The 144,179-nt window shown below is 44.8% G+C and overlaps 2 protein-coding genes across 4 annotated transcripts in view; both read left to right on the top strand.

Annotated features, from left to right (window-relative positions):
* Nucleotides 1-36,059, top strand: part of man2a1 (mannosidase, alpha, class 2A, member 1) — a 197,357-nt gene extending 161,298 nt beyond the window's left edge. For all 3 annotated transcript variants that reach the window (XM_056290632.1, XM_056290633.1, XM_056290631.1), the window contains 5 exons: nucleotides 14,680-14,821; nucleotides 17,011-17,147; nucleotides 18,017-18,208; nucleotides 21,586-21,696; nucleotides 34,117-36,059. In XM_056290632.1, coding sequence (XP_056146607.1) covers nucleotides 14,680-14,821; nucleotides 17,011-17,147; nucleotides 18,017-18,208; nucleotides 21,586-21,696; nucleotides 34,117-34,293 — 759 coding nt within the window. In that variant the 3' untranslated portion in view covers nucleotides 34,294-36,059. The remainder of the gene's footprint in view (nucleotides 1-14,679; nucleotides 14,822-17,010; nucleotides 17,148-18,016; nucleotides 18,209-21,585; nucleotides 21,697-34,116) is intronic.
* Nucleotides 36,060-49,859: 13,800 nt separating this feature from the next.
* Nucleotides 49,860-115,661, top strand: slc25a46 (solute carrier family 25 member 46). The gene is made up of 8 exons (XM_056290878.1): nucleotides 49,860-50,395; nucleotides 61,036-61,078; nucleotides 62,953-63,010; nucleotides 76,113-76,190; nucleotides 90,530-90,630; nucleotides 93,050-93,106; nucleotides 100,756-100,813; nucleotides 114,544-115,661. The coding sequence occupies exons 1-8, from the start codon at nucleotides 50,092-50,094 to the stop codon at nucleotides 115,096-115,098; spliced, it is 1,254 nt and encodes a 417-aa protein (XP_056146853.1). The 5' UTR covers nucleotides 49,860-50,091; the 3' UTR covers nucleotides 115,099-115,661.
* The last annotated feature ends 28,518 nt before the right edge of the window (nucleotides 115,662-144,179 follow it).

Genomic DNA, 144,179 nt, shown 5'->3' with positions numbered 1-144,179 from the left:
CCAGGCATACGCATGTACCAACAAGTCATCAAAACCCCCTGCTGAAAAGATCTTTGGAGACTTTGTACTCCAATTTGGATTTCTTGCCAAGTTGCACCATGATCGGAGCATGGAATTCGAGAATAAGCTGTTTTCCAAGCTAGAAGAATACTGTGGCGTCCATGGCTCACGCAGAACACCTTTGGTTGGTCGTCTGACACGAGCAGGGGTTGTGCGAGTGTTCATGGCTTCAGTGTTGTCCTGTTCAGGGACGGAGAAGTTCAGGAACGGAGGCAAAGCAAGTGCATGACTTTTAGCTAGATTGGATGCATGCCATTTCTTGCCATCAGCCGATAGTTAAGTGCATGTGCCAATTTTCTTTCTAATCTGCAATGGCTGAGTGTATTGCGGGTGCGCCCTAGGAACATGTGTAGGCTTTCTTATGCGCACTCTGTCCCCTTCTTTGAAAACAGGCAATCGTGCTCCACGTCTGGAGTCAGTGTAGGCTTTAATTTTTCCCTGACGAAAGGAGACTCTGACGAAGCACATCAGAGTCGGTGTTCGTCAGTGGTGGGGTGAGAATGTTGAGGCATGTGCGCATTTCCCTGCCATGTAGTAGCTCGAATGGAAATACTCCGGTGGTGGCATGTGGATTAGCATGTTAAACTTGTAGGAAGTCTGTGACTGTAGTCTTCCACGGCTTCTCTTGCAGGATAGCGGACTGGATGCATGACTTGAGTACACTGTGAAAGTGTTCAATTGCTCCATTTGCAGCTGGATGGTACACTGAAATGCAGACATAGAGTATGTCGCGGTTTTTTATGAATGCAGTGGATTCCGTGGACAAGAACTGAGATCCATTATCAGACATGATGATATGTGGATTACCTAATCTACTAAAGACTGATGTAAGAAAAGCAATGATGTTTGCAGTAGTAGCAGAGGCCGTGAATGCTACTTCAGGCCACTTACTGTGATAGTCAGTCAGTGTGAATGCAAAGTGGCAGTCCCAAACAGCAGTCTCGAAAGGACCAACCATGTCAACGCTTAGTTTTTCCCACGGCTCTGATGGAAACTGTATGGGTTGTAACGGCGCAGCAGAGGGAGCAGCTGTCTTGTCTGAAGACTGGCACAAGAGACAACTCTTAATCTGTGTGTTCATCAGGTCATCCATTCCAGTCCATCAGTGGACTTCGCAGAGGCGTTGTTTAGTTCTCACAATGCCTTGATGGCCTTCGTGAGCCAGCCCGACCTAGGTGTGATGCAGTGAGACAGGAACAATGAGTCTTACGCCTTGGAAAACATAATCGTCTTGCAGAGTCAGTTCATCACGCAGACGAAAGTATGGATGTAGGACTGTACTTACAGTAGCAGAGGAAGGAGGCCAACTATCCATGATCTGTGAGAGTAAAGCTCTCAGTTCAGGGCAGGAAGCAGAGGCAGCAGCAAACTCATCCGGAGAGGCGGCAGACAAGCCAGCAGCAGAAAGCAAAGCTACAAACTCCGGTTCAGCTTCCACAAACGTGTCAGTGGCAGCAGGCAGGAGAGACAGCCAGATACTCTATGTTCATGCAAGTAGAGAATTTGAACTTCAGGCAAGTAAATGTCATGCACAGAGTGTTTTCGAGATTACCAATACACTCGTGCAAAATGTCCAGTCTTGTTGCAATGCTTACATTGAGCAGAAGCAGCGAGGCAGGATGGATCGTTTGCAAGATGTCGATCAGATCCACAACAGTAGCAGGTCCGGTTGGATGTAGGACGAGAAGAAACAGTAGCAGCAGGGCGAGGCAGAGCAGGACGAGAAGGAGCAAGATGAGAAGGAGCAGCCAGCGATGCAGACGGAGGCTTCGGCGGTTTGCGATGGTGGCATGCAGCGCTATGTGCAGACAAAGCTTGCACGGGTGTTGGGCGCTCACCAGCAATGAGCTTAGCTTGCTTAGCAATGGCTTCCATCTGTGTTGCAATTGTAATGCAACATTAAGTCTGGTTCTAGGAGCAGTCTCTCTCATACGCGATGGTTTAAAATGTTTTCCACCAACTGATCTCGTAGCATTTCATCCAAGTTTATGAACTCACATGTAGATGCTAAGTCTCTTAATGCTGCAACGTACTGTAGCACAGATTCATTGGGAGCTTGAACGTGCTTTCTGAAGGCATGACGTTCAGCCACTATGTTCCGACGTGGAGTAAAATGTGCTTCTAAAGCTTTTACAGCACCTTCCATGGTCCGACCTTGGGACTGAGGGCCCAGGCAGTGTAGAAGTAATGCTCGTTTCCGAGTATCCAGCCAGTCGTCTGTGTTCGTTGCAACCACTTGAAGATAGTTGTGGAACATTTTCAACCACGTGTTGAATGGCAGCGGAGGCTCACCAGGACATGGCAAAAAAAAAAAAAAGTTTAGATAAAGGTGTAACTGCAGCCATCTTCAGTATAGTGGTTACAGATCTCGTCGCAATTTGTTATATTTGGAAGTGTGTTGTGTAAGCAGTGTATGTATAAGTAAGTGAGTAAAGCACGGAGCACAGTAGCACTGATCAGTCGTTTCTTAATCTCTTCTTCCCCTCTGGCTTACGTTACACGCAACAGGGCATTCATAACATTGGTGCCACCTACTGGCGTATGCATAGAACACAACACTCAGGAAAGACTAGAGTCTTGTCTTGCACAGGAACCCATTATTGCCCTTTTGATTTCCTACCTGTGGAAGAAGATAGCCTGGAGAGAAAGGAAATGGAAAAGAGAAAGCCAAACACAAACCACAAGAGTAAAAGGCAGGCGAAACAGGACAGAGACCCTGACAGTAGTTCAGAGGATGGAAGTAACTGGAGAGGCATCACCACATGACCAGGAGAGTCCCTCGACCAGGTCGGAAGTCAGCTAAGAGTGGAAGTGGAGGAATTTCAGCCACGAGCAACTGACAGAGAACTGGAGAAAGGCGGCGAGGAAGATGAGTTTCCAGATGAGGGTGATGAATCAGAGGTGGAGAATGGAGAAACGGCAGCGGCTGAGCGAGAGGCGTCAACGGATGAAGCAGATGAGATAAACTGTTGTTGTCATCTGATGAAGCAGGTGAGGGGGACCCAGGGCCGCAGTCATCTCCCACAAGAAAATATCCTTTTCGACAAAGAAACCCACCCAAGGCACTCACATACAACACATTAGGTCAACCATTGTTCACGTACAGACATAAGTGATATCTACAGTTCAGAGTTGAAGGCACAAGTTCATAGTTACATGTTGAGTTTATTGTGCAGTTTAGCAAGAGTCCATAGTATTTTAGACTAGAGAAAAATGAATGGAAAATTGAAGCACTTCTCAACATTGATACATGTTAATTAATAAGTAGAGTACCAGAAACCCGAGTACTGACACATAGAAGGATACTGGGATGTGTGAGGCATATAGTAGTGCATGTGGGTCTGGGTTATGGGGTAGAAATATGTAGAGTCGAAACCTTTCAGTGTGAGATATATAGCCCACAGAAGGAGCAGAGTAGCGCTTCAGATATCACCTGGCCAGTGATGTGTGTTGCTGACGCGTGACATAAAGAGGGAGGTGTATGTCATGTCAAAGACTGTCACTGCACAGAGTATCCCAACAGACTGCCTCCCATAAACCCTCCCGCTATAACTCACCAGCTGAAGACGTCAGTGCTCTGGGAAATTCATTCATTTTGGAGGGGAGACTGTGGGACCCACAGTAATGTTGGACATATCAGGCAGTGGACACTGGACCGCCCTCATTCGCATGGAGCATTTTTAGTTTTGTTCATAACCTGATAAATATTCGTTTGCAACAATATCTGTAATGTTTTAGATGAGTCATGGTTACAATGAGTAAAGCTCACACAGGCACTTTGGGCAGCTTAGGGCTCCTTTGGGGAAGTTGCAGAAGGGCGTGACCTAGAGGGACACAGCCGGGAGTGCAGCTGCGTTAGCTGATGATGTGATTGTGTCTCTGTATTGTCAGAAAGAGAAATGAAAGATCATTTTCAACTTATGCACACCTGGACATTCCTTATGTGTGTCCAAGTGGGTAACGCATGCACACACACACACACACACACACACACACACACATATATATATATATATATAGCATTTTTTCCGAAACCGTCAATGGTGTTGTGAGTGCTCAACTAATGAGGAGCGGAACATCAACACGGATACAGGAAAAAAGATTTAAATTCATAGCAGTACAGGCCTGTTCCGTGCATCTCGCACTCATCAGATATATATATATATATATATATATATATATATATATATATATTCAATTCAATTCAAACTTTATTGCAGACTCAGGGTCCATAACAGACAAAGACAAATAGGTAAAAGACAATCCCTAGACAATACACAAAGTAAACACAATAAAATAACATAAATGGAACAAGTCAGTGTGTTAAAAGAAGGCAGCTATACCAGTGGTCCCACAGCCGGGACTGGTAGCGTGTGGCACTGAACTTTATATTAGTTAAACTCTTGATGATTACATTATCAGAGTCATTGAGCCAGCAAATAAATGTATACACAATATGTCTTAGAAGAGCCTGAAAGGCACTGACTCTTGCAGCCGCAAACATTTCACTTGCGCTACAACATCTAGGTCTTTTTACTAGTATTCTCATAGCATCATTATAAGCTACTTGAAGCCTCTGTAAGCTTGCTTTTTTATAGTTTGACCACAGGGAGGCAGTACAGAGTGTTGTACAATAGGCTCTGAACAGAGACATCTTCACACTAACTGAACCCATACCAAACTTGCATGACAGAGTGTTTGCTTTTGCATACATTATGCGGCACTGCCTATAAATATCGTCATCATCTGTCATTTGTTCAGTGATATAATGTCCAAGATATTTCACCTTATTACATACCACAAGATTATTATCAGACAATTTAAAATCAGGAAATTTTAGAGGATTGACCTCTTTGGTTCTGCAGATCATGACAACACTCTTACTAGCACTGTATCTGATATCATGCTCCACACCATACACAGAACATATATCAAGGAGCTGCTGGAGACCGGCGCTACAGGGACTAAGAATGACAAGATCATCTGCATACATAATATGGTTCACCAAGGTATTACCCATCATGCACCCAGTGTTATAGGCTTTCAGCTGCTCGGACAAACCATCAATATATAGATTATAGAGAACTGGAGAGAGAAGTCCCCCTTGCCTGACACCGTTGCTAACCCCAAATGGGGCTGAAACACTATTACCCCATTTCACTTGCATAGTCTGGTAGGCATACCAATAAACCAGAATTCTCGCAATGTATTTAGGCACCCCTCTTTGACTCAATTTAACATACAACTTTCTATGATTAACACGATCAAAAGCTTGAGAAGCATCAATAAAACACATAAGAACCGGTGAGTTTTGGCCTCTGTATTTGTTTACAGTTTCCTTTAAGGCATATATACATACGTCAGTGCCATGTTTAGCTTTAAAACCAAACTGGTTATCTGTGGAGTTGGTAAATTCATGCACTCTATCCAGCAGGATTCTTTCTAGGACTTTTGACAGTATGCTGGCTAGAGCTATAGGCCTGTAGTTCTCTAGGCTGCATACTTTACCAGCTTTGTCCTTAATGACTGGCACTAACAGTACAGACAACATTGAGTCTGGTAACAAGCCATGGGACATAAAGCCAGTAAAACAGATAGCAAGGACAGGAGCTAACCTCAGACTGGCATATTTAAGGTGTTCAGCAGTAATATGATCTAAGCCACTTGCCTTGTTAACAGACAGCTTGTTTATAGCTTGGTACACCTCGTGTGACATGATCACCATTGAATCATCGCCCTCAATATTGCCCCCCTTATACAGATCACTGTGGACACAGTTGAATAAGGTAATATAATGCTGTTGCCATAACTCAGCAGTATTGTGTGTATCAGAGATACCATCAACAGTGCATGGTAGAGATGTTTTATAGTTGTTAGAGCTCTCACTTCTTTCCAGAAATTAGCAGGATCATTTCTTAGCAGCTTCTTAGCCATGGAATCTGCCCTCATGGCTTGCTCATTTTTACAGATGAAACGAATGGTGTACTTGTATCTTGCATTAGTGAGCTTCTTGTGCTCAAGCTCAGGCCCTTGTCTGGGTCTGCCTGCCATAGCCCATGATTTAAAGGCTTCACGTGCTTCTTCATGATACCCAGCTACATACTTGTTCCAACCAGACCTGATGTTATGTGTCTTATTTTTATACTTGTAGTAGGGCTTACTACCTTCATACAGACCACTAACAATATCATCATACATGCAGCAGATATCTATCATATGCCTCATATCCTTACAATTAATGTCTCTGCACATAACTGCATCTCTAAGTAGATGTATATTACCCAAGGTTTCATCTGTACGGGCATGATAGGCTAAGATGTCCTCCTTTGTAAGAGTTGACCAGTCCAACCTTTCTGCATTATCACTATCCCCATTACTAGACAGCACAGGCAGATGTTCAACATTTATAGCCATAGCAAGAGGTATATATATAGATATATCTATATATATTGGAAAAAACATGTGATACATAGCAGTACAACCTTGTTTCGTGCATTGCGCACTCATCTGCTGCTAATGTGATTCAACAAAGAAATGTTTAATTATTTTGTTTGTTGAATCACATTAGTACTGCTATGTATTACATGGATTTTTTTTCCTACATCCATATTGATATTCCGTTCCTCGTTACTTGAGCATTTTTATCAAACCATTGTCAGTTTCCCAAAAAAAGCAAACAATTAAATAAATAAAAAACACTATATATATACACGTATATTGTAGTGAATTCAGAGGGCAACCACTGGACCTGCCGCGGCCGGGACGCGAACCCGTATCTCCCGCACCGCGGGCGACATCGCTAACCGCTTAACTAAAGAGCCCGACCTGTTAGCTAAGGGCTAACGTGTGTACTTATCCATGAACATTACGCTACCCCCCTCCTTCGGGAAGCGCTTCCGATGGCCTCGCGGTCCTTCACGATCTCGCCATCCCACTTCTGACACCAATGTAGCGAATTCAAAAATATAGGGTTTGATCCTTTAGCCAAGGGCTACCAAGCCTATTCATCCGTAATTATTACATTGCCCCCTTCCTTCGGGATTCACGTCCCCGCGAATCGCCATAGCCAGGATGCGAACATGTGGCTCCCGCACTGCAGGCGACAACATTAACCAGTCGACTAAAGGATCCGACCCGTTAGCGAAGGGCTAGCGAGCCTATCCCACTTCTGACACCAATGTAGCGAATTCGGGGGGAAAACCACAGGAAACCCGCAAACCCGTATCTCCCGCACCGCGGGCGACATCGCTAACTTCTTGACAAAAGGGTCTGACCCATTAGCCAAGGGCTAGCGAGACTATTCATCTGTGATCGTTACAATATATATATATATATATATATATATATATATATATATATATATATATATATATATATATATATATATATATATGTGTGTGTGTGTGTGTGTGTGTGTGTGTGTGTGTAGTGAGCAGGTTTTGATATGTAATGAGTGTTGAGACTCGAACATATGCCTAGTAAAAGGTCAATGTTATGCCTTGGTCTCCGGTCCATTCATTACTAATATAAGTACTATAAAGTACAAGACATGGTGTCAGAAGTCGTCGTCCTCGCCTCTGAGATAAATACAATCACCCGACGCAAGTGACCGGAATGTTCCGTGCAGTTTGACTACGTGAGAAAGGAACTTTTGAATCTGCCGAGTGAGCTAGCAGAGCTAACGCTAACGTGGAGCTGCGTTGATACAACGTTTGAGAGGAGCATCCGGAAGGTAAAACAGAATGGATTCTCTATTTTCAGTAAGTCCGCCTGAAGCATTTGACTTCGGAGACTTTGGTAGTGGCCTAATTGGATCCGACGTTTTGAAAGATTCCGCATAGCAGCAGCAGGACTAAATGCAAAGAGTCAAGAGTATCAAGTTAACTCGCTAGTTTACACTATGGGAGACATGGCGGATGACGTTCTGAACATGTTAGCACTGACGGATGAGGACAAGAAAAATTATGAAAAAGTAAAGCAAACGTTCGATAAACATTTCAGTATGGAATTCTCCAAGACGAGATGATCAGAGACCATGGACTTTCAGAGAAGTTACAGCTAGATTCTGAGTTGACTCTCGTTAAAGCTATCACAAAAGCTGAGGTAAGCTACAAAGAACAATATCCCAGAGTTTTCACAGGCTTAGGTAAGCTAGAGGGAGAATACAAAATTAAATTAAAAGAAAATGCCACTCCCTTTGCCCTCGCTGTGCCACGCTGTGTGCCATTGCCCTTAAGAGGAAAGGTTCAAGAAGAGTTAAAAAGGATGGAGGAAATGGGCGTTATTTCTCCCATAGAGGAAGCTACAGAGTGGTGCTCAGGAATGGTCGTAGTACCAAAACCTAATGGAAAAATTAGAATATGTGTCGACCTAACCCGCCTGAACGAAAATGAAATGTGTGCAGGGAGCGACATATTCTTCCAGCTGTTGATGAGACGCTAGCTAAGCTAGCTGGGGCTAGGATTTTTTCCAAACTGGATGCCACTGCCGGTTTTTGGCAGGTGCCTTTGCACAAAGATTCAGCCCCACTCACCACCTTCATCACACCATTTGGCCGTTATTGTTTTAATCAGCTCCCCTTTGGAATATCATCCGCGCCAGAACACTTTCAGAAGCGTTTAACGCAGATGCTTGACGGCCTAGAAGGAACATTGTGTCATGCGGATGACATCCTGGTGTTCGGTGCTACGCCCAAAGAGCATGATGACAGGGTGCATCAAGTGTTGCAAAGACTGCAGCAGCAGGGCCTAACTCTGAATGACAAATGTCAGTTCGCAGTGAAGCAGGTCAAATTTCTCGGACACGTCAGTTCAGAGGGCATACAAGCAGATCCTGAGAAGATTAGGGCAATTAGAGAGATGCCACCACCCAAAGATGTGGCTGACGTAAAACGCTTCATGCGGATGGTCAACTATATGGGGAAATTCTCTCCTTACATCGCAGAGCTCACTGGGCCAATCATAGAACTCCTGAAAGCAGAAAACATGTCGATGTGGGGAGCAGCACAGCAGTGTGCCTTCGAAAAGTTGAAAAATGAGCTCAGTTCATCTACTGTCCTTGCCCAGTACACTCCAGAGAAACCGACCAGGGTGTCAGCAGACGCATCATCTTACGGATTAGGAGGGGTCTTATCTCAGCTTCAAGAACCTGGAGACTGGAGGCCAATGGCTTTTGTATCTCGCAGCATGACTGAAACAGAGCACAGATATGCCCAAATTGAAAAAGGAGGCCCTTGCTGTCCCCTGGGCTTGTGAAAGATTTGAAACCTACCTCCTGGGCCTACACTTTGTGATGCAAACCAACCATAAACCGTTAATCAGTTTTCTCAGCTCAAGGCCGCTGGATGACATCCCGCCTCTTATAATGCGCTTCAGATTGAGACATCTGCGTTTTTCCTACTCAATCGTACATGTACCAGGGTAAAATCTTATTGCAGCTGACGCTCTATCAAGAGCTCCACTCCAGCGTACTGCAACAGAGGAAGACCTTGCGCTTCGGAACAACGTCACAGCTCAAATCAATGAGGTCATTCAGCAACTCCCGGCCTCACCTGAGAAGTTGCTACAAATAAGAAGAGCACAAGAAGATCCAGTGTCTAAGCAGCTGTCCTCCCTGATCTACACAGGATGGGAAAGAAGCAGTTCTGCGCCACAGTTAAAGCCTTTCTGGCAATACAGAAACGACCTGTTGATGATGGATGGCCTATTGATGAAAGGAAAGAGAATACTGATTCCAGCAAGCATGCAACAGGACATCTTGGACAAAATTCACCAGGGTCACCAGGGAATCAGGGCCCATGAAGCAGTGTGGTGGCCTGGGCTGACAAAACAGACCAGAGAGAAGGTACGTCAGTGTGAAATTTGTGCTAAAAAGAGTCAAAATGCCACAGAACCTCTGATGACCACACCCTTGCCATCACGCCCATGGGAACGGCTAGCAGCTGATTTATTTGAGTGGAAGAATGGTCAGTATTTAGTAGTCACTGATTACTATTCAAGATACATTGAGGTTGCCAATTTAACAAGCACCTCAGCAACAGCTGTGATTGTGACAACGGACCACAGTTTGCTGCTGCAGAGTTCGCAGATTTTGCTAAAGATTACAACTTTCAACATGTTACCAGTAGCCCCCGTTACCCGCAAAGCAATGGGGAAGCTGAACATGCAGTAAAGACTGTGAAATCCTTGTTGCAGAAGAGTGAGGACCCTCACAAAGCGCTTATGGCGTACAGAGCAACTCTTCTTGCCCATGGAGTATCACCGGCACAGCTCCTGATGGGGCGCAACATCCAAACACCCCTTCCGGTGTGTCCACGCACTCTCAAACCACCATGGCCAGACTTGAGAGCTTTTCAGTTGAAAGCAGGAGCTTAAAAGACAACAGGCTGAAGGATACAACAGACGACATAGAGCACGGGAGACACCACCACTCCAGCCAGGTCAGAGAGTTTGGATACGGACACAGGAGTCGTCTCTGGATCAGCAGGGACACCACGTTCATACGTGATCCAAACCTCAACAGGCAGTCTCCGAAGAAACCGTTCTCATTTGGGAGTAGTGCCTTCACCATCTGGAAGCCAGGCGGACTCTGGACTACACGCCAGAGTTGGCAGGGCAGTCAAGCCTGTTAAAAGACTGAATTTGTAGTTTAGTGTTGTGAGTAAACACGGAGCAGAATAACCTCCATACCACAACAGAGAGGATCAGGTAGTCTACCCTACCTCTCAGGTAGGTTATGTACTTGTCTTGATATGTTCATAGGTCGAAAAAAAGGAAAATGAGATGTGAAATGTGTGTCTAGATATGAGATGTGAAATGTGTGTCTAGATATGAGATGCGAAATGTGAAGTTCATTTAACCAGTTTACATATGCTCACGTTTACAGAGATGTTTAAGGTGCCAGCTGTTCCCCTGCCTTGTTGGAAAATCAGCATTAGGCTTTATTAACATATGATTTAATTTTTCTGTAAAGATCCTGAAAGTATCAGTTTAAAAGGGGGAGATGTAGCGAGCAGGTTTTGATATGTAATGAGCAAGCATGCGTGAGTGTTGAGACTTGAAGATATGCCTAGTAAAAGGTTAATGTTATGCCTTGGTCTCCGGTCCATTCATTACTAATATAAGTACTATAAAGTACAAGACAATATATATATATATATATATATAATCTCATCTCATGTCATCCTCAGCCGCTTTTCCGGTGTTGGGTCGCGGTGGCAGCAAGCTAAGTAGGGCACTCCAGACGTCCATCTCCCCAGCAACACCCTCCAGCTCCTCTTGGGGCCAGATTGGACATGTAGTTCCTCCAGCAAGTTCTGGGTCTACCCCGGGACCTCCTCCCAGTTGGCTGTGCCCGGTAAACCTCCAAAGGAAGGCGCCCAGGAAGCATCCTAATCCAATGCCTGAACCACCTCAACTGGCTCCTTTCGATGGGAAGGAGCAGCGGCTCTACTCCAAATTCCCTCCGAATGTCAAAGCTCCTCACCCTATCTCTAAGACTGAGCCCAGACACCCTATGGAGGACATTTATTTCAGCCGCTTGTATCCGTGATCTCACCCTTTTGATCATTACCCAAAGCTCATGACCATAGGTGAGGATTGGAACAAAGATGGTCTGATAAATTGAGAGCTTTGTCTTCTGGCTCAGCTCCTTCTTCGCCACAACAGTCTGGTACAATGTCTGCTGATGCTGCATCAATCCGTCAGTCAATCTCCCACTCCATCCTACCCTCACTCGTAAACAAGGCCGCGAGATACTTGAACTCCTTCAGTTGGGATAGCAACTCATCCCCAAGCCACCATTTTCCGGTAAAGAATCATGGCCTCAGACGTAGAGGTGCTGACTCTCATCCCGGCCATTTCACACTCAGCTGCAAACCGCCCCAATGCGCGCCAAAGGTGACGTTCTGATGAAGCCAACAAAACCACATCAGAGATGCAATTCTGAGTTTCCCAAAACGGACACACTCCTCACCTTGGCTGCACCTTGAGATCCTGTCCACGAATATCACAAAAGGAATTTGAGACAAGCAACAACCTTGGCGGAGTCCGACACCCACCGAAAATGTGTAGACTTTGTGCCAAGAATGCGGACACAGCTCTCACTTTGGTTATACAAGGACCGGATGGCTTGTAGCAACTGCCCCGGTACCCCATGCTCCCGCAGTACCCCCCACAGAGTGCCCCAGGGTACACGGTCGTAAGCCTTCTCCAAGTCCACAAAACACATGTAGACTGGCTGGTCAAACTCCCATGCCCCCCTCAGCACTTCCGCAAGGGCAAAGAATTGGTCCGTTGTTCCACAGCCAGGACGGAATCCACATTGTTCCTCGTGGATCCGAGGTTCGGCAATTATACATATATTCCAGAGTAATTTGTTCAGTTTACATGCATTTTTTTCTCTTATTCAACAACAATAAAGCTTTTTGTTCTGCAAACGTGTATTTTCAGTGTCATTATGCTCACTTGGCTGCAATGTTTAAGGCTTGTCATGCTGTTCTCATTCATCCAGGTCATGGTCATCCAAAGGAGTTGAATCAAGTGCATCTGGACGTGGTATATATCCGTGAAGACGTTTCGCCTCTCATCCAAGAGGCTTCCTCAGTTCGTGCCTTTCAGACTAGACCAAGCTAGTCCGATTGGCTGCTGATGAGACTCAGAATTTATCCTCTAGGAGTCGTTGTCAGAGCCATATAGATGAGTGGCTCTTTGTGTACCGATGTTTGGCCATCGCAGCTATTGATTTGCATTTGTTTAGCAGCGATGGTCATTGGGGGTGTTAGTTTCGACTTCATTGTTCAGTGGTCATGAGAGTGGTTGGAGCCGTTAGTGACCAACTGTTGTTCTTGGAGGCTAGGCTTCTTGAGTCTCCTGGGTAGAGATGAAAGGACGGCATTGTAAGTGGGAGATAGGTGGTGTAGCAGACTCCTCTGTTGAGGGATGGTTTTTCCATTTTCGCATAGATGGCTTCCTTCACCCCTCTTTCAAACCATCTATCTTCTCTGTCCAAAATGTGTACGTTGCTGTCCTGGAAGGAGTGTGTCTTCTCCTTTATGTGTAGATAGACTGCTGAGTCTTGTCCTGAGGAGTTTGGCCTTCTGTTTTGGGCCATCCGTTTGTGTAGTGGTTGTTTGGTTTCTCCTATGTATAGGTCAGTGCACTCGTCATTGCATTGTACAGCATACACCAGATTGCTTTTCCGGGTGTGTGGTACACGGTCTTTGGGATGAACCAGTCTTTGTAGGAGTGTGTTGCTGGGTTTGAAGTATACCAGGATGCGGTGTTTGTTGAAAATTCTCCTGAGTTTCTCGGAGACCCCAGAAACATACGGGATGACTGTGCTTTTTTTCCTATATTGATGTTTTCTTGCTTGACCAGCTCTTCTTGCAAAGAGGAAGAACAAGCATAGAAACAGCAAATTCTTTGAATTGGAACAATGCATGCATAATTGCACTAAGAAGTGCTGGCCCTTATTCCTTTCGTTGTCTTGACTATGTGTTGCTTTCTGTTCCATATGCCCCCACTGAATTGGGTAAAAAGGCTTTTGTTCATTCTGTACCTTTAACCTGGAATATGTTGCAGAATGACTGGAAATTTACAGAGTTAATCTCACTGAGCCGTTTTAAATCCAAATTGAGAGTATTTGAAACTGATTTCACAACATGTACTTGTTTTTTATAATCTGCTTGTAATTTACTTTTTTTCTAAATTTTTTGTCTTTTGTTTGTGTTTTCAAATGTGTAATTTTGCAACTGTGTGATTTTGAAACTGTGCTGCCTATCTTGGCCAGGTCTCCCTTGAAAAAGAGGTTTGTAATCTCAACGGGATCCTCCTGGTTAAATAAAGGTTAAATGAATAAACAAAAAAAATATATTGAAAATATAATTCGTATGTTTAGTCTTAATGTGCAGACCGAGATGCCATAGGGCTTGAGACCACCTACTGAACACACGTTACATGAGCCATGGCTTCTGCTAAGACACGCTTTTACTAAATTCAATCAAATACATAGCCTGCATACAAACTGGGTTATGCTGCAGTGTTGTTGTAATGGAATGTTTGTGTAGTATGTCACTATTGTCACCCTTGTATCAGTTACAATGACGAAATTACATGCACAAATATAGTACAAAAGTGAAAATATGGCCTAGTAGAACAAATCTGCACCAGGCCCGTCACAGTGAGCAATCTGCCGAGAAGCTGTTGTCATTAGAATATGCTGATGTCACATGTCAGTGAGTCATCCAGGCATCTCAGTGTTCATCCAGTCAGCAACCTAATCAGGGCCCTAAATCCAGTGCACTGCATAGTGATTCACTACCCACTGAGTTAGGGAGTTGTTTGAGACTCAACCACAACTTTAAAAGTTAGAAAACATCAAAAGCTAGTCTTAACAGTTAGATAATATATAAATAATTCCACCTATGACAATGACTAATGGGGTTAGGATCCAACTGTGAAATGCTAACATCCAACTGCGCAACACTAGCTTCAAGTTAGCCTTAAGGTTAATTTGAAGCTAGTCAAGTTAGCCTTAAGGCTAAGGCTATTCCAGTTACTAAATACTGACTTTGTGTGCATTTTGTGAATTGTGTATGTACTGTGTGTGTACTGTGTGTAGATTCAACCCCGTAGGACGCTAGCCAAGCTGCCGCTACAGGCTAACTTCTACCCGATGACCACCATGGCATATGTCCAGGATTCGAACTCGCGCCTCACACTGCTTACGGGACAGTCACTGGGAGTGGCGAGCCTCAAATCTGGTGGGTGGCAGTTGGAGTTTTAGTTGTACTAGTAGTATGTATGTAAGTAGGTAAGTAAGTAATTTAAGTAAGAGTTTATTTATATAGCACCTTTTAAAACGAAGTTACAAAGTACTGCAGAAGATACAGAAAATCCATCTGCATCTGATGGTGTCCAGGGTGTGTAATATATTTTATGATGTGTTAGCCCTCCTTACACAGCGGGTGCAGTGAAGATGTTCTCGTGAAGACAGCTCAATTCCAGCAATGTCCAGTGCTGTTTCAACAACACGCTGGAGGGCTGTTTTGTCAGCTTTGGTGCATCTGCTGTACCAGGCTGTCAGGATGCTCTCTGTGGTGCATCTATAAAAGTTGACAAGCAGCTTTTGGGGGAGGTTGGCTCTCCTTAGTCTCCTCAGAAAATAAAGGCGTTGTTGTTCCTTACCCATCACTGCTGAGGCGTTGTCAGCCCAGGAGAGATCCTATGTGATGGTGTCCCCCAGCAACCTGGAGCTGGGGACTCTCTCCACAGCCTCTGTGTTGATGTGGACGGGACTCTGTGTGATCTTCTTGGAGGTCCTAAAGTCCACGATAATCTCCTTAGTCTTGGTGTTTAAGACCAGGTTGTTGTTAGCACTCCACGTTATCAGGTTCTGAACCTCCTCCCTGTGTGCAGCTTCGTCATTGTCTGATATGATTCAGATTCAGACAACTTTATTTATCCCAGAAGGGCAATTCAGTTTTACAATCTACCTAGACCATACCCAAACTCACAGACAAATGGCAATCATCATTATGTCAGAGACAATAGACGGTTCAGTGTGCATCTCTTGATGCACACTGAACTGTCGCCCTCGCGTGGCCTTGCATGCAGACTCACAAGAGGACCAGGCGAAGGATAAAAATTCAAACAAGTTAAAAGAATATAATATATAAATAAATACATAAATGAAGCATCCTAAGATGCATTTCACTGTCGTATCATCCGCAAACTTAACCATAATGTTTGAGTTGTGGTTGAGTTGGCAGTCATGTGTGAACAGTGCATAAAGGAGAGGGCTCAGTACACAGACCTGTGGGACGCTGGTACACAGGATGAGGGTGAAGGATGTGTGCTTGCCCAGTCTTACAGTCGGGGGGTGGTTGATGAGGAAGTCCAATATCCAAGTGCATATGGAGGGAGTTAGTCCTAGTTTGTGGAGTTTGTCGACCAGCTTGTTTGGTATGATGGTGTTAAATGCCGAGCTGTAATCAACAAAGAGCATCCTGTCGTAGGTCTTGTTTTTTTTTGTTTTTTTTTTTGTTTTTTGGGGGGGGTTTTTTTGGGGGGGGGTCAGGTCAAGTCAAGTTAAGTTAAGTCAATTTTAACCCAATATCACAAATTACAAATTTGCCTCAAACTCTTTAACAGGGAGAAAAACAGGGTCTTTCCATGTGAGAGGAGGCTGAATTTAGAGCCACACAGATGGCATCCTCAGTCAGTCTGTTTGCCCAGTAGGCAAACTGGTGTTGGTCTAGATCAACTGGGACAGTGTATGTGATGTGATTACCAGTCATTCAAATCATTTTGAAAAAACCACAGGTTTTTTGGGAACGGGCACGATGGTGCTGGATTTGAGGCATGTGGGGACTTTGCATAAGGATAGAGAGAGATTGAACATGTGTGTGAATACCTCTACTAGCTGGTCAGCACAGGCCTGGAGTACATGCCCTTTTACACAATCAGGCCCAACTGCTTTCTGTGTGTTGATGCTGTGGAGTGTGTAGAGCAAGAGTCTGCGGGTCGCCCAACAGACTGAAACCTACTGGAGGTTGGTTATCGTCTTTGTCAAACGGAGCAAAGAAGTTTTTCAGCTTCACTGCTAGGTTGACAATATTGTTGGCTGGCGTTTGCTGTGTGTAATTTACCCTTTTGTAATCTGTGATGGCCTGGATGCCTTGCCACATCCTCCGTGGGTTGGAGTTACTGTTTAAGCCCTCCTCTATTCGTAGTTTGTATTTATGTTTTGCAGATTTGATACCTCTCTTAAGATTCGCTCTGGTAACACAGTAGGCTGAATTGTCTCCTGATTTAAAAGTCGTGTCTCTTGCCCTGAGCAGCTGTTTGACTTACCTGTTCATCCATTGTTTCTCATTTGGGTTGTCCTGTTTGGTGAAGCTCAGGGGTTGCAGGTAATATTAAGTCAACGTCTCTATTTCTCTGTGTAAAGGAAATTTGGAGGTTGTATTGGACCGTCGACTCCAGCAGGATGACAACCGGGGCCTTGGCCAGGGAGTCACCGATAACAAGCTAACAGCTAGCTGCTTCCGCCTCCTGCTGGAGAGGAGAAGAAGACAAGAGAAAGAGGTGAGAATGGCTGGAGAGAGTTCGTAAAAATGAGCTTTTGACTAGCTGCTAGTAGCTACCTCCTTGAACTCCTGGAGAAAGAACTGCTGGTGAAAGAGGAAGAGGAGGAGGATGTTAAGACAGCAAAAGGAGTTAGCGCCAAAGAGCTAACCACTAGTAGCGAGCTGCTTTGAACTACTCAGAGAAGGGAGGAGAGAAAGAAGTGAGAGAGGGGGAGTCAAAGATGAGGTTAAGACTGAAATGGTCAGTGACAGCAAGTTAAAGGCTAATAGTCTGTCCTTTGAACTGAGAGGGTTAGCAATAAGGAGCTAACTGCTAGCTAGCTTTGAAATCCACTTACAAAGAAGATAAGAAGAAGAAAGCAATAGGCCAACTATTGAAGTAGAGGCAGACGTGGCTACATTGTGCACTAGGATAATAGCGAATTGTCATCCACCAATATGAAGAAAATGCCAAAGGACTGTTAGCGACAATGAGCTAATGGCTAACTGCTGGTAGCTAGCTCTTTTCAACTCTTCATAGAAAGACGGAACGGAGAAGGGGACTAGGAGAGCAGAAATAAACTCACCTCCTCAAAGAGATGAAGAACAGAACAAAAGACAGACGGTGCATAGGAGTGGAGAGAGGAAGGAAGTGAAAGAGAAGAGCGAGAGATAAGAGAGTGAGATCATGTCCCTGGTGGAGAACCGTAGACATAAATGTAAAGCTCTCTTTCTGTTTTTGTCAGTTTTCTTCTGGTTTTTTTTCTCTATTTTGCTCTGTTTCTCTCTGTCTCTGGTTTTCTCTGTTTCTCAATGTATCTCACACTTTTGTTTTCTGTCTTGATCGGTGTCTGGTTTTTCTTTCTCTGTTTGTCTCTCTCTTTAAAGGTTGCCCTGGTGAGCTACCCATCACTGATTAGCCACGCCTCCTCTCTTCATCTCCTCCAACCCCTACTGTCTATGGCTGTCAACCCCGCCTCCTCCGCGGCCTCCCTGCCCCTCCTCCCTTCCTATCAGCCAATCAGGAAAGCCCTGCCATGTGACCTGCACCTACTCAACCTGCGCACCATCCAGAACAAGGTGGGTTGGGTGGTTCATTAACTGGTGAGCATCCGAAGTGCCTCACTAGCTAAGTTGGCTGGTTCATTAACCAAGAAATTAGCTCTGGTAGCTAACCAGTTGATTAGTTATCTAGTCTGTTAGCTAGCTTGTCAGGTGACTGATATGTTTTTAAAGGGGAACATTTCACCAGATTTTATGTGGATATCCAATGATGGCAAATGTAGTCAATTGAAGCAATAAATTCTATCGTGCATGCTATGCTAACTGAGAAATCTGAGTTCTCATGGTCACAAAGCCATCCCGGTAGTGCCTACATGTACCAGGATGCATTGCGTGCGAGCTTCTGAAAACCAAATCTAAAATTCTTCCAAAACTCGCCCAGTTCATGGAGATGGACGTTTCTTTCAGCTCTGTGTACAAAGAACGGCATCGTAAAATCTTCACTCTTCGATCAGAAAACCAAAACACAAAATAAATTGAATTGGATTAGTTTTATCGACAGCAAACATGACTTCTTGTTGTATTGTGCCTGGATGCAACAACTCCAGAAAGAAGTGAGAGCAGGAAGTGGGCAGAAGCTATCATGATTACTAACAGATGTTGAACGGAGCAAAGAATGGCTCCGAGCAGCAAAAAGCCCCAAATATCACAAGAATGCACTGACATCAGTATTGGGAAATCTTTGGATATGCTCTTTGCATTTTGCCGCAGATGACTACAACAGAGAATGATATTTCAGCTGTGCAAATACTCTGGTGCATATGTAGTGAATTCAGGGGCAGCTGGGGAACCGCCGCAGCCAGGACGCGAACCCAAGTCTCCCGCACCATGGACAACTATGTTAACCAGTTGACTAAAGAGTCCGACCCCATCAGCCAAGGGCAAGCGAGTCCATCCATCTGTACACGCTACCCTACACCCCTCCCTCGGGAAGCACGCCCCCGCGCCTCAGCACATCAGCCCCCCCACGCCTCTCAGTGCACGCGCCTCTGATGGCCCCACGGTCTCACCACCCCACCCCCGATGCCAATGCAGTGAACCCAGGGGGGCAGCTGGGAACCACCACAGCCGGGACGCGAACCCGAGCCAAAGTTGTCCCTTGTCTCCGATTCTGTTTGTAATATTCATGGACAGGATCTCAAGGCGCAGCCAAGGTGAGGAGTGTGTCCATTTTGGGAACCTCAGAACTGCATCTCTGCTCTTCGCAGATGATGTGGTTTTGTTGAGTTCATCAGAACACGACCTCCAGGACCCCCCATGGAGCGGGAGATTGACAGGTGGATTGGTGCAGCATCAGCAGTAATGGGGACGTTGTACCGGACCGTTGTGGTGAAGAGGGAGCTGAGCCGGAAGGCAAAGTTTTCAATTTACCAGTCAATCTTCATTCCAACCCTCACCTATGGTCATAAGCTTTGGGTAGTGACCGAAAGGGTGAGATCGCGGATACAAGCAGATGAAATTAGTTTTTCCTCCGTAGGGTGTCTGGCCTCAGCCTTAGGGATAGGGTGAGGAGCTCGGACATCCGGACGGAGCTCGGAGTAGAGCTGCTGCTCCTTCATGTCGAAAGGAACCAGTTGAGGTCATTCAGACATCTGTTTAGGATGCCTCCTGGGCGCCTTCCTTTGGAGGTTTTCCGGGCACGGCCAACTGGGAGGAGAGCCCGGGGTAGACCTAGAACTCGCTGGAGGGACTACATGTCCAATCTGCTCTTGGAACGTCTTGAGATCCCCCAAGAGGAGCTGGAGGGCATTACTGGGGAGAGGGATGTCTGGAGTGCCCTACTTAGCTTGCTGCCACCGCTACCCGACCCTGGAGAAGCGGCTGATGATGAGATGAGAGATGAGATGGTGCCATGATAACAACTTCTTTCTAAATGTCAGTAAGACAAAATAAACCTTGTTGACTTTAGAAACATTAGAGTAAATCACATTCCTGTTTCCATCAATGGGTCATCTGTTTAAATTGTGGAGTTTTAGATTTCTCTGTTTACACATCACAGACACACTCACATGGTCTGTCAACACCAACTGCATCCTGAAGAAGGTACAACAGAGATTGTATTGCCTAAGCCATCTCAAGAGTTTTGGTATGAGTGCCAAAACTCTTATGAACTTTTATCGCAGTACCATGGAGAGTGTCTTGACAGGCTGTCTCGCAGTGTGGTTTGGAAACCTGACAGCTCAGGTCTCAGATTGCTTCAAAAGACTGTAAGAACAGCCACAAAAGTCACTGGCACAGAACTACCACATATTCAGAATATGTATACCACTTACTGCAAAAGGAAAGCCCAGAACATCATTGCAGACACCAGCCACCCCGCTCATGTTCTGTTGTCACTCCTTCCACCCGAAACACGGTTCCGGAGCATCAAATCACACACCACCCATCTCAGTAAGTCAAGTCAAGTCGAGTCAAATCAATGTTATTTGTCTAGCCCAATGTCACAAATTTCAAATTTCCCTCAAGGTGCTTTACAGCAACACAACATCCTGTCCTTAGACCCTCACATCAGATAAGGAACAACTCCCTAAAAACCCTTTAACAGGGAGAAAAAATGGGAATAAACCTCAGGGAGAGCAAGAGAGGAGGATCTCTCTCCCAAGACGGACAATGCAATGATGTTGTGTTTACACAATTTACACAATACAACATTGAAAGAGGATAACACAATTATAATGGAATTATAAAATATATGAAGAATATGATGAGGAGATGCCAAGCAGTGTCCAGACACCACCGGAAACCAGGAATAGCTGCTTTCCACAGGCAATCAGGTTGCTGAACAGCTGATGCACCTATATGCACCTTACATCGTTGTGTTATTGTGTATTGGATGTTGTGTATATAATGTATGAATTCATTGTGTACATAGTCTGTTTTTTGTTTTTTTGGTGATGGTTTGTTCTTGTGTCCTTAGTCTGCATGTCCCGCATGGTAAAGTAGAGAGAGCCAGAGCACAGGGATTTCATGGTATTCTAAATACATCATTTAAACTTGAACTTGAAAGTGCTGTAAGTGTGCCAGAATTCGTCAGAAAGGCTCATGCCTGGGCAGAAAGATAAACGCGTACATTAAGATATATCACATTCAATGACAAAATAAATCACCGATATAACATTTACAGACAAACAGTACCTGCACTACTGAAGGAAAGGACACACAACGAATAAAAGACGCCGAGAAGACATGTACTAGCTATACACAACAGACAGCAAACGACTAGTCAGTTACTTGGCCTTTTGTGGGTTAAGTTTGCTAGTTGATAAGCTGACTGGGTACAAAGCAGTAAGTTAGCTTGTTAACCTGAACACGAACTTCGAAAGTGTGAGTCATCTATGTAGACTTTTAGTTTCTGCTTGACTCTTCATCTGTTGGTCTCTCTGTCTGCCAATCAGGAGGGCGCTGGACCTTCTGACCAATCAGCTCTCATCCTGCACAGGAAAGGATTCGACTGTGATGTTTTGAACACACCCGCACACCTTCACTGTGGTACAACGCACGGAGAGGTAATGCACACACATACACACACACACACACACACACACACACACACACACACACACACACACAAACACACACACACACACACACACACACACACACACACACACACACACACACACACTGGCTGACTTTGTGCCTCTTGGACGATGCTCTGTCGTGTCTTCTGCTGCTTAGCTCAGAGAGCAGAAGTAGTTATGGGGCTTTAGTGGGAGACCTGCACAAGCAGTTAGGACAGTATTTACAGCCTGAGCTCCTGCGTAATGAACTCAGTAATCAATGCAGAAAATCTGTGGAGCTGCTGCAGCTGTTTGCCGATGACATAGAGATCACATATGCCCCCAGAGCTACACAGTGAGCCGTCACGGGACCAGTTCATCAGAGCCCTCTTCCCCAATGTCCAGGTACAGCCGCAGCATCCACAGACTTAGCAGGCGGCCTTGGGGATGGCTGTAAAGAGGGAGTATGTGTGGGGTGGGGCTGCTGTGAACTGTCACAAGGAGAGCCTACCTGTGGTGAGGGCTGCAGTGGAGAGCTCTGCAGAGGAGAGAGGCCAGCATGGGTGGCTAAAGTGACTGAACTGATAAGGGCTGTATCGCTGCATACAGCATGCAGGCCGTGCCCGGGTCCTTGGGTCTGCTGGGGGTGTGGTCAACCAGTGCATTTTGTAAGGTAGTTCCCCAAGTAAGCCAGGGCTCAGGGAAGCAGCTAGGACCCATGTAGAGAGAGATATACCAACCCCGGTCCCAATCCCAACTCCAACCCTGTTTTTTCAAGCCTCCCTGTCGGCAGGAAGGGTCCAACAGCATAGCCGGGGGAGCCAGGCTCCACTCCCCCCAGAAGCAGATGATAACACATGTCTGGAGCCTGTCGTGATGGTGGGGCGTACCTATGTTGGGAACACTTGTTATGTCCCTGTCACATTGGAAGGGGGGCCTTGCTCTGCTCTAGTGGACAAATGGTCATCAGTGACTTTGATAAAGCTGGATGTGGTGCTTGGAGGGACACAGTTTGCGCCCACCACTGTGTGACTGTACACAGTCATAGGTGGGCTAGCACCTCTGAAAGGCAAAGGCATATTGACTGTGATGGTGGGGCGGGGGTCAGTCCATCACTCAGTGTAGATGGCTGTGGTGCAGGAGTTGTGCATACTGGGTTTGTATTTTTTTAGGGCTATGGGCTGCCAGCTGGAGGATTGGTGCGCTTCAAAGGGGGGCCTGCTGTCACTATGGCCCTCATTGACAACCCTACCATGCCGCCTGTCAGACTTTTAATGCCAGCTGTTAATTCATTAGAGACTATTTTCAGGCCCCCCCATGTCCTTTCCCCCTGTTCAATCCGACTAGTGTAACTCCCCGCTTCACCACCCAGCATGAGACAGTCAGCTCCAGCCCCATCCTTGATGCCCCAGACGGGGGAGAAGGGGCACTGTGTGCAGTAAGGGAGGTAAGGAGGGAGAACTGGTGCAGCCTGGACCCTCAGCAGCATTAGCAGCTGTGGGAGCTGCTGCTGGACTTCCATGTCAGTTTTGCCATGAGTGAGGAGGAGCTAAAGAGGACTCACCTAGTACAGCATGAGATTCATATGGGGAAGCACAGGCTATCAAGTGTCACCCTCGTTACCTCCCTTTGGCTTCTCAGAGGGCTTGTGATCAAGCCGTGTTGACAATGCTGCAGGCAGATATCATCGAGCCTTTTGGCAGCACCTGGGCAATAGCAGTCGTCATGGTCCCCAAGAAGAAAGGTGGCTGGCGGCTCTGCTCAGACTACAGGCTAGTTAATGGGGAAACCAAAAAAAATTGATACCCCCTGCCTCGCATCAACGAGTCTCTGGACCTGGTCTTTGGGTCCTGCTGGTTCTCCTCCTTGGACCTCCACAGTGGGTATTACCAGGTATCTCTCACTCCAGAGGCCAGACCCAGGAGGGCCTTCTGCAGTAGGTGGGGGTTGTTGCAGTTCAAGATCCTCAACTTTGGACTTTGTAATGCCTCTGCCACCTTCGCAAGATCGATGGACAAGGTACTGGCTGGTGTTCCCCAACAGCAGTGCCTGAATTAACTTGACGAGGAGGATCTGGTGCATGGCAGCTCATTCAAGGCTTCCTTGGGATCCCTGCAGCTGGTACTGGAAAGGGTCAGAATAATCAGAGCAGCTAGCGTAAACCTGCACTCTGAGAAGAGTCACTTTATGCAAAGAGAGGTATCCTTTTTGGGGCACAGGGTGGGGGGGGGGAATTGGAACCATGGAGGAGAACCTTCAGGCTGTCGCAGACTGGCCCACCCTCACCAACTAGAAAAAACTGAAGAACTTCTTAGGTCTGGCTTCGTACTACCGGAGGTTTCCTGCACTGCGTCACCCCTGTTTCAGCTGCTGCAGAAAAATGGAGACTTTGTGTGGACCGAGCAATGTCAGGGGGCATTGAGCAATCTTCAGTGTGCCCTGACCGAGGTCCTGGTGCTTGCTCCAGCTGACCACACCCTACCGTTCAGCCTAGACACAGACACTAGCGGCATGGATGTAGGAGGTGTGCCTTCTCAGTTGGGGCCCGAGGGGAGTGAGTTTTGGCATACTTCAGCCAGTCATTCGAGAAGACTGAACTGTGCTACTGCGTCACCCACAGGGAGCTCTCTTGGCAGTGCTGCTGTCAATCAGGCACTTCATATACTAACTGTGTGGCCTGCACTTCACTGTAAGGACTGACTTCTCTGCTCTTCGGTGGCTCATGACATTCAAGGAGGCAGAGGGACAGGTTGCTAGGTGGTTCGAGGAGCTCCAGGCTTTCAACTTCAATGTGAAGCATAGGGCCAGGACATGCTACACCAATGTAGATGCCCTCTCACACCACCCGTGTGCCACAAACAGGTGCCACTAGTGCAAGCAGAGAGAGGCCCATGAGAGCGATCTGTTTGAGGAGGAGGAAGGCTGTGCTGCAGTGCAACAGGTGGAGGAGTTTATCTGCTGGGCGCTGCAGACAGTGGACATGACAGAATGCAGACAGCAGCATGAGCGAGATGCTGACCTTCAGCCTGTATGTCAGTGGGTGGAGGCACAGACTCAGCCTCTGTGGGAAGAGGTGGAAATGTTCCCCATAGCAGCCAAGGGGCTGTGGTTACAGTTTGGGGCTCTGCGACTGTGTCAAGGTATACTACAGTGGGTGTGGAATGAGCCAGAAACAGGGGAGGAGAGGTGGTAGGTGGTGGTTCCCAAGGGCCTACCGGAGGCAGTGCATAAAGCCAGGCATGGTGCTGCAGGGTCTGGGCATTTTGGAGTTACCAAGACACTGCACCGCCTCCACCAGGGTTTCTACTGGGGTCAGTGCATGAGGTACATTGAGGATTTTTGCAACCTCTCTGACCACTGTACTTTATTTCAGGTAAGGATCCCCTTGGCGTTCCTATACTTCACTCCAACAGTTTCCAGTGGGGGCCCTGATGAAAAGAGTGACAGTGAATGTAGTGGGTCTGCTGCCTCACTCAGACAGGGGTAACCGCTATGTTCTTTCCACCATAGACTATGTCATAAAATGGCTAGAGGTGTAAGCCCTCCAAGACCAGGAGGCAGAGACAATCATAGATGCCCTGGTGGAGGGCAGGTTCAGCTTTTTTGGAGTGTTGAATGCCATACATAGTGACCAGGGGCGGAATTTTGAGTCCCAGGTGTTTGCCTCCATGTGTGAGCATCTGGGCATACACAAGATTGAAACCACCCCCTTGCAGCCCCAGAATGATGACTTGGTGGAAAGATTCCATCTCTGCTTGGGCCAGCAGCTGGCCATCCTCACTTCGCAGCACCAGCAGGACTGGAATGGTCATCTACCCTTGGTGCTCATGGCGTGTCACTCTGTGATTCTGGAGACCGCATCCTGCACGCCTGTCCTTCTCATGCTGGAGAGAGAGTTCTGCATCCTAACAGAGTTGGCGTTTGGTCAGCCACCAGATTCCCCAAACATTTCCCCAGGTCTTGAGTATATCAGCAGGCTTCAGAACCACCTCGAGTCAGCCCACGGTTTTTTCCCGGGGGCAGCAGCAGAGTGCCGATGTGAGGCAAAAACAGAACTATAATGTGAGGGCACAAAGGAGGCACTTTTTGACTAGAGAGCTGATCTGGGTCTACAGCCCTCAGTGGGGGAAAAAAAAGTGTGCCCTAAGCAGTGGACGGGTCCTTGCAGAGTACTGGGGAGGTTGGGGGAGGTTGTTTACAGGGCGCATGTGCCTTCGAAGGGGAGGAAAGTGGCACTCCATAGTGACAGACTGGCCCCTTACAGAGGGGGATCTTCCTGACATGCATCGGAGACACTGGTATCACCACCCCAGCCTCCCCTCTCACAGCCTGCTCACTCCCCTGCCATCCTCCCTTTGACAACGCAAGGGGCTCCAGTGATGGTGTCCCCAGCCTTCTCGTCTTTTCCCCCGGCACTCTTGTCCTGGTCCCTGGACTCACAGAGTGGTAGCTGCCTGCTAGTGACTGAGTCACCCACCTCCTCTTGCTCTGTCCCCCCTCCAGTGGCTGAGTCTTCCTTCCCTGTTCCAGCCCCCCAGGCTGTGCATCCACGAAGGCAAAGGATGCCTCCAAGTAACTTCAGAGACTTTATTTGACCCCTTTGAGGATAAGAAATAGTTGGTAGTGAGACCCGTGGTTCCTGGAGCGGGCAAGAATGGGCCCTGGTCTACCCGGATATTCCTAGCTTAGAAAAAAAAAGTTTGGGATAATGGGACTGGACTGTGGTGGACTTTGGTTATTTGTTATGTAAAAAAAAGGGAGTTCAAGCAGCAGGCAGTTGTATAGTTGCCCCAGTAGTTTGGTTTAATGCATTTTTCTCACTGCATCATGTGGATTTAAATGTGGTTGTATTTTAACTTCTGCCCTTTAATTTTCTCTTGAAGGAATTAAGATATTGTTGAATCTTGAGAGGTAACTCTGTTCCTCGAGGGCGAGGAATTTTGTGGTGATGTAGTTATGAAGCGACCCTGTACAGTTGGGGGTTCTGGATTAGCGGGGTCAGTCTATCATTTCCCCTGCTCTCTGCCAATAACGGGGATGCATGTTACTTTGGTTATTGTGCATGCCTATGGTTGGTGGAGCAGAAGGGGGCGGGCTGCCCGCTGGGTACTTGACTGAGACATTGCTGCATGTATGTGTGCTTCTGTTGGTGCTGTCTTGAGTGGGTTAATAAACCGATCGATTTGAGAAATCACTCTTTTCTCCGCTTTGTTAGTGAAACACTACAATATTGTAGCAACCAAAGGGGATGGGCTGCGGTATAGCACTTTGTTCTGCACAAAGGATTATGGGGTTGGGAATTGTTAAGATTCATGTTGTATTTTTATGTGTGCAAATTTTCTGCTCATTCTGGGATGTATTGTTTTGTTTTTTTGGGGGGTTTTTGGGGGGGGGGGGTTGGGTGACTCAGACTAAATAGAAGACTGTTTACTGCTGACTGGCTGTGTATTACATTACAGTCATTTAGCCGACGCTTTTATCCAAAGTGACTTAGAGTAAGTGCATTTAACGTAGGAAATCAGGAGAACTACTAGTCATCAGAGGTCATTACTGCATCTAAACAAGCATCTAAGAGCAAAACCAGTGCTTAAGTAAAAGCACAAGATTTCTTTTTTTTAATGAGTGAATACAATAAGTGCTATTCTAGATGAACCAGCAATTCAGAATCACTCCAGAAGTTAAAATGCACACTGGGTTGAAACTATAGGACCATGACTTAGAATAACGTCGCCTCTTGTGACCTTGGGGGGGGGAGGCATTGTAATGTTGATATTCTGCACATGGTAAGTGCTGTAAAAATAAAAGCCACTCTTGTTGGTCGCGCAGCGTATGGGACACAGGTTGGACATTAAAAAGAAAGCTCATCTGTGGTCAGTGCAGTTCGCCACATTGGTGTCAGAAGTGGGATGGAGCAAGTTAATCGACAGCATCATGAGATAAAAGAAACCATATGAGACATGTTCCAGCTGACAGTGTGGCCAGTCCAGCTTGATGCGACAGTGCACCCCGACAGTTTCCGGCACAAAATAGGCACCGACCTGAGAACAGTCGCCCCGCAGTGGTCAGAGGGGACACTGCAATGCCATCAGCTGCCGTTGATCATCCAACAACCATCCAAAGCAGCATCCAGATGGGCCTGTCCTTACCCACAGCCACGGAAATACTTCCACTGACCGGACCAACCACAGTTGATGTGACCCCTGCACCGGCGATACCACCAACGACCCCTCCACCCGATGCTCTGTCAACTATGGCCGTCCACTGAACCCCTGCTATGTTGCCGAGGTATGGTGGTGAGACGCCATGGGAGCCCTATCTCACCCAGGTGCAGCTTGCAGCACGGTACAACCGATGGGGAAACGAGGAGCCTGCCATTCACCTGGCTCTCGCACTGGAAGGGAAAGCATTGCAGATACTGCTTGACCTCATGATAGTGGAGCAGAGCAACTTCCTGGTCTTCACCACAGCACTAGAGAGACGTTTCGGGCAGCGTGTCTTCACGGATGAGGGCAAGGAGCAGCTAGTTAGCTAATATCGGCAGGAAGGAGAGAGACTGTGTACACTTCGAGCAGATGTGCAGCTCCACGTTCAATGCAGCTACCCACAGTTCAGCGCAGCGGACCAGGAGGACCTTGCCCTGCACACCTTCCAGTGAGTGCTCGCACCGCATTGCCTACACCAGCATGTGCGACTCGCTGCACCCTGGTCGCTGAGTGAGGTACTACAGGAGGCAGAGTGGGCCGAGGTAATCATCTACAACCGAGCCACCCCACTGAGGACGTCATCTTGCCCATCTGTCAGAACAGCAGACTGTGATGGCAGTGAGCTGGAGGACGACGACATGGAGTCTGTCCACCAAGCTCCGCCACCAAAACTTCGGCCCCGACGACGACCACTACGGCTACCAACTGCTGCTACCAATGTGATGAGCTTGGTCACACAACCCATGACTGCCCAGCACCAGCACCCAAGCCTACAGTGGTGCTTGAAAGTTTGTGAACCCTTTAGAATGTTCTATATTTCGGCATAAATATGATCTAAAACATCATCAGATTTTCACACAAGTCCTAAAAGTAGATAAAGACAACCCAATTAAACAAATGAGATAAAAAAAATTATACTTGGTCATTTATCTATTGAGGGAAATGATCCAATATTACATATCTGTGCGTGGCAAAAGTATGTGAACCTCTCGGATTAGCAGTTAATTTGAAGGTGAAATTAGAGTAATGTGTTTTCAATCAATGGGGTGACAATCAGGTGTGAGGGAGGTGCCCTGTTTAATTTAAAGAACAGCAATCTATCAAAGTCTGACCTTCACAACACATGTTTGTGGAAGTGTATCATGACAAGAACAAAGGAGATTTCTGAGGATCTCAGAAAAAGTGTTGTTGATGCTCATCAGGCTGGAAAAGGTTACAAACCCATCTCTAAAGAGTTTGGACTCCACCGAGCCACACTCAGACAGATTGTGTACAAATGGAGGAAATTCAAGACCATTGTTACCCTCCCCAGGAGTGGTCGACCATCACAGATCACTCCAAGAGCAAGGTGTGTAATAGTCGGCCAAGTCACAAAGGAACACAGGATAACTTCTAAGCAACTAAAGGCCTCTCTCACATTGGCTAATGTTAATGTTCATGAGTCCACCATCAGGAGAACACTGAACAACAATGGTGTGCATGGCAGTGTTGCAAGGAGAAAGCCACTGCTCTCTAAAAAGAGCATTGCTGCCCGTCTGCAGTTTGCTAAAGATCACGTGGAGAAGCTAGAAAGCTATTGGAAAAATATTTTGTGGACGGATGAGACCAAAATAGAACTTTTTGGTTTATAAGGGAAGCGTTATGTTTAGAGAAAGGGAAACACTGCATTCCGGCATAAGAACCTTATCCCATCTGTGAAACACGGTGGTGGTAGTATCGTGGTTTGGGCCTGTTTTGCTGCATCTGGGCCAGGACAGCTTGCCATCATTGATGGAACAATGAATTCTGAATTCTTAAGGAAAATGTCAGGACATCTGTCCGTGAACTGAATCTCAAAAGAACAGTGGTCATACAGCAAGACAACGACCCTAAGCACACAAGTCGTCCTCCCAAATAAAGATTTTAAAGAATAAAGTTAATGTTTAGGAATGGCCAAGTCAACGTCCTGACCATAATCCAATCAAAATGTTGTGGAAGGACCTGAAGCGAGCAGTTCATATGAGGAAACCTACCAACATCCCAGAGTTGAAGCTCTTCCATATGGAGGAATGGGCTAAAAAGCCTGTAGTAACTTGTGTAATAAACTAGATCCACTTACCTGTATGTCCACTAGGTGGCAGTAGCAGTCAAACACTCACAGTGGGCGTGACACCTGGTTCCAATTTTGAAACCGGATGGCTCAATTAGGCTCTGTGGAGGCTAAAAGCTAACTGTCAATCGTGTCTCTCCGCTAGAGCAGTATCCTATTCCAGCGTCTGTTTGCGGCCTTGTCGGGGGGGCAGTAATTTTCTAAATTAGACATGAGCCATGCATATGCTCAAATTCTCATGGATGACGAGTCTAAAAAGTACCTCATGGTGAATACTCACAAAGGCGTTTTTACTTACAACCGCCTACCCTTTGGGGTATCGTCGGCGCCGGCCGTGTTTCAGAGAACAACGGAGGGTCTTCTACAGGACATACCCATGGTCGCAGTATACTTACACGACATTCTCGTCAGCGTGGCTAGCAAGGAAGAACATTTGCGAAACCTGAATGAAGTGCTTAGTAGGCTGGAGGAGGCTGGGTTATGGCTAAAATGAAGCAAGTGCCAACTGCTGGAAAATGAGATGTACTATCTGGGACATAAAGTAGACGCACAGGGTTCACATCCCATGGAGTCGAAGGTTAAAGCCATTGTGGACGCTTCGTCCCCGTCCAGTGTCACAGAGCTCAAGGCATATCTTGGTTTACTTAACTACTATAACCGTTTCCTTCCAAACCTCTCCACGCTGCATGCGCCGATGCACCAGCTCCTCCGGAAAGATGAAAAATGGGAATGGACTACAAAGCAAGATGAAGCTTTCCAAAAGTCAAAAGAGCTTCTCCAATCAGCAAGCGTGCTAGTCCATTACTCTGCGGACATAGAATTGATCCTAGCATGCGACGCCTCATCGTATGGGGTGGGAGCAGTGCTTTTGCACAAAATGCCCGATGGCACAGAAAAACCACTAGGGTTTATGTCAAGGACACTCACTCCTTCTGAGAAAAGGTGCTCTCAGCTAGATAAAGAGGGCCTGGTCGTGATCTTTGGAATACAGAGATTTCATAAATATCTCTGTGGTCGTAGATTCACGATCGCCACTGACCATAAGCCCTTACTATCCTTATTCCATGAGATGAAACCTGTCCCCCAGATGGTTTCCCCAAGAATTCAGAGATGGGCAGTTCTACTTCGAGCATACGAGTATCAGATAATCTACAAGCCGGGCAAGTATCATAGTAATGCCGATGCTCTCAGTAGACTCCCGGTTCCAGAGCTGGTTGAGGATGACGGTCTACAGGATCAAGAGCTGATGATGGATCATATGGACAATGTACCGGTGAACATGTCACAAGTCAGGACGTGGACGGCGAGGGATACCACACTGTCCCTGGTGCACAGCGTTGTCTTGAATGGCTGGCAAGAGGTAAAGGATCCTCAACTCATGCCATATCACACCCGCCGTCTGGAGTTGAGTATGCGAGATGGGTGTGTCCTGTGGGGAGCCAGAACAGTGATTCCTCCGCAGGGGCAGTCTGTTATGTTGAAGATGCTCCATCAGTCACATCCGGGCATGTATCGTATGAAAGGTTTAGCAAGGTCTTACATGTGGTGGCCACGGATGGACGAGGATATCGAAAAGGAGGTCAGCATATGTGTGGAATGCCAGCAAAACAGAAAATTGCCACCTAGTGCACCATTGCACCCCTGGGAATGGCCCGAGCTGCCATGGTCCCGCATTCATGTGGACTATGCAGGGCCGTTCCAGGGCAATATGTTCCTGGTAATAATTGATGCACATTCGAATTGGCTAGAGGTTTATCCGCTGAATGCCTCTACAACACAGGCAACAATTGAAAAGCTATGGCAGTGCTTCGCAGTCCATGGATTGCCACAGATGTTAGTGTCTGACACGGCAGTTGCTTCATAAGTGCGGAATTTAGCCACTTTATGTCACAGAACGGGATTCAGCATGTCACCTCAGCGCCGTTCCACCCCTCCTCTGACGGTTTAGCGAAGTGGGTGGTGCAGACCTTTAAAGAGGGGATGAAAAAAATGAGAGGAGATAGCATCGAGGCCAGAGTTTCCAGGTTCTTGTTCAGCTACCGCATCACCCCTCAGGTGATGACAGCGTTGTTGCCTGCAGAAATGTTGATGTCCAGACTACTGAGATCTGCGTTTGACCTACTAAAACCTGACCTAAAGTTGAAAATTCAACAGAAACAGCTGAAACAGAAAGAACATCGTGACAAAACGGTCAAGCTGAGAAGATTTACACTTTGGGATGCTATATACACAAGGAATTACAGCTTAGGACCAAAATGGATTCCAGCTGCAGTTGAGTAGTTTTCTGGTCCTGTTACCTATACAGTGATTCTTGGCAGTGGACAGAGGATGAGGAGACATGTTGACCAGGTGCGAGCATGTCACCCGGAGTCCTGCCAATCTCCAGACCAACCTATGGAACCTCCAGAAGAGCTGGAATGCAGTCCAGAAGTAGCTCCTGTGAGACTATCAGAGAACCCGGAGGTTGAACAGAGGCCTGCGGTTGAACCTCGGGGGCCAGAGAGGGTGATCCCTGAAAGGGTGGTCTTACCTTTCGCACTACCGCCACAGGAGGTTCGTCACTCCACCTGGCAGAAGTGTTCCCCAACTTATCAAAACAAATCAAATCAAATCAATTTTATTTGTATAGCCCAATATCACAAATTACAAATTTACCTCAGTGGGCTTAACAGCAACACAACATCCTGTCCTTAGACCCTCTCATCGGATAAGGAACAACTCCCTAAATAAACCCTTTAACAGGAGGAAAAATAGGCAGAAACCTCAGGGAGAGCAACAGAGGAGGGATCTCTCTCCCAAGACGGACAGCGTGCAATGGGTGTTGTGTTCACACAATTTACATAATACAACATTGAAAGAGGATAACAGAATTATAATGGACATAAAATGTATGAAGAACATGATGCACAGGATGCCAAGCAGTGTCCACATGCCAACGGAACAGTCCAGGACCCAAGCCACGCAACCAGCATCATCATGTAGTAAAAGAAAAACTTATGTGAGGAGAGGAAGGGCAGGCAGCATCCAAATGGCGACCACCATCACCACGGAGACCTGGGAGGAGAACCGACTGCACATGCACACAAGAGAGACTCACATGACACCATTCAAACACAGAAAAAGAGAAAGGAGAAGACATAATTCAGAGAGAGAGAAAAGACATGTTAGAGAAGAGAACAGTTTGCAATAGTCATTAGTCATAATCAATTAAATCATCAATTAGTCATAATCTATACTCTGTAATCTAGACTCGAATCTCGTCGGCAGAACAGTGGTTGGTCAATTCATTGAGACAGCAAACCAACCCGCCATCCAGTACAGGTTGTGAAGCACTCAACTTAAAGGCAACTAGTTGTAATCTAAGGCAAAAAGATGAGTTTTAAGTTTGGATTTAAAGGACTAAACAGACTCTGATGGTCTGATGGCAGCAGGCAGGTTATTCCACAACAACGGAGCCCGATAGGAAAAGGCCCTGCTGCCACCAGCTGACTTCTTTTTAACTTGGTGTACACACAGGAGCCCTGTATTTTGAGAACGAAGTGCTCGAGATGGCATGTAAGGTTTAAGGAGACCAGACAGGTAGGATGGGGCAAGCCCATTTAGGATTTTATAAGTCAGCAGAAGCACCTTGTATTCTGATCTAACATGGATAGGAAGCCAATGAAGGGAGGCAAGAATTGGTGTAATATGGTCAAATGTCCTAGTTTTAGTTAGGATTCTAGCAGCAGCATTCTGAACCATCTGAAGACTTTTAGTACCAGCATGTGGCAGACCTGAGAACAGAACATTACAGTAATCTAGTCTGGATGAAACAAATGCATGTATTAGAATCTCTGCGTCAGCCATGGAGCGAAAAGACCGAATTTTAGCTATGTTACGTAAGTGAAAAAAGGCAGTCTTGGTGATTTCTTTAATGTGCTTATCAAAGGAAAGGCTGGGATCAAACGTAACACCAAGATTTTGCATGAAGACAAGTGTTGTGTTATGCTGCTGCTCTAACTGTCACCGTGATATGGTCCCCCTCCCTCTCTCTCTCTCTCTCTCTCTCACTCTCTCTCTCTCTCTCTCTCTCTCTCTCTCTCTCTCTCTCTCTCTCTCTCTCTCGCTCTCTCTCTCTTTCTCTCTCTCTCTCAGTTGGACCTGGACAACATGTTTACATCGCTATCTGTTCACAACCTCCAGCGGGTCACACTGACCCTGATGCACCCTGAAAATGAGAGCGGAAATGACGCTGGGGACAGTGACAGCAGAAGCCACCATGTCAAACTGGAGCCCATGGAGGTCCGGACCATCCAGGTCCAGATCGGGTGATGGAAAACCCCATCTTGGCCAGTTTGACTATAATCATTCCAACGCCTTTTTGATGAGGAATTAATTAAAAATAAATGTTGAGGCAAGTTTTGTTTGTGTTAGACGTTTTCCCTTGTTTCTACTGTCAACTCCATCTGTCGGTCTCTTGCACAGCTCTGCACAGTTGCACTGTCAACTCCATCGGTCTGTCTCTTGCACAGCGCTGCACAGTTGTACTGTCAACTCCATCCGTCTGTCTCTTGCGCAGCTCTGCACAGTTGTACTGTCAAATCCATCTGTCTGTCTCTTGCACAGCGCTGCACAGTTGTACTGTCAACCCCATCTGTCTGTCTCTTGCGCAGCTCTGCACAGCTGTACTGTCAACTCCATATGTTTGTCTCTTGCACAGCTCTGCACAGTTGTACTGTCAACTCCATCGGTCTGTCTCTTGCACAGCGCTGCACAGTTGTACTGTCAACTCCATCTGTCTGTCTCTTGCGCAGCTCTGCACAGTTGTACTGTCAAATCCATCTGTCAAATCCATCTGTCTGTCTCTTGCACAGCGCTGCACAGTTGTACTGTCAAATCCATCTGTCCGTCTCTTGCACAGCGCTGCACAGTTGTACTGTCAACTCCGTCTGTCTGTCCCTTGCACAGCGCTGCACAGTTGTACTGAAGCTGTTTAAAATTTGCACTTCGATTAGAAGGAAACGATTCACAATAAGACGCAAGAAAGAGACAGTTAAGTAAATAATTACACAACGAAACAAGTGGGCTATAAAACATGGTGCAAATAAGGCAGTAGGCAGCATGGCCATGGGAGGGGGTGCAGAGGTAACGGCAGCACCCAACTGATCAGGGTTAAGATGTAACTGTTATGTGGGGTTAAATAGTTTTCACAGTAAATAGCCTCACAATGAAAAAAAGTGGCCCGGTTGTTTTGAAACACAACCTAGTCTGATGACCAGGATCTGTGGTGCCATGTGCTGAACCACCGACTGGGGCGACAGGTCGTCTGGCAACTGGAGGGTTGCTGGTTCAATCCTTGACTCCTCCTAGCAAAAGCGTTGAGGGGTTCTTGAGCAAGATTACCCCTAAACACCCCTATGACCTGGTTGTTACCTTGTGTGGTTGACACCCCGTCTGTGTGTGAGCGCGTGCGGGCAAACGTGAGACCTTCGTCGCCTGTAAAGCGCTCCGAGCGGCTGTTGCAGCAGTAGTTCTGGTGGTTAATGGATTCAGCATTTTGTCATGCTGATGGGATCTCAAGATGTCAGGGTTTCATTTGTCGGATCCTTCACGTGCAAGTGCAATGAGCAGTGGAATGATGTTTGGCAAACTCCGGAAACTACAACAAAGAGAAGTGGAAACAATCAAGTAAGAATGAAATGAAATGCAATACAATTGTAAAAACTTGGGATAAAAGTTCAAATAAACTGTTTCACTTTTTTACATTTTATTGTATTTTAGGGAAAAAAACATTTTATTTTAAATCCTAAATCCTTAAATCATCCAGCGCTAAAAGAAAAACACAAACCAACAAAACCAAACATTTTCAAATAATCGTATTGTTATTCCATCTTATAGCATTTTTGATTTTATTTTCTTAGTCTCGAATGATTTTTCCATGTTTTCATTTCTTTTTTCAGGGGAAATTTTAATAATGTACTACTGAAATGACTTTTTTATATCGGTGATATTTGGAAAATTAAAAGGTTTTGTAATTTTTGGGAAATGTTGCTTCTTTATCTTTGAAAATATATAATAAATTGTGGGAGTGCAGGAATGAGGAGACGGAGAGATCGAGTCGAGTTAATTCCGTTTACTCGCCACACAAAACAACACCGATACAGCTCAATCTCTCCTGGCAACCAGCTAACCAACCGCTAGGCTGCTGCCAACATGGCTCCGCCCCGGAAACTCTAAACCGTGCCTGCGTCATAACGCTGAACGTCTTCCTTGAAGGAGCAGAAGCCCCTGGTGAAGCTATCCTCCATTGTGTATCGCCACAAAATAAAGAAAAAATAGATTTTTGAAAAGCATTGCAGGGTTTCCCCAGACATTTACCAAACGTCAGTTGAAGAAATAAAATAAAATCTAAAAGGAAAAACTGCAGAGAAGATGCTTATGTTGTCACAGCAGATGGGCTCTTGACTTGATGTTTTAGTTGGTTTATCTAAACAGGTACGTTTGGCTGGGGTCTGTCAGGCGCAGCTCAACAGCATCGGTTTATTTGTTAAGCCCGATGGGGTTGTGCCCATTTTCATCAAAACAGAAGCTGCAATGTCAGAGAAAAGGCAGAAAAAGATATGAAGCTTTTTGTCCAGTTGGGAAATGTTAGAGATGACAAGCGACTGGTGATGTGAGAGACACACGGGTTTATATGTTGTTTAACACGTGGCATCGTATGCGCTGTGCTATCACCAGATACAAGCTTCAGGCATTACCGCAGACCTGACCATGCCACCTCCCCAACACAAACCCTGCCTCCGAGGGTTAGCGTTAGGGTTAGGGTTAGCAGACCTGACCATGCCACCTCCCCAACACAAACCCTGCCTCCGAGGGTTAGCATTAGGGTTAGGGTTAGCAGACCTGACCATGCCACCTCCCCAACACAAACCCTGCCTCCGAGGGTTAGGGTTTGTGTTAGGGTTAGGGTTAGCAGACCTGACCATGCCACCTCCCCCAACACAAACCCTGCCTCCGAGGGTTAGCGTTAGGGTTAGGGTTAGCAGACCTGACCATGCCACCTCCCCAACACAATCCCTGCCTCCGAGGGTTAGCGTTAGGGTTAGGGTTAGCAGACCTGACCATGCCACCTACCCAACACAATCCCTGCCTCCGAGGCACCGCCCCCTCGCCTAACTACCGAGGGAGACCCTGCATTGTTAGAACAAAAGGAGAACATTTTGATTTTTTTTCCAAATATATGAATTTCCGGCAAAGCTATTTCGATTTCACTTTAGTTCAATATTACTAAATCATTTGCTTCAATGACATTTCCAAATAGTTCACGTTTGCAAATGCAGAAAGGGGCCAAGGGCCCTTTTGATGTCTTTCTGTGCCATGTGTTATTAGACACAATTTATTTTCAAGTTTACAATGTGCACAGTAAATTTGATTCTGGGACATTAAAATGTTTTGGAAATTATGAATGTACGATATTTTTGTAATTTTTTTCAAAAACTCTCAATTGTTGAACATTACTTTAAATGCTGAATTTGGGGAAAGGGGAAATCACAAAAATGTCAATCAATGCAAAATGGTAATATTGGTCTTTCTCAGACTTTTGAATAACAAAAGTTTGGAAAATGGTGTTTTTCCTCACTTGTGTTGGAAAGTTTTGCTCATGTGAGGAATTCACATAATACAAAAGAGACCAAATTCAAACGAAACTATCCAAATGAAAGAAAATGCTACCGTGGGCAAATTCCACAACCCTAAGCAAAAGTCACTATCGTTAGTAAAACTAGCTGGGTTGAGTTCAGGGATCAGGGACACATTATTGTCATTTCTTACATGTTCAATCGTTTTCTTATGTATTGTTATGTTTTTACGTCTGTATTAATTGTTGTTTGTTTGCCTGTCCAGGGACTGCAGATGCAAATTAGCTGCCAGCTAATTCTGGTGCAATTGTAAAATTGTGCGTTGTCCCTGTCAAATACACAATAAACTAAACTAAACTAAACATGTACTTGCGTAGACAAAGAAACAAAAACTCGTTTCTTCCAGCTCACAGTAGTGCAACACAAAGACAAAAACACCCATTCAAAAGTTCCCCGAAATGACACTATCAAAAACATACAAAAGCAGAGAGAACAAAGCAAAACAACACAAAGCGTTAAGAACACTGTCCGAAAGCCCCTCTGTCCAGAGAACTAACCCCAGCCAGGTCCAGGAGGACTGTGGGAACTGCTGCTCTGCATGGGCTAGCAGTTAGCTTAGCCGGCTCCGCTTCTACGTCCTGTCAGACCGCCCGCGGTCTTTCCGCCTTGGGCGCAGCTCCAGTAGGGCCGTGGTCCCTGGGCCCACCGGAAGCAGCGGACCAAGCTCTCCCAGCCAGACACCTCGACACACCTCCTCGCACTGCACACGACAACGCCAACGCCAACGCCGACGCAGACAAAACACTGCACGGTCGACACTAGGCGAGGCTGCCGCCAGACCCCCTCGGTGTTTCCTCCTGGGTACAGCTCCGGGCAGGGCTGTGGTCCCGGTCCACAGGATGCAGTAGACCAAGCTCTCCCAGCCATTAAACGGGGGGGAAAAAATCAATGATCAAAATAAAAACTTCACACGACGACACAAACTTAGACGCAGACCTAGACATGGACAAAGATACGGCATAGTCGGTATACGAGATCAGCGTGACGTCACAACAACAAACAAGCTTCTTCCGGGTGGCTAGCTTCGCGGAGCGCAGTGTTTACACCACACAGAAGGCAGAGTGGAAACGCGCCTGTAGCAAGGGGTCCGTCAGGTTTGTCCCATGTGTGTATGAAATAAAGAGCATAATAAAGTCATTTTGAGTGCAGATTAAATTAAACTATTGTTTTTGTGTTCATTTTATTTTCAACTTGCTGTGAATAACGTGTGTAAACATCAATACAAAAGTTTGTTGGATTATGCTCTCTAGCCTAGCTAACGTTATTTGTGTTGGAGCCTCGTCCAACAGTGGGACATTCAGCTCAAACCAGTCTCGAGGCACAATATGCCTACTATGTCCCGTCTCGAGACGTATCTCTCGAGACATTTGTCCACCACTGGACGTTTTGCTCCTAACGGACATTTGGGGCATTTTTGGATGGCCTAGCTGAATGAGAAGGTAAGGAAGTGTTCGCGACTAATTAATTAATAATTCTGTTGAAACAAAAATAAAGTAATAGGCCTAGCTATAGAAAGCTGGGTGTTTCATGAACAATATTATATGTTGTTTTCATTAGTAATGACGCGATGGGGGATTTACGTTACTTTGACTGATGTAAAATGTAGTTAACATCAGCTAGCCAGGCGGTGTTTGGGGGAACTCAACTGACGTCTGGGTAATGGGTCTAACAATGTATCTTGTACACCAGGGTTTATTTTGGGGATAATAGGCGCATGTGTTTGATTATTAGGCTATAGCCTACCTCTTTTGTGCCTAACCACGTATCTATTTTCTACACAGCCTATCCTACATGGCCTGAGTCTAGCCCACCATTAATCTCCCACTACACAACGGCAACAATGATAATTTTTACCTGTAATAAAATGTCTCCCACAAATCAGGTCATGAATGGATGGTTTCCATCCTCCTCCCAGTTCAGCACAAGCAAGTCCTCCTGACAATTTCACTAACTTTGTAACATTAGCAGTGCTCTTTGTCCGTTTTACCCTCTGTACCCACATAGCTCGCCTTCTTGCCAGTGTTCGCCGACATTTTGCTTTGAATGTTGATACGCAAGGCATTGTGGGATAGCACTTACTGCCGAGGGAGGTGCTGGAAAATCTTAAAGTTGAGGGCTGTACAGCCCTCAATCTTGTCCCTCAACTTAACACTCTGAGAATTGGGACAGCATTAGCACTTTGCGGGAGCGCGCATTTTTGAGACTGAGGGTTAAGATTGAGGGTTAAGATAGGAATTGGGATTCACCCTTAGATTTATCTGATGGAAAACGGAAAAAGCCTAAAAACTTGTTTGCCTGGGTACATTTGGCATTACAGCCCCACACACAGCACGATTTCGGCATTATGAAAATTAATTTGTCTGTTCAACTAGTGCTATCTAACCGTTATGTACGTTAGCTACTAGGCACTACCCAGCTACTAGAATCCACCCGGAAGTAGCTTGGCGCTCTTTGTTTACAAACATTCTGATCTCTCCTATTGGGTGAGTCATGGTCGGTACTGGGTGAGGCCGCCGCAAACGTGAGTTCACGCCGCCATCCTCCCACACCAGAAGTGGTGAGAGGGACTATAATAAAGTTTTGTTCCCAGGGATAATGTTTGTAGCATGCACAGAACTGTGAGAAATTGCATAAAGGTTCTCTTCCCATGTCACTGTGGGTGCAAATATGGAATTCAATACGGAATGATAGAGAACAAGTTCTAGGGGCAGATCAATTGAATTTTAATAAAGAATTCTTGTTCTTCATTGTTGCTGTTGGCAGATTGGGTGTGATGCTAACATGTTACTAATTTGTTCAGTATTTGCTTTTAGCTGTTAGCTTGTCCATTTAGCTGAAAAACGTTTAATGAGGGAGACAGAGCGAGAGATAGCCTTGTGCTAATCAACAGAACTGAGCAGACACATCAAAAAATATTGTTACAAAATACAAATATTCCCCCAGCAAATGTATCTGAATAGAATTTTTTATTTTTTATTTTTTGGAGTTTTCCCTCTTTTTCTCCCCAGTTGTACTTGGCCAAATACCCCACTCTTCTGAGCCGTCCCGGTCTCTACTCCACCCCCTCTGCTGATCCGGGAGGGCTGCAGACCACCACATGTCTCCTGCGATACATGTGGAGTCCTAAAGAGAACTTTAAATTATTGCTGGAGATGTCACTGAACTGATGCGCTGGGAAGTGCAAGGGATTCTGGGACTCTTAAACGTTTGTGTTCGTATGTTCAAATGTTTGGTTCATGTTGGGATGTATTGTGCGAATAATTAGTTATTTTTTAATCAATTGACAGCCCTCGTTTTTATTGTTTTGATGCACTGCCAAGTACTTTGAATTGTCTCTGACAATGAAAGGTGCTATACAAATAAAATGTATTATTATTATTATATGTATTATCATATTTATTATTATTATTGTTGTTGTTGTTGTTGTTATACAAATGTCCTTTAACTTCATGCCATAATACAACATTCCTTGGGTCTAGGGTTTGAATAAGGAAGAAGTCTACTTGATAGATAGTGCCTTTCCTAGGATATGAGATGTTCCAAGTAGTGCCATCTTCTGTACTTCTTGTATTCTGATGTTACCCGGGATCCATTGGGTGTATTTCTCCATCCCTTTTTTTTACAAGTCCCAGGGCTCCTATCACTACGGGTATTGTTGTTGTTTTTACAAGTCCCAGGGCTCCCATCACTACTGGTATTGTTGTGGTTTTACAAGTCCCAGGGCTCCGTTCACTACTGGTATTGTTGTTGTTTTTACAAGTCCCAGGGCGCCTATCACTACTGGTATTGTTGTGGTTTTACAAGTCCCAGGGCTCCCATCGCTACTGGTAGTGTTGTGGTTTTCATTATCCACATTTGTTCAGCTTGGATTTCGAGGTCTTTATATTTGGACAAGTTTTTCAGTTACTTTTACTGAGGTGCTCCTTTCAGTCGGGATGGACATGTCGATGAGTAGGCAGCTTTTGTCTTTTGTGTTCTTGATGATGATGTCTGGTCTGTTGGGCTTTATCTCACGGTCTGTCTGTACTGGCATGTCCCATATGATTGCGATGTGGTGTTTTTCTGTTGCTGTTTGGGGCTCGTGCTCGTACCGTTTGTCTTTTGTGTTGGTGTTGAATTCTTTGCAGATGTTCCAGTGCAGGTATGTGGCGGCCTTGTTGTGTCTTTGTAGGTATTCAGTTCTGGCCAGCTCAGGGCACCCTGCCACCATATGGTCAATGGTTTCCTGGAATTGACCACATATCCTGCACGCTGGGTCTGTGCCATCTTGGAGTATTTTGCTCTGGTAGTGACTAGTCTTGATGGTCTGGTCTTGGGCAGCGATGATAAAGCCCTCTGTTTGGGATTTCAGCCCAGCTGTTTTGAGCCATAGGCTGGTCATATGTTAGCCTACATCTTTTCTCACCTTCTCTTTTTGGGTATTGCCCGTGCATTTGTTTCCCTTCCCATTTTTATTTCATTTGTTGTTGAGCATGACGCTTTGCTTTTTGTTGGACTTTTTGGGCGTGAATGGTTGGAGCTTAATTTTCAGGTTGTGGTGTTTCAGGGAGGTGGTGCTCTCTTCTGAACATTACTGCTTGGTTAGCTACGGAGCACTTTTTGTTTTGTTTTTCATGCTCTCTAGCAATCATGAGAAGGTCATTTCTGGTGTTAAGGTAAGTATCTAGGCCTATTGCTGTTGCTTTGTAGGCAGTTTCTAGTGGGATTAGACTCCATTATTATTATTATTATTATTGTTGTTGTTGTTGTTGTTGTTGTTGTTGTTTATGTTGTTATTATTTTTATTATTTTTGTTGTTGTTATTATTATTATTATTGTTGTTGTTGTTTATGTTGTTATTATTGTTATTGTTATTATTTTTGTTGTTGTTGTTGTTATTGTTATTATTGTTATTATTATTATTATTATTATTATTAATAGTATCCATCCATCCGTTATCCTAACCGCTTATCCTTACTCAGGGTCGCGGGATGCTGGAGTCTATCCCAGCAGTCATTGGGCGACAGGTGGGGAGACACTCTGGACAGACCGCCAGTCATAAAGACTTGTTGTACCATCAACCTGATCAATAACGTAACAAATGCACAGGCAAAAAAAATCCCTTTTACGATAGTTCCATTGAAAACTCAATAGGTCTACATGAATAAAGAAACAACATCCTACCTTATAACACCAGGGCTAGCCTTCTTCTTTTCCTACTGCAGGCGTCCAGTACCTCCACTACTGTCACCGTGATGGCTTTATGCTCCGAGAGCAAAGTCAGGCCGTTAGGGCAATTTTCAGTCGTGGTACTGCGCCGTTTGTCCTTTATTCTCCCCAGTCTTGAAAAACTTCTCTCAGCGTGAGCAGTGGTCACAGGGAGTGTTGCGAAAATTCAGAGTTTGAATATAGTGGGATAGAAATGTTCACTGCAGGCATTTAATGTGTCAAGTGTATTTGTGGCACAATAGTTGCATTGGCCCATTTAGTCCTCCATGACTCGATTTCAGTTTGGACAACACTCAAATGATCTGTCACTTCGTCGGGATACAGCTGATAAACTTTCTCAGCCGAATCCTCGTTCAGCGTGTTCACATTGCATGGAGTGAGAAGCTGAGATTACAGATGACTTCCCTGTGTTTTGTGAATTGCTCCTTCATTTGGGATGTATAAAAGTCCAGTAGTGGAATAAAAAAGTTGCTGGCAATGGTGGATTTCACAGGCCTTCAAGGGGTCAGTGTCACTCGCACTGCCTCTCATCCGCAATGGTCGGAAATGTATCTTGTACTTGGCTGCTTTGGCACATGTCTCCTGGAAGATTTTCGCAAACACTGTCTCTGAATTGGATCGAATTTCTTCAACCTGTCTGCCGACCTCGTCTGCAGCAGAGATGCAGCTCACTAGGTCGCAGATTTCTTTTTGAAGAAACTGAGATAGGTGGAATGTTTTAGCAAGCATCTTCTCGCAGACATTCATTGTAAGCATGAATTCCACTTTATCAATTGCATTGAAAAGCTGGTAAGCTTTAACAGACGATCACCAGAGAATGTGTCACTAATCTTTATCAGGCTAGAGCTCACTGGCTCATCATTAAAAGTGAATAAGGCTTCGTGACGCTCTACCCTTCTTGTTTCACACAGGGAGCAGAATATGGGTTTCTTTTGATCAGGCATAAGCCGCTGTATTTCCTGTCTCAAGCAGGCGGATCAGAGAGCGGAATGAAAAAAGTGACAAATTTCAGATACAATGCCAAAGCAATTTCTCACTAACTGAGCTGTACAGCATTTATTCAACACCAGTTTAGACTGTGACTCACACTGTGCACATACACAGCATGCTTATGCCTTTCTTTCAGTTTTGCCTGTGCCCCGTTAATACGGCCACTCATGGCAGAGACCCCGTCATAGCCCTGACCATGCAAGAACCGTGCATCAATGCCTGCTTTCGTGATCTGTCCATCAGTAGAATTGGCAATTGCTTCTCCAGTCAATGCTTCTATGTCTACAAATGACAGAAAGTCCTCTCTGATTGCATATTTGCCATCATCGTGCTTATCCACATCGAATGCAGAGAGACAGCTGTTCTCTTCCAGACAATCTTTAATTTCATCCGCTAGTACACTAAAACATTTATCTGCATTTATTTTCTGGACTAGTTTATTTGTCATTATATCACCTATAGTGTTGATCATCTCATTCTGTGTTTCGGGACTGCAATAGCTTGCATTCGCATGAAAGTGACCGAGGTTCTGAAACAGAGCTTTGACGTCAGCTAGTGCCCTAAATCGAAGTAGCGCTCTGAAATTCCCATCGTTGTGTGTGGGCTGATCAAGCCCAACTGGCCCTGACTCTACATTCCCTCGTAGCGCAATTTCTTGACGACCACAGAAAATTAATGGATGTGTTCAAAGTGGTCAGCTCTAACGCTTGCATCAATGTGCTATTTCTTCTTTGCATGATCTCTAAATGCTTCTAATGCATGCTTCCTGATTGAGAATGGTACACTGACTATTTTCCCGAATGTAGCATTACCTCCTTTGCCCAAACCGTCCACCACAAACGAAAGGCAATGCTTGCAGAAGCAACGATCCGCCTTTGTGAAACATAGTCCACTATGTCAGACTTCGGTGAAATGTTAACAGCAGCCGCTACCGGTGCCGCCTCCTGCGCTGGTTGATCCCCCGCCGCGGCCTCCTCTGCTGGCACCATCGTTGTGTCCATGGATATTCTGCCAGACAAGCTCAAATTGAGAGGATTTGGACTTTTTCGGGGGAAGGAAGAACTCGCTGATTTTTTTTTGTTTTGTTCTTTTTTGTTCGACCTATTGCAGCTAGCTACCGATTAAGGTAGCTAGCTAGCTAATGTTAGTGATGATCACGGATAGCTAACAATTCCCTTTCGAATTAAACAATGCATTCGCACAATAGCTCAATTATGATTGGCTTGCTGTAGGATAAGATTCTATGGCCAAAAGCATACATGATTACACAAAATAGTGATTGATGTGACTTGTTCAATTTATGTCTCAAAGAAAGAGGGTGGTTAAAAATGCAGGTAGCTTACTGATTGGTTTATAATACTGCACATTTATGGGAATCATTCAGCACAGGGACAGGGACTGCACAAAGCCAATTTCATATAGCTGTGCTGCACTAAATTTACGTCCGTGAATAAGCAGTTTGGAACTGTTAAAAAAGATTTCGGGGGGGGGGTTAAACCCGAAATCCCCTCCCGGCTACGCCAGTGGCATCAGGCGTGTCCCAGCCTAGTGGTGCTAGATGGGCTGTTGCTGGGCTGGAGCGCTCCTCATTCCTTTGGTTCTGTTCACCTTCACCCCCTTGTAAAATGTCCATATGCGTGTCGGCAGTGTCCAGTAAATACAAACCGCTAACGTTAGCAGTAGCATTAATGGTCAGATGCTCCTCTTGTTTGGATGAGGAGGCACGAGAGAGAACATGTGAAATGGGAGCACAAGATGCCATTAAATGTTGTTTAGCTTCCCTTTCTGTGCGATTCTGTGCACCAGATTTGTGTTTTTTTGTCCGTTTTCACTTATAGTTCAGAGTCAGACGGTAAACTCAGTTAGCTAGCACAGGGTCATGTCAGTTCAACCGGATATAGCCTACGCAACGGTTGTGTAAAGCAATGTGGGTAGTGTATGGAGAGACACACGAGAGCAAATGTTTTTATTTGCAGTAATATGTATCATAGCGAATTCAGGGGACAACGCAACCACAGGAACTGCCGCGGCCGGGAAGCGAACCCGTATCGCCCGCACCGTAGGAGACATCGCTAACCGCTCGACTAAAGGGTCAGACCCGCCAGCCAGCGGCCAGCGTGTGTACTTATCCATGAACGTTACAGTATTTTATGTTTGACCTCTGACCCTCGATGTCTATTGGTTGTGTATGTTGTATAAATGGAAGAAGACAGAGCACGAGGGTCACTCATGTGTTTCCTGCCTGCTTAACGCAGTGGTTTTGTAACGTTGCTACGGTCTAGCAAAGAAAAGAGGTAAACCAAGATACACCTTGATCGTTGTATAATTCAGTTATCCTGGAGATAAAAGACAATGTGAATTCAAAACATAAGAATAATATGAAATATAGGCCTACATAATTTAATTCCGTTTTTGTAAATAAATTAAATGTGAATTTAAAATAAAAATAATTGAGAATATATTTTTTTAAAATAATATAATTTATTAATTAATGACAGCATCAGTGTGCCCCTAAACATTATAGGGCCTTGGGCTGCCCCCCCCCCCGCCAGACCCGCTACTGAACTGCAGCCATCTTCAGTATAGTGGGTACAGAACTCGTCGCCAATTTGTTGTATGTGGATGTGTGTTGTGTAAGCAGTGCATGTATAAGTAAGTAAGCAAAGCACGGAGAACAGTCGTAATGATCAATGTTTCTTCTCTTATTGTCTTCATCTCTTCTGACTTATGTCACACGCAACAGGGCATTCATGAAATTGGTGCCAACTACTGGCGTATGCATAGAACACAACAGAGATCTCTCCAGAGCTCACACAAGGGTTGATGATAAGAGATCTCCTCCCTAGATCTCACACAAGGGTTGATGATAAGAGATCTACTCTCTAGATCTCACACAAGGGTTGATGATAAGAGATCTCCTCTCTGGAGCTCACACAAGGGTTGATGATAAGAGATCTCCTCTCTAGATCTCACACAAGGTTTGATGATAAGAGAACTTCTCTACTGGAGCTCACACAAGGGTTGACGATAAGAGATCTCCTCTCTAGGTCTCACACAAGGGTTGATGATAAGAGATATCCTACCTAGATCTCACACAAGGGTTGATGATAAGAGATCTCCTCTCTAGATCTCACACAAGGCTTGATGATAAGAGATCTCCTCCCTAGATCTCACACAAGGGTTGATGATAAGAGATCTCCTCTCTAGATATCACACAAGGGTTGATGATAAGAGATCTCCTCTCTAGATCTCACACAAGGGTTGATGATAAGAGATCTCCTCTCTAGATCTCACACAAGGGTTGATGATAAGAGATCTCCTCTCTAGATCTCACACAAGGGTTGATGATAAGAGATCTCCTCTCTAGATCTCACACAGGGGTTGATGATAAGAGATCTCCTCTCTAGATCTCACACAAGGCTTGATGATAAGAGATCTCCTCCCTAGATCTCACACAAGGGTTGATGATAAGAGATCTCCTCGCTAGATCTCACACAGGGGTTGATGATAAGAGATCTCCTCTCTAGATCTCACACAAGGCTTGATGATAAGAGATCTCCTCCCTAGCTCTCACACAAGGGTTGATGATAAGAGATCTCCTCTCTAGATCTCACACAAGGCTTGATGATAAGAGAACTTCTCTACTAGAGCTCACACAAGGGTTGATGATAAGAGATCTCCTCTCTAGATCTCACACAAGGGTTGACGATAAGAGATCTCCTCTCTGGAGCTCACACAAGGGTTGATGATAAGAGATCTCCTCTCTAGATCTCACACAAGGGTTGATGATAAGAGAACTTCTCTACTAGAGTTCACACAAGGGTTGATGATAAGAGATCTCCTCTCTAGATCTCACACAAGGGTTGATGATAAGAGATCTCCTCTCTAGATCTCACACAAGGGTTGATGATAAGATATCTCCTCTCTAGATCTCACACAAGGGTTGATGATAAGAGATCTCCTCTCTAGATCTCACACAAGGGTTGATGATAAGAGATCTCATCTCTGGAGCTCACACAAGGGTTGATGATAAGAGATCTCCTCTCTAGATCTCACACAAGGTTTGATGATAAGAGAACTTCTCTACTAGAGCTCACACAAGGGTTGATGATAAGAGATCTCCTCTCTAGATCTCACACAAGGGTTGATGATAAGAGATCTCCTCTCTAGATCTCACACAAGGCTTGATGATAAGAGATCTCCTCCCTAGATCTCACACAAGGGTTGATGATAAGAGATCTCCTCTCTAGATCTCACACAAGGGTTGATGATAAGAGATCTCCTCTCTAGATCTCACACAAGGGTTGATGATAAGAGATCTCCTCCCTAGATCTCACACAAGGGTTGATGATAAGAGATCTCCTCTCTAGATCTCACACAAGGGTTGATGATAAGAGATCTCCTCTCTAGATCTCACACAAGGGTTGATGATAAGAGATCTCCTCCCTAGATCTCACACAAGGGTTGATGATAAGAGATCTCCTCTCTAGATCCCACACAAGGGTTGATGATAAGAGATCTCCTCTCTAGATCTCACACAAGGGTTGATGATAAGAGATCTCCTCTCTAGATCTCACACAAGGCTTGATGATAAGAGAACTTCTCTACTAGAGCTCACACAAGGGTTGATGATAAGAGATCTCCTCTCTAGATCTCACACAAGGGTTGACGATAAGAGATCTCCTCTCTGGAGCTCACACAAGGGTTGATGATAAGAGATCTCCTCTCTAGATCTCACACAAGGGTTGATGATAAGAGAACTTCTCTACTAGAGTTCACACAAGGGTTGATGATAAGAGATCTCCTCTCTAGATCTCACACAAGGGTTGATGATAAGAGATCTCCTCTCTAGATCTCACACAAGGGTTGATGATAAGATATCTCCTCTCTAGATCTCACACAAGGGTTGATGATAAGAGATCTCCTCTCTAGATCTCACACAAGGGTTGATGATAAGAGATCTCATCTCTGGAGCTCACACAAGGGTTGATGATAAGAGATCTCCTCTCTAGATCTCACACAAGGTTTGATGATAAGAGAACTTCTCTACTAGAGCTCACACAAGGGTTGATGATAAGAGATCTCCTCTCTAGATCTCACACAAGGGTTGATGATAAGAGATCTCCTCTCTAGATCTCACACAAGGCTTGATGATAAGAGATCTCCTCCTAGATCTCACACAAGGGTTGATGATAAGAGATCTCCTCTCTAGATCTCACACAAGGGTTGATGATAAGAGATCTCCTCTCTAGATCTCACACAAGGGTTGATGATAAGAGATCTCCTCCCTAGATCTCACACAAGGGTTGATGATAAGAGATCTCCTCTCTAGATCTCACACAAGGGTTGATGATAAGAGATCTCCTCTCTAGATCTCACACAAGGGTTGATGATAAGAGATCTCCTCCCTAGATCTCACACAAGGGTTGATGATAAGAGATCTCCTCTCTAGATCCCACACAAGGGTTGATGATAAGAGATCTCCTCTCTAGATCTCACACAAGGGTTGATGATAAGAGATCTCCTCTCTAGATCTCACACAAGGGTTGATGATAAGAGAACTTCTCTACTAGAGATCTCCCTCTAGATCTCCCACGTCGGCTCACCACAGCACATATTGTGACCGAACAATGGACAATTATAATTGTATGCATCGCAGAACATTCGTATTTAGCAATTTTATTTTATTTTATTTTACTCAAGAGAAGATAAACAGTATTTATCTCTCTTTCGTTGAGTACAAAAGCATTAGTGTTATGAACACAAAAACACATATATATTTTGTGGTAAATTTCTAGAGCATATTGGTGATATCTTGAGTACTGATAGAAAAGCTAACAACAACGGAAATGGCAAAAAAAGTGTAAAACGTAAAAACGTCGGGGGGGGGGGCGGGGGCGGGGGGGGTCGTGAAAACTACGTCTCCCATGAAGCCGAGCACGCCAACACGGAAACCGACGGTAGCATTAGAGGTGGGGCTTCCGGTGACCGTTGGCGGCGGGGGGTTGTGTTAAATGTTGGAGGTCCTGCAGGGAGGCTAACGGTAATAAGAATACGACGTTGGTGTTTATTCCGGTTAGTTTGTTTGTGCACGTTGCACACCGCGGCGATCAGCCATTAATCTGTGTTTTGTTTCTTGCGCGTGTTTGAGAAGCGCGTATCCGTGCGTGTGTATGCAATATTTGTGTGCGTTTGTGTGTCATTCGTTTGTTCCGTTGTGGTGAAGTCCACCGCTATGACTTCCCGACGGCCAGAGACGTTTGACGGACTCGAGGTGTTTAACCGGGGCCGGGACGAGCCAGCGTGCTCCGTGGCAGGCGGCTACACGGGCAGGCCATTTGGTGGCGGCGCCCCGGTGGAGCTCCAGCAGGGCTGGATCACCGAGCCGCCGGACATTCCCGGCAGCCGCAACCTCCACCATCTTCGTGGGCACGGCGGCTACGACGGGGACCGGACGCCGCAGTACGAGGCGTGGACCGGACCCGAGGAAGACACAAGCTCGTCGGCCGCCGCCACCGGTAGTGGTGGCCCTTCTGCTGGTAAGAGCCAGAATGAAAAGACCGTTAGCCTAACATGCTAGCTAGCTGTTACATATTGAGCCTGCATAAAGACACCTAGCATGCTAGCGAACTGTTACCTATTGAGCCTGCATAAAGACACCTAGCATGCTAGGCTCCAATAGGCTGGGTAATCTATGACGCAGGCAAAGCGCTAGTTAGCATTTCTGGCTAGTTTACGCTGGTTAATTTATGCTGCGTTCAAATGACAAGTCGAATATTTCCGGTTAGAGAGTTCCGATGTAACGCATACACGCAGTTTACATACGCACACAATGCTGGGGCTGAGAGGAGGAATAAAGACAAATAAATACCTCGGATGTCCGTGGGTAAAGTGTTATCTAAATACATGTATGCTAAATATTTCACTAATTATGCAATTACTTTATAAAATGTTCCCCCAATATGAAAATTAAAAGATAATTGTAAACTAGAAATGTACAGTTTCTGGGTGGGGTAACTGAAAGCCGAAATCATTTTCCAAGCATTGCTGGAAAAAAGCTGAACTCTGAGCTGAAATAGCTGAGAATGCTGAAATGCATTGCGTTGCTTTACTGGAAGTCATGCAAGCTGAAGTATAATAGTAGCAGGCAGAGTTGGAAGCTGGAGTCAGTACCCAAAGAAGTTGAAAATGCTGAAATCTTAACTGCATTCGCTGAAAAAAAATGAAATGAATTGCTTTGCTGAAAAATAATCTCCTACTGACAGAATTGAGAGCTGAAGTGCATTCCCAAAAGATAAACACTTTGGAATCTAAAAAGCTGAAAACGTTTTTGTCTGAGCATGGAGCTGAATGGCATTTCCTGAAGAAGCAGAAAGGCTGAATGACACAAACCAACATGTGTAACCTCTGTGACATGTCTCTTGCTCAAATGAATATCCCGGAGCTGGTCAGGCTTGTGGTAACAGCAGGGTTACTCAACATCTGCATTTATGACAAAAGATGGTCATCATTGGTCAGATAATGGTCATCTCTTGTGGACAAACAGTGTGCTTCATCTGGAAAGATGGCATCAGGTTAATGTTAACTAGCTTTACTGGAGAGATTTTTACTGGTGATAAAATATAAAAACAAATGATTAACTTAGTAAACACACTGCAGATTTAATCAAAGACAAACGATGTCCAAGTAAACAAAGCCAGCTCATTTTTTAAGTGCTTTTCAAGCTAGTTAGAATTATTTTGTCCATGGGAATTCACAGAAACATTACCCTTCATTGCTTTGAGGATTACCCGCAGTCCTTTGCTGTTACCACTCTGTCTACTACTACTACTACTTTCAGCTACTCCCATTAGGGGTCGCCACAGCGGATCATCCGTTTCCAACTCTTCTGTCCTCTGCACTCCCTCTGTCATGCCAGCCACCTGCATGACCTCCGTCACCACATCCATAAACCTCCTCTTTGGCCTTCCTCTTTTCCTCTCCCCTGTCAGCTCCATATTCAGCATCCTTCTCCCAATATACCCAGCATCTCTCCTCCACACATGTCCAAACCATCTCAATCTTACATCACTTGCTTTGTCTCCAAACTGTCCAGCCTGAGCTGTTCCTCTAATATACTTGTCCGTAATCATGTCCTTCTTCATCACTTCTCACTGAAAATCTTACTATCTTCAACTCTGCCACCTCCAGCCCCACCTCTTGTCTTTTCATCGGTGCCACTGTCTCCAAACCATATAACGTAGCTGGTCTCACAACTATCTTGTAAACCTTCCCTTTAACTCTTGCTGGTACCCTTCTGTCACAAATCATTCCTAACAATCTTCTCCACCCACTCCAACCTGCCTGCACTCTCTTCTTTGCCTCTCTTCTGCACTTCCCGTTACTTTGTACAGTTGACCCCCAAGTATTTAAACTTATCCAGCTTCATCACCTCTACTTCTTGCATCCTCACATTCCACTGGCCTCCCTCTCATTCGCGCATATGTATTCCGCGTTGCTCCTACTGACTTTCATTCCTCCTCTCCAGTGCATACCTCCACCCCTCCAGACTCTCCTCAACCTGCACCCTACTCTCACTACAGATCACAATGTCATCTGCGAACATCATAGTCCACGGAGACTCATGCCTGATCTTGTCTGTCAACCTGTTCATCACCATTGCAAACAGGAAAGGGCTAAGAGCCGATCCTTGATGTAATCCCACCTCCACCTTGAACGCATCTGTCATTCCTACTGCACACCTCATCACTGTCACACTTCCCTAGTACATATTCTGCACCATTTCTACATACTTTTCTGCCACTCCCGACTTCTTCATACAATACCACCCCTCCTCTCTCAGCACCCTGTCATATGCTTTCTCTAAATCTACAAAGGCACAATGTAACGCCTTCTGGCCTTCTCTATACTTCTCCATCAACATTTTCAAAACAAACATCACATCTGTGGTGTTCTTTCGTGGCATGAAACCATACAGCTGCTCACTGATCATCACCTCTCCTCTTAACCCAGCTTCTATTACTCTATCCCATGTCTTAATGCTGTGGCTGATCAACTTTATAACTCTGTAGTTACTACAGCTCTGCACATCACCCTTATTCTTGAAAGTCGGTACTAGTATGCTTCTTCTCCACTCCTCAGGCATCCTCTCACTTTCCAAGATTGTGTTAACAATCTAGTTAAAAACTCTACTGCCATCTCTCCTAAACATCTCCATGCCTCCACAGGTATGTGATCAGGACCAACCACCTTTCCACTCTTCATCCTCTTCATAGCTAACCCCCCTTCCTCCTTGCTAATTCACTGCAGTTCCTGATTCACTACCCCCACATCATCCAACCTTCTCTCTCTCTCATTTTCTTCATTCATCAGCCCCTCAAAGTACTCCTTCGACTTTCTCAACACACTTGCCTCACTTGTCAGCACATTTTCATCACTAGTCTTCATCAACTTAACCTGCTGCACATCCTTCCCAGCTCAGTCCCTCTGTCTAGCCAATCAGTACAAGTCCTTTTCTCCTTCCTTAAGGCGCTATAGGCGGCCGCCGATTTTTTGCAAAATTTTTAATTTCTTATTATAACTCGACAATAATTGATAGTACTCAAAAAAAATAAGATGTTTGACACCGAAATGAAAAAAATCCGTCGTTCCTGTAAGGGGCAGGAGCTAAAACAACGACATCCAATCAGACGAACGACCAAGTCAAATGATTGGGATGAGCGAGCTGTCTATCAAACCCTCAGTGACACGCGCGTTTGTTATGCGCATAACAGTTGCGCGTACACAAAGGCCGGTTGCTAACACAGCTGTCTGCTAGCTACCTAGCGTGCCAGTCATGAGTGCTAACAATAGACATGTTCGATGTTTATGTTCGTTATAATAATAAAGTTAGTTTTCTCTTATGTGTGTGACATCATTCGGTACAGCTAATTCGGCTCTGCTCAGAATAATGCTTGTCTCAGGTGAAATGATTTCGCTTCAATCAACTAGTGTGTCTGGCGCGTGCATGTGTTTTCGCGGCGTGGCTTTGGAGGCATCTTGATGCTTTCTGGTTGGGAAGGGCGGTGTCGAATTTGGGCATCGCGTTTGAGACATTTATCACAAACGCTGCCTTCGAAGGGGTCTCAGCATCAGCAGAGATCCCACTCACCCCAACAATGGACTGTTCTCCCCCCTGTGCTCTGGGAGGAGCTACAGGAGCCTCAGAGCCCGCGCTACCGGGCTCAAAAACAGCTTCTTTCCACAAGCTGTTGCCCACCTGAACCTGGGCACCCACTGAATGTCTGTAGATATTTTTAAATATTTTGTACTCCAGCTCTTTTTTAACTTATTTTTAGCTTTTGGTCTTCATGTGTGTATATCTTCTACTGTGTTTGCTGTGTTTGTCTGTGTCTTTCTTGCACTGTTTGGTGAAGCCACAGCCCTCATTTCATTTTTAACATTGTTTTTAATGACACTAAAGTGAATTGAATTGAAGAGAGATGAGCGCTGAGGAAAATGTGGGCGATGAAGAAGAACTCGTGGCTAAAAAGAACAGCACATCTTTTATTTGGCAATACTTTGGATACGAGAGACGAAGTGTTACAAACGCAGGTACTGTGCAAGTCATGCCGAACACTTGTGGCAACTACCAGAGGAAACACAACTAATCTCCATAGCCACCTACTACACAACCACAAAGAACTATACGAAGAGTTAAAAAAAATCTAACGTTAGCCAAATCAAAAAAATCTTAACGTCGAGTCAAGTAGCAGCAAAACAGTCCAACAAGACGTTAATTCATCAGAGTTTTGCAAGTGTAACTCCTTATGAAAAAACATCCAAGCGCCAATCGCACGTTTATGTTATTTGGCTAAGGACACGATGCCTATGAATACAGTGAGCAGAGAGGGCTTTGCTTTGTGAGTCTGATAAACAAATTGAACCGAAGATACCAGATTCCATCAAGGAATCATTTTTCCCAAGTCGCCATTCCAAAAATGTACGACACATGTTGGAAGACGGTGAAGTCTGAACTGAATCAAGTTAAGTACTACGCGTTGTGTTGACTTCAGTGCCCCCTTCTGGAAAAAAGGTGGTAGTGTCACTTGGCTGATTCCACCTCAGTAACAACAAAATATAATGTCCATCTATCCATCCATCCATCCATGCATCCATCCATCCATCTATTATCCAAGCCGCTTATCCTGTTCTCAGGGCCACGGGGATGCCTGAGCCTATCCCAGCAGTCATTGGGCGGCAGGCGGGGAGACACCCTGTACAGGCCGCCAGTCCGTCGAGACGTTACATAATAATTTATAATATAAACTCCTAGTAGCTGCTTTAAATAAACCTAGATGTTGCGTTAAGGTGGTGAACAAACTGTTGCCATGCAACGAAGTTGGTGATATTTGTTCATTGTCAATATAGCAGCTGTAGCCAGGTGCATTTCCCCCCCCCCCAATAAAACCATGTTGCTGGAATGGAAATAATGCATTTAGTTTTTTTGTTTTTTTTTTATCCAGTGTGCATGGGCTGTTCATGCAGCAGACCTAAAGCCGAAAGACATCAAAACTTTATACTTAAATATTTGTTTATTTATTGCGCGTCATGTTGTCATTACAATATTCAACAATGTTATTGCATATTGCATGTTTTCCTTATATCGTGCACTCCTAGTAGCTACGTAAATAACCAAGATGAGGCACAGCACTCAGGAATCAGATCAAACTTGTCTGCATTTGGGCCACAACTGTAGACCATCAGTCTACTGTTGTGGTGGACCGCCTTCTGAATTCCTGGGTTTTTTTCTTTATATTAAGAGCGCAGGTTTTTCTTGGGCTGTGTGCCGCCATCCACTGAGTCAAGTTCCTGATCGCCACCCCAGTCACGCTGTCTCCCCGCCACCTGCCAGGTAGACAGGAGCCTGGTATCTTCTTGATCCGGAGCAGCGGAGGACTTCTCCATAGTCACTGGGAATCCTTGTGAAGCCATGTCCCTCATTGCCTCCGTAGCATCCTTTTGTAGCCGGGTGCCGTTGTTGTAGAAGACCCGCATCCTTGCAAGGTACGGTGTCTGAAACTTTATTTGTTTTTCTTTCAACACTTTCTTGGTTTTGGCATATTCACTGCGTTTCTTAAGCACTTCAGGGAGGAAGCCATGGTCAACGTAGAAGCGGGCATTGTTGCAAAACACTTCTTTTTTTGCCAGGCTCTCCGGGGTACCTTCTGTTTCGTCCAGTAACTCCTGAACTTGACCATTATAGATTGGGGCTTTGCCTGCGGGCCGTTGGGCTTTGGTGCCAGTGTCATTTCTTTTTAGTTCTTGTTTAATGTCGGAGGGTTGTGCCTTGTTGTTTCTTCTGAACTCCCAGAGGTCATTGAGACTACATTGCAGGCTAACTTCAGGGCCATCTTGGCAACGTGGATATGAGCTCGGGGAGCTACTTCGGCTGCCTCGCCTCACTCTGGGGTGATTTTCTATCACGTTCATCATTGTCCTACTTCTAATGGTAACCCCTTTCCCCATTGTTCAACAAAAACTTCACTAGCGTTAACAAAACTAAAGTTTGTGGGGTTCTTTCTCAAAACCGTCAGGGAGCTCAAAAATTAGGCTGTCATTCTCTCGGCGGCGGAACCGGAAAACCCAATTGGTCAATATTCTACTGTGATTGAAGGTTTTTCTTTCTACAGTGAAATAGTTAAATGAAGATATGTTATCATATCAATTCATCTCATGTCATCATGACACGCAGGCCTGGCCTATAGGATGAAGCAGTTTATATGTTGACTGATGTGTTGCTCATACTATACAATGTGTTTAGTGGATATCCACTGAAGTTATAAAGTTAAAAACGTTATAAAAATATAAAAAACAAATTCATAAATTTATGAATAAATTAATTGAATAAATAAAGATAAATATATTTATAAATTTATTTATAAAATTACAAGTAAGGTGTTATATAATAGGTGGCTGGTGTGACAGAGGAAGATGCAGAGGACAGGAAGAGATGGAAACGGATGACCGCTGTGGCGCCCCCTAACGGGAGCAGCCGAAAGTAGTAGTAGTAGTAATAGTAGTAGTAGTAGTAGTAGTAGTAGTAGTAGATAACACAGAAGATAATGAACTTTTGGGGAAAAAAAGCGCTAAGTAAATCGCAATTGCAATATTGGTCTAAAAATCTAGAAAAGCGCTATATAAATGTAATGATTATTATTATCATTATTATGATTATTATTATTATTATTATTTTCCCAAATCGTTTAGCCCTAAATCTTGGGTTAATATGCAATGCTAACCTGGGTTTTGAATCGCATCACACATGTTGTTCAGTCATGCTTTCTCCAGCTCAAGCTAATCTCCAAAATTAGGTCATTTTTATCAATTGCCGATCTGCAAAAAGTTGTACATGCTTTTGTCTTATCTGCTTTACTATTGTAATACACTTTATTCTGGTATCAGCAAGGGCTCCCTCCACCGTCTGTAGTTGGTACCACACGCCGCTGCCGCTCATTACCGGAACCAGGAGGCATGACCACATCACTCCTGTGCTTGCCTCCCTACACTGGTTCCATTATATTTTGAATTGATTTTAAGATTTTATTGCTCACTTTTAAAGATTGAAATGGTTTTGCTCCTTCATACATGTTTGTTTTATTGACCTGATATGTGCCCTCTCCATCATTAAGATGTTCAGGTGGAGCCCTGATGATTATTGCCAGGTATTGTCCAAAGGAATTGAATCAAGTGCAACTGGACTTGGGTATATATCCGTGAAGACGCTTCGCCTCTCATCCAAGAGGCGTCATCAGTTCGTGCCTTTCTGACTAGACCAAGCTAGTCTGACTGGCTGGTGATGAAACTCAGATATTTAGCCTCTGTGGAGTTGTTGTCAGAGCTATTGATGTCAATGGCTCTTTTGTGTTCCGATGTTTAGCAACGACAGTCATTATCAGAGCTATTGATGTCAATGGTTCATTTGTGTTCCATTGTTTAGCAACGACAGTCGTTGGAGGTGTTAGTTTCGACTTCGTTAGTGCTCCATTCAGTGGTCATGAGTCATTGGAGCCGTTAGTGACCGACTGTTGTTCTTGGAGGCTAAGCTTTTGAGTCTCCTGGGTAGAGATGAAAGGACGGCATTGTAAGTGGGAGATAGGTGGTGTAGCAGACCTCCTCCTCTGTTGAGGGGTGGTTTTTCCAGTTTCGCATAGATGGCTTCCTTCACCCCTTTCAAACCAACTATCTTCCCTGTCCAAAATGTGTACGTTGTTGTCCTCGAAAGAGTGTGTCTTCTCCTTTAGGGTGTAGATAGACTGCTGAGTCTTGTCCTGAGGAGTTTGGCCTTCTGTGTTGGGCCATCTGTTTGTGTAGTGGTTGTTTGGTTTCTCCTATGTATAGGTCAGTGCACTCCTCATTGCATTGTACAGCATACACCAGATTGCTTTTCTGGGTGTGTGGTACATGGTCTTTGGGTTGAACCAGTCTTGTCGGAGTGTGTTGCAGGGTTTGAAGTATACCGGGATGCGGTGTTTGTTAAAAATTCTCCTGAGTTTCTCGGAGACCCCAGAAACATACAGGATGACTATGTTATTCCTTCTGTTCCTCTTTTCCTCATCGCTCACCCGGTTGGTGTTTCTGGAACGTGTTGCAGTTTTCACAAAGGTTCAACTGGGGTAGCCGCAGGTTTTTAGAGCTTCCCTCAAGTGTTTGTGTTCTTCTTGTTGGGCCTGAGTGCTGCTGGGCACATTGTCAGCTCTGTGTTGCACAGTTCTGATGATGCCCAGTTTGTGTTCCAGAGGGTGGTGTGAGTCGAAAAGTAGATATTGGTCTGTGTGTGTAGGCTCTTGTCTTCCCCAATGTGGACGTCACAGTCCAAGAAGGGCAAACTGTTGTTCTTTACATCTTCCCTTGTGAACTTAATGTTCTTGTCCACTGAGTTGATGTGTTTGGTAAACGCTTGCACCTCTTGTGTTTGGAGTTTGACCCATGTGTTGTCCACATATCTGAACCAGTGGCTCGGAGGTGTTCCTCTGAAGGAGTTCAGGGCCCTGTGTTCTACCTCTTCCATAAATAAGTTGGCCACAATGGGAGATACTGGTAAGCCCATTGCACAGCCGTGTTTCTGTCTGTAAAACTGGCCCCTGAATTGGAAATATGTAGTGTTCAGGCAAAGGTCCAGTAGTTGGCAAATCTGGTCTGGGCTGAGGTTGGTCCTATTGTGGAGGGTGTTGTCACGTAGCAAACGTTGCGTCACAGTTTCGAAAGCCTCCATGGTTGGGATACAGGTGAATAACGAGGTTACTTCGTAGGATACCATAGTTTCATTAGGTTCTAGTTTTACGCCTTGGACCTTGTTCACAAAGACAATGGAGTTTTGGATATGGTGAGGTGTTTCGCCCACTAAAGGGGTCAAGATGTTGGTTATATGTTTGGCAATGTTGTACTTGACCGAGTTTATGCTGCTGACAATGGGCCTGAGGGGGGCTCCATCTTTATGGATCTTAAGGAGTCCATATATGCTTGGAATGTTATCTTGTGGGTAGAGACGGTGGCATTGTATCCGATCAATGGTTCCTCCTTTCTGTAGTTTCTGTAGGTACTCTATTATTCTCCTCTTGTAACCACTAGTAGGATCGGGTCTCAGCAGTTCATAGGTGTCGGTGTCGCTGAGTAATGACGTGATCTTGGCGTGGTAGTCTGTTGTGTTGAGGATAACCGTGCATCTCCCCTTATCTGCTGGAAGGATAGTGATGTTTTCATCCTTGCTCAGGGCTGTCACGGCTTTCCTTTCCTCCATGGTTAGGTTGGAAGGAGGGGGTTTCGCATTGGACAGAGCTGCTGACACCTTTAACCTAAGCTGTTCCGCTTTAGTTTCCGGGTTAGATTGTTTTTCCTTATAGCTGATTCTGTGCATGTGATGAGGTCAACTATAGGTAGTTGTTTGGGTGTCATGGCGAAGTTCAGTCCTTTGGCTAAGACCTCCTTCTCTGATTGGGTAAGTACCTTGTCCGACAGATTTTTGATCCATCTGTTCTGCGTTTTGTTTTGTGTGGGATGTTGTCTTTTGTCTCCAGGTAAGTATATCTGCTTGGCTAGTGTTGCTGGTCCGTCGCTGTAAGTTTTGAAACTTCCTTGTCTGCCTTTCTTTGGTTTTGTGGTGTTGAGATAGTTGGGCTTTCTTAGTGAAATCAGTGACCCTCTCCAAGACTGCACCAGGCAAGTGGGATGTTAGTTGCTGGAGTAGTTGGTCAGATTTCTCCTTCAGCCCTTCAATAGTGAAATGTACCTGTCTCACTTTCATTCAGGAGTTGATTCTGTGCCTTCTCTATGATTCTGTCTGCTCTATGTCCTTTCATTGTGATACACAGGCGCAGGCTAGTGGGTATGAGTCTGTGTTGTCTGCATCTCAGATTACATCGCAAGTGGTTTCTGTAGTCTGCAATCTTCCCAGCCATCCTTTCATATTCCCTCACCATTTTAAGGGTGTCAGACCCAAATTGTTCCGCAACATGTCTGTGAATGTTCTCATTCATCCAGGTCATATCTGAGTTTCATCACCAGCCAGTCAGACTAGCTTGGTCTAGTCAGAAAGGCATGAACTGATGAAGTCTCTTGGATGAGAGGCGAAACGTCTTCACGGATATATAACCAAGTCCAGTTGCACTTGCTTCAATTCCTTTGGATAACTATGACCTGAATGAATGAGAACATTCACAGACATGCCAGGTATTGGTTTGTTACGAAGGGTGGTGGGCTTTTGCTGTTAGAGCCCCACACTATGGAGCTCTCTTCCTGTCTAAGACAGACCACATCTCTAGCTTCTTTTAAATCTCCTCTTAAACATTTTCTCTTTGGGAAAGTGTTTACTAATGTTTGATTTTTTTTTTATTTATGTATACTGTTTTTATTTTTAGTCCTACTTATTGGGTCTTCCTCTTTCAGTGTTGTTACCTCGTCTTTGCTCATGTCCTTTGGGCTTATTCTCAGTTTTGCCTTGTCTGGTTTTATTTTTAAATTTTTAGTAAAGTACTTTGTAACGTTGTTTTAGAAAAATGCTATATAAATACAATTTGTTGTTGTTATTATTATTATTATCTGATTTAAGATTAAAAATGCAGTTTTTTTTTCTTTTGCGGTTTTGACAAAGTTTCTTGAAAAACATTTTGAATGAATTTTTTTGGGTTTGTTTTTTCTACAGAGCAGCTTGACCGATTTGCTGGCTTCGGGATCGGACTCGTCAGGTAATAAGATGTAAAACATTTTCTTTACATGTTTTGCCATGAGAGCAACAGCTTAAAAATTTCAATGGATGATTGAGATCTTTTTCCTCTCTCTCTCCCCTCTAATATATATATATATATATATATATATATATATATATATATATATATATATATAATCCAGTGAGTCAAGTAAATTCTTCATGAGACAGTACAAGCCTGTTGTTTCATGCCATAAGCAATGAAACAGGCTTGTACTGTCTCACAAAGAACTTACTTGACTCACCGGATTATTTTGCTCCTTATTTGTTGAGCACTTTCAGTGTTTCTTTTAATGACAATTGAAAAAAAAAAAGTATATAGCGTGTTTTTTTTCTTTTTCGGAAAAAGTCAATTGTGTTGATAAAAGTGCTCAACTAATGAGGAGCGGAATATCAATATATATTTAGCACAAAAAGTAAGGACATTTGTGTTTGGTAGATTATTTCTTTGTTGTAACAATGCTTCTTGGCAATAAATCTTATACTGTTGGAAAGCCTGTTTATTTCCCTTTTAAATGGTGCCACATTTATAAGGAACATGCATTTGTGAGGTGAGCAGCAGAGCTGAGTATGTGGGTTGCGCCCATGAAAAATTTGCCAAATCTTCTCTGCCAATGCCAAACAGCTTATTTTGCTGTTGCTATTGACTCTTATTTTGAGCTTCTGGTACCCCAGGTGCTGATAATCAGGTGCCTGATATAAGATTTATTGCCAAGAAGCATTGTTACAACAAAGAAATAATCTACCAAACACAAATTTGTAGGAAAGATGTAGGAAAAAAAACTTTTGATATATAGCAGTACAGGCCTGTTTCGTGCGTCGCGCACTCACAGCTGCTAATGTGATTCAACAAAGAAAACACACAGTTTACATTGCCCCGCGTCACGCCCCTAATTTCAGTGGACAGCAACCAATGAGAGGACAAAACATTTGAACTGTTACAACCAATGGGGTAGGTAGGTATGATGCACAGCAACCAGTGGTGGGGTAGAAAACATTACAACCAATGGGGTAAGGGGCTGGGGCTTGTTTTGAAAAAGCATTTAAATGACCAGGGCACTGTTGAAATAGCCTATATTTAGAAAATAACAAGGCCATTTAGGTAAATCATATAGTGGGGTGGTGTTGGGGCACAGTTGGAAGGACAGACAGTTAAAATATAAAAAAATACGACATCTAATAAATGTCACATGTGTATCATCTAATTGGGGGGTGGAATAATAAAGACATTTTACTTGTAATAACAAAGGAGATATTTTTTGGGTGTCTACAGCTGGTGGCCAAAACATATACTGTCTGTTTTCTTTGTTGAATCACATTAGCAGCTGATGAGTGCGCGACGCACGAAACAAGCTTGTACTGCTATGTATTAAAAGTTTTTTTCCTACATCTAAGATATATATATATTAACGCTTCTATGCATTGCCTTTGTGCACTGCCTTTTGACACTTATGTCCTGACGGACGTTGTTGTCTCCTGACTAGATCCTTGTTGTCTCCTGACTAGATCCTTGTCTCCTCACTAGAGCCTTGTTGTCTCCTGACTAGATCCTTGTTGTCTCCTGACTAGATCCTTGTCTCCTGACTAGATTCTTGTTGTCTCCTCACTAGATCCTTGTTGTCTCCTGACTAGATTCGTGTTGTCTCCTCACTAGATCCTTGGTGTCTCCTCACTAGATTCTTGTTGTCTCCTCACTACATTCTTGTTGTCTCCTGACTAGATACTTGCTTGTGTTGTATTAACTCTCAGATGTATGTACGTTGCTTTGGATAAAAGTGTCTGCTAAATGAAACTGTAACATTGTAAGATAATGTACCAATGTCTTTCTCTTTGTCTCACATTCTCTTTCTGCAGCCTCTTCACAGAGAACGTTCTTGCTCACCCCTTCATTGTTTTCCGGCGACAGTGTCAGGTGATATCACCACCACTTGATAAAGGATTAACTGTTTCTTTAATATTCAAGCTAGCCCAGTATAAAATGTTTATCCATTATGATGATACATTTATTGTTGATCCATTATATTGATAATATATAATATCTATAATATGATATCTTCTCCTGGATCACCACCATGCTGTAGTGGAGAAGCTCGCATTTACTAATGAGCCCAAGAGCTACAGTCGGTTCTTGAAGTTGATGTGTTAGAAGCAGGAAAAATGGGCAAGTGTAATGATCTGAGCAACTTTGACAAGGGCCAAATATTGATGCTAGACAACTGAGTCGGAGCATCTTCAAAATGACAGGTGTTGTCGGGTGTTGCCAGTATGCAGCGGTCAGTACCTACCAAAATTTTTCCAAGGAAGGATGACCGCTGAACCGGCAGAAACACCCAAGGTTCATTGATGTGTGTGGGGAGTGAAGGCTAGCCCATCAGGTCTGATTCCACAGAAGATCTACTGTAGGTCAAATTGCTTGAAAAGTTCATGGTCGCTATGATAGACAGGTGTCAGAATATACAGTGCATTGCATCTTGCTGCGTATGGGGCTACATAACCAGAGTTCCCATGCTGACCCCTGTCCACCGTCACGAGCATCTACAGTCGGCACATGACCATAAGAACTGGACCATGGAGCAATGGAGGAAGGTGTCCTGGTCTGCTAATCCACATTTTTTTTTTACATAATGTGGACGGCCGGGTGCGTGTGCGTCATTTACCGTGGGAAGAGATGGCACCAGGATGCACTATGGGAAGCAGGAAAGCTGGTGGAGGCAGTATGATGATCTGGGCAATGTTCTGTTGGGAAACCTTGGGTCCGGACATTCATGTGGCTGTTACTTTGACATGTATCATGTACCTAAACATTGTTGCAGACCAAGTACACCCCTTGGGGGCAACGGTATTCCCTGATGGCAGTGGCCTCTTTCAAAAACATAATGCATCCTGCCAAACTGCAAAAAAAAAAGAATTCCGGAACGGTTTGAGGAACATGACGAACAGTTCAAGATGTTGGCTTAGCCTCCAGATCTCAATCCAATCAAGCATCTGTGGGATGTGCTGAATAAAGCAGTCCGATTCATGGGGGCCCCATCTTGAAACTTAAAGGACTTAAAGGATCTGCTGCTAATGTTTTGGTGCCAGATACCAGAGGATGCCTTCAGAGGTCTTGTGTTGGAGTCCATGTCTCAATGGGTCAGGGCTTTTTTGGCGACACGAGGGGGACCTACACAATAATAGGCAGGCGGTTTAAATACTTTGGCTGATTGGTGTGTGTGTGTGTATGTGTGTATATATATATATAGATATATATATTACACACACACACACACACACCATCATTATCGGCGGTCACTAGGGATCGAGTATGACTATCCTCCTTCTTGGTCCTTGTGGGTCTTCAGTTGGGCGAAGAGGCCGATCCTGGAGTCGCATATTTTGGTGCAGTGTGGGCAGGGGTGGGCGGTGGTAATTGTGGGATTCCAAAGGAGTTGAATCAAGTGCAACTGGACTTGGTATATATCCGTGAAGACGTTTCGCCTCTCATCCAAGAGGCTTCCTCAGTTCGTGCCTTTCTGACTAGACCAAGCTAGTCTGACTGGCTGGTGATGAGACTCAGAATTTATCCTCTAGGAGTCGTTGTCAGAGCTATTGATATGCGTGGCTCTTTGTGATCTGATGTTTACCAACGCCCGTCGCTAACAGAGCCGTAGATATGCGTGGCTCTTTTGTGTACCGATGTTATGGCCACGCCCGTCGTTATCGGAGCTATTGATATGCGTGGCTCTCCTCATCGGACATTGGAGCACAGGAGAGCTACGCATATCAATAGCTCCGATAACGACGGGCGCGGCCATAACATCGGTACACAAAAGAGCCACGCATATCTACGGCTCTGTTAGCGATGGGCGTTGGTAAACATCGCATCACAAAGAGCCACGCATATCAATAGCTCTGACAACGACTCCTGGAGGATAAATTCTGAGTCTCATCACCAGCCAGTCAGACTAGCTTGGTCCAGAGCCCTAGAAAGAAAGAGTTACGTCAATTCCGTAGACGTCAATGGGCCAATTATTTAACAGCAATGGCGGATCATGGGAGCCCCGGATAGTTCCAAACAGTGCGCATAGAATATGTGTCACGTTGGAATATATCTATATCTATATATAAATGTAAAAATCTGAAAATATTGGTTAGTAGTTACCAGAAATCGCGGCTAAGCAGTTCATTTAAATGACCCGCCAAGCTTCGTTTGGAGCTATTCGGCGGCTACATGAACCACATTACCCTCTCGCGTTCTGACCCCTCATTGACGCAACTCTCTCTTTCTAGGGCTCTGGCTTGGTCTAGTCAGAAAGTCACGAACTGAGGAAGCCTCTTGGATGAAGGCGAAATGTCTTCACGGATATATACCAAGTCCAGTTGCACTTGATTCAACTCCTTTGGATAACCATAACCTGGATGAATGAGAACATTCACAGACAATTGTGGGATTGGTTTGGGCCTTTTTGGTGGTACTATTGCACTGACGCGTCACACACGCCCTGTGTGTGACACACACACACACACACACACACACACACATATATATATATATATATATATATATATAAATTCAATTCAATTCAATTCAATTTATTGTCATTAAAAACAATGTGCAGGCACATGTTAAAAATGAAACGAGAGCTGTGGCTCCACCAAACAGTGCAAGAAAGACACAGACAAACACAGCAAACACAGTATAAGATATACACACATGCAGACCAAAAGCTAAAAATAAGTTAAAAAAGAGCAAGAGTGCAAAATATTTAAAAATATCTACAGAGATTCAGCGGGTGCCCAGGTTCAGGTGGGCAACAGCTTGTAGAAAGAAGCTGTTTTTGAGGCTTGTAGTGTGGGTTCTGAGGCTCCTGTAGCGCCTCCCAGAGTGCAGGGGGAGAACAGTCCATGGTTGGGGTGGGTGGGATCTCTGCTGATGCTGAGACCCCTTCGAAGGCAGCGTTTGTGATAAATGTATTTTATGGCTGGGAGCTGGGTACTGTTGATATGCTGGGCCGCCTTGACGAACCACTGCAGAGCTTTCTGGTCTACTGAGGTGCAGTTGCCATACCACACTGAGATGCAGCTGGTCAGGATTCTCTCTATGGTGCAGTGGTAGAAGTCGGTGAGAATTTTGGCGGATAGACGGGCGCTCCTCAGCCTCCTCAGGAAATGCAGGCGTTGCTGGGCCTTTTTCACATGAGCCTGGGTGTTTAATGTCCAGGAAAGTTCCTCACTGATGTGGACTCCAAGGAATTTAAAGCTTCCACCCCATTGATGTGTATGGGGGAGTGGCTGCAGCTTCTAGATCTCCTGAAGTCCACAGTCGGCTCCTTCGTCTTCTGCGCATTGTGGACAAGATTGTTTGTATTACACCATGATGTGAGGTTCTGAATCTCGTCCCTGTAGGCCATCTCGTCATTGTTGATGATACGGCCAATGACTGTTGTGTCATCTGCAAACTTAACTATAACATTTGAAGGGTGAGTTAGCAGGCAGTCGTGGGTAAAAAGGGAGAAAAGGAGGTGGCTCAGAACACAGCCTTGAGGGTTGCCTGTGCTGAGGGTCAGGGTGGAAGAGGTGTCGTCACCTAACCTAACAGACTGAGGTCTGTTGGTCAGGAGGTCCAGGGTCCAGTTACAAGGGGAGGGGTTGAGGCCAAGAGAGAGGAGTTTGGTGGTTAGTTTGGCGGGGATGATAGTGCTGAAGGCAGAGCTATAATCTATAAAGAGCATCCGGATGTATGTGTTGTTAAGTTCAAGGTGGGTCAGAGCAAAGTGCAGGGCAGTGGCAATGGCATCCCCAGTAGACCTTTTGGGATGGTAGGCGAACTGATGTGGGTCGAATGTGAGGGGGATAATGTTTTTGATGTGAGCCAGAACCAGTCTCTCAAAGCATTTCATGGCAATGGGGGTGAGTGCTATGGGTCGGTAGTCATTCAGACATGTGGATGTTGGTTTCTTGGGGACAGGAATGATAGAGGTGGTCTTAAAGCATGCCGGGACTATGGATTGGGACAGTGAGAGGTTAAATATAGTTGTGAAGTTCTCAGCCAGCTGGTCGGCACATTCCCGGAGGACCCGACCCGGTATGCCGTCTGGTCCGGCAGCCTTCCGTGTGTTCACTCTGCGCAGTGATTCTCTGACCTCTTCGATTGATAGAGTGAGCACCTGGTTTTCTGGGTGGCTGGGGATTTTTTTGGCTGGGTCAGTATTGTCCTTGTCGAAGCGGGCATAGAAATGATTTAGCTTGTCTGGCAGGGAGGCATCATGGACAGTGGAACCACTATTGGAGCTTTTGTAGTCTGTGATAGACAGAATGCCTTGCCACATTCGCCGGGGATCAGAGTTATTGTGAAAGTGGTCCTCTATTCGTAGGGAATATGTTTTTTTGGCTGTTCTGATGCCCTTTTTGAGGTTGGATCTGGCTGCGCTGTAGGCCTCACAGTTACCTGACTTGAACGCTGCATCCCGCACTTTCAGCAGCTGCCGGGCCTCACTGGTCATCCAGGGTTTCTGGTTTGGAAAGGCGCAGATTGATTTTTTTTGTTGTGACACTCTCAGTGCAAAAGTTAATGTAGGCTAGTATGGCAGATGTATGTTCATTAATGTCTGTATGGGAGCCATGGGTAGCTGAATGTGCAAAAATACTCCAGTCTGTGTTTTCAAAACAGTTCTGGAGTTCAGAGACTGCTCCTTCTGGCCAGACAGTGATTGTCTTTACTGCTGGCTTGAACCGTTTTATTAGGGGTTTGTAGGATGGGACCAGTTCTGCACATCGCCCTTATTCTTGAAAATTGGTACCAGTATGCTTCTTCTCCACTCCTCAGGCATCCTCTCACTTTCCAAGATTGTGTTAAACAATCTAGTTAAAAACCCCACTGCCATTGCTCCTAGCTGCAACAAGCCGCCTTTCCACTCTCATTCACTTCATAGCTGCCCTCAGTTCCTCCTTGCTAATCCACCCCACTTCCTAGTTCACTTTCCCAACATCATCCAACCTTCTCTCTCTCTCTCATTTTCTTCATTCATCAGCGCCTCAAATTACTCCTTCCACCCTCTCAATACACTCCTTGCTTGTCAGCACATTTCCATCTCTAGCCTTTATCAACCTAACCTGCTGCACATCTTTCCCAGCTCGGTCTCTCTGTCTAGCCAATCGGTACAAGCCCTTTTCTCCTTCCTTAGTGTCTAACCTCTCATACAACTCACCATATGCCTTTTCCTTTGCCTTTGCCAATTCTCTCTTTGTTGCACGTCACATCTCCTTGTACTCCTGTCTACTTTCTTCATCTCTCTGACTGTTCCACTTCTTTGCCAACCTCTTCCTCCGTATACTTTGCTGTACTTCCTCATTCCACCAACAAATCTCCTTGTCTTCCTTTCTCTGTCCAGATGACACCTCAAGTACCCTTGTAGCTGTCTTCCTCACTATCTCTGCAGTGGTTGCCCAGCCGTCCATCAACTCTTCACTACCACCCAGTGCCTGCACCCTGAACTGCTCCCTGAACTCCACACAACAGTCTTCCTTCTTCAACTTCCACCATTTGATCCTTGGCGCTGCCTTCATCCTCTTCCTCTTCTTGGTCTCCAGAGTCATCCTACAGACCACGATCAGATGCTGACTAGCTTTGTTGTCCCCTCTCACCACCTTGCAGCCTCCAGTCCCTTTCAGATGGCACCTCTTACATAAGATATAGTCCACCTGTGTGTACCTTCCTCCACTCTTATATGAGACCCTGTGTTTCTCCCTCTTCTTGAAATATGTATTCACCACAGCAATTTCCATAATTTTTGCAAAAATCACCACCATGTCCTTCCACGTTACTTTACTTGACACCATATCTGCCCATCACCTCTTTACCCTTCACCAACATGCCCATTGAAGTCTGCTCTCTCCTCCTCGGGTACACCCTCTACCACTTCATCCAACTCACTCCAGAATTATGCTTTCTGTTCCATATCACACCCAACTTGTGGGGCAAATATGCTGATAACATTCATCAACACACTTTTGATTTCCAGCTTTGTACTCATCACTCTGTCTGACACTCTCTTCACCTCCGTTACACGCTTTACATACTCTTCTTTCAGAATTTCCCCTACCCCATTTCTCCTCCCATCCGCACCATGGTAGAAGAATGTGAACCCACCTCCCGATATGCCTCGCCTTACTCCTATTCCACCTGGTCTCTTGCACAGGCAGTATATCTGCCTTCCTTCTCTCCATCATATCAGCCAGCTCTCTTCCTTTAGCAGTCATAATGCCAACATTCAAAGTTCTGACGGTCACCTACACGATCTTACCCTTCCTCCTCTTCCACTTCCTCTGGACATTCCTTCCCCCTCTCCTTCTCCTTTGCCCAACAGTAACAAAGTTTCCACCAACACCCTGTTGGCCAACAGTACCGGTGGTGGTCTTTGGTAACCCAGACCTCAACTGATCCTTTATGGAAATCTGATTTATGAGCCACATATTTGATTTGGCAAAGGTTTTATGCCGGATGCCCTCCCTGAAGCAACCTTCCCCATGTAACCAGGCGTTGGACCTGCACTAAGAATGAGTTGGCTTGTTCATACTCAGTGGCTTGGTTTTATTTATATACATAAAACTCCCTTCTCACCCTTTTCAGTGTTGTGTGTCTTCCTCAAAAAGACATGCATGTTAGGGTTAATATTCCTGGCTGTGCCCTTGACCGAGGCATGGCATGATGAACTGGAGTTGGTCCCTGGGCGCTGCACAGTGGCTGCCCAGTGCTTCTAGCTACACAACTACAATGGGTTGAATGTAGAGCATAATTTCCCTACGGGGATCATTAAAGTATATCAAAATCAAAATAAAGCTCGGGTCCTCTACCAGAGGTCTGGGAGTTGGAGGGTTGTGCACAGTATCTTAGCTGTTCCTTGGACTGCATTCTTCTGGACAGAGACCTCAGATGTTGTTTCTGGAATCTGCTGGAGCCACTCTCCCAGTTTGGGGGTCACAGCCCCTAGTGCTCCTATTACCACTTGGACTACTTTGTATTTCACCTTCCATATCCGATCTAGTTCTTCCCTCAGTCCTTGGTATTTTTCTAGCTTCTCATGCTCTTTCTTCCTGATGTTGCCATCGCTCCGGATTGCTACATTGATCATTACTGCTGTCTTCTGTTCTTTGTCGACCACCACAATTTCTGGTTGGTTAGCCAGCATCTGCTTGTCACTCTGGAAGTCCCACAGGATCTTAGAGCTGCCATTCTCAACCACCTTTGACGATGTCCTCCATTTGGACTGGGGGACTTCCAGTCTGTATTTAGTACACATATTTCGGTACACTATTCCCGCCACTTGGTTATGCCTTTCATTGTACACTTTACCAACTAGCATTTTACACCCAGCTAATAAGTTCTGGACTGTCTCGGGAATCTTTGCACAGCCTGAATCTTGGGTCTTGTCTGGTAAGGTAGACCCCTGCCTCAACTGATCTGATCCCGAGTGCCTCTTCTTGTGCTGCTATGATCAGAGCCTGTGTGCTGTCCTTCTGTCCAGCCTTTTCTAGCTACTGGTAGGATTTCTCGATATCAGCTACATCTTCTATCTGTCAATGGTACGTGCCATGAAGGGTCTTGATCTTCCATGATACCTCCTCTTTTTCTTTCACCCCACTCTCTGTGTTCTGCTGCCTGAAGTACTCATTCAGTAGTTCGTCCTGGAGGGGGGGGGGGGGGCCTCCTTTTTCTTTTTCTTTTTTTGTCCCCAGTTGTATCCGGCCAATTATCCCACTCTTCTGAACCATCCCATTCGCGGCTCCACCCCCTCTGCTGATCCGGGGAGGGCTGCAGACTACCACATGCCCCTTCCGATACATGTGGAGTCACCAGCTGCTTCTTTTCACTTGACAGTGAGGGGTTTTGCCAGGGGGACATAGCGCGTGAGAGCATCGCGTTTGGACATTTATCACAAACGCTGCTTTCGAAGAGGTCTCAGCATCAGCAGAGATCCCACCTACCCCAACCATGGACCGTTCTCCCCCCTGCGCTTTGGAAGGCGCTACAGGAGCCTCAGAGCCCACACTACCGGCCTCAAAAAAAGCTTCTTTCCCCAAGCTGTTGCCCACCTGAACTTGGCTACCCACTGAATGTCTGTGGATATTTTTAAATATTTTTGTACTCGTGCTCTTTTTTTCGCTTTTGGTCTTCATGTGTGTATATCTTATACTGTGTTTGCTGTGTTTGTGTATGTCTGTCTTGCACTGTTTGGTGAAGCCGCAGCCCTCATTTCATTTTTAACATGTGCCTGCACATTGTTTTTAATGACAATAAATTGAATTGAATTTAATTGAATTGAATCACGCTATTCCCCCCAGTTCCCCCTCCCCCCTGCACAGGTGCCCCGACCAAGCAGAAGAGGTGCTAGTGCAGTGAACCAGAACACATACCCACATCCGGCTTCCCACCTGCTGACACGACCAATTGTGTGTGTAGGGACATCCGACCAAGCCAGAGGCAACACGGAGATTCGAACCGGGATCCCCGTGTTAGTAGGCAGCGGAATAGACCGCTACGCTCCCCGGACGCAGGGGGGCCCTCTTTCTGATGTACTCATGGATATTCCTTGTTTCATCCTGGATAGTGGCTCTGACACACACTAACCCTCGTCTCCCATCTTTTTGCTTATTGTAGAGATTTGGGCTGCTGGACTTTGGGTGGAACCCTCTGTACATTGTGAGGAGTGTCTGTGCCCTGATATCTGTGACCTTTACCTCCTACTTTGGCCAGCTTATTATTCCTGCTGGGTATCTGATGACTGGTAGGACATATGTGTTGATGGCTTGTGTCTTATTTGCCACATTTGATGGTTACCTGTGTGATTGTTTTTGAGTTGACCTCTAGTGTTGTTTTCCTTTGCCGCATTGAGTTCTTGATGACGACTATTAGTGTCCTGTTGGCTTTGTATAGTGCCATGCACTCCAGTAACCATATATTGGGCATTGAATCGTAAGCTTTCTTATAGTCAATCCACGCTGTGCTCAGGTTGTTCTGCCTCGATTTACAGTCTTGGATGACTGCTTTATCAACCAGTAGCTGATACTTTGACCCTCTGGTGTTGTTCCCAATTCTTTTCTGAATTTTGCTCATGTATTGACTCGTGTGCGCTTTCAGCTTATCTGGTATGATGCATGACAGGATCTTCCATGTTGTGGAGAGGTAGGTTATCGGCTGGTAGTTTGAAGGTGTTGTACTCTTTTGGGGATCCTTAATATTCAGTATTGTTCTCCACTGTGTCACCCAGTCAGGATGAGACCCCGATGTTAGCAGCTGATTCATCTGTGTCGCCAGATGTTCACAGAGTGCTCTCATCTTCTTCTGCAAGTAGACTTGAATCATGTCAGGGCCTGGTGCTGTCCAGCTCCTCATGCTTTAGATTTGTTGTTGGATGTCAGCCAGTGTGATGATAACTGGTTCTTGTTCTGGGATATTGCTCTGATCTGCTCATTGGTCCACCAGCCACTGGGCATTGGTGTTATGTGGCGCCTCCTTTTCCCATATATCCTCTCGTCCCACTACCTGTCCGCTGGACCTGATAGCATCCAACCTCCTACAGACCATTTCCCCCGCATTTAACCCCACAGTCACACACTTCATCAGTTCCTCGCTTACAATGGGTGTGGTCCCCACTGCATTTAAGCAAGCTCGGGTCACCCCGCTGCTCAAAAACCTACACTCAACCCAACCCAGGGTGAAAACTACAGACCGGTTTCACTCCTACCCTTTCTATCAAAAATACTTGGCCGCACTGTCTTTAACCAAGTCTCTGAATTCCTTTCTGAGAACAATCTGGGTCGAGGCAGTCTGGCTTTAAGTGGGGTCACGCTACCGAAACTGCACTCCTGTCTGTAATAGAATCACTGCATTTGGCTAGAGCTGCTGGTCAGTCCTCAGCTTTATTGCTGCTATCAGCTGTCTTTGACATGGTTAACCACCAAATCCTCCTCTCCATACTCACTGAGCTTGGTATCTCAGGATCTGCCCTGTACTGGTTCATGTCCTACATCTCGGGGAGATCTTTTAGAGTATATTGGAGGGGAGAAGTATCCAAATTGCACTGCTTATCCACAGGAGTACCTCAAGGGTCAGTTTTCGGTCCCCTTCTCTTCTCAATATACAACACCTCACTTGGTGCAATCATCCACTGCCATGGGTTCTCATACCATTGTTATGCTGATGATACCCATCTCTTTCTGTCATTCCCGTCAGATGACCTCACTGTCTCTACACAAATATTGTCATGCCTTGCTGATATCGCTGCATGAATGAAGGCACACCACCTTCAGCTGAACCTATCTAAAACTGAGCTCCTTTTCATCCCAGCCAGTCCATTCTTACAACAACAGATTAATATCCAGCTCGGATCAACCCAACTCATGCCCACAAAGTCTGCCCGAAACCTGGGTCTGATGATTGATGACCAGCTAACCTTTAAGGTTCATGTGGCCTCAATTGCTCTGTTGTGCCGATTTGCCTTGTACAGTGTCAGCAAAAATTAGATCCTACCTGTCTGAGCATGCAGCACAACTCCTGGTACAGGGTCTTGTAATATCACGCATTGACTACTGCAACATCTTACTAGCAGGTCTCTCTGCATGCACTTTCAAACCTCTGCAAATGATCCAGAGTGCGGCGGCGCGTCTGGTCTTAAACCAACCCAAAACAGCATATGTTACTCCGCTGTTCATATTCCTCCACTGGCCCCCCACATCAAATTCAAAACCTTAATGTTCGCTTACAAAACAGCAACTACAATGGCTCCTGCCTACCTGAACTCCCTCATTAAGGTCTACACTCAGTCCCGTTCACTACGTTCGGCCAATGAAAGGAGCCTGGTACTTCCGCCACAATGGGGCCCTAAGTCACTAGCCAGACTCTTCTCTTCTGTCGTTCCCCGGTGGTGGAATGACTTACATAATTTCATTCGATCTGCTGAGTCCTTCTCCATCTTTAAGAAGAATCTAAAGACCCAGCTCTTTCATGAACAGCCCCACACCTGATGCTATTATAAAAAATTAAAAAAAGAAAAGAAAAATTCACTTCTATGCACCCTATGTATTGCCTTTGTGCACTGCCATTTGACAGCTATGTCCTGTCGGACTTAAACCTATTTTTTTTTGCACTTACTTGCATTGTCACATCCTGACTAGATCCTTGTTTGTGTTGTATTAACTCTCAGATGTACGTCACTTTGGATAAAAGCATCTGCTAAATGAAATCGTAGCATTTTAAATTGTAACAGACTTCCAGTATCGATTGGTCTCTGCTCTGGGTGGGTCTGATGTTGTTCCCTTGTTGCTCCGCAGCTGGGAGTACATGTTGGATGTTCTTTATTTATATAATAGGCAGCACGGTGGCCCAGTGGTTAGCACAGTTGTCTCACAGCAAGAAGGTCCTGGGTTCGAACCCCAGGCCGTCTCGAGTCCTTTCTGTGTGGAGTTTGCATGTTCTCTCTTTGTCTGCGTGGGTTTCCTCAGGGTGCTCCGGTTTCCTCCCACCATCAAAAAGATTAGATTAGATTGTTTTATTAGCCACACGACCAAGGCCGGTGGAATTTGTTTTTGGTGCACATTAAACTCTGTAGCACAATACATACATGGACAACAACAGACACTCCACATATTATCATGAACAATACAGTTACACAATAGCAAAAATAAAGATATCATGCGTAACAATTAGGTGAATTATTTATGCCAGTGGTGTGTGAGGAGGGGACTATAGGGAGGAATTCAGAGTCCTGGTGGCTAGGGGAAAAAACTGTTTGTGAAGCATTGAGTCTTAGTGGACAGTGACCTGTAGTGCCTCCCTGAGGAAAGGAGCTGGAAGAGGAGATGAGCAGGATGTGAGGGGTCGGAGGTCATCTTCTTTCCTGGCTTTACTGTCCAGTGAGTATGTAGAGATTCAGCTGAGGGGAATGGGTTGCCTATGATTTTGGATGCCTTGTTGACAATCCGCTGCAGGTTTTTCCATGTTTGACTGTCTGTGCTGCCCTACCACCCTGTAATACTGTAATATTGTAATAGAAGATATTATGATGGATTCGATAATGGCTGAGTAAAACAGAACAAGCAGTTGAAGTTTGATCCAGTATTTTTTTAAGCTGCTTAAGAAAGTAAAGTCGTTGCTGAGCTTTTGCAATGATGTGTTCAGTGTTAATTTTCCACTTCAGGTTATTGCTGATGTATGTTCCAAGGAATTTAAAAGAGTCGGTGGTGGTGATGGGGTCCCCGTTCATTTGTATGGGTGTTTTAGGATTCAGCGTGCATCAGACGTCAATAATGAGTTCTTGGGTTTTGGCTGTATTAAGCAGAAGATTGTTGTGACAGCTTGGTCTACTTCAGTGCGGTACTGGGTTTCATCTTTGTTGGAGATGAGGCCTACATTGGTTGTGTCGTCTGCATATTTTATTATTTTCACAGAGCTATCTGTGGATGTAAAGTGGATGGTGTTAAGTGAGAAGAGCCAGGGGGAGAGAACACAGCCCTGAGGAGCACCTGTACCGAGGGTAAGAGGGTGTGAGGTTAGGTTATTAACCTTCACCCTCTGTAGCCTGTTCCACAGGAAACTCAATATCCGGTGGCATATGGCTTGGTCAGTGTTCATATCCAAGAGTATTGTAAAGAGTTTGAGTGGGCTGATGGAGTTGAAGGTGGAACTAAAGTCTATGAACAGGATGTGTGTAGGCGTTTGGTGATTCCAGGTGTTGCGGGGCATGGTGCAGGGCTATGCTAACTGCATCCTCAACAGACCGGTTGGCTTGATAGGCAAATTGACATGCATATTAGGGTTAATACTCCTGTCTGTTGAACTGGAGTTGGTCCCCGGGCGCTGCAGCTGCCCACTGCTGCTATACAATAGGATGGGTTACATGCACAGAGCAAATTCATTGTAAGAATACAATGACAAAATAAAGTGGCTTTCTTTTATAACTTGTGAATTTCAGACAGAAATATTATTCTTGGGATTATTTTATTTGAAGTTTTATATATATGATACTTTCTCCCTGCAGGTGAACTACCACGCTAAATGCCACCACCTGTCGCCCTTCACTGTTGTCGTTGTCATGTACAACATCACCAAAACTCAGGTAATGAGCGCTAATCAAGTGCATTCGTTTGTTCATTCATTAATTCACCAAGAGCCAAGTAATTACAGCTAATTAGGCTAGTTAGTTCGCCAACTCTCAGGTCATTACTGATGAGTAGGGTTTAATGCGAAATTATCTCACTGACACCAGGCTTAGCTTGTTAAGTTAATGTTGCTTTCATTCAGTGTTACTTGTGAAATATTTCATGTTGCTTGTCCAGTTCTGAGCAATGTGAACTAGGAGACACATACCGCTATGAGCACTTCAGAGGGTTTCAGAGAAAATGAAGCCTCTGCGTTTAACCCTGTGTCTATATCCTGAATGTCAGTCTCGCCTGAGCTCCCGCTGCTAGTTGCCCTTAACCAATCACGGGGACTGATGTTTTTTTTTTGTCACCATCGATCTTGTAGATGTGAAAAGACTAAATAGCATTCATATTTATAAATACTTTGCATTTAAGTACTAACGTGCCACACCTAACCAAAGGATGTTGGACAAAGATAGTCTACTACTACTACTACTACTACTATGTTCGGCTGCTCCCGTTAGGGGTCGCGACAGGTTTAAATAAAACCTTGCTTCACAGCATCAATATTGGGGTAACTAATAGACCCTCCCCCCCTTTTTCTCTCCAATTGTATCTGGCCAATTCTCCACTCTTCCGAACCGTCCTGGTCGCTGCTCCACCCCCTCTGCCGAGCCGGGGAGGGCTGCAGACTACCACATGTCTCCGACACATGTGGAGTCGCCTGCCGCTTCTTTATACCTGACTGAAGAGTTTCACCAGGGGGGGACGTAGCGTGTGGGAGGATCACGCTATTCCCCCCAGTTCCCCCTCCCCCCTGAACAGGTGCCCCGACCGACCAGAGGAGGTGCTAGTGCAGTAACCAGGACACATACCCACATCCGGCTTCCCACCCACAGACACGGCCAATTTTGTCTGTAGGGACACCCAACCAAGCCGGAGGTAACACGGGGATTGGAACCGGCAATCCCCGTGTTGGTGGGCAACGGAATACACCGCTGTGCTATATGGCTGTAACTAATAGATTTTATAAGTACTAAACGTCTATAAAAACTTCACCTGTAATTACTAAATATCTATAAATACTTCACCTGTAAGTACTAAATAGCTTCACAACAAGCTCGGCAGGGAGACTTTTTTGCGGGATGTTATGTCAAATGTGCTCACTTCTCCAAATTTGCATACCTCTGCTTTAATTAGTTATTTCACGAATACACAGGTAATTACAGCTAATTAGGCCAATTAGTAATCTCACAATGTGACTGGGAATTTAAGCTACTAAGAATAATTCACCTAACCTCAGATAATTACAGTTTATTAGCTTGTCTAGTTATTTCACTGACATCAAGGTAATTACGGCTAATCAGGCCAAGTAGTAATCTCACAGAGTAACTGGTAATTCAGGCTTAATTAGACAATTTCATTGAAAGCCAGATAATTATAGCTAATTACATTCTCAACATTACGATTAATAAGTGGCTAATAAGGCTAATTCATTATTTCCCCAATACCCAGGAAATTACAGGTTATTAGACTAATTTGCTGTTTTCCCCAGACCAGCGTAATGATGGCTAATGAGTCACCAAGACACAGGTAATTACAGTTAATAAGGCTGACTAGTTATTTCATTGAAGCAGGGGTTATTTTTGGGCTAATTAGACTAATTTGTTATTTCAATAATACCCAGAAGTTTTCTTTTTTTCTTTTTTTGTTGTTGCTTAAGATGTATTTACCTGTGTTGATGAAATAACTGGTTAGTGACCCATAGTGTTGGTGTTGGTGAAATTATGCTAATCAGCTGTAATTACCTCTTGCTGAAATGTAATAACCTGTAATAACCTGTCCTGCCTTCAGTGTGTCATAGATGCATAAATTATGCTAATCAGCTGTAATTACTTCTTGCTGAAATGTCTACTACTACTACTTTTGGCTGCTCCCGTTAGGGGTCGCCACAGCGGATCATCCGCTTCCATTTCTTCCTGTCTTCTGCGTCTTCCTCTGTCACACCAGCCACCTGCATGTCCTCCCTCACCACATCCATAAACCTCCTCTTTGGCCTTCCTCTTTTCCTCTTTCCTGGCAGTTCCATATTCAGCAGCTCCATATTCAGGTTATTACATTTCTTGCTGAAATGTAAAATAACCTGTATTAACCTGTCCTGCCTTCAGTGTGTCTTAGATGCATAAAATGACGCGTGTCAAATGACCTACATACACTCAGTAGTCTGGGCTGCTGTACAGCAGGGATTTCTCTGGCTTAGAAAAGCCCTTTGGGGGTACCCAGCACCGTGTTCGAGGTTCAGCACTGAAATCCAGACCCCTTCAGTACTGCTCCCTAGAGGTTTTGGTTCTAAGTAGGGTTATGTTCAGTGTTTAGGGTAAAGCTTTACTTGGTTATATTTTAAAGTCACCTTAATTTAACACAATACATAGAATTTACAGGAGACAACACAGGTGATGAGTCAAGTCAAGTCAGTGTTATTTGCATAGCCCAATATCACAAATACACATGTGCCTCAGGGGCTTTACAGCAACACAACATCCTGTCCTTACACCCTCACATGGGTTAAGGAACAACTTCCTAAAAGCCTTTTAACTGGGAGAAAAAACAAAAAGAAACCTCAGGGAGCACAACAGAGGAGAATCTCTCTCCCAAGACGGACAATGTGCAGTGATGTTGTGTTTCAGGGGACACTCACATCACACCATTAACACACACAGGAGAAGAGAAAGGAGAAGACGTCATTCAGAGAGAAAGAAAAGACGTGAGAGAAGAGAACAGTTTACAATAGTCAATAATCTATAGTCTATACTGTATAATCTATACTCTATAATCTCGTCGGCAGAACAGTGGTTGGTAAATTCATTGAGACAGAAACCGACCCACCATGCAGTACAGGTTGTGAAGTACTTAACTTAAAGGCAATTAATTGTAAGTTAAGGCAAAAAGGTGAGTTTTAAGTTTGGATTTAAAGAACTCAACAGACTGATCGTCTGATGGTAGCAGGAAGGTTATTCCACAAGAACAGGGCGCGATGGGAAAAGGCCCTGCCACCAACTGACTTCTTTTTAACTTTGGGTACACATAGGAGCCCTGTATTTTGAGAGCAAAGAGCTCGAGATGGAATGTAAGGTTTAAGGAGATCAGACAGGTAGGATGGGGCGAGCCCATTTAGGCTTTTATAAGTCAGCAGAAGCACCTTGAAGTCAGATCTAACATGGATAGAATGCATCAGCCATGGACAGAAAAGACCGAATGTTAGCTATGTTACGCAAGTGAAAAAAGGCAGTCTTGGTGATTTCTTTAACATGCTTATGAACACCAAGATTTTTGATTGTTTTTTTATAACACCAAGATTTTGGTTGCCACACTTAGTGAAATCACATAGATGTCGATTGTTATTGTTACTTGATTAAATTGATATCTGTGTCTTGCAGGCCTAATGACAGAACTCAGTTTTACCCGTATTTAAAGCAGGAAATTTAGTGTCATCCAATTTTTCACAGCAGCCAAGAAGGCCTCTAAATTAGTGTATATTTGTCCCCCCTCTTTTTCTCCCCCTAATTGTACCTGGCCAATTACCCCACTCTTCCAAGCTGTCCTGGTCGATGCTCCACCCCCTCTACCGATCCAGAGAGGGCTGCAGACTACCACATGCCTCCAATACATGTGGAGTCACCAGCCGCTTCTTTTTACCTGACAGTGAGGAGTTTCACCAGAGGGACGTAGCGCATGGGAGGATCACGCTATTCCCCCCAGTTCCCCTCCCCCCTGAACAGGCACCCCGACCGACCAGGAGGCGCTAGTGCAGTGACCAGGACACACCCACATCTGGCTTCACACCCGCAGACACGGCCAATTGTGTCTGTAGGGATGTCCAACCAAGCCGGAGGTAACACGGGGATTCGAACCGCCGATCCCCGTGTTGGTAGTTAGCGGAATAGACCGCTACGCCACCCGGACGCCCTCTAAATTAGTCATTTGAGTATGATCATCAGCCCTTATCACTAGAACGACCGGGATTTCACTCCTAACTAAAACGACCACGGGCCGTCAAAATGACAGCCGGTTTTTAAACTCTATATTCTTTCAAGATAAATACGCAATTGAGATATTAATGCATTACATATGTTAGTATGTCTGTTAAACGACTGACACCAAAATTAACATTTTAACAACTTTATTACTATTTTTCCAACAATTTAAAATGGCCGCTGTCCAATGCCTGTAAATACTGCAACACCTCGGTGGTAGTCACGGTGCGTCTGAAATGGTGTCTGTAACCAGCATGTAGGCAATAATCAAAAATCAAGTTTAGACTATTACTCTGCACAGGAGAACACTGGTGTGTTTCAAGGACAGAGCAATGAACTTGGCGAAGGAAATGATGCAACCAACACACGTCTTAAATAGTGACATGATGCGCACGGTCACGCTGAAATTATGAGCCGTCTTTTTGACGGTTCATGGTCATTTTTGGTAGATCTTATCGTAACTTTTTCTGTGCAATTGATCTAAAACTCATTCTTGTCATAACATTAGAATGATCTGGATTTGGCCAAAAAAATAAAATAAAATAAATTGAATCGAGTGCAACTGGACTTGGTATATATCCGTGAAGACGTTTCGCCTCTCATCCAAGGGGCTTCATCAGTTCATGCCTTTCTGACTAGACCTAGCTAGACTGACTAGCTTGGTCTAGTCTGACTAGCTTGTGTTCTACCAGATAAGTAGGACTTAAGCCAAGAGAGAGCTAAGCCAGAGTCACCAAAATTACAATTTATTCTGTCTAATAGTATACAGTGATCAGTGGTGTCAAAGGCTGCACTGAGGTCCATTAGTAGAAGGAAGCACAGAAGTGGAATCAGAGTCCATAGCTAGTAGGAGATTGTTCACCACTCTGGTCAGAGCAGTTTCAGTGGAGTGACAGGTCCTTAAAGCCAATTGAAAAGGTTCATATAGATAGTTTTCATCTATGTGGGTCGAAAGTTGTTGATACACAACTCTCTCTAGTGCTTTAGAAAAGAGTGGAAGATTAGAGACTGGTCGATAGTTATTAAGAGACCCTGGATCGAGGTGCGTTTTTTTTAAGGAGAGGTTTGACCACAGCTGTCTTAAAACTGCTGGGAAGTGTGAAGTCAATTTTATTTGAATAGCCCAATGTCCGAATTACAAATTTGCCTCCGGGGGCTTTACAGAAACACAACATCCTGTCCTTGGACCCTCGTATTGGATAAGGAATAACTCCCTGAAAAAACCTTTAACAAGGAGAAAAAAATAGGAAGAAACCTCAGAGAGAGCAACAGAGGATGGGTTTCTCTCCCAAGATGGACAACGATGGATGTTGTGTTTACACAATTTAGGGAATACAACATTGAACGATTCGCAGATACGTCCTAGGATGCAGTGGGACACATCATCAGTAATGTTTCCTGAGGTCCTCAGGTGTTTAGGGTCTTTCAACATCATACACCCTCACTCAGATGACACAGCTAGCGTTGATCACATCCTGCCTTGTGTCCCAGCAGTATTGGCCCATAACTCACTCCTCCCGATCCAAAACCATCTGGAGGCCCTCTTTGCAGCCTCCATGTAAGACTTGATGGCTTTCCTTTTTGCAGCCCCAGTAATACCAAATAGAGTGGTGATCTTGCACAATTGGCGACTGGCAAAGCCGCTACACCCCACTTCAATGGTCTCACAATGCGCCTTCCAGCCTCTCCTCCAGCACTGATCCACAAGCTCCTGGAACTATGACCACTTCCGCTCATTTGCCTCTTCATCCAGTCCTTCCAGGGAACCGTCAGCTCTATAACGAGCACTTGTTTTTAAGAGGCTGATGATAGCATGATAGCACTACGTCTGGCCTCAACGAAGTTGTCATAACGTGGTCCGGGAACCTGGGCTGCCCCCCACCCCAAATCGACCCGCAGCTCCCAGTGACGAAGAGGAGACACAGAGGAGAGGAGACCGGCTGCTGATTGGGGCTGAGACTGAGGTTTCTTACCAGCCCTAACAAAAGGCAATATTCCTTTGTTAGGGCTTGCTTGTTGTTGGTCATCACTTTGGAGATGGCCTCTGCGACTATCATCAGCACTTGGTCATGTCACCAGTGGTATCGGCCCTCCCCCAGGGCTAATGGGCAGCTGCTAAGGATGTGCTCGAGTGAATCTTTTCCAGGGCACAGAGGACATGATTGAGAATCAATCTTGTCCCAGAGATGGAGATTCGCTGGGCTAGGTAGAACATCTTGCACAGCTTGTGCCATGAACTCGATCCACTGCGGGTCACCCTGCTAGATATCTGCCCGGGATATCTTGTCTCCAGCACACCCTCCCACCTTGTCTATGCTCCCTGCTGCCACAAGCCCATTGTTCTGCTGGTCCTTTCCTCCTTGACACCTGCCCGCACCTCCTCCAGGACTAGATGGTGTTTGTCCTTGCCATGGGCCTTATCGTAGCAGGTTTGTGGGATGTTTCCCAGTGTCTCATCTAAGACTCTCCTATCTCCAGGCCTTCCTGGCCTCTCCACTTCCTGCCTGTCCACCATAATACCTGCTGATGCCACTCTAGAATCCTTGGAGTCCTGATAGAGCAGTGCCTCTCTTATGCGAGAAACCATGAACTCCTCGTCAAGGCTGCTGATAGGGAGCTGGAGTTTGTTACTCTTCCCGTACAGTGCTGCATTGCTAAGGTTGCACGGCAGACCCAGCCACCTCCAGAAGTAGCTACTGAGCTTCCTCTCCAAGTTCTCCACTGTCGACAGGGTTACTTCGTAAACCAGCAGAGGCTAGAGGACTCGGGATAAGATGCCATTTTCATAAATCCAAGCGTTGAACCTGCCAGGGTTACTTCGTAAACCAGCAGAGGCTAGAGGACTCGGGATAAGATGCCATTTTCATAAATCCAAGCGTTGAACCTGCCAGGTAGGCCAGACTTGTCTACTATGGTGAGCCAAGTCTCAAGCTCCTTTATGGTTGATTGGATTGCCGCTGTATCCCTAAGGCTACAGTGAAAGACCTTGCCTAGACTCTTGACTGATTTCTCGATAATGGAAGGTATTGCAATGCAAAACCGGTCCACCACTTTTCCCCTCTTCAACACCATGGCTCTGGATTTGGCTAGTTTAAAACTGATCCTCGCCCAGGAGATGAGCTTCTTCAGGCCCTGGAGGATCCACCTACCACCAGGCACCGATGATGTGGTGACAGTGAGGTCATCCATAAAGGCCCTGATAGGGGGCTGCCAAACGCCAGACTTGGACAGAGGGCCTCAGCACTCAGTTTCAGCTGCCTTGACCACCATATTCATGGCAAGGGTCATCTTATCCCAACCTACAGGCAGAAACTAAAAATCTGCAAAGACTGTGGTTAAAACTATGAGGAAATGGACCAATAAGTCAAAACTGAAGCTCCAAGTCTGCCTTGACTGCACTGATTAGAGTGTTTTTGAGCTGCATCTACAGCCCTGGACAAACTTACTGACACTGTGGCATCTTACATCAGCTTTTGTGAGGACATGTGTGCCTACCAAAACCTTCAACAACAATAAGCCCTGGTTCACAGCAAAACTCAGGCAGCTTCGTCAGGGCAAAGAGGAAGCCTACAGAAGTGGAGCTAGGATCCGGGACAACCAAGCCAGAAATACACTCACAAAGGAGATCAGAGTGGCAAAAAGGTTTTACTCTGAAAAGTTGACGAACAGGTGTTTCGCCAACGACCCAGCATCAGTCTGGAAAGGTTTGAAAGACATTACCAACTACAGGAGACCATCCCCCCATACTGTACGTAACCATTAACTGGCTGATGATCTAAATGGGTTTTACTGCATGTTTGATAAGCACACTTTCGTACCCCTTACCCTCTCCGGCCACAGTACACAACCAACTGCACTCCCTGCCTGCCACTCCTCCCTCCCTCCTCTTCCAGAGACAGAAGACCAGGAAGGGCCCGGGCCCAGATGGTGTGTCACCCTCAGTCTTAAAGTCTGTGCTGACCAGCTGGCCCCCATTTTCATGCTGATCTTAAACAGATCACTGGAGCTGTGTGAAGTCCCCTCCTGCTTCAAGAGCTCCACTATCATCCCGGATCCCAAGAAACCCCGTATCACAGGATCAAATGACTACAGGCCCATTGCCCTAACGTCTGTGGTCATGAAATCCTTCAAGAGACTGGTGTTGGCCCACCTGAAGGAAATCACAGGACCCCTGCTCAACCCCCCGCATAAGCAAACAGGTCAGTGGAGGATGCAGTCAACATGGGATTGCACTAAATCTTCCAACACCTCAACTCCCCAGGGACACACACGGGGGTCCTGTTTGCGGACTTCAGCACAGCGTTCAACTCCATCATCCCAGCTATCCTCCACTCCAAACTCTGTACCAACCCCCATCTGCCAGTGGATTAAAAACTTCCTGACAGACGAGAGGCAGCAGGTGAGGCTAGGGAAAATCACATCCCCAGGGATGTGTTCTCCCCTCCACTCTTCTCCCTCTACACAAATTACTGCACCTCAGGAGACCCGTCTGATAAACTCCTGAAGTTTACAGACAGCCCAACCACCATTGGCCTTATCCGGGATGGGGACGAGTCCTCATATAGACGGGAGGTTGAACAGCTGGCCCTCTGGTGCAGCCATAACAACCTGGAGCTGAACACACTCAAAACAGTGGAAATGACAGTGGACTTCAGGAGGACTCACCTAACATTGCCCCCCCCCCACACACACACACACACCACCACAACCATACTCAACAACACGGTGGCTATGGAGAAATCCTACAGATTTCTGGGTTCCACAATCTCCCAGGACCTAAGGTGGGCCTCCAACATAGACACAATCATCAAAAAGGCCAAGCAGAGGATGTACTTTCTCTGCCAGCTCAAGAAATTCAACCTGCCTCAGGAACTGTTGAGTCAGTTCTACACTGCAATAATCCAGTCTGTCCTCTGCACATCCATCAGTCAGTACGTTTACATGACACTTAAAAAAATCGAATTATTGCGTTAGTCCGACTAAAACCGGACTTTTAAAATGCATGTAAACATGTTAGCTCGACTGAAATTGAAGTTGTAATAGTCGCACTAACACACCCAGATAATGCGATTGGAAGTCGATACACCTTAGTCGGACTGGAGCTGGTCGAGGCGATCTGCGCACGCGCTAACTTTCCGCGTGCCAAGTCTGACCCGGAAGTCGAACAGCGTAAACAGAAGAAGAGGGGGACAAAAAGTAGAGTGTTTAAGCAAAAAGTAGAGCGTACAACACGTACGCTATGTACAGATTCGCAAACTTGTCCATCTTTGTGCCAGTTTAGCTCTGGGTTGCTAACTGCTTCTTCTTCGTCTTCTTCAGAGGGATTGCTAACTTCCTAGTTCACTACAACGATTGTTGTGCTCTGCGTGTGTGATGTAATAGGTCAACCGATAATGGCCCAATACAAACAAGCTGAAAGAGTGCATATCGCCACCTATCGTAGCGGAGCCCACATGACTCCCTCGGTAAATCGATTTCCCTCCCGCACATGTATACCCGGACCAAAGTCAGTAGTCGAACTAATGAACTAATCGAGCTATAACCATAGCTCGAATAAACTGTGCATGTAAACGTACTGACTGTCTGGTTTGGATCAGCCACCAAACAGGACTGGGACAGACCACAACAGAAAGTTAGGGCTGCAGAGAAAATCATTGGTGCCAACCTGACCTCCATTCAGGACTTATACACCTCCAGACTCAGGGAACGGGCAGGCAACATCATTGCAGACCCACCACACCCTGGTCACAACCTGTTCCAACTCTTCCCTCTGGTAGATGCTGCAGAGCACTGTACCCCAAAACAACCAGATGTAAAAACAGTTTCTTTAGGTAGACTGTCATTCAAATGAACGCTTAACACTGTCAATAAATCCAACCATGTTGTATATACTGTACTGTACATGTTGTATATACTGTACTGTACATTGTACGTATACTGGTACACTCTATCATGTCATCTAGCTCAGGCATGTATGTAAGTAACCTGCTAACATATAGTTCAGCATCTCTGATATGTTCACTGCACCATTGCACTTTATCACCTCTTATTTCACCTGTATAAGTCAGTCCTTGTGTATATATGTGAAGGTTGTTGTGTTGTAGTGTTGTTATTCTATGTTAAGTACACTGAGAGAGCTACAAAACCAGTCAAATTCCATGTAGTGCAAACCTACATGGCTAATGAACATGATTATGATTCTTCAACACTTAGGTAATTACAGCTAATTGGCAGAGTGAATTATTTCACCAACACGGGTAATTACAGTTAACAAGTTTTTTTAGTATTTCGCCAAGACCCAAGTAAATATCTTGTTAGTTTCATTAGTTATTTCACTAAAACCCTGTCAATAATTAGGCTAAATACTGATTTTCCCAAACACCCAGGTAGTCACAGTTAATTTGGTTAATTTATATTTCACCAAGACCCAGGTAATTACAGTTAATCAGGTGTATCAGTTATTTCACCAAGACCCAAGTAATTAGTTAATCTGGTGTGTCCGTTATGTCACCAAGACCCAGGTAATTAGACTTGAATGGGGTGAAACAGGTCTTACTGGGACAATTGGTTGTCTCAGTAATACCCTTGTAATTTATATTATGGGCATTCATTAAGCCTGTCACCTGATGATTTATTTATGTGTCACTTCCGGTTGGGTGAACGCTGGTGAAACTAGCCGCTGCTGCCCGCTGGATCTCTGCTAATTTTTGCTATGTCATTAACTCTACTGTTCCTTTAACCAAATGAACTGTAGCCCATTCTGCTGACAATTTCAGAAACGTTTACTTGTTTTCATTTTGTTTTTTATCTGACAATCCCGTGTGTTTTTGGCTTCCAATTGTTTTATACCTGGCTACTGGTCTCCTCGCCTCCCGTTTGGTACAACACAAGCAATAATGGATTACTTTATCTTTGATACTGCATCTAGTAACACTGCTACTTCAATATACGTCAGCGGAACTTTTTCAACTATGACCCCACCTCTCTGAGCCACCACCAGCACTCCAACTTCACCGAGATATCGTTCATAATTTTCGTCAGAAATACAGTCACCGTGGATCCCGCCGGGGCTTCAGCTTTGATGACACAAAACCAATCCGTTCTTTCTGGTCTTCCTTTCCTCATTCCTCAAGAAAATCCTGACGGACTGTTGACCACAGTGTCCTAGCTAACCCAGCCAGGTCGGCTAGCATCAAAACTGGAAAAAATAACCTCTCCATCGGGTTATTTAACATTCGCTCGCTAACCAACAAGGGACTCCTACTTCATGATCTACTGAATGATCGTAAGTTTGATTTTCTATGCTTGACTGAGACATGGCAACAACCAAATGACTTCTCACAGTTTAACCAAACTATTCCTCCTGGGTTTGTGTACACCTGCAAGTCCCGTGACACTGGCAGGGGGGGTGGTGTCGCAATACTTCACAGTGAAAAGTGGAAAGTGCCTTCCATAACTGTGCCTACCATACTAGCCACTGTTTATCGACCACCGAAGCCAAATAACAATTTTTTAAACAAACTTTGTTTTTCTAACCTTTTTATGTCCTTTATCCTCCAATGTAATATTGCTGGGTGATTTTAATATTCACATGGACAATGTCCACAATACTCTCACAAGGGATTTTACATCATGCCTGGACAGTTTTGGATTACAGCAATATATTGATTTTCCTACGCACTCTAAAGGACACATACTTGATCTGATTTGCTGCTCTGGTGTAATTCCTCTTAACTGCAGTGCATCTGATTTGCCCATTTCCGACCACAAGCTAGTGTCTTGTGATGTTAATTTAACAGTATCCAAAACCAATTTGTCACGCTCCATCTCGTTCCGTAATATTAAGAATATTGATTTATCTGCTCTCACTAGTGAAATTGATAACCTCCCCAGCAAATACAATTTATCCACCCCAGACGAACTGGTCTCTCATTACAACGAAGGCCTATATAGTCTTTTAACAATCTCGCTCCTTTAAAAACCCGCTCTGTTTCCTTTACCCACCCTGCCCCTTGGTTTACACCTGGACTAGGTCAGTTTAAAGCTAAAGGCTGTGGCCTGGAACGCCTTTACACAAAAACTGGCCTTGTTGTTCATAAAGACATGTATAATGACCACATACTTCATTATAAGGAGGCTGTGTCCACAGCTAAATCGTCTTATTATGCAAACTTAATTAGCTCAGGCGAAGGGAACACTAGAGCCCTGTTTTCCATGGTAAACAATATTTTACGGCCACCAGACACTCGTGCACCTCACCTGTATTCAGTTGCTCAGTGTAATGCCTTCATGACCTTTTTTCATGCCAGAATTGAAAATATTCATCAGCAACTGACCTCGTCAAACAATACCGCATACGGTTCATCTTATTCACCCTTCTATGTTCCCCTTTATTCTTCACTATCTAGTTTTAAACTCCCAACTGTTGCAGAAATATCTGGTCTTATTCACAAATCCAAATCATCTACCTGTCAGTTAGACTCCCTTCCTACTCATTTAGTACAAGCCTGTCTACCTTCTCTATCCTCTTTAATAACTGATATCATACATTCCTCCCTTACCTCTAGTCTTGTTCCCTCATCTCCCAAAACAGCTGCAATAACTCCAATACTCAAGAAACCTGGTGCAGACCCCAACAATTTGAATAATTTTCACCCAATCTCAAATTTACCATTTCTTTCTAAAACACTTGAAAGAACAGTCGCATCTCAGGTACATGCTCACTTGACTAACAAAAAATCTGTTCGAACAATTTCAGTCTGGTTTTTGCTCCATGCACAGTACCGAGACAGCATTGGTGAAAATCACTTATGATCATTTTATGGCAGCTGACTCTGGGCTCTTAACCATACTCGTCCTCCTTGATCTGAGTGCAGCCTTTGATATCATCTCACACAACATCCACCTAGAAAGATTAGCTTCCACTGGAATAACTGGCACCCCCCTGGACTGGTTTAGATCATAACTCTCTGGCCGCACTGTTTGTCCAACTTAAAAATTTTAGATCTCAGTCCTTTCTTGTTACTACCGGTGTTCCCCAGGGCTCTGTATTAGGACCCCTCCTATTTATTATTTACCTACTACCTCTTGGCCACATTGTAAGGGGAATTTGGCATTCAATTTTACAGCTATGCGGATGACACCCAGCTTTATCTATCCACCAAACCTACCTCCACTCTTCCCCCCACTTCCGTTTCTGACTGCTTACTAGAAATTAAATCCTGGTTTTCATACCACTTCCTCAAACTTAATCGTGATAAAACTGAGGTCCTCTTAGTTGGCACTAAATCTGCTTTGGCCAAAACTGATAGTTTTTCTCTTACTTTTGACAATTCTATAGTTCCCCCATTACCTCAGGTTAAGAGTCTGGGTGTCATCCTGGGCGGCACATTATCTTTTGAAGCCCACATCAACAATGTTACTCGGTCCGCATACTTCCACCTACGCAATATTAATCATCTTCGGCCGTCACTTACACCTAAAAGCACAGCCATACTCACTCACACCCTGGTTACATCCCGTATTGACTACTGTAATTCTATCCTCTTTGGTCTTCCACTCAAGTGTCTTCATATGCTTCAATTGGTCCAGAATTCAGCTGCCCGTATCATTACCAGAACTCCTTCCATAGATCATATCACTCCTGTTCTTCAGCAACTCCATTGGCTTCCTATTATATACCGTGTTGACTTCAAGCTCCTGCTGCTCACCTTTAAGGCCCTTAATAACTTAGCTCCTTCATATCTTTCCGAACTCCTTCATATCCGCACGCCCTCCCGCACTCTCACATCCTCTTCTGCTCTCCAGCTCACTACACCATCGGCCCACTTGACCACCATGGGGACTAGAGCCTTCAGTCATTCTGCCCCCCGCCTATGGAACTCTCTCCCACAAGAAATCCGCAACATTGACTCTCTTTCAACCTTCAAATCCCATCTCAAAACGTACCTTTTCAAACTGGCATATTCAGTCTGATCGACGCATCATGGAGTTTTGTGCAGATATTGATTTTATACTTACCTGTTGTGTTAACTTTTTATTGTCTACCCTGCTTTGTTTTGATTTTACGCTGTCTGATACAGTGCTAGTTGTTTTTTTTAAAAAAAAATTTTAACTGTGTTCTATAAGGTGTCCTTGAGTGCTTTGAAAGGCGCCCCAAAATAAAATGCATTATTATTGTTATTAATGAACTAACCCCAAGGTAATAATTATACTAAGTAGTTGAGCTTTATTTTTTGTATTTTTTACACAGTTAAGCATGTACTTTGTGTGAATCATAGGGCCCAAAAGCACTGTGGAAAGGAATGGGGAGTACTTTCATAGTGCAGGGAATCACACTTGGAGCTGAGGGGATCATTAGTGAGTGCACCTCACTGCCACGGTGAGTACTACTGATACTACGATTATTACTACTGTTACTACAATTGTTGCTGCTGCTACTACTACCACTTTAACTCACAGGAGTGAGTTAAAAGCAGAACATTTTTTGAGCATCAGTGGCACCACAGATCTTGTTCTTATAGTAAGTGGTCTGAGCTGTTTTTAAGCTGGAGGAGAATGATGCTAGGAGACACCGACAGTCACTGAGGTCATTGGACTCTGGTTGTATGTCATTTTCTCTCTGCCACTCTGAGCCCCTCCCTTTGCTCTCTGTTGACCTCAGTAAGCCAGGGACGGGGGGGGGGGGGTTATGAGCAGGTTTGTTTTTGGGGTTTTTTCGCAAGCAGAGATTGTTAAGAGAGGAGGCTAGTGAGGATCAGTGTCTGAAGCCTCGTTGACAGGGAGTGAAGAGAATTCATTATGAGGAGGCATGGAATCCAAGACCTCATTAGAAAGCTGGGTCAGTCTAAGGGACTGGAAATTTCAGTGGAAGGAGACCCTTTGTGGAGGAACGTGAGGATGTTCCAGTAAGGAGGCTGTGAGTTGAATAAAGGAGTGGTCTGACAGATGTAGGGGCGTGACAGTCAGATTTGCTGTGGAGCAGTTCTGAGTCAAAATCAGATCAAGATTATTGCCCGCTTTGTGTGTGGAAGGGGTGAGGGACCTGTCTGAGGTCAAACGAGGACAGAAGAGACTGGAAGTCAGTCGCTTGGGTTTTGTCAGTAAGGATATTCATGTCTCCCATGACAATCAGTGATGTGTCATCATCAGGAATGGCTGAGAGTAACATGTCTAGTTGGACAACAAAGTTCTCTAGTTGACACCCCGGTGGACAGTATATGACAACCACAGACAGCTTAATAGGAGCAGTATCCATGCTCACATGGTATTCAAAGAAGGAGTTGTTGCTTAGCGGAGAAAGCTTAGTGAATTTCCAGCCTTTTGAAATGAGGCCACCCGTACCACCTCCACACCCAACAGAACGGGGGGGGTGTGAGGAAGAGTCAATAGAGTGTGGCCAGTGTGGAAGTGTTTTCTGGACGTATCCAGGTTTCGGTCCGGGCTAGTACCTGAATGTCTGACAGGTTAGCAAGTGCTTGGATAAAATCTGTTTTATTTACAGCTGATTGGTAATTCCATAAGCCAAAAGTGAAGGAGGAGTGGAGGAGGCTTTCCAGAGTGAATAGAGGATCTCAGGGTTGTATTGTCTGCTGCAGATGTGATCTTTTTCGATAATGGTGAATGACAGGGATGTATTTGGAGCATATGGTGGGTGAGGCAGGCAACGAGAGAAAATAGTAAAAAAGGGAATTACCAGTTAGTGTCCTTGCTCGGTGGACTTGCAGATCTTTACCCAAATCGGTCTTAACACAATGAGGGCCCACGCTACAGCACAGCTGTGTGTTTAAATACCAGGAAGTACCACAGCTGAACCCACCCCCGTCTGATTTTCATAACAAAGGGCGCAATAGAGGGCGCGACCCCCGTCTGCTGACCCAGCTATTGAAGTCCAGAGAGTGAAACTAGCAAGTGTTCAGCACCACAAAGCCTGATAACAACCTAAATCTGAATCACAACTCGAAACAAGTTTTAAATCACTTACCAAACGACTGACATCTCCTATGTTCAAGATCAGAGCTCGTTCTGAATGAAAGCCCATGCAGCTGCTGTCTCTTACAGTCATCAAACCATGCCTGAGTCTTCCGAGCAAGGATAGGCCTCTTTAGCCCCTTTAAGACCCACGCTGTCTGATCCCCGGATCATGTAGATGGTCATCTTCAGAGACAAAGAAGGAATGACTCAAGATGATGTGTGTGTGTGTGTGTGTGTGTGTGTGTGTGTGTGTGTGTGTGTGTGTGTGTGTATGTGTGTGTGTGTGTGTGTGTGTGTGTGTGTGTGTGTGTGTTTGTGTGTGTGTACGCACGCATGTGCGTGTGAGAGACCCGATTCAGCCTAACCTAATATTCACTCAAACCCAGTTGGCGGCTACATCAGCATGCATGCCCCCCACTTGGTGGATGCGGAGGAATGGGCCCATTCTAATTTTTTGCCCCTGCCCCCTAGTATTACTGTCAATACTACTGCTACTACTACTAACAGAAACTATGACTACAATTACTACAGCTGCTAATACTAACACTATTGTTCTTATTGTTAAAACTACTAATATTACTACTACTACAAATGTTGTTGTTACTATTACTACTACTGCTATTGCTATTGCTGCTACCACTGGTACTATTTCTTCCAGAGGCACTAATATTAGTGCTTCTTCTAAATCTTGATTCTTATTTCCCAGGAAGCATTTTGATCTGTATATTACTGTGTACTTGCTGTGTGCTTTATGTGTACTTAATCCACTCTTACTGTTTTCTACCTGTGTTTGTCATGTTTACCTCTTTGTGTATTTTTTATTCCAGTGAACTCCCTCACAAGTGGACAGTGAAGCAGGCGCTGGGTCACCTCCTCCTTAAAGGGTGAGATGTTGAAACAGATAAATGAATTACAAATGCAATGCACATTCTTTGTTTACTATGTTAATATTTAAGTGTGATAGTTTATCATATATTTAATGACCTACTTAATGTATGACAAAATAGATAATATTTCATTCTGTTGCATATTTAGTATGTGTCATGGAGGTAAGTTAAAATGACATGTAAGGCTGTATTAAATTACATATGAAAAATAAATCTCCCTCTCACCCTTCATTGGGTGGTGTGTATCTTCCTCAAGCTCGGGTCCTCTACCAAAGGTCTGGGAGTTTGAGGGTTCTGCGCAGTAGCTTAGCTGTCCCTTGGACTGTACTCTTCTGGACAGAGACCTCAGATGTTGTTCCTGGAATCTGCTGGAGCCACTCTCCCAGTCTGGGAGTCACAGCCCCTAGTGCACCTATGACCACTGGAACTACTGTGGATTTGACCTCCTACACCCGAGCTATTTCTTCCCTCAGCCCTTTGTATTTTTCTAGCTTCTCATGCTCTTTCTTCCTGATGTTGCCATTGCTTGGGATTGCTACATTGATCACTACTGCTGTCTTCTGTTCAGTGTCAACCACCACAATGTCTGATTGTTTAACCAGCACCTGCTTGTCAGTCTGGAACTTGAAGTCCCACAGGATCTTAGCTCTGCCATTCTCAACCACCATTGGCAGTATCTCCCATTTGGACTTTGGGACTTCCAGTCTGTATTCAGTACAGATGTCTTGTACACTATTCCAGCCACTTGGCTATGACTTTCTGTGTATACTTTAACAACTAGCATTTTACATCCGGCTTATAAGTGCTGGACTCGCTCAGGTGCATCTTTGCACAGCCTGCCTGTTGGGTCTTGTCTGGTGTGGTAGACCCCTGCCTCAACTGATCTGGTGCTGACTGCCTGTTCTTGTGCTGCTATGATCAGAGCATCTCTGCTGTCCTTCAGTCCAGCCTTTTCTAGCCACTGATAGGATTTTTCGATATCAGCTACATCCTCTATCTGTCGATGGTACATCCCATGTAGAGACTTAGTCTTCCATGATACCTCCTCTTTTCCTCCCCATTCTCTATATTCTGCTACCTGAGGTACTCACTTAGCAGTTTGTCTTGGAGGTCCCTCTTTATGATGTACTCATGGATATTCCTTGTTTCCTCCTGGGTAGTGGCTCTGACCCACACTAACCCTCGGCCCCCATCTTCTCACTTATTGTACCGTCTGAGGCTGCTGGACTTCGGGTGGAACCCTCTATTCATTGTGATAAGTGTCTGTATCCTGATATCTGTGGCCTTTATCTCTTCCTTTGGGCAGCTTATTATTCCAGCTGGGTATCTGATGACTGGTAGGGCATATGTGGTGATGGCTTGTATCTTATTTTTCCCATCGAACTGGCTACTCGGGATCTGCTTCACTCTCTGGAGGTATCTGGCTGTAGCTGACCTCTTTGCTGCCTCCTCGTGGTTTCCATTTGCCTGTGGAATACCCAGGTACTTGTAACTGTCCTGTATGTCTGTTATCCTGCCATCTGGCAATTCAACTACCTCAGTCCTCACCACCTTTCCTCTTTTTTCCACCATTCGACCACACTTGTCCAATCCAAATGACATCCCAATATCGTTGCTGTAGAGCCTGGTGAGATGGATCAGCGAGTCATTGTTTCACTCAATCCTTGCATACAGCTTGATGTCATCCATGTATAGAAGGTGGCTGGTAACTCCACTGCTGAACCTGTATCCATATACAGTGCATCCGGAAAGTTTTCACACCCCTTCACTTTCCCCACATTTTGTTATGTTACAGACTTATTCCATAATGGATTAAATTCCTTTTTTTTCTCATCAATCTACACACAATACCCCATAAGGACAAAGCGAAAAAGGTTTTGTGTAAAGTTTTGCAAATTTATTAAAAATAAAAAACTGAAATATTGCATGTACATAAGTATTCACACCCTTTACTCAGTACTTGGTTGAGGCACCCTTGGCAGCGATTACAGCCTCAAGTCTTCTTGGGTATGAAGCTACAAGCTTGGCACACCTATATTTGGGGTATTTCTCCCATTCTTCTCTGCAGATTCTCTCGAGCTCTGTAAGGTTAGATGGGGAGCGTCGCTGCACAGCTATTTTCAGGTCTTTCCAGAGATGTTCAATGGGGTTCAAGTCTGGGCTCTGGCTGGGCCACTCAAGGACATTCACAGACTTGTCTCGAAGCCACTCCTTCGTTGTCTTGGCTGTGTGCTTAGGGTCGTTTTCGTGTTGAAAGGTAAACCTTCGCCCCAGTCTGAGGTCCTGAGCACTCTGGAGCAGGTTTTAATCAAGGATCTCTCTGTACTTTGCTCCATTCATCTTTCCCTCGATCCTGACTAGTCTCCCAGTTCCTGCCACTGAAGAACATCCCAACAGCATGATGCTGCCACCACCATGCTTCACTGTAGGGATGGTATTAGCAAGGTGATGAGAGGTGCCTGGTTTCCTCCAGACGGGACGTTTGGCATTCAGGCCAAAGAGTTCAATCTTGGTTTCATCAGACCAGAGAATCTTGTTTCTCATGGTCTGAGAGTCCTTTAGGTGCTTTCTGGCAAACTCCAAGCGGGCTGTCATGTGCCTTTTACTGAGCAGAGGCTTCCGTCTGGTCACTCTACCATAAAAGCCTGATTGGTGGAGTGCTGCAGAGATGGTTGTCCTTCTGGAAGGTTCTCCCATCTCCACAGAGGAACGCTGGAGCTCTGTCAGAGTGACCATCGGGGTCTTGGTCACTTCCCTGACCAAGGCCCTTCTCCCCCGATTGCTCAGTTTGGCTGGGCGGCCAGCTCTAGGAAGAGTCCTGGTGGAGCCAAACTTCTTCCATTTACAAATGATGGAGACCACTGTGCTTTTTGGGACCTTCAAAGCAGTAGACATTTTTTTGTACCCTTCCCCAGATCTGTGCCTTGATACAATCCTGTCTCAGAGATCCACAGACAATTCCTTTGACTTCATGGCTTGGTTTCTGCTCTGACATGCACTGTCAACAGTGGGACCTTATATAGACAGGTGTGTGCCTTTCCAAATCATGTCCGATCAGTTGAATTTACTACAGGTGGACTCCAATCAAGATGTAGAAACATCTCAAGGATGATCAGTGGAAACAGGATGAACCTGAGCTCCATTTTGAGTGTCATAGCAAAGGGTGTGAATACTTATGTACATGCAGTATTTCAGTTTTTTATTTTTAATAAATTTGCAAAAATTTCTACAAAACCTTTATCACGTTGTCATTATGGGGTATTGTGTGTAGATTGATGAGGAAAAAAAGGAATTTAATCCATTTTGGAATAAGGCTGTAACAACAAAATGTGGGGAAAGGGAAGGGGTGTGAATACTTTCCGGATGCACTGTACATGCTTTGTGATAATGTGAATGAGGGGGTTCAGGCCTATGAAGAACAGCAGTGGGGATAGTGCATCCCCACCCTTATAAACAATACGGTGGTATAACCACCGAAACCAACGATCAGATTCATATGCAAATAAGCGTGACCATTAAGTAGAGTTTCAATGGCCATGTGTACTATTCATAGAGGATTTTGGAAATGTTTGCAATCACAGCATTGTAAAATGGCGACAGCTGTACTCTTAGCCCCCCATCCCCAGTTCAGGGATGGTCATTCCCTCTTCACATAGATGGCCTCTTTTGCTCCCCGTTCAAACTAACGTTCCTCCCTATCAAGGATGTGCACATCCTTATCCTTGAAAGAGTGGCTACTGGCCTGTAGATGGGTGTAGACTGCGGAGTCCTGGTCTGGTGTGTTAGCTGTCCTGTGTTGTGCCATCCTCTTGGCCAGCATCTGTGATTTCCCCCAATGTACAAGTCACGACAATCCTCCTGGCACTTAACAGCATATACTAAATTGCTCTGTTTGTGCCGGGGGACCTGATCCTCGGGGTGGACCAATTTCTGGTGCAGCATGTTTTGGGGTTTGAAAGCAACCCAAAACATGCTGCACCAGAAATTCTTCATCGTCTTAATAGCTGCCCTCACTTTCTCCTTGCTTAGCCACTGCACTACCTAATTGACTATCCCCACGTCATCCAAACTTCGCTCTCTCTCTCATTTTCTACATTCACCAGCCCCTTTAAGTACTCTTTTCACCTTCTCACCACACACTCCTCGCTTGTCAGCACATTTCCATCTCTATCCTTAATCACCTTAACCTTCTACACATCCTTCCCAGCTCAGTCCATCTGTTTAGCCAATCGGTACACGTTCTTTTCTGCTTTCTTACAGTTTTTTTTTATTGCCAAGACACATTTCTTGAAATTATGCTCCATTTCCCAAAACGCTAAACACAAATGCGTAACTGCACACTCATCATCACAAACTTCAAACTTCCATGTCAAAACCAAACTCTCCACTCAAAACCATGTAATCCTACCTCTAAACCAAACTTTGCCTTCAGACATCACACAAAAGCCATCAAATACACATGCACTACAAAATAGCCATTACACACTGGTGAGATCAATTCAAAACACTACCGTAAAAACCTGTTACTGCAATGAATAATTGCGCTTATGGTTTCCCCCCAGAACAACCTCTTTACATGTTGAACACAATATCAAGACACAACACATGTATAAATCTTCAAAATTTGTAATTCCTCAATGTACTGTAGTAAAATAAACTGAAATTGAGTGAAAAGTAAATGTACTGTAAAAATATGCAACTGATAAAGAACGTAGAATACAGTACAATAATTTCCATGTATTTACCAATATAACCCAATGGGGAAAAAAACAGTTTGTAAATAAAGGAGAAATGCTATGTATTCTGCCTCAGCATCCCATCTCTGGTCTGGGTCAGGCCAGAGATTCTCATCAGCATCACAGGCAATATTAGCCCTAGCCAGGCAGCGGGGGGGGGGGTCCCTTGTATGCTTTATCCACTCCTGGCAAGCCTCAACCGTAATATCTAAACAAGTCTCCTCCATGGCCTGGAGGAGGTGAATACGGATGTAGGGGTCTCGGTCATACAAGACCTTCCACCGCCATGCCGGAAAAAAACCCTCTATGGGGTTTAGGAAGGGAGAATATGCAGGTAGAAAGATGTTGCTGAATCTTGGGTTGTTCAAGAACCAGTCATGAACTAGAGCAGCCCGGTAGAAACTGACAGTGTCCCAAATGCCAACATAGCATGGCTGCTGTGGTTGTGCTGGCTCCCTCTGGTGTAATCGGTATACATGATCTCGCAGACCATCGAGGAAAGCCAGCAGATGCATGGTGTTGTATGGACCAAGGGTGGCTGATGGCGGCACACATGGTCACATTCCCTCCTCGCTGGCCAGGGACATTCACAGTGGCCCGGTGGCCAATTATGTTCCTCACCCTTCGCCTCCTTTTGGTAAGATTAAATCCTGCTTCATCAACAAAGATGAGTTCATGAGGAGTGTCTCTGGCATCAATATCAAAGATTCTCTACAAAAGAGATGAAACAAAGTACAGTAAATGACAACTCTGAAACACATTGCTATAGTACACAAAAGTAGGCCATCATATAGCCTGTACTACAGTATATACACTGCTGTAATACATAACTGTACCCAAATATTTGATACAGTATGAAAAACCATACTTGCACATATTCCAAGCGCTGGTCTTTGACTCTATTGGAGTTCCTTTCGAAAGGAACACGATAGGCCTGTTTCATCCTCAACCTGTTCCGTCGAAGAATGCGGTCAGTTGTTGAGATGCTGACTGCATCAATGCCTTGGAATATTCCCTGATCCTTAATAACTCTCTTTTGTTCCTCATGCAAGCGAATGATATTGTTGGCTATGACCATATTGATGATTTCTATCTCTTGCTCTTCTGAAAATAGCCATCTTCTGCCTCCATTAGGTGGTCGTCTCTCAGTTCTGCAAAAATAGAAGTACTGATGGGATTACAGTAAACCATCCATTTTACAAAATAGGAGCATACGGTAACTCCAGTTTAACTTTATGTGATATGGTACAGTAATACAATGCATTTCAGACAGCATACAGTACAATAGAGCAAACAGCTACATTACATGTATGTTCTGTAACAGCGCAGAGTACAGCGCTCCAAAGTTACACTAGAAAGCAGTATGTAAATGACCTACCTATTTTCCTCTCTGTAGGTCCACATTATAGAGACTACTGTGAAGCGGCTCAGATTCGGCTGCAATCTTTGCCCAGCTTCCCTCATTGACATTCCATGGACAAGGACATGGTCAACTAGAGTTGCACAGATATCATCAGAAACCATTTGTCTCCTTGCCCTTGCCCTTGCCCTTGCCCTTCCTCTTCCACCTCCTCTCCCGTATCCTCTTCCTCTACCTTCAGATCTTTGTGGATCCGTTGTTCCAAAACAAGTGAACTGACCCATGGCCCTTTTATCTATCTATCCTGAGGTTTTGATTGGTGTGTGAACAATTTTGACTCTTTGTGTTTCCACCTGGGGAATTGTGTGTTAATTGGGTTCCAGCTGTGATGACTTGAGTTCATGATATTGAGTGCCAGTGCTTTCTAAATGAGCACATGGTGCAGCCAGTGATATATGAAAGGATTTGTGTGTAGAGTTTTTCACAAAAAGTTCAACAAATCCGAATCTTGTGTGAAACAGGGGAATAGTGTTTACAATTTTGGGAAATGGGTCTGTCTTTTGGTCGATGGTGTCATGGTTTGGGATGTTTAGTTAATAGGCCCAGTTATAGTGTGTAAGCAATCGAGAAAAACTGTAATGTCCAACTTCTCATACAACTCACCATGCGCCTTTGCCTTTGCCACCTCTCGCTTCACTTTATGCCAAATCTCCTTGTACTCCTGTCCATTTCTCTGACTATCCCACATCATCTTTGCCAACCTCTTCCTCTGTATGTGTTCCTGTACTTCCTCATTTCACCACCAAGTCTCCTTGTCTTCATTCCTCTGTCCAGATGACATACCAAGTACCGTCCTTGCTGTCTCCCTGACTATATCTGCAGTAGTATCCCAGCCATCTGGCAACTCTTCAATACCACCCAGTGCCTGTCTTAACTCCTCCCTGAACTCCACACTACATTCTTCCTTCTTCAACTTCCACCATTTGATCATTGGTTCTTCCTTCACTCTCTTCCTCTTCTTGATCTCCAAAGTCATCCTACAGACCACCATCCGATGCTGCCTACATATGTTCTCCCCTGTCACCACCTTGCAGTCTCCAATCCCTTTTAGATCGCGCCTCCTGTATAAGATATAGTCCCCCTATCTGCACTCCCTCCACTCTTATACGTCACTCTGTGTTCCTCCCTCTTCTTGAAATATGTTTTCACCACAGCCATTCCCATCATTTATGCAAAATTCACAACCATCTGTCCTTCCGCATTCCACTCCTTGACACCCTACCTACCCATCATCTCTTTTTTACCTTTGATCCCTTCACCTCTGTTCCCTTGGGACTGGCACTAAGAATGCAATGGCTTGTGCATCATCGGTGGCTGGGTTAGAATTCAATTTAGGGAAAAATAAATATTACAAGTTATATTTGTATAATTCTATGGTGGAAGCTTATTAAAATTATCACAGGTATATTTAAAATAAAATATTCTGTAAGCATTTTAAACATTTTTTCTAATACAAAGTCTAAATGCCTCTTTTTCTCTCTCTTTCTTAGATTGACCCTCATGGTCGCGCTACCATTCTACACCGCAAGCCTCATTGAGACTGTACAGGTACACAATTTTCATATATATATATTAAGGTAGATGTCAGCAAGCAATTGGGGGATAGAAAACATTTGAAAAATAACTTCAGAAACATTACAACCAATGGGGGAGGGACTGGGGCTCGTTTTGAGAAAGCAAGGACTTAAAGGGCCAGGGCACTGTTGAAAAAGCATACATTTAAAAGATAACAAAATATCATTCAGTGGGGTACTTTACATATGTATATAGCGCTTTATCTAGATACCCAAAGAGCTTCAAATTGAAAGGGGGAAACTCACTTCAACCACCACAAATGTGTAGCACCTACCTGGGTGATGCATGGCAGCCATTTTGTGCCAGAACGCTCACCATCCATCGGCTTGAGGTGGAGAGGGAAGAATCATTGCGCTAATTACACAAGGGGATGATTAAGTTAATATGTACACAGCCCACTCATAACATGACTCAGTGTCCCAACTGGGTATCACGAGATTTTGTGTCATAGTCATGAAATTTAATCTACAAAATCGTGCTTGGGGACACGATTTCACTGAAATTTTCTTGTCTGGCACCAGAAAGTTGTATCCAATGCATTCCTATGGGCCAACTTTTTCTTGCGCGAGTCACGTTATCAAGATGCTGGCTCTGGCTGGTCTGGCCTCCTGGGAGAATGTCGGTCACTTACATATATTTGAAAACAGCGTGGCAACAAGCTAACAGCTAGGCTGTAGAAAACATGGTTCCACCTCCTGGGAAACTCTAAACCGTGCCTACAGTAGAACTCTGAACGTCTTCCTTAAAGTAACAGAAGCCCCTAGTGAATCTATCCTCAATTGTGTATCACCACACAGCGGTGTTGGCCAGCGCAGCCTTGGCATCATCAAAAGCTTCGTCCATCCCCGGGGACCAGTCTACCTCGCTCTTGGCTTCCTTGCCCAGCAGGGCCTCATATAAAGGCCACATGCGGTGAGCTGCGTGGGGAATGAACCTGTTATAAAGTTCACCATGCCCAGGAACTCCTGCAGGGACTTCACGGTGCGGGGGCGCGGGAAACTGGTGACGGCGTCCACTCTGGCGGGAAGTGGAATGGCTCCCTGCGGGGAGATGCGGTGGCTGAGGAAGTCAATGGACGACCGGCCGAACTGACACTTGGCTGGGTTGACTATGAGTCCATGCGCACTGAGCCGCTCAAACAACTTCCGGAGGTGCGTCAGGTGCTCCTCCGCGGACGCGCTGGCCACAAAAAATGTCGTCCAAGTAAACAAACAAGAACGGCATATCCTGTAGCACAGAGTCCATCAGCCGCTGGAACATCTGCGCTGCCCCCTTGAGGCTGAAGGGCATCCATAGGAACTCGAAGAGTCCAAACGGCATGACGACCATTGTCTTGGACACATCCCGAGGGATGGACCGGTACCTGGTGGTAGCCCCGCACCAAATCCACTTTGGAAAAGGTGGTGGCCCCCCACAAGGTGGGCAGAGAAATCCTGTATGTGCGGGACGGGGTACCGGTTGGGGGTTGTGGCATTGTTCAGGTGACAAAAATTCCTGCAGGGGCGCCAACCGCCATAAGCCTTAGAACCATGTGCAGGGGGGAGGCCCACGGGCGGTCCAAGCGGCACACGATGCCGAGGCGTTCCATGGTGGCAAACTCCTCCCTGGCGATTGCAAGCTTAGCAGAGTCGAGGCGCCAAGCACGTGCGCAGACTGGGGGCTCTTGGTGGCAATATGGTGCTCCATGCCGTGCTTGGCCACCGCTGATGAGAACATACACTACCGTTCAAAAGTTTGGGATCACCCAAACAATTTCGTGTTTTCCATGAAAAGTCACACTTATTCACCACCATATGTTGTGAAATGAATAGAAAATAGAGTCAAGACATTGACAAGGTTAGAAATAATGATTTTTATTTGAAATAAGATTTTTTTTACATCAAACTTTGCTTTCGTTAAAGAATCCTCCATTTGCAGCAATTACAGCATTGCAGACCTTTGGCATTCTAGCTGTTAATTTGTTGAGGTAATCTGGAGAAATTGCACCCCACGCTTCCAGAAGCAGCTCCCACAAGTTGGATTGGTTGGATGGGCACTTCTTTGAGCAGATTGAGTTTCTGGAGCATCACATTTGTGGGGTCAATTAAACGCTCAAAATGGCCAGAAAAAGAGAACTTTCATCTGAAACTCGACAGTCTATTCTTGTTCTTAGAAATGAAGGCTATTCCATGCGAGAAATTGCTAAGAAATTGAAGATTTCCTACACCGGTGTGTACTACTCCCTTCAGAGGACAGCACAAACAGGCTCTAACAGGTACTATTTAATGAAGATGCCAGTTGGGGACCTGTGAGGCGTCTGTTTCTCAAACTAGAGACTCTAATGTACTTATCTTCTTGCTCAGTTGTGCAACGCGGCCTCCCACTTCTTTTTCTACTCTGGTTAGAGCCTGTTTGTGCTGTCCTCTGAAGGGAGTAGTACACACCGGTGTAGGAAATCTTCAATTTCTTAGCAATTTCTCGCATGGAATAGCCTTCATTTCTAAGAACAAGAATAGACTGTCGAGTTTCAGATGAAAGTTCTCTTTTTCTGGCCATTTTGAGCGTTTAATTGACCCCACAAATGTGATGCTCCAGAAACTCAATCTGCTCAAAGAAGTGCCCATCCAACCAATCCAACTTGTGGGAGCTGCTTCTGGAAGCGTGGGGTGCAATTTCTCCAGATTACCTCAACAAATTAACAGCTAGAATGCCAAAGGTCTGCAATGCTGTAATTGCTGCAAATGGAGGATTCTTTGACGAAAGCAAAGTTTGATGTAAAAAAAATCTTATTTCAAATACAAATCATTATTTCTAACCTTGTCAATGTCTTGACTCTATTTTCTATTCATTTCACAACATATGGTGGTGAATAAGTGTGACTTTTCATGGAAAACACAAAATTGTTTGGGTGATCCCAAACTTTTGAACGGTAGTGTAGGTGTGGTGAGGTCAGAGAACTCTGCGAGCAGGCGTTGATATGTATCTCTGGTGGCGAGCATGTTTGACAGGCCGAGCATCCCTGCACCTCCCAGTGTGCACGGATATGTCGTGAAAGAGACAGCATCGATCAAGCGACAGTTTGTAACATCCACCAGCAGCCTGGAGGCACACAGGAAGTCCGCACCCAGGAGGAGAACTGACACCGCGGCCATAACGAAGTCCCAGCCAAAACGCCGCCCACCGAAACACACCTCCACATACCTGGTGCCGTAGGTACGTATGGGCGTGCCGTTCGCGGCATCCATCGGGGAGCCTTGTCCGCCGGCCATGGTGGCCGCGGCCGATGCAGGCAGGATACTACACTGAGCACCCGAATCGATCAGCAGCCGTCGGCCATATAAGGCGTCCTTGATAAACAATAGCCTGCTGTTCTCGCCGGTGGTCATAGCCGCTACTGAGCACCGGCCCTGGCGTTTCCCTGGACGCTGAAGCTGCATGGCAGGTGACACTGCTTGGCCCTGGCACCAAACCTGTTGTGGTAATAACACAACCCGCTGTCGCGCTGGCGGCGGGCATCCACCGCAGCCACGGTGTCCACTGCGTCCTCCAGAGGCAGGGGCGAGGTCTAGGTGGGGAGCATTGCATGAACGAATTGCTGCCAGTTGGCAAGGAAAATCCTGTCCGCTTCCGCACCCAGAGCATGGTAGTCTTTGGTGGAGGAGAGGGGGGAGTTGGCTAGTGCTGTGCGCACAGGCGCTGGGAGCTGCCGTAGAAAAATATGGGTGAAAATGAAGGAGGGATCTGCCGAGCCCAAAACGGCCAACATCTTCTCCAGCAGCTCGGAAGGTTTGCTATCGCCGAGTCCGATAAGTGACAACAGGCGATCTGCCTTCTCCATCTCCGACAGCGTGAAGAGCTGTAAAAGGAATGCTTTGAGTGCGCCGTATTTTCCCATAGCCGGGGGGGCTTCCAGTAGCCCCATAGCTCGGGCCGTCGTCTGGGCATCTAACGCTGCCACCACATGGAAATATTTCGTAATGTCCCATGTTATTCTTCTCAGCTCGAAGTGGGCTCAATGTGCTGAAACCATGGCTGGGGACTGTTTTGCCAAAAGTCGGGCAACGTCACCATTGCTGCAGAGATGCTAGCGCTAACATGAGCCATACCGTTAGCATCACTCGTAGCTGGAGCGATGTTGTCCTCGTTTTGGGTCGACATGCTTGTCAGCGTGCGGGGTCACCAATGTGGGAGTGCAGGAATGAGGAGACGGAGAGATTGAGTTGAGTTAATTCTGTTTACTCGCCACACAAAACAACACTGATACAGCACAATCTCTCGTGGCAACAAGCTAACAGCTAGGGTGTAGAAAACATGGCTCCACCTCCTGGGAAACTCTAAACTGTGCCTACGTCAGAACTCTGAGCCTCTTCCTTAAAGGAACAGCCGCCCCTGGTGAATCTATCCTCAATTGTGTATCACCACAACATGATGATTGTGTGTGCAGCATTAACAAACCTTTGTAAATGTATAGTCCCTAGAAAATAACTTGTCAATGTTTTGATAAAGGATCCATGAAATTATAATCTACATTTTCCAGTATGTGAGTGTTGCTTTTAGTTGTTCATTCTCGGCTTTGAGTTTGTTGATGTCCACACGCAGGTTGTCACATTCGGTAGAAAATTGGCTGTACTTCTGTGTAAGGTCATCATGGAGAGCCTTCGGGACCGTGGCTTCTGAAAAAGAGATTAGATATAAAGATAGATAGAAATTTCACAGTCCTATTTTTCATATCTGGGAAACGGCTACACTCAGTGGTTATTCAGACTGTACCAAACAGAATCATGGCCAAATACTTTTTCACAACAAATATATTAACAGGACAACCTGATTAATCCTGGTAGTGACTGTCCTACTGTACAACAGTTAAGATGTTAGAAGTTCTTACCAGTGCAGGGACCAGCACCAGGCTCCGTTCCTCAGTCATTTGGGTAGACGGAAGCGCGTATGGATTCCGATGCAGCCTCATCAACAACTTCTGTGGACTGATGTCCATTGTCTGGCCGTCTGTGGGGGGTTTCATCCCTCCTTCTTTTTCTCTCATATCTAATACACACAGAAGAGAGCAAGCAGTTAGTACAAAACAGTTAATTGACTCAGTTGACCACAGGTTTATCACATCCGCAATTCAAGTCAGTGGAAATCACATAGCACGCCTCAAAGGGCTTCATGAGATAATGTAGACATAACAGAAATTATCTGGCCTAACAGATAACCCTGACAAAAATACAGCTACATTAAATTACTCACCATTTCTTTTCTGCACTTTGACTCATGCTAAGTCGAGTCATGCTGGGTAATCACAGTTAATCACAAATCACAAGGAAGTAGGGTTGCCAACCCTTCCTTGAAATAAGGAATAGTTCCTTATTATAAGTAATACATGTATATATAGATATATACATATATATATATAGATATATACATATATAGATATATAGATATATACATATATATATATATATATAGATAGATATATATATATAGATATATAGATATATATAGATAGATAGATATATATAGATATATATATAGATATACACTACCGTTCAAAAGTTTGGGATCACCCAAACAATTTTGTGTTTTCCATGAAAAGTCACACTTATTCACCACCATATGTTGTGAAATGAATAGAAAATAGAGTCAAGACATTGACAAGGTTAGAAATAATGATTTGTATTTGAAATAAGATTTTTTTTACATCAAACTTTGCTTTCGTCAAAGAATCCTCCATTTGCAGCAATTACAGCATTGCAGACCTTTGGCATTCTAGCTGTTAATTTGTTGAGGTAATCTGGAGAAATTGCACCCCACGCTCCCAGAAGCAGCTCCCACAAGTTGGATTGGTTGGATGGGCACTTCTTTGAGCAGATTGAGTTTCTGGAGCATCACATTTGTGGGGTCAATTAAACGCTCAAAATGGCCAGAAAAAGAGAACTTTCATCTGAAACTCGACAGTCTATTCTTGTTCTTAGAAATGAAGGCTATTCCATGCGAGAAATTGCTAAGAAATTGAAGATTTCCTACACCGGTGTGTACTACTCCCTTCAGAGGACAGCACAAACAGGCTCTAACCAGAGTAGAAAAAGAAGTGGGAGGCCGCGTTGCACAACTGAGCAAGAAGATAAGTACATTAGAGTCTCTAGTTTGAGAAACAGACGCCTCACAGGTCCCCAACTGGCATCTTCATTAAATAGTACCTGTTAGAGCCTGTTTGTGCTGTCCTCTAAAGGGAGTAGTACACACCGGTGTAGGAAATCTTCAATTTCTTAGCAATTTCTCACATGGAATAGCCTTCATTTCTAAGAACAAGAATAGACTGTCGAGTTTCAGATGAAAGTTCTCTTTTTCTGGCCATTTTGAGCGTTTAATTGACCCCACAAATGTGATGCTCCAGAAACTCAATCTGCTCAAAGAAGTGCCCATCCAACCAATCCAACTTGTGGGAGCTGCTTCTGGAAGCGTGGGGTGCAATTTCTCCAGATTACCTCAACAAATTAACAGCTAGAATGCCAAAGGTCTGCAATGCTGTAATTGCTGCAAATGGAGGATTATTTGACGAAAGCAAAGTTTGATGTAAAAAAAATCTTATTTCAAATACAAATCATTATTTCTAACCTTGTCAATGTCTTGACTCTATTTTCTATTCATTTCACAACATATGGTGGTGAATAAGTGTGACTTTTCATGGAAAACACGAAATTGTTTGGGTGATCCCAAACTTTTGAACGGTAGTGTATATATATATATACAGATACACGGGGGAAAAAAGTTTAATACATCGCAGTACAGGCCTGTTTCGTGCGTTGCGCACCCATCAGCTGCTAATGTGGTTCAACAAAGAATTGCAACTCATCAGCTGCTAATGTGCGTCAACTTTACACATTAATGAAGAACCACATTAGCAACTCATCAGCTGCTAATGTGCTTCAACAAAGAATTGCACACTCATCAGCTGCTAATGTGTGTCAACTTTACACATTAATGAAGAACCACATTAGCAACTCATCAGCTGCTAATGTGCTTCAACTTTACACATTAATGAAGAACCACATTAGCAACTCGTCAGCTGCTAATGTGCGTCAACTTTACACATTAATGAAGAACCACATTAGCAACTCATCAGCTGCTAATGTGCTTCCACTTTACACATTAATGAAGAACCACATTAGCAACTCGTCAGCTGCTAATGTGCGTCAACGTTACACATTAATGAAGAACCACATTAGCAACTCCTCAGCTGCTAATGTGCGTCAACTTTACACATTAATGAAGAACCACATTAGCAACTCATCAGCTGCTAATGTGCTTCCACTTTACACATTAATGAAGAACCACATTAGCAACTCCTCAGCTGCTAATGTGCGTCAACTTTACACATTAATGAAGAACCACATTAGCAACTCATCAGCTGCTAATGTGTGTCAACTTTACACATTAATGAAGAACCACATTAGCAACTCATCAGCTGCTAATGTGCGTCAACTTTACACATTAATGAAGAACCACATTAGCAACTCATCAGCTGCTAATGTGGTTCAACAAAGAATTGCACACTCATCAGCAGCTAATGTGTGTCAACTTTACACATTAATGAAGAACCACATTAGCAACTCATCAGCTGCTAATGTGCTTCAACTTTACACATTAATGAAGAACCACATTAGCAACTCGTCAGCTGCTAATGTGCGTCAACTTTACACATTAATGAAGAACCACATTAGCAACTCATCAGCTGCTAATGTGCTTCAACTTTACACATTAATGAAGAACCACATTAGCAACTCGTCAGCTGCTAATGGGCGTCAACGTTACACATTAATGAAGAACCACATTAGCAACTCATCAGCTGCTAATGTGGTTCAACTTTACACATTAATGAAGAACCACATTAGCAAATCATCAGCTGCTAATGTGGTTCAACAAAGAATGGCACACGAAACAGGCCTGTACTGCAATGTATTAAACTTTTTTTTTCCTGTATCTGTATTGATATTCCGCTCCTCATTAGTTGAGCACTTATAACAACACCATTGATGGTTTCGGAAAAAAACGTTATATTTATATATATAGATCAACACGTGTGTGTGTGTGTGTGTGTGTGTGTGTGTGTGTGTGTGTGTGTGTGTAGTGTAAGACACATTATATTTGTTATGCCCGCGCCGCCCTGTCCAGCCAACCCCCATCCCTGTCCCCTGTTTCTTATTTCCATTTCAAGGAGTTGGCAACCCTACAAGGAAGTGACCATATTTACCTCTCATGTTTTGCATCGCCTTTGCTGGACTAGGTTGAGTAGGAGAAGACAGACGGGACAAAGTCAGGGCTGTCGAAGTCCTCAGATGCCTCTCCTGTACAAATAAAGTGTATTCCAGTGACTTACAGTAACATTAACACATCAAAACAGGTCATTGGCCTACCATCACCACGTGAACAGTTACTAGCAGCACAACTTTAGCAAAATTGAACCAAGGTACATTAGCTTCTAAGCTAGTTCAGCTCAAACTTGAACATAATTACTCTGCTGCTTGCAAACATTGTTAGTTATATATGCACAGGACTCAATAATTACATTATTTAATGTTTGTTGTTCTAAGTTAAAACGAGTGATGTAATGTTATAGCTGATTAGCCTGTTAGCTGAGGCCTACCGTTGATTTACCTGTTATGAAGTGATCACTGCAAATGTGGGCATTTTAGATTAGTTCCTCACTCCAAACGCTTCTTCTCATTGCTTGCAACCAAAGACGTCTCCGGTTAGCCTTGAAAGGGGTGCGAGTTGACGGAATTCTGTAAAACTTGAGCGTTTTGTTTTGTTTGTCAAAACGATTCTGGCAACCGACTACACAACACGACATGATGACGCCGGCCTAATCTTTGCTGCAGCCGACATACGCAGTAGAACCTGCGTGACATTAGAGTGACATAGACTGATAATTCCCCTATACAATAGGATGGGTTAAGTTCAGACAACAAATTCTTTGTAAGAATACGATGTTAAATAAAGTGGCTTTCTTTCTTCTTTCTTTCCGCTTTGGTTTCAAAGCACAATGGTAAAATTAGTTTATCGCCCCCGTTTGTTCAACAGCCTGCTCTGTGCCTCCAGGGGGATGTTGCTAGCTCGGTGGCCCTTCACTGAAGATTTAATTTGCAGGCTCTTAAGTGTAATCTCGCTCTGTCTGCACCTGAGGCTGAATCTCAGGTGATTCCTGTAGTCTGCCATCTTACGTGCAGTTTGCTCGCACTCACGTACAAATTTAAGGCAGTCCTCACTGAAATGAGTAAAAATATGTTATAACTGATCCCAAAAATAGAAATGGTTCTTGATCTTTATGCATGCCCAATAATCCAGGTAAGGAAATCAAATAAAGTTGAATCAGTTCATCTGGACACAACGTTAATTGGGAGAAACGTTTCATCATCATTTAAGTGACCTCATCAGTCTCAACTGACTGCATGTACCCCACCCTTATAAACAATACAGTGACTGTAGGTGTCCCACCTTTATAAACAATACAGTGACTGCAGGTACCCCCACCCTTATAAACAATAGGGTGACTGCAGGTATCCCACCCTTATAAACAATACAGTGACTGCAGGTGTCCCACCCTTATAAACAATACAGTGACTGCAGGTATCCCACCCTTATAAACAATACAGTGACTGCAGGTGTCCCCACCCTTATAAACAATAGGGTGACTGCAGGAGTCCCCACCCTTATAAACAATAGGGTGACTGCAGGTGTCCCCACCCTTATAAACAATACAGTGACTGCAGGTATCCCACCCTTATAAACAATGCAGTGACTGAGGATGTCCCCACCCTTATAAACAATAGGGTGACTGCGGATGTCCCCACCCTTATAAACAATAGGGTGACTGCATGTGTCCCCACCCTTATAAACAATACAGTGACTGTAGGTGTCCCACCCTTGTAAACAATACAGTGACTTAGGTGTCCCACCCTTATAAACAATACAGTGACTGCAGGTATCCCACCCTTATAAACAATACAGTGACTGTAGGTGTCCCACCCTTATAAACGATACAGTGACTGCAGGTGTCCCCACCCTTATATACAATGCAGTGGCATAACAACCAAAACCAACCACCATTTTCATATGCACATATGGGTGTGACCATTAACTATACTTAGAGTGGCCATGGGTACTGTTCACAGAGGGTCGGGGCATGTTGCAGTCACAACACTGTAAGATGTCGACACTTATGCTCTTAAGAGTGCATGTGTCACCATCTTACTGTTTGTTATGCAGCTGTATTGTTTATAAGGGTGGGAACACCTGCAGTCAGCTGAGACTGAAGATGTCACTTAGATGATGATGAAACGTATCTGTCTATAGACAAGTTTACACGGTACTTCCGGTCCATTAGCGCATTCGGGCCACCCTATGCTTTTCTTTTCCGGTGTAACGAGGAGCTACCTAGTTACCACAGTTCAGGGAAAGGGTTTTCTTTTGGTTGGCTTTTTGGCAATGAAGTGATGGGAACAAACCCAGACGTTTTTCGGTGGTTTCTTCAAATTCAAAGCCTTCAACCACATCCGTGATTCGAAATCTGCTGCTGGTTTTCTGTGGAAGGAAAACAATGGAATGCAGGGACATTGCCGTTTTGTGGCAGGTCGATGGGCAACACACTCTCTATCCAACCACTCATTCAGGCGTTTCCGTGTAGCAGTACAGCCACGCACCGCACAATGTGTCCCTGAACCATTTTTCTAATGTCCATTTTTAATGTTTAATGTTGTTGAAGATATTGCAGATCTAGGCTTGCATGTTTACATCCGGGTACGGATGTTTAGACCGGAAGAACAATGAACCCACCCCGGCGCCCTAGGTAAGGGTGGGAAAACTTGTACATAAACGTTGTGTCCAGATGAACTCATTCACCTCTATTTGATGTCCTTGCCTGGATTATTGAGCAGCATAAAGACCAAGAACTATTTTTATCTTTGGGATCAGTTATAAGAAATCAAACACTGGAGGATTCAAGATCCTTTATTGTTATGTCTCTAAGTACAAGAGAGTACAACTCTTAAGTACAAGAGAGTACAATTCTTGTGTTTTGGCTCCTCAACACTGCAGCAGCAATAGCAATAAAATAACAACAAAACAAAAAGCAGCAATAATAATAAATAGTGTGTGGGGTATGTAGGGTGCTGTGTGTGTGTGTGTGTGTGTGTGTGTGTGTGTGTGTGTGTGTGCAGGCTCTGCCTTAATAAATGTGCATATGTGTGTGTAGTTGTTTGCATATTTGTGTGTATGTGTCTGTCAAACTGTGTGTGTGTGTGTGTGTGCGTGCGTGTGTGTGTGTGTGTGTGTGTGTGTATGCGTGCGTGTGCATGTGGGTGCACGCAAGTGTGTGTGTGTGTGTGTGTGCATGTGTGTGTGCAGGCGTATGTGTGTGTATACTGATGATCTGCTGAAGACCACAGGTCAGTACCTTCAGTCCAGCACCAGATTTAGTGTCTTTAATGTTCTTTGTTCTGGAGCCTACCGGTCCGGGCTTTGGTCAGCGCGCTGTTCATATCCGCAACGGTGGGACCTTCTCCCACGAGGTTGGTATCAGATACCTCCAACCAAACGTAAAAACTATTAAGCTCGTCCGGGAGGGATACAGCAGCGTTGGCTGAGCTGCTGGGTCTCCCTTTGAAGTCCGATATTGTGTGTAATCCCTGCTAAATGCTACATGGGTCGTTAGCTCTTAGCTGTTCCTCAGTCTTCTTGCCATATTTTCATTTGGCTGCTTCGATCGCTTTCCAGAGATCATAGAAGCCTTTCTTCTTCACTTTGTCTCCCGTGGCGAAGGCAGTGTCTCATGCCACAAGAGCAGACTGAACGGAACTGTTTATCCATGGTTTCTGGTTTGGATACACCTGGACTGTTTTAGTGGGCACCAACTCCTCGATGCTCTTCCGGATGAATCCAGTAACTGCTTCCGTGTACTTGTAAATGTTGCCATCCGACGAATCACGGAACATGTTCCAGTCCACTCGATCAAAACGGTCCTGTAATACTGCATCTGATTGGTCAGACCAGCAATGTATCGTCCTCATGGTGGGTGCTGCTTACATCAACTTGACCTCTGATGACTAGTAGTTCTCCTGATTTCCTACGTTAAATGCACTTTTATTGTAAGTCGCTTTGGATAAAAGCGTCGGCTAAATGACTGTAATATAATGTAATGTAATGTAACTTCTGCCTGTTGGCGGGCAGGTGCAGGATGGAGGAATGATCCAATTTGCCGAACGGTGAGCAGAGGAGGGGTTTGTTGGCACTGTGGAAAGGAGAATAGCAATGATTAAGTAAGCCATCTCCCCGTGTGTTAACGTTGATATGCTGTAAGTATTTTGGTAATACTTTCCCCAGAGATGCTTAGTTGAAATCCCCAACCACGATGGAAGCAGCCTCCGGGTGCATATTTTCCACATTGCTTGTTGTCTTGTACAGTTCCTTGAGTGCCAGGTCTAAGTTGGCATCAGGCGGGATGTACACAGCTATCACAACAACAGCTGTGAACACTCTGGGCAGCCAAAATGGCCGACACGGGAGCGAGAGATGTTCCAGGTCCGGGGAACAGAAAGATTTGAGAGAATGTATGCTCCTAGGGACACACCAAGCATTATTTATCATGAAACATACACCCCCTCCCTTACTTTTCCCACCGGAGAGTTCTTTCGACCTGTCCACTCAAAACACGGAAAATCCCATTGGAACGATTGCGTGGTCTGGGATTTCCTTTGACAACCAAGTCTGTAAGGTGGATGATGTTACAGTCCCTTGTTTCTCACTGGAAGGAGATCCTAGCTCTTAACTCGTCCAGCTTGTTGTCCAGGGATTGCACGTTGGCCAGTAAAATACTGGGGAGTTTGCTCACCGCCTCAGTCTCATCAGCACTCAGGCTCGATGTCCCGGTCTCTGGCAACACTCCCTTAGTCTCTGTGGTAGCGCCATTGTTGTGCATGGTTCCCCGCAGTTCTTGTGAGCAGGGGGTCCCAGTGGAAAAACTCTGGATTTGTGTAAGTGATCATAGTGTCCATATTTATATTTAGTAATGTTTCTCTGTCATATTTAAAGTAACTGGCTACTTTAGAGGTGAAAAAATACAGACAAACAGTAAAATAATTTAAAAAGCTGCAAGGTCGTTGGGGAGCACAAAACAAGATGTCCTTATACGGCGCCATCTTGTTTCTAAGGTGGCACCTTATAAACCTCATAGTAGGAGAAGCAAAGATGGACATATATGAGCAGGAAAAACAAAACGGAGAAAATGTTGATCATGAAATTATACCAATGTTTATAGCATTAAGGTTAGAGTCTGGGTGGACTTCACATTTTGAGGGCTTTTAATACCTTTGCTTCTTAGTGGTGTTACAATGAAGTAGTGTGTTCTGTAACTGATGATCTGTTTTTGGCCCTTGTTTTATTTAGAGATATTCAGAAATTTAGTAATTTTTTGCTAGTATATTTTCAATTTTTAGTATTTGTCATTAATTGAGTACCTCTAATCCTCTAATCTCAAGTTTTGAATCAATCTGGGGTTGCTGTGATGGATGATGTTTTTTGGAAGTCTTAATGTAAATGAGTGACTGATCATACTGGAAAAAATGTCTTTTTACAGTTTTATGTCTCATTAAATAAAAAAGTCATTTGAAAATTAAAATTATCTCTCTCTTTCTCTTTCGCTCTCTTTTTCTCTCTGTCTCTCTCTCTAGAGTGATGTGGTGTCAGACACTCCTGGTCCTCTTGACTGTCTTCGTGAGGGCTTTGCTCGCCTCCTGGCTTCAAGTGCTGTGCGCAGCCGCCGCCTCCTCCCACTTGCCTTCCTGCTTGGCCCCACTCTCATCCATGGCCTCCTCCGCTACACCCTCGCTTCTGCTGTCCAGCGGGGGGCACTCTCCCTCCTCCTCCTTGCTCAGAAGAACAAGAAAATGACACAGTCATCCAATAGGCGGTTGTCCTACTTCCCCGAGCTGGCCGCCAACTTAGCCGCTAACTTAGTTGCCGACGCTGCCCTGCTTCCATTGGAGGGGGTGCTACATCAGCTGAGTGTTCAGGGCACGCGCACTATTGTGGACGACACTGACCGTGGTGCTGGTGTGCTGCCCATCAACACGCAGTATGAGGGCTTCACCGACTGCCTGGCTGCTAACAGCACTGGTTGTACCTACCGCTACCGTGGGCTGGGTGCTGTGCTGCTGCAGTACGGGCTGGGTGCTATCGTGCTGGGCGCCACTAAGGCAGCGTACAATGCTTATGCCCTGGCCTGACCCCTCCATGACCCTGTTGTGACCTTCCTTCACTGGGGAGGGAGGCACATTAGTTGATAGGTAGCGTCACTCAATGTAGGAAAACTGAAGGGAACAGTTCTTGGTTGGTTGGCTAGCTGGGCTAGTGCATTAGCATGTAGCATGTTGGGGTGTGTGTCTGGTTGGAATGTCATCTTTTCCTTGGGAAGTCAGAAGAAGATGAAGGTGGTTTTTAGTGCTAGTGTGTTAGCATGTACCATATTAGCATTCCAACCAAAAGGGGTGGTGGCACTACCAATTCTTTCAAAGTAGTTATTGTTATTTTTATTATTGATATTGTTGTGAATAATGTTGATTGTAAAAACAAAAAAATGTACAGTGATGAAAGAAATCTATCTATAATACATTTTCTGTACCTTTAATTTATTGCACCCTTTTTTGTTTTTTAGAAGTGGAGAACATTGGCCATTGTTCTTGGCAGAATGGAGGGAGAGAAAGAGTTTGACACCAAAAATTCTGACATGTTGTGCTTAAATGTTTCACTTTGTAAAACTGAATGGAATGAAATAAATGCCAAAAGTCACCAGCCATTTTTTAAATTTGTGTCATTAATTTTCATTATTTCTTGTATTATTATTCATACTATATAAGCATTATTATTGATATATGTACAAAAGTATTGGGACACACTTCGTAATCATTGAATTCAGGTGTTTCATTCAGCCCCATTGCCACAGGTGTGTGAAATCCAGCAGTTAGCCATGCCGTCTGCATTTACAAACATTTGTGAAAGAATGGGTCGTTCTGAAGAGCTCAGTGAATTCAAGCGTGGTACTGTCATAGGATGCCACCTTTGCAATAAGTCAGCTCGTGAAATTTCTTCCCTGCTAGATATTCCACAGTCAACTATAAGTGGTATTATTGAAAAGTGGAAGAATTTAGGAAGAACAGCAACTCAGCCACAAAGTGTCAGACCACGTAAAGTCACACAGCGGGTTCAACGAGTGCTGAGGCGCATAGTGTGTAAAAGTCTCCAACGTTCTGTTGATTCAATAACTGCCGAGTTCCAAACTTGCTCTGGCATTAACATCAACACAAAAACTGTGCTCCGGGAGCTTCATGGAATGGGTTTCCATGGCCGAGCAGCTGCATGCAAGCCTTACATCACCAAGAGCAATGCCATGCGTTGGATGGAGTGGTGTAAAGCACGTTACCACTGGACTCTGGAGCAGTGGAAACGTTTTATGTGGAGTGACGAATCACGCTCCTCTGTCAGTCTGATGGACGAGTCTGGGTTTGGCAGATGCCAGGAGAACATTACCTGCCTGACTGCATTGTGCCAACTGTAAAGTTTGGTGGAGGGATAATGGTATGGGGTTGTTTTTCAGGGGTTGGGCTAGGCCCCTTACTTCCAGTGAAGGGAAATCTTAATGTTTCAGCATACTAACACATTTTCGACAATTCTATGCTTCCAACTTTGTGGGAACAGTTTGGGGAGGGCCCTTTTGGGGAGGGACCAAAAAGGTATTGTTCTAACTTACTGTAACCTTACTGTCTTTCAGCCAATGGAGCATCTTTTCCAGGATGACAGCACTGATGCTGACCCAGAGGATGGAGTGGTGGTGTCAGAGATCCCTTGCCCCCGGTCAGAAGTGAACATTGCTGTCCTTCCAGGATTAATAAATACCATGACATCGACCTTGTGTGATCAGGAGCTCTATATTCAGACACTTGATCTTGTGCGAAGACTGTGTTCTTGAAGCTGACAGTCCCAGTCCCACATTTTGCCATTTTGCCCCCTCCTTTGGTGGCAAGAAATGTTTTTGCTCTTTTGTCTCTGGCCACTAGGGATGGTAAGATTCCCCAATTCACACTGGTGCAGCCAGCCAGCCGCATGCATGTTCAAGATTTGGGATGAAACTTGTGAAAAGGCCTGTTTGTGAAAGGTCCAAGTGTGTGTATATGTGTGTGTGTGTGTGGGTGGGGGGGTGGGTGTGGGTGTGTGTTTAGAGGTCATACTTGTCTTGCATGATGCTGGAACACAAGTGCTACTAGTCCAGGTCTTGTACTGCCGATGTAACAACATGTTGAAAGTGATGAGGCATCATCAAGTGAAAGTCTACTAGTGTCACAGCCTCTCTCCCTTGACATCAAAGCAATCGCCCTTGACACCTGCTGACCCCCCCCCCCTTCACCCCGGTACACCAGCTGGCCATCAAAGCAATCGCCTCTCTCCCTGGACATCAAAGCAATCGCCATCACCCTTAAAAAGCCTCCACTGTGGACCAGTCTTCGCTGGAACGTCGCCATTCATGGACTTCTGCCTGCCAGTCTACCTGCCACTGAGCCAACTCCTGCTCTACCCCTGAGATCGGTCACTTCAATAAAGACTTGAATTCTTCCCTTACCTGGTTGTCCCGTCTGCTTTTGGGTTCTTTCCAGTACGTTCCAGCCAATATGGACCCAGCAGACCATTCCACCACAGACCTGGCCACGGTCTGCCAGGCTGTAGCCAACCAGGAATCGTTCCTCGGCCAGCACACCTTGTTGCTACAGGAGATGGCTGACGCCCTCCGTGAGCTCAGCTCAAAGATCTCCGGAATCCAGACCCAACTTAGTGCCTCCGCTAGCCCGGGACCCGCCCCTCCAGCTCCGCCACCCTCAGCGCCATCAACTTCGGCTAAGGAACCATGGGTTGCCCCGCCCGATAAGTATGATGGAGATTTTGGACTTTGTCGCCCTTTTTTGATGCAGTGTGAGATTGTGTTTAACCAGCAGCCCCAGTCATATTCCACGGATGGAGCCAAAGTCGCTTACATCATGGGTCTTCTCCGGGGAAGCGCTCTGGATTGGGCTACAGCGGTGTGGGAGATGCGGGCCTCCACTTCCTCATCCTACGCTGAGTTCACCACTGCTTTTCACCAGGTTTTTGATGATCCCGTGCGGGGAAAGGATGCTTCAAAAAGACTGATCTCTCTCCGCCAGGGTTCCCGCAGCGTCGCTGACTACTCAGTTGAGTTCCGTACGCTATCAGCGGAGAGGGGGGTCCTCCCTATAGTCCCCGGGTCCTATAGTCCCCGGGTCCTATGTTCCCCGCTTTGTATGAGACCGGGGAATATCGGACCTTTTTGTATACAGAGGGCCCTATATTCCCCACTTTTCCCCAAAAGGGTCCTATGTTCCCCGTTTTGTATGTGCAGGGAAACATAGGCCCTTTCTGTATAAAAAGGGTCCTATGTTTCCCTAGGGCACCCGGGGAACATAGGACCCTATTTATAAAGAAAGGTCCTATGTTCCCCGGTCAGCAGGTTTGACGCTGTTTGGCGCAAAAAGTGCATTTTCAATAATGCATTATTTAGGGCAGATTATTAAGAAGACAATGAATCATACGATTTCTATTTTTATATCACAAAAACGAATTCACAAAGTCCAGGTTGGCTAAAGTATGTGGAAACTTTCGACACTAAACCAATTTCAACTTATTAGGCTATAGCCTATATTTGGGCGCATAACCCACCCCGGTAGTTCTCTGATATTTATGCGTGAAATGTGTCACTTATCGAGGAAAATGCGCCTCGCCGAGTAGGTGAGCTGGCTCGTCTGTGTCTGAATGTAATATAGTAAGCCTATGTTCCTTAGGCAGTTGTACCCGGGCATAGCTCAGTCGGTAGAGCTCTCGCCTATGGATCGCAAGGTCGTGAGTTCGATCCCGGGTGCCGCCAACTCATCGTATGAGTAGCACATTGTGCGAGAAGTGCTGGGAGCTGAGGGTAGGTGTTGTGTTCCGTCCTCAGCAGTCCATCTCCCAGAGGTCTAGCGCATTGTACCAGGGATAGACTCCTGCGTAAGCTGGCTGATACCGACAATAGGCCAATTCCGACCCACTTCTTCTATGTTCCCTAGAAAACCGTCGTTCCCATCATAACCACACCAGCTTATTGGGAAAAGCATCTGACAGATATTAGATAGAAACCATCTGCTCAGTAAGGCCCTTTAAGCATCATAATTGTAATGATAATAATAATAATAATAATAACATAATAATAATGACAATAATAATAATAATAATAGCCTAATAATAATAATGATGATGATGATGATGATGATAATAATAATAACAATATAGCCTTATATTAGAAATGCTAAAAATTGGATAATTGAAATATTTATAATTATAAAGTAGGCTAATATAGCATGGTAATAACAATAAAATAATAACAATATCTGCTTGGTCTCTTAAGATTCTAAGATGGTGTATGCTACAGAAATAACGGGACATAGGCCTAGGCTAATGAATACGCCTTTTTGACAAAATATGAATGAAAGGCCAATCAACAACGCTAAAGCTGAATCACAAAACACATATTGCTCGAAAAATAATTTATAAATAGCCAAATGCACACATGATTTCGAGTTTGGAAATATTTAAAACTTGTCGTGGATGTGTGGTCATCTGCACGCAAGTTTCCTGGCGCTCTAAACCACAGGATCAAAGTTCATCAATGTCTAAACCGCCCGCCAACTTGCAACAGTTTGCAACAATCGGTTGTTATCGGTGATAAATCGTGGACTCACTGTCATGTGCTTACTAGCCTACAAGAAGACAAACAATGGCGATAGTTATGGATGGTGATCGAGGGGGCAAAGTGTTGGTACATGAGAACTTCAGATAGGAGAAGCACCGCACCAATCAAGACACCATTAGATGGAGGTGCTGGAGGTGGAACTGTAGAGTGCCACTGATCACAACTAGATTTGAAGTGGTGGACGTGGATGCTAACATTATTGTGCACGATGTTGGGGAACACGTGCATCCCCCCCCCCCTGACGGAGAAATGGTGCACCGTGCAGAATTCCGACAGGGGGTGATTGCAGAAGTTGCAAGGGAGCCAACAGTCCCAATCAGAAGGATCTATAATGCGCAAAGGGTCCTGCAGCGTCGGCAACGTCAAATCCAGGGTTTTAGCCCCTCTTTGCTGAGTAGCCTAATGGACTAGGACTACTCATTTTGCTTTTTTGAAGAAGAAAAAAGTTTTAACGTTAGGCTAGTTAGGCCTTGGAGATTTTTGTTTTAGACCATGCCTTTTCTGGGGGGCTTCTGCCATAGACCAACCCTTTTTCAGCCAAGCTTTTACTAGAAGCATTTTGTTATTAATAGCCTATTATCAGTGTTACTATTGATAGTATTATGCCTGTAATTGTTATTTGTTATTAGGCCTCTTTTATAATTAGGCTATTATTATTATCATTATCATTATTATTATTATTTATTGATATTATTACTATTATTATTATTATTAAAGAAGAACATCAAAGGATGTAAGGTAGCACTCATCAAATGAAAAAAAAAGACACAATTCTCTATTTTACCATTTCATTGTTTGGCATCAGTCATTAACTTGGCCGGGTGGTCTTCTTCAGAAACCTTAATGACTGATGCCAAACAATAAAATGGTGAAATAGAGGACTGCCTCTGTTATTTCTTTACCATTTGGTGAGTGTTACCTTACATCCTTTGATGCTCGTCTTTGATTCATGTTTTTGGTTTAGCACCTCCACAAGCCTTTAGTTTTTTGAGAAGCACATATTATTATTATTATTAGGCAATTAGCCTATTGTGTAAGGTAGGCGGCCCCTGTTGATGGATACTTTGTGCTGGTCCTAAATTCCAAGGCCTGGTCTAAGTTCTCTGCCTAAAAAGTTCATCATTAAAGTCTTTTTGAAAGAAAGTCTGCCAAGTGATTTAATATGGAAAACGAACTGCAAAGTAACAAGAAAGTGGCTGAAGTGTCCAGTGCTGTGCAAATTGAACTTTGAGCGAAGGTGGAAATGGCTAGGTTATACTGGTAGGCGGGCCTACTGCAAGACACACTTGCGTTGATTGCCGACTGTCCATGCTGAGCCGGAGAGCCAACTAACTAGGCCTACTGCAGTAAATATTGGTAAGAACTAACAATAAAGCAAATTACAGCCTCCTCTAGGCGGAATTTACAACATATGCGATATACAACAGCCAACAATGGTAATACGGCCTAATTTAATCAGCGGAGGAATAGATTGTCGTAGCCTACAACTCAGCCATGACCCCAGTTTTTATTATTTTGGACCCGTTAAGGAAATAATTTGCAAAAAGGGTTCTAAGTTCCCCAGTTTGTTCCTCGATTGGCAATAGCGGGGAATATAGGACCCTTTATTTGGAAAAAGGTCCTATGTTCCCCTGGAAACAGCGGGGAATATAGGACCCTTTTTCCAAAAGAGGGTTCTATGTTCCCCGGTGTCTATTGCAACCGGGATTATAGGACCTTTTTAGGGGAAAACGGGGAATATGGGACCCTTTTATTTTTCGAAAGGATCCTATGTTCCCCGATTGGGAACATAGGACCCGGGGACTATAGGCACGGCCCCGCGGAGAGCGGATGGAACTACGAGTCCCTCCAGGCCGGGTTTTCCAACGGTCTAAGCGAATCCATAAAGGACGAATTGGTTTCCTACTCCGAGCCTGGAGGGTCGGAGGAATTGGTTACCCTGGCCATTCGTGTGGACAACCGTCTCCGGGAGCGGAGGAGAGAGAGGACGCACCGCTTTCCTGGTCACAACAACTTTCCATGGGCCACACCTCCAAACTCTGGGGGCCGAGCTCGCTCGACTGAGGCTGACGTCCTCCGAGAAAGCCCGAGGCGTGACTCTTCCCCAGCTTCGGAGCCGATGCAACTCGGCTGCTTCCGGCTCAACCCGGAGGAGCATCGACGCCGCATAACCGAGAACAGCTGCTTGTATTGTGGTCAGCCTGGTCACTTTCTCGCCTCCTGCCCTCACCGTCCGTCAAAACTAGCAGGCTCACGAGGGAGGGGGAGGATCCTCGTGAGCCCAACTGTCTGCCCTCTTTCTCCTCGTCCACGTACCCAGTTGCAAGCTACCATCAGTTTTAAAGGTCAGTCCACTAAACTTTTGGCTTTAATTGACTCTGGAGCTGATGAAATCTTTTTGGATGCAAGTGTTGTGAAGCAGTTAGGTCTTGCCACTGTGAGTCTGGACCAGCCTCTTGAAGCTAATGCCCTGGATGGACGTCTCCTGGCCCGGATAACCTCTAAGATCGAGCATGTGCGCCTCCTGTTGTCGGGAAACCATCAAGAGGCGTTAAGTTTTTTTGTTATCAATTCTCCATTTGTTCCCATTATACTTGGTCATCCCTGGCTGGTTAAGCATAGTCCCCATACTGATTGGTCATCGGCCAGAATTTCAAGTTGGAGTCCCGTCTGTCATGCCATATGCCTCCAGTCTTCTGTGCCTCAGTCGGTCCCCTGTCAGGTGTCAAGCCCTGGCTCCAGGAATGCCAAGCCCGATGCTCTGTCTCGTGTGCATGGGAAGGAGTCTGAGCCCAAGCTCCAACCTGACACCATCGTTCCCTCTACCTGTGTGGTTGCGGCTGCGGCTGTCACCTGGAACATTGAAAGGGAGGTCATGGCAGCACAACAGACTCAGCCTGACCCAGGTAACGGTCCCCCTGGGCGCTTGTTTGTTCCAGATGCTGTTAAATCTAGTGTGTTGCAGTGGGCTCACTCTTCCAAACTTACCTGCCATCCTGGAGTAACCCGTACCCTAGCCTTCCTCCGTAGGCGGTTCTGGTGGCCTTCCATGACGGAGGATACTGGGTCTTTTGTTTCTGCCTGTCCTGTTTGTGCCCAGAATGAGCCCTCCACTCGGGCCAGTGTCGGTCTGCTGCGCCCCCTGCCTGTTCCACACCGTCCCTGGTCGCATCTGTCCTTGGATTTCGTCTCTGTCTAGCCGCCTCCGATGGTAACACCGTTGTACTGACTGTTGTTGATCGCTTCAGTAAATTTGTTCATTTTTTGCCCTTGTCTAAACTGCCTTCGGCTCGAGAGACTGCGGATCTGCTGGTCAGGGAGGTTTTCCGGGTCCACGGTCTTCCCCGTGATATAGTGTCTGACCGTGGTCCCCAGTTCACTTCTGCGGTCTGGAAGGCTTTCTGCTCCGCCATCGGTGCCACCGTCAGACTGTCATCTGGGTTCCATCCTCAGACCAACGGCCAGGCCGAGAGGGCCAACCAGGCATTGGAGACTGTTCTCCGCTGTCTGGTGTCTGCCAACCCATCCTCTTGGTCCTCACAACCTCCCTGGGTAGAATATGCCCATAACACCTTGCCATCGTCTGCTACTGGGTTGTCCCCTTTTCAATGCCTTTACGGCTATCAGTCCCCCCTTTTTCCTTCTCAAGAGGTAGACATTCCGGTTCCGTCTGTCCAGGCCCATGTCCGTCGGTGCCGTCGGACCTGGCGGCGAGCCCGTGCTGCACTGCTCAGGGCCTCCGGCCGTTGCCAGCGCTTGGCGGATCGTCATCGCACCCCCGCTCCGGACTACTCCCCCGGTGACCAGGTATGGCTCTCTACCAAGGACCTACCCTTGAAATCGGACGCTAAAAAACTGTCCCCCAGGTATATTGGTCCCTTTTCCATTGTCAAAGTCATTAACCCCTCTGTGGTCCGTCTGAAGCTGCCCCGCACTCTCCGGGTTCACCCTTCCTTCCATGTGTCCTGCCTCAAACCTGTCTCTACCAGCCCTCTAGTTCCCCCGGCCCCCCCGCCCCCACCTCATCGTATGATCAACGATCATCCTGCTTACACTGTTCGTCGTCTCCTGGACTCTCGTCGCCGCGGTCGCGGCCTGCAGTATCTCGTTGACTGGGAGGGATATGGCCCGGAGGAAAGGTGTTGGGTCCCTCGTCGCCTTGTCCTGGACGCGAACCTCATCCGGGACTTCCACAGGACGCACCCTGACGGGCCTGATAGGTCGCCCAGTGGCGCCCCTCGGAGGGGGGGTACTGTCACAGCCTCTCTCCCTTGACATCAAAGCAATCGCCCCCTCTCCCTTGACATCAAAGCAATCGTCCTTGACACCTGCTGACCCCCCCCCCCTTTCACCCCGGTGCACCAGCTGGCCATCAAAGCAATCGCCTCTCTCCCTTGACATCAAAGCAATCGCCATCACCCTTAAAAAGCCTCCGCTGTGGACCAGTCTTCGCTGGAACGTCGCCATTCATGGACTTCTGCCTGCCAGTCTACCTGCCACTGAGCCAACTCCTGCTCTACCCCTGAGATCGGTCACGTCAATAAAGACTTGAATTCTTTCCTTACCTGGTTGTCCCGTCTGCTTATGGGTTCTTTCCAGATACGTGACAACTAGTTCGCTTTTTGAGTGTGTGTGTGTGTGTGTGTGTGTGTGTGTGTGTGTGTGTGTGTGTGTGTGTGTGTGTGTGTGTGTGTGTGTGTGGGTGTGTGTGTGTGTGTGTGTGTGGGTGTGGGTGTGGGTGTGTGTTTAGAGGTCATGCTTGTCTTGCATGATGCTGGGACACAAGTGCTACTAGTCCAGGTCTTGTACTGCCGATGTAACAACATGTTGAAAGTGATGAGGCATCATCAAGTGAAAGTCTACTAGTTCGCTTATTGAGAGTGTGTGTGTGTGTGTGTGTGTGTGTGTGTGTGTGTGTGTGTGTGTGTGTGTGTGTGTGTGTGTGTGTGTGTGTGTGTGTGTGTGTGTGTGTGTGTGTGCACTTACTTGTTAGTGCAGGGGTCCAAAGCAGTCCACAGCTCAGGAGCAGAAAGTGATGGTAATAATGTTCTTTGTTTCAGAGCATTAAAACAAAGTGGATTCGGGCGTTCGTGTTGTCGTGACGCAGATTCAAGCCTGTGGTGCGTCTGCTTTAGTTTGGGGGTAAAAATGACGACTTGACTTGTGAAAGTCTTTCTGTCACACTGATGACGCGCTGCTTGCTGTTCAGTGAAGTGTTCTAGTACAACATTGTGCACACTTGAGTGTTGAACTCCTGTTCACGGTCAGTAGGTGAACTTGAAATACACTTAAAAGGGTCCTTTTAAAGGTGCAGCGTTGCGGTCGGCATCACTGAGTGCCAGCATGAAATGCATATTTGAAATGGGCAGAAGGAGGGAATTAAGTACCCCAATTTAATTCCCCAAAACGTGTTGAAACTGAATTTGTGATGACGGACAAACCCACCGCCCTTTGCTGGCTCCGTCCCTTTGGAAATGTGGGGGACATTCAAGTTTGGCTATGCAAAGTTGACTTTGTTTCCCCTTGTTGTTTTGACTTGACTAAGTAGTAAATTGTGTCGCTAATAACTCGAAATGTATAGCAAACAAATGTCAACAGCTTGGAAACATGTTGTTATTCTTTTCTGCCTTAACATGACACTGGCAAACAGCACATAAAGGAAGCGTGTTAGGTGGTAAACCCTTTAAGACACGTTTATACATCCTATCAACAAAGCTTGCGCCACATTTGATGGCTGTCGCCATACCTTCCTTACATTCACAGTATTTCACCCAATGTGCAGTGGGAAATGTGACGGCGTGGCGCTAACAAGTGGAAAACAAATCTGCCATCCGTTCCACACGTGTGGTCGAAGCGGACGGTGATGTTAGCGAAAGTAGTAATGAATAAATAAATAGATAAACAATAAAATGTTATGCGTTCGGTACAGACGAAGACTCGGCACTCGGACAGACTTCACTGGTCTTTAATGTAACATTGTCTTATCTTGCAGACGTCCACGTGTACACAGCTACAACTCTCTAGCAACGGAACAGCGCTCTTCCTCGAGGCAAGTATACATATAGTATAAGTTTAGATAGAATATATATAGAGAGAGAGAGCGAGAGAGAGCGAGAGAGAGAGAGAGAGAGAGAGAGAGAGAGAGAGAGAGAGAGAGAGAGAGAGAGAGAGAGAGAGAGAGAGAGAGAGAGAGAGAGAGAGAGAGAGAGAGAGAGAGAGAGAGAGAGAGAGCCCCCTTACCGATGGGCTCCAACACTGGTAAATGCCTTAATTGTCAAAGGTGGAATACTACACCCCCTTCCCTTTTAAGATAAGAATCAACAACAGTGTCAACAATCATATAAGTTTCACCAGCTTCATAAAGGATTAGAGTAAAACAGATAAGTAATCTTAAAGCACGTTTTTTTAAACATGTTAAAGTTCATCAAGTTCAGAGTTCAATCTTCTACACAAAACAGTAGTCTCCTTTGTTTGCCTCTTTTCCCTGATTGTGATTTCCGGCTGCAAATATGCCAGTGTTGTTTGTTTTGAAGCTGGTGAAGGTAGTGTCCATCATTTGCAAGATATTTACAAGTTATGTGTAGCTATTTCCATATCACTTTAATGGACTATGTGAACACTGTAGCCTGTTTTATGTCTGTGGATGTATAACATGAGTTATATAGCATACAGTAACTGGTCTCATCTTCTGTGTCATTCCACTTTTACAAATGTATTCTTTCATGAGAATGACGACAACATTAAAGAGCATTCAACTTTACTCCAGCCTCCGACTTTCTCTTGAAGCCTGACAGCTATCTGTCAATTTGTGTACATTGAGGACAAAAAAATTAATTATATATATATATATAGTATGTATATATGTGTGTGTGTGTGTGTGTGTGTGTGTGTGTGTGTGTGTGTGTGTGTGTGTGTGTACACACACACTATATGCACATTATATGTAAAAAAAAGTATTGGGATAGCTGGCCAATACACCTATAGGAGCTTTTATGACAACTCATTCTAAATCCATATGCATTAATATGGAGTTGCCCCCCCCCCCTTGCAGCTAAAACAGCTTCCACTCTTATGGGAAGGCTTTCTACAAGATTTTGGAGTGTGTCTGTGGACATTTTTGCCCATTCATCCAGAAGAGCATTTGTGAGGTCAGGCACTGATGTTGGACGAGAAGACCTGGCTCGCAAATCTCCATTCTAGTTCATCCCAAAGGTGTTCGATGGGGTTGAGGTCAGGGCTCTGTGTGGGCCAGTCAAGTTCTTCCACACCAAACTCACCCAACCATGTCTTAATGGACCTTGCTTTGTGTACAGGGACACAGTCATGGTGGAACAGAAAAGGGCCCTCCCCAAACTGTTCCCACAAAGTTGGAAGCATAAAATTGTCCAAAATGTCTTGGTATGCTGAAACCTTAAGATTTCCCTTCACTGGAAGTAAGGGGCCTAGCCCAACCCCTGAAAAACAACCCCATACCATCATCCCTCCTCCACCAAACTTTACAGTTGGCACAATGCAGTCAGGCAGGTAATGTTCTCCTGGCATCTGTCAAACCCAGACTCGTCCACCAGACTGCCAGATAGAGAAGCGTGATTCGTCACTCCACAGAACACGTTTCCACTGCTCCAGAGTCCAGTGGCAGTGTGCTTTACACCACTCCATCTGATGCTTGGCATTGTGCTTGGTGATGTAAGGCTTGCATGCAGCTGCTCGGCCATGGAAACCCATTCCATGAAGCTCCCGGAGCACAGTTTTTGTGCTGATGTTAATGCCAGAGGAAGTTTGGAACTCTGCAGTTATTGAGTCAACAGAGAGTTGGAGACTTTTACGCACTATGTATTACGGATTCCTTTACCTATTATGCCAGCGCCTCACGAGAGCCGGATTGTGGCCTCTGGTTCTCTAAAGTCCGATGATAATTACAATAAAGAGAATCTATTACAGTCCTTTGAAGACAGCATCCCAAATTAGGTCACTAGTAACCCAAAAATTAAACCTAATTTTTAACCCTAACCTAACCTAACCCCAACAATAACCCTAACCTTAACCCTAACCATAACTCCAACCATAACCCCTAAACCTAACTGCTAACCCTACCCTAACCCTTAACCCTAACCTTAACCTCTAACCCCAGTTTTAGCCCTTACCTTAAATGTAACCCCAGGGGAATAATTCTACTTCAAATTGAATGGCAGTTTTAAAAGGAAAAAAACAACAACAACAAAAACACAGAACAAACTTTTTTTTTTACCAATAGAAATAACACCATTCTTGGCATATAATTATTACCAAACCAAAACCATTCCCAGTTCATTCATATTTGACTATTTGCACATTAATTCCCTTTAATGTTGGAGATGAAAGAATTAAAAACCGCCCATCCCCGAAAAAAACACACATCCACTGGAAGCGTCAGTCTTCCCAGTGGTACATATATAGGCAGAACCAATGTTCTGGTTCATATTTTTGAATAATAGAAATAACACCATTCCTGGCATATAATTATAAATTGTTGACCAAACAAAAACCATGCCGTTCATATTTGACTATGTGCACATTAATTCCCTTTAATGTTGGAGATGAAACAATTAAAAACCGCCCATCCTCGAAAAAACACACATCCACCGGAAATGTGACTGGAAAAAAAACACGTCACATTTCCCAGTGGTACATGTGTAGGCGGAACCAATAGATCCTTTGACTGTTTGTAAACAGTGATGACGTATGGTGTGGATGCGCGCGCATTTAGGCAACGGAAGTATGGCGGAGTTAGCTAGTTTGGCAAAACTATGCAAGGGGATTAACGACAAAAGATCGCGAAAGTTACCTGAACGAATTAACTTTGGCAAACGGCAACCGACTTCCAGATCCGTATGGTATTACCGCGTGGGTGGAAGACGTTACTAAGTGCCCTAATATCCAGTGGCCAGATATATATACATATTTGGTGGAGAAACCGAGCGTATACACAAGAGAGAATTTGCGGGCATACGAGTCACTGGGTGCTTACAGCTATGTTGTGTGTGGTCACATACAAAATGTAAAATAGCATGACACAAACTCAGAGTTTTGTGTCCTGAAACCCGAAGTCTTGCCAAGTCAAAGACAAGGACAAAAGACGGCTACGTAGGAGGCATGGCTCATCATAAACAAACCCGAGAACTACGTCCTCACAGCCAGTTGTAGCATGGCAGGGTGAGTATTTGTTGTCCTGTTGCTTTTCTAGTTTGCTCGGGGTTCATGATGTCGGCCTAGTTGTTGTGCAAACATGAAATCTGCTTCTATTTTACTGGCGTTTTGTCCCCTCCTCACATCAAAATGTGCCTTTCCCTGTAACTCAAGTCATGATAAACGGGCATGAAATTCACATTATCATGAACTACACACAGTGTCTTGTTGATTCAGAGTTCCAGCTGTATATGTTATTAATTTGCAGTGGAAAAATGCAACATTATATAGTAGAATTTACAGTCTTCTCAGCCACAGCCTAATTTTGACTGAGATTAAGTGTTAATTGCAAGCCCTGGTCATCAAATTAAAACACATATTGGATAAGACAATATGTTTTATTCTGTGTTTTTCACATATCAGACTTGAGTCATGCTGCAGCCATATAGCAGCAATTTTATTTAAAGTTGAGCTCTGTGTTAGGATGGGGAGGACAGAGAAAGCAGCAGTTACAGCTGAAGCATGTGTGTGGAAAGACCCAAGCAGGAAAGATGTCAAGCCAGCTCCACTTGGGGAAATCAGCTTCCATAAACCAAAGCGGCTAGGCAGGCAGCTCCCAGCAGCTTCCAAAACTTCTAGGAAGAACGGTGTCAAATCAGGAGGCATGTAATAGTTGACAGAGGCTAGATAAGTTTCCTTTTGTCGTGCATTTAATTTATTTTCAAAAGTTCTCCTGCATCTTGTAACACCATAAACTACCCTGAAAACCAAGCTTTTTTTATAATACGGAGATGAAAATCATAAAGACGTATAGACACTGAGTCATTTCAATGTATTTGTTTGACTTTTAACTTCAGATTATTTATTCTGGATATCAGATTCTCTAGTTTCTATTGTGTACTGTTTCTGTTTTAAAGCTCTGCTTCGTGTCTTTAGTAAAAATTAAATCAAGAGTCATAAAATCTTGAAAAAAAACATATTATTCAGCATAATAATTGTCTTCTTGTTGCCCTTTCATCAGAGTTGACCGGTGATGACATCCGGGAACTGCAGGTTGTGGACTCAAGAGTTTTGCAGCTCCTCTTTAAACTTCTCATTTTCAGCCCATAGTTTTTCACACTCCTGCTGCAGGTTGACATAGTCATTCTGAAGCTGAGTGTACCTCAGGTTCAGATCATCATATTCTGTCCTTGGGACTGGGATGTCCTCTTCAGCTTTAACAGAAAAGCGAACAGTTAGGATATGTCAGCACAAGCTCACAACAAATTGGTTGATTGCACAACAAATATATCTCCTTACCAGGACAGTGATCCATGCTGCTGACTTGTCCTGGAGTTTCAGAAGGAGCAGGCTGATTTGGTGGAGTGTAAACCCTTTCATCTCGTCTCCTTTTCCTATGGTACCTTAACATAAAAAAGCTAAATTAAAGAACAGAAATACTGTTCAGAGGCCATATTACAGGAAATTCCTAACTTGCAGATCCTATCTTAACTGTTTGGTTACGATTAGATATTGGGTTATGACTTGCTTAATACCAACTGGAGAAAAACCCTATCTTAGACATCCCTATCTTCACTTTAACCTTAAGACGTTAAATATTTGTAATACAGCCCCATTTTCTCAAAGCCAGCAGCTGCAAGCTCCAAAGTGCACTGAATAGCATGAAATGAAAGAGGGGAAAAGTCATTCTAAAACCATTAGGAAGTGTTAGGCCTAACTATTCTTACCTTTCCACCTTTGCCTCGGGGTTCTGACTTTGTTTTGTGAGTTAAACACAGAGGGCCCAAAATCAGGATTCTGTGAGTCCAGTGACGCATCACCTGTAAATAGCCAGACACACCACATTAGCCAGATAATACCGGCTAACGCTGTTTATCGGTCACTTTAGATATTAGTCTAAATCTAAACCAGGCATTCCAGTGAAACCAAAGAGTAGATAGACAACTTACCTGATATAAAATGGGCACTGCAAACGCCAGCATTTTGGATCGGGTCCTGAGTCCAGTTTTCATCAATACGTTTGATGGCTTGCAACCACAGACGCCTCCGGCTGCTCTGAAATGGCCGCGATCCCTCGCTTAACGGGAGAGTCCGCGGCGAAACCGGAAGTTCGTAGTTAAATATGAAAACGACTTCCAGGCTCTATGACTAACATTACGCACTCAGAGACGATTGTAAGACTCTCAGGTATCTTTGAATTGGATTAATTTGACTTTATATGACCCCAAGTTAAAGAAAATTGAAAAGTAATAAACAGCAAGGGCCCAACTAGCCGTTAGCTCAAATCGGCTAAATTATTGATTGGGCACGATACGATACATTGTTGGGCATAATTGCACCCCCAATTGCCAACATTAGAATAATTATAAAATTGAAAAAGTTGATTTTATAATTCAATGAATTTATACTAATTTCCTATAGCACAAAAAACTTTTTTTTCCTCTCAGGACCACAGGCGCCTTGCGGTTATTCTGAAATGGCCGTGATCCCGTCGGAATTCGGTAAAACTTCAGTCCGCTGTTGGTAGAGTAGCAATTTGTACAGCCAAACACAACAACCGGACATTTTGATGCTGGTTATACTTCCGAATAAACTTTGTAATCTCCTCTTCCTCGTCAATCTGTGATGAATGGGAGACTTGGGGGTAGCGTTTCACTACCGTTGCGTAAATGCGCGCGCATACTTTTGATGACGTAAGCTGTAAAAGGCTCCATGTCCGGCTCATTCCAACGGAGACCGTCGTAGAGGGAGCACCACGCCTTGTTCCGTGAGTTAAGCTAATATCATGCTAACTGTTAGCTTTATTTTCAAGGCATAAACTGGAATGGATAATGAATTTAATTGGGTCGACAACCTTATTGTAATTACGTAGGTTCTCACTTCACTTTATCTTGATATACATGCGATTGGTTAACAATTATAAGACGCTGTAATTTAATTTTCGCGATCCTTGGCAGCCACCGGCCGGTCGTGAAAAGTCTACCCGGCCGCGGTGACCTACAAACGGCCTCTCTTAACGGGAGAGTCCGCGGCGAAACCGGAAGTTCGTAGTTAAATATGAAAACGACTTCCAGGCTCTATGACTAACATTACGCAGTCAGAGACGATTGTAAGACTCTCAGGTATCTTTGAATTGGATTAATTTGACTTTATATGACCCCAAGTTAAAGAAAATTGGAAAGTAATAAACAGCAAGGGCCCAACTAGCCGTTAGCTCAAATCGGCTAAACTATTGATTGGGCACGATACGATACATTGTTGGGCGTAATTGCACTCCCAATTGCCAACCTTAGAATAATTATAAAATTGAAGATTTTATAATTCAATGAATTTATACTAATTTCCTATAACACAAAATATATATATATATATATATATATATATATATTTTCCTCTCAGGACCACAGGCGCCTTGCGGTTGCTCTGAAATGGCCGTGATCCCGTCGGAATTCGGTAAAACTTCAGTCCGCTGTTGGTAGAGTAGCGATTTGTACAGCCAAACACAACAACCGGACATTTTGATGCTGGTTATACTTCCGGATAAACTTTGTAATCTCCTCTTCCTCGTCAATCCGTGATGAATGGGAGAGTTGGGGGTAGCGTTTCACTACCGTTGCGTAAATGCGCGCGCATACTTTTGATGACTTAGGCTGTAAAAGGCTCTTTGGTCCGGCTCATTCCAACGGAGACCGTCGTAGAGGGACCTGTCAACTAAAATTTGATGTTGAGCCCTCGCCTGGAGACGGTATTTAAATACCGAAACGTCGCGACTTAGGGCTTAATTGTAATTAATGAAGATCATGGATCATGAGGGATGGACAGATCAAGCTATATTCACTATGATCCCAATGATAATTGTAGCTTCCATTACAGTAGATCTACATTTAATTCCAATAGAGGGTGGAACCCGAGGGAAGTTCAACCCATATGTTGAGGGTTTTGAGTCAACCTTGCCTAATATTGTAAATGTGTTGGGATAAGCGAGTGTGAATGGAGTGTTTGGTTTCTCCTATGTTGTGTTTGTTGCAGAGCGTGCATGTAATGACATATACTACATTGGTGGTGGTGATGGAAAAAGAGCCTAGGGTGGGGAAAGCTGTACCGGTATGTGAATTCTGCATGAATTTTCTGTTTTTGTAATGGTGGCCATATCGTAGTTGGGGTGTGGGTCTATGGTCAGGGAATTGGGATCTAGTGAGTATTAACTGGAGGCTCTTGTTTTTTTCTGTAGGCTGAAATGATTTTATGATTGTGAAAAGCTGGGTGTTGAGACTGTAATACGGCAAAGTTGTGTTTAATTGTACGATGAAGTGCTGTAATTTTGTGTGAAAAGGTGGAAACAAAGGGTATGAGTTGTGGTGGTGAGGAAGGGTTATGGTGTATTCTGGGTGTGTATGTGGTGGGTTTGAGCCTCCTCCCTCCTTGAGGGGGTGGGGGTGGGGATAAAAACTTTGGTTCAGGTAGGGGAGGAGGTGGGGATTAGGGTGAGGGTTGGGGTGGGGGTTGGGGTTAGGCATGGGGGATGGGGAATTGTTAGGGGTTGGGGTTAGGCATGGGGGATGGTTAGGGTAAGGATAGGGGTTGGGAGAGGGGTTAGGCTGGGGATACAGACCCTGGTTCGGGTAGGGGGAAGGAAGTCGAGGCGGCCCAGACCCGGGGACCTGGGGTGAAGAAAGCGTTTGGAATAGCCTCTGGACTGAAGGCTGTGGAATAGGATTTTGGTAGCGGTGTGAAAATCTGAGATGTCGGAGCAAATGCGATAAAAATGGATGAGTTGTGATTTGATGATTCCTTTGAATGTGTGTTTGGGGTGGTAGCTGGTTTTATGGAGTAAAACGTGTGTATCAGTAGGTTTGAAGTATACTTTAGTCTGTAGTGTGTTGTGTGTTGTGTTGGATGGCGTGAAGAAAACTGTAGTGTCGAGGAAATTTATCTGTTCTGAGTCTATGGTGTGTTTGACTTTGATAGAGGGGTGGTGGTTATTAAGAATGTTGATAAATTCAGGAAAGTGTGAGATGTCATGGGGCCAAATACCAAAATTGTCGTCCAGATAGGTAGAGGTAGAGGGATGGTTGTAAAGGGCATTTGGCCAAGGTTCCTAGCTCCCACTCGCTCATATAAAGGTTGGCATAGGAGGGGGCAAATCTCTGACCTATGGCTGTCCCGTTGACCTGGAGGTAGTATTGATTATTGAAAAGGAAGTCGATGTTGTTGAGGCAGAGTTCTATTAGTTGTAGCAGTTCTTGATTTGGTCTGTTCTGGTCTGGGTTCTATTGAATATAGTTGTGAGTACTTGTAGGCCTAATTGGGTGTTGATGTTGGTGTAGAGGCTGTCTATGTCTATTGTGAAGAGATGTGATTGGTTGGGGACACTCTAATTTAATTTTCACGAGCCTTAGTGGCCACCGGCTGCTCGTGAAAGTCTACCCAGCCGCGGGGACCTACAACCGGCCTTGCTTAATGGGAGAGTCAGCGGCGAAACTGGAAGTTCGTAGTTAAATAAGAAAACGAGTTCCAGGTGCTATGACTAACATTACGCACTCGCAGATGATTGTAACGCCCTCCGGTATCTTTGAATTGGATTAATTTGACTTTATATGACCCCAAGTTAAAGAAAATTGAAACGTACATTGTACATTGTTGGTGTTATTGCATCCCCAATTGCCAACATTAGAATAATTATGAAATTGAAAAAGTTGATTTTATAATTGAATGAATTCATAATTTCCTTTAACACAAAAAACATTTTTGTTTTTATTTTTTTTCCTCTCAGGATCTGACGTGTCAACTAAAAGTTGATATTAAGCCCTTGCCTGAAAAAGGTATTTAATTACCGAAACGTCTCTACTTTGAGCTTAATTGTAAGTAATGGAGATCATGGATCACAAGGGATGGACAGTAGTTAGGTACGGGAGAGCTCACAAAAAATCCTGGAGACCAAACTATACCCCCTATGATCCCAATGATCGTTTTAGCTACCATTATGGTAGATCTACATTTAATTCCATTAGAGGGTGGAACCCGAGGGAAGTTCAACCCATATGTTTGTTCAGAGGCCTGCAGTGGTCGGGTGGGGCCTCTTCTTGGGGGTGTAACAATTGAATATGTAGATGCTGTTTTCTCAGTGGTTGTTTTGGCGGCTGGATCTAGGGATATGGATGCTTCAGTTGTAGCTTGTCTGGTCTGTCTTGTTATTAGGCTGGGGTGTAGGCTGTGTGGTATCTGGTGGCTGTTGGAGGATCTTGTCTGTCTCTGGAGATGTCTGCCGAGTAGGTGCTTGCTGGTTGTGCTGTTGGATTTCTTCAGTGAGGGATATGCGTGGACCAAGGAAGAAGGAAAGTTTACGGGGGGCTTGTGGTTTGGGTAATTGTGGGTAGTCTTCCTGTGTAGATTCTGGAATTGTAGGTAAGGTGTTGTGTGTTCTATTTCTGTTCTTATGGTGAGGTCCAGGGGTGATGGTGATTGCTATCTGGTGTGTCTGCAAAATTTGTTGGGTTTCTTGTAGAGTTGTCAGCCTGGGGCCATAGCGTTTTTGGGCACTGGCTTATTGCCGCAGACGGTTGTTTTTTGTTGGTGTTTTCTTTTTTCTCCCGCGGCCGGTCCCCAGTTCGGAGCTGTCTTATTGCCACAGATGGTTGTTTTTTGCTGGGGGGTACCGATCTCGGCTGTGCGGGAGTAGATGAATGGTTTTCCCGGGGCCGGTCCCCAATTTGCCGCTGGCTGTTTGAGCTTTAAGACGGCTTTCTAGTTTTAAAAGAGTCTCTTTCTTTGTGCCATTTGGGATTGGCAGAGCCCTCCACTGTCTGTTAAAAACTAACTTTATTATAGTTTGATTGTGTAAAATAGAGTTTAAAACGGTTTTAGAAAAAATAATTGCCAATAAAAAAAGACTAAAACAATTGTCAATAAAAAAAGACTATACAAAAAGAGTGAAGGAGTTACCAGTATGCGCAGAGGAGCAGATCCCGACGTTTTGCAGTCTTGCTGCTCCATCAGGGGATACTGAGAACGGCCAACATCTGGTATTTAACTGTTGGGGGAGGGAGGGTTAGTCCCTCCCCCAAGAGTCAATCATCCTATCCTGTAGTCATGATGTCATGGTGTGAGGTGATTGGAAGGGATAATGGTGTGGTGTTGTGTTCTGATTGGGTGGGCTGGGTGGTGTGGCTTAATTTTGGAGCGAAACCAGTTTAGAAATCTGATTGGATATTCTGGATGGTGTGTGGGGGTGGGTAGATCCGTATCATGCCTATAGTCTGCTACTATGGATGTGAACTTATAGCTCACCTGGTTGGGCCGGGTGCTCCCGCCTTGGGGGCGCCAGCTCGAATCCAGATGGCCCCAGGCAGATGAGTCGAAAATGTTCGTGAGGTCTGTTTTTATTTTGTAGGTTTGTGGTTAAAATAATGGATTTAGATCAGTGGCACGGGCTGGGTTAGGTTTTGGGTAAGGGTTATGAATTATATTTACTTAGCACTGGCCTACTGATCTGAGGGATGGTTGGATGGAGAAGGCTGCGGTCCCTCCTGCTGGGGACCAGAGTTCAATCCCCAGACAGAGTACAAGGGCAGAGAAAGGAGCCGCCTAATGGTGTTAGATAAAAAAATAAAAAAAAAGGCTGCACAGATCCCTGGACGAGAAGGCAACCCCGGGTTAAAATATAAGGTTCTAAGTTAATTCCTAAGGTAAGATGTAGAAGCTGGAGGAGGGGTAAGTGCTAAATGGTGAAATATAAGTACTAAGGTAAAAAAGTGCTGTTAAAAGACTCAACGACATGGTTAAAATATCAATAATAGTTATAAATAATAGTAAAAATCATTTTAAAAAAAAAACCCAAAAAAACATGCAGTTCTAAAAGTTATCCCCTCAATCCAGTATTCTAAAAGTACCTATAAAAGAATAAATAAGTAAACAAATAAATTAATAAATGAATAAATAATCTAAAAATAAATATAGGGTTGCCATCTCGTACCAAGATATAGATAGGATTATGTGGAAGGTGAATGTAAGATCTAAAAATAAGGGGATGAGTGCAGCCAAAATGTACGTCTAGGGACAACCACACCAGGAGTGAGTGGGCCAGGTTGGCCATCTACTGTGTTAATCATCATTAAGACCTCCTGGTATGGTGGTCCCGAGCCTGTGGATCCAAATCCTCTTCACTCTCTTTCTCTGCCCACTGGTCCAACGGTCGTTGTTTTCTAGACTGGAAACTATAAGATGAGTGGGGGGGTGAAGTTGGAAATGTTTGACCAGGGGTGTGTTGAGTCGACCTTGCCTAAAATTGTGAAGGTATTGGGATAAACCAGAGTGAATGGAATGTTTGGTTTCTCCTATGCAGTGTCTGTGGCAGAACGTGCATGTAATGATTTATATTACAGTGGTGGTGGTGATGGAAAAAGAGCCTAAGGTGTGGAAAGCTGTGCCGGTATGTGAATTCTGCATGAATTTTCTGTTTTTGTAATGGTGGCCATATTGTAGTTGGGTGTGGGTCTATGGTCAGAGAATTGGGATCTAGTGAGTATTAACTGGAGGCTCTTGTTTTTTCTGTAGGCTGAAATGATTTTATAATCGTGGAAATCTGGGTGTTGAGACTGTAATATGGCAAAGTTGTGTTTAATTGTACGATGAAGTGCTGTAATTTTGTGTGAAAAGGTGGAAACAAAAGGTATGAGTTGTGGTGGTGAGGGAGGGTTATGGTGTATTCTGGGTGTGTGTCTGTGTGTGTGTGGTGGGTCTGAGCCACCTCCATCCTCAAGGGGGTGGGGGTTGGGATTAGTGTTGTCACGATACCAAAATTATGACTTCGATACGATACCTGCCATAAATACCTCGATACTCGATACTGAACCGATACCACGGTAAAATTCTAAAATATCTGGAAAAGAGTGTTCATCTCTACCCAGGAGACTCAAGAAGCCTAGCCTCCAAGAACAACAGCCGGTCACTAACGGCTCCAACGACTCATGACCACTGAACAATGAAGTCGAAAGTAACAACCCCAACGACTGTCGCTGCTAAACAAATCCAAATCAATAGCTCCGATGGCGACGGGCGCGGCTGGACATCGGAGCACAGGAGAGCCACGCATATCAATAGCTCAGATAATGACGGGCGCGGCCAAACATGGGTACACAAAAGAGCCACGCATATCTATGGCTCTGTTAGCGACGATCGTTGGTAAACATCTGATCACAAAGAGCCACGCATATCAATAGCTCTGACAACGACTCTTAGAGGATAAATACTGAGTCTCATCACCAGCCAGTCAGACTAGCTTGGTCTAGTCAGAAAGGCACGAAGTGAGGAAGCCTCTTGGATGAGAGGCGAAACGTCTTCACGGATATATACCAAGTCCAGTTGCACTTGATTCAACTCCTTTGGATAACCATGACCTGCATGAATGAGAACATTCACAGACATCTGGAAAAGAGATGAATAATGGTCCAGCTCGGTCTCACTATGGTTTAACTGTCACCAGCTTGTTCCTGTCCTACTTTTGGAGCAAATTACATTAATAAATTAATTCTCCAGAGCAAGTATGAGCATAATCTCTTCTGTTTGTTAACATATTTGCTTTTGCTTAACAAGCCATTTTTCTGTAAAGTTTAAACTTTTGAACAGTGAACACATTAATGACTGACTGACACATACAATTAAAAGACTATTTTCTCCTCTTTATTTAAAAAAAAAACAAAACATGCCACTACATGGTACATGCCATTACACTATGGTGGACAAAGGTCAGTCAGACAATTAGTCATTTGCAGTACCATTCTCAGTCCGTTTTTGCTGATTGTCAATAAATAAATTACCTTTAAATAGCCAAATTAGGCTAGATCAAGGTCAGTGTTAAAATTACAAGCAAATTACTATGCTATTCAGTGGGCCGTCTGATGGAGCCTACCCTAGGTCAAGCCTGCTGAGTTAATGGAATGTCGTTCATGGCTAACAAACTAATTTGGACTCAATACATTCTGGTGGTAGGCTATGGGTTCTACTGAGTGCATTTCAGGTAGCCTATTGTAGCATTCCCAGCCAGACTTTATTCAGACGATGCACTCAATGATGATAACTGATGGGCTATGGTGCGGTATTTCTACCATTTATTTACACGAACCACCACAGACACACCGTAGGAGCTGAAAGCAAAATAAAACATACAACCATACACTCATACATGCGACCACGTTTCCACCATCGCTAACTACCGTAACAACGTGCATAGCACTGCTAGCATTAGCTCATTTAGCTAACTTCTAAATCCGGTTACACAGTACATAAAAATAACACCTCATAACGAACTCAAATTACATAGTCACTCTACACACATACCTGTTCGCCCTCCAGCTAGGTGCTAAATAAAAAATGATAAACAATATTCTTCACGAACAGTCCTTGGCTTTCTCATGGCATGCGAACGTCAGCCATTTTAACTTTTCTTCTCGTTTCTGCCGTCAACTTGCGCACGCGCAGTAACATACAGAGGAGACCATATCAGTGTTGTTCACAATAAAAGGTATGTAAACAATAAAAGTGCAATTCACTATAAAATCAAATCTGGTACATGGCACTTTATAACAAAGTCAATAGCATATAAGTCTAATAAACAAAGCGCCATATAATAATCTCAGTAACTTGTCTTAATAATATCAAATATAAAGTAATATGGGTCATTTACACCTATCTTATATCTAAGAAATAAGTATTGACAAAAAGGCAGACTACATGCCATGATAAATGTTACCAGAACTGATTGAATATTAAATAGATCATTTGCAAGTTATGCTAAAGTCAACATTACTAGCGTGAACATTGCCCTTCCATAAGCTAACTACAGTATGATCACTGTCGCTATGCCTCGTCAAAATTAATTGTTGAAAAAAAGGTTGCCTGTCATAGAATACACCACACTCGTTTCACTTATATAGCCTATAGTTAGTGGATACGATTGGGGCTGATCATGTAATGGTGTTTTCAATCACATTCGCTAACCTGTCGGTCTTTGAATTCTTTGTAAAGGCCGGGATGTCTGTCAGCGAGGTGCTTTGCCACGTTGGACGTGTTGCCTCCCTTTGTCTGAACGCCTTTGTAACATGTCTTACAGACGGGTCTCAGTGTGTCTGTGTGAAGTATCCGAAATAACTCCAGACTTCACTTCGCCCGTCTTTTTTGTCCACAAGCTGAGGATTGTCGGCAAGCGCTTCTGAACCTGTCGCCATCTCTCGTTCCCTCTCACTCACAGTGACCTCAGCCCGCCTGCTGCTGCTTCGCTGCGTGTGAGTGAAACAGTTAGACACGCCCACTAGCCTCTGGCGCAAGGAGCATGACTGAGAGTTGGAGCAGCTCGCTGCACAGACACACAACGTTATTTTAATAAAAGTATCGATACTAAAAACCAAGCGTATCATATCTTTTTTTGCGTGAGGGTATCGTGATACTTTTCTAGTATCGGTACACCGTGCAACACTAGTAGGCAGCCTTCTATTAAACACTACCTTATGTATGAAATTCCAAATGAAAAATCGCCAATCTACTGCTTATTTTCTATTTTATTTTTATTCATTCACCTATGCAATATTTTAGGGCTGGGCGATATATCGAATATACTCGATGTATCGCAGCTTGTTCTCTGTGGGATGTAGAAAATTACTATATCGTGAATATTCGAGTATACATTCAATTGTCACGCAGTTGCTTTTAGTCGCGGGCATTGAACCACAGGTTTTTCTCACTCTTTCTCATCTCTCCGCACAGAGAGATAAAACAAGCGTACCTAGTTACGTGCATCACATTCTGTGGTGCGTGTGTAGCATGGTTAAAAACGTCATAACCAAATGTATTGTATAAGTACACAAAGTATCACCACATGATTATTATTATTATTGTCATTGCCAACATTGTTATTTTATTTTATTATATCATCAGGAAACGCTTATAGTAGCCCCTCCCTGTTGTGACCCCATTTCTTGTTAGTAGCCCCTCCCTGTTGTGACGCCATTTCCTGTTAGTAGCCCAAAACATATGTTCCCCCTGACCTCTGTCTCTTTCCCACTTTCTACATGTGGAAAGAGGTATGTGTTCATTTTTGTCTGCCCCTGTAATTTATTTTATCCATTCCTAATGTGTCTTATGTCTAAAGTGAGTCCCAATTCTTGCGTAGGCTACAGTAGGAGCTGATCTAAAGTTTCCTGAAACCTGTCCTATTTTGTTTATATGCGACAGAATACAGATCCCATGCATGAGAGAAGTTGTCCTGTCTTTCCTACACAACGCAATGAAAAAGTACACCGGTCACACGTGCAATTCCAGGAGGGGTTTAAGAGCCTTGTGCACTGACTCGAGGACTTCCACGTCTTGCCAGGTGAGAACGAGACGCCGGGTTCTCTTGTCTGCTGCTAAGACTTGATATGTCATATTAGTTACATCATGCATAAAAGGCACTTTATTTGTTTTGAAATTACATGATGTTTATTCCACCTCTTAATAACTGTTTAATAAATACAGGTTTGATAAGTTTGTTTAGTTGTGATTTCACCTTTTAGGCATGAATGTTTAAAATCAGCATATGTTAATGCAGTATGAACAAGAATGTTTTAATGTAGACACGTAGAATCATCATACTGGCCTGATTGTGTGCATCAAAGTGTTAATTCAAGGCTAAGGCAAAATATCGAGATATATATCGTGTATTGTGTGACATGGCCTAAAAATATTGGGATATTAGTAAAAGGCCATATCGCCCAGCCCTACTACTTACTACACATCTAAAATAGTTTCCTCTACTTACTACACATCTAAACTAGTTTCCTCTAATTACTACACATCTAAACTAGTTTATTCTCCTTACTACACATCTAAACTAGTTTATTTTCCTTACTACACATCTAAACTAGTTTCTTTTCCTTACAACACATCTAAACTAGTTTCTTCTCCTTACTACACACCCAAACTAGTTTCTTCTACTTACTACGCATCTAAACTAGTTTCCTTCCCTTACTACACATCTAAACTAGTTTCTTCTCCTTACTACGCATAAATAAACCTAACATCTGATACTTTACATATGTATTGCATATTAACAACCCTTTGAGAAGCTTTAGCTAAACCTACCTGCCAGCTTCTCCTTCACTAGTCTCAATGGTGGCAGCTTGTCTCTGTCCCTTATTTGCTGGCAAGTTTTTCCTAATCGCCCCTGTTGTCACAGGTGACTGTAGTGTCGGCCTGTCTGATCTGCCCCCTGCCTATAATCTATTATGTGAGTTAGCATCTTGCTCAAATGTAAGTTAACCTGACATCTGATACTTGACATGTATCATAGCATATTAATTAACCTTCATCAGCTTTTTAGGTAACTTATGCCTACCTGCCAGCCTCGTCTCCACTAGTTTTCACTCTGTCACTGCCAATGCTGGCATCATCAGCCCCCTCTCTGCTCTGTTCCTCGCTGGTGATATTGACAAATGAAGCAAATTATAAACTCTCTAAAAACGCACAATGCAACCATATGTCGTCATGTGACAGTCATATGTTACAATTTGAACTAGTTAGCTAGTAACCACTGGCTTGTTCTCTCAGCAGAGCATTAAATTTAGCTAACTGTTACACCTAAAGCTAACGTAGGCTCTAGCTAGTGTTGGCTAACTTAACCTGCTATTTCCTCCTCAGTCCTGGCTGTTTATCACCAACAAATGGTGACGTTATTTGAGCTGTAACTACAACAACCCAGTATTTATTTTTGCATGAAAACTTTTTTCCAACTAACAGACAGTCGTTAGCTAGCTAATGTTAACTAACTTTAGTCAGCTTGCTTACCTAGTATCGTTAATGTTATTCCCGCCTCCACTTTCTGTCTGACTGAACTCAGATGAACTGCTCTGTCTGATCTCCCTCCTGCTAATGTGATGTTGGTTTGGTTATCCAGTTTGACAGCGATTGTTTCTCTTTTGTTTGGTATCCTTTCGAGCATATCAATGGCTCCGATAACGACGGGCGCGGCAAAACATCGGTACACAGAAGAGCCACTCATATCTATGGCTCTGTTAGCGACGGGCGTTGGTAAACATCGGATGACAAAGAGCCACGCATATCAATAGCTCTGACAACGACTCCAAGAGGATACATTCTGAGTCTCATCAGCAGCCAGTCAGACTAGCTTGGTCTAGTCAGAAATGCACGAACGGAGGAAGCCTCTTGGATGAGAGGCTTAACGTCTTCACGGATATATACCAAGTCCAGTTGCACTTGATTCAACTCCTGTGGATAACCATGACCTGGATGAATGAGAACATTCACAGACATGGTTTTTTGAGTTATTTATAGTTTTTACTCTTATTTTTGTTATTTTAACTATGTTGGTGTGTCCTTTAATAGCACTTTTTTATCTTAGCACTTATAATTAAACAGTTAGCACTTACTCCTCTTCCAGCTTCTAGATATTACCTTAGGATTTAACTTAAAAACTTATATTTTAACCCGGGGTGGCCTTCTCGTCCAGGGATCTGTGCAGCTTCTCTTTTAATCTAACCCCATTAGACCGCTCCTTCCTCTGCCCTTGTACTCTGTCTGGGGATTGAACCCTCGTTCCCGGCGGGAGGGACCGCAGCCTTCTCCATCATACCATCCCTCAGATCAGTAGGCCAGTGCTAAAGAAATATAATTTATAACCCCAACTTACCCAAAACTTAACCCAGCCCATGCCACTGATCTAAATCCGCTATTTCAATCACAACCTGCAACACAAGTACAACACAAAAAAAAAAAAAGCCCCGACACCATGGACAGTTTTGGCTCATCTGCCTGGGGCCATTGGGATTCGAACTGGCATCCCCGTGTCGGGAGCGCCCGGCCGAACCAGGTGAGCTACACATTCACATCCATAGCAGTAGCCTCCAGACATCATACGGATCTACACTCACCACCCAGAATATCCAGTCAGATTTCTAAAACTAGTTTTCCTCCAAAAAATTAAGTGCACACCCAATCAGAACACAACACCACACCATTCCATGACATCATGACCACAGGATAGGATGATGGACTCTTGGGGGAGGGACTAATCCTCCCTCCCCCAACGGTCAAACGCCGGATGTTGGGTGTTCTCAGTATCCCCTGAGGAAGCAGCAAGACTGCGAAACGTCAGGATCTGATCATCTGCTCCTCTCCGCAGCCGCCCGAATAGCCAGTGCCAAACGGAGAATCGGCCCCGGGAAAATCATCCATCCACTCCCGGACAGCCGAGATCAGAACCCCCCCAGCAAAACAACCATCTGCGGCAATAAGGTAAGAGCCCTCCACCACCATGGCCCCTGGCAGACGTCTCGGACAACTTGTCGGGGACTGAGCGCAGGG

This window comes from Lampris incognitus, chromosome 12 (assembly GCF_029633865.1).
Source record: "Lampris incognitus isolate fLamInc1 chromosome 12, fLamInc1.hap2, whole genome shotgun sequence".
In the NCBI taxonomy this organism is placed as follows: domain Eukaryota; kingdom Metazoa; phylum Chordata; class Actinopteri; order Lampriformes; family Lampridae; genus Lampris; species Lampris incognitus.
This window is presented reverse-complemented; position numbering and strand designations above follow the sequence as displayed.

Coding starts and splice junctions, on each gene's coding strand:
- slc25a46 (XM_056290878.1), top strand. CDS start 50,092: ATGACTTCCCGACGGCCAGAGACGTTTGACGGACTCGAGGTGTTTAAC. Junction 76,191..90,529: donor ACAACATCACCAAAACTCAG/GTAATGAGCGCT, acceptor TGTGAATCATAG/GGCCCAAAAGCACTGTGGAA. Junction 93,107..100,755: donor GGTCACCTCCTCCTTAAAGG/GTGAGATGTTGA, acceptor TCTCTTTCTTAG/ATTGACCCTCATGGTCGCGC.